Here is a 144,179-nt window from a genome sequence, read left to right on the forward strand (position 1 = left end):
CCATGGCCTCCACTAACAGATAAATACACCTAATTGCCTAACCCCCAAAAAGAGCCCCAAAGAAAAGGAAAAGAGAAATTTCTTTATGAAAGAAATCTGATATTAAATTTCGATTAAATACTTTAAAAAAAATAGAAACAAATGAGTGACACAAGCGATAATGCCCGTGAGATAAATCTGCGGTTGCTGCTGGCAAGTCCCCATGTCCCACTTGGGAAAATCTGAAACATCCTTCTCACCACTCAGAGTCATCCTCAGCCCACACCACCCCTCCCCCTGTTAAATGCAGGAGCACAGCCAGGGCCTGGCCTTTGCTCTCTCTGTGTCATCACGGTGAGAAAGGATGGAAGGGAGCAGAGCACAGCCATTCAAGGAAGGCCACAGCAATTAACATCAAAATGGTGAAGGATTCAAACCCCAATAGGCCTTGAGGCTCAGGATGAAGAGATTTAACTTCTAGCAGAACTTGAGCATCGTTATACACCCACTGTAATAGTAACATGGTGAATAACACACCCCCAGGCACCATGGCAGTCCCAAGGCTAGCCACAAAAGGTCAAAGGGTGGGAAATGGCCAACTCCCTGGGAATTCCAACCCCTTGCCGTTAGGCAGGTCCTTCTACTTATTAGCATAGGAAACCACCAAGCACATGAAAACCAGCAACACAGCGCCACCTCGCGGGCACCCCTCTCTCTCCCTCTTCGGAGAAGGCCCACACTCTGTCTGTGGAGTGTGTACCTACTTTTTTTTTTAGTTAGCATTAAAGATTTTTATTTCAAAATACAGACGTTTTCTAAGCATTACAGCCAACAGATTACACTTAAAATTCAGCAATGCTTTGTTTACACTTTAGCCCTAGTTCAAACAGATTTCATGCTCAAAAAAAAAAAAAAAGAAAGAAAGAGAGAAAGAAGAAATTGAAAAAAATAAAAAACCCTGCCATATTTGAAAGAATTAAGTTAAACTATGGTCAAATTTCACACAAAATAGAGAAAATGCTCAGAAAGGGTTTTATATCTGGAACCATCCCTTGAAAACTTCTTCACATTCTTTTTTTTTTTACATTTTTTATTGATTTATAGTCATTTCACAATGTTGTGTCAAATTCCATTATTCAGCACAATTTTTCAGTCATACATGCACATATTAACACTCATTGTCACACTGTTTTCTTTGTTAGTTACCATAACACTTTGTGTAAATTTCCCTGTGCTGTACAGTATAATCTTGTTTATCTATTCTACAATTTTGATATCCCAGTACCTACTTTTAATCTGAGCATCAAACCCCAAAACCTCGTGGTGTTTGTCTTGCCTTTCAATGTATCTATCTGAATAAATCTACCTTTACTCAGCAGTGGCTTGCTTTTGAATTCTTTCCTGCATGAAACCAAGGACCCACATCTGGCGGAGCACATTCCAGGGGCTCTACCAAAGCCTGGGGCAGAGCCCTTCTCATGCTCCATGTTTTTTTTTGTATCAACAGGACTGGATTTTGAAGGGAGATCTGAGGCCCGAGCTAAGGGACAGAAGCAGCCACCAGGGCTCGAATTGGCGGGCAGCCCCTCCCCCAGCAGGGGCCTGGGGTCTGCTCAGTTCTCTGTGGTTCTCTGTTGTGCTGACACCCCAGCCACAGAGCGTTCTCCCTAGGCCTATCCCCACAAATCCCTTCTCTCTGAAATACAAGCACATCATGTCACAGTCCTCTTGTTCAACCAGGAAATGTTCAGCCCACATTTTTCTTCCCCAGTAAAAACCTAACTGTCCTCCCTCTGATCCCACCACTTCTTTCTTTGTGACAACTCTGCACTCCCCACACACCATCCTGAACGCAGGTGCCTTGCTGGCTGGGACCGAGATGTTTCAGTCTCACACAGCCTGCGTCCTTTCACTTTACCCTTGCTACCTTAAAAAAGTCTTTCCTGAGTCTCCCACCCATCTGATTCTGAACTTCACAAAGTGCTGAGGTTACAGTCACTATGTGCATACATCCCTGGTTTTGGCTAGGTTTCCTTCGCAAGATCTTCATTAAGGAGCTGCTTCAAGACGTTTAAAGAGGCTAGTCTTACATCTGAGCAGATGAGCCTGCATAAAATTTAAATGGCTTTGAATAGACTGTTAACCAGGGACAGAGAGGTCGCAGGTCCTAGTCAACAGTGTCATGAGGCAAAATGTTCTTCAAAGGCTCAGAGTGGCTTCTGAACACGGAGTCGGCAGGGAGGAGGTGACAGGCAGTGAGTGGGGTGAGTGACACAGGGTACGCTCCCCCAGCTGGGGAAGAATTGGGTTTTTTTCTATTTTTCCAAAAAATTTCTTACTATCTTTTTCTCCTATTGTCACATACCATTTCCTATGAATTAAGAAAATCAATGTCAGTCATTTGGGCCACTTGGGAGAACTACACTATGCCATTCACAGGGCTGGGACATGACAGCCACACCAGTCTAAGTTTAAAGACAAGCGGGGTTATTTCCATGGTGATCACGGGCATGCAGCAAACTTCCCAGCTTCAATTACCTCATCTCAAAGGTGGGGCCAATAAAACTACCTAGCAAAATGCATGATGATTATGGCCAACATCTGTTTACTAGGTAAGTGACCATGACAGCTGCCACTTAATGGGGAATGAGAATGATCAACGAGGCCCAGTCTACCTGGTCACACGCGCCCTGCCTTCCTGCCTTGGTGCAGCAGCAGAGCTTGTTTAGCTTCCCAGAGCAGCCCCGATGGGAAAGATCCCAGCGCTGCACGGCGAGGCGTGTTCCTTTCCTTCTCAGAGCTGATCACAGTTTGCAGTCATCTGTTTTTATGTTTATCCCTTTTGTAACTGCCTCCCCTCCGGAGTTTTGCTCAAGCAGCACAGGGCCTGGTGTGTCTTGCTGCCTGCTGGATATTCTGTGCTGGGTGACAGTCGACCCCACGTCTGGCTCTGGTGCTTAACGAAGAGGGTAGAAGGTCCAGGGGCCCATGCCAAAACGAGGCCCCTGCACCCAAAATTATGGTCTGACTTTGGGTAAATTACACAGTCTTCTTTACCCTGAGATTCCTCATCTGTCCATGAAAATAACTGCCCATGGCACACAGAGTTACAAGGATTAATAGAAATCACCAAATTCACAACGTATTCAAGGGGCCACCAGTGTACCCTCAACAGACACATGCTGCCTTTACGGCTCTGACACACACGAAGCGGGGCGGCCGCACACAGTGAACACTGCTAAGTGCCAGTGTGTTAAGTGCTTCATGTGTTCTCTAATACTCTTTACAACTTACAAGAATCCCAGGAACAAACAAATATTATCATGCGCATTTCACAGAATCACCAACAGGTTAAGAGAGGTTACATTCTATTCTAAGGCCCTATGGTGAGGAAATGGCGATTTAAACCTGAATCTGGGCCCAGACTTGGGCTCCATTTCTTTCCCATCCACCTGACCACTTGCCTATGAAATCCACCTGTCCAATACACAATTTCCAGCTGGCCAGCTCTTAAATGCATTGTGTTCCAACTTTTGTCAATGTTGGTTAATTACCATAAATTGTTCTCAGAAACCACTACAGAAAAGGTGGAATCACTTCCCTGCCCACAAAGGAGAGGAATTCTGCCTTTCCTTCTCCTGTAATGCGCAGAAAGCCTTCCCTACACCACCAAATCCTTTTGTATCCTTCCTCCATGTTTATGTTTGCACACGGCTTATTAAAGTAGAAGGCAGCTGCAGTAATTCCATCTCGGTTGCTTTCCAAGGTTGCAGATTATCCATAGTCAGTCTGTGAAAGAAATTATTACAATGTGAATGAAAATACTGCAACCATGTCAGTAAACAAGAATGCTGAAACCAAGTCATCAGCTGCTGCTAACACACCCCAGCGAGGACAGGCCTGCAGCCCAGCCTCTGCAGCCACTCACAACGGTGCCCTCTGAGCAGACTCAGAATAAGAAAGGACAGGATACTGGTCCTAGATAGCTAGGTGGTTGTCTAAAGAATGTATTCAGTGAGTCCAAATGTTTGCTTCCTCCCATACATAGAAAAGCACTAAATTCTTGAACTTGACATACCTGGCTTTCTTTAGATAACAAGCAATCTTTTATTGTTCCAACTTCCCGGTCTTTGTTGTAAAGCTCCTATATATCCTAGTTCCTCCCGAACCTCTTCTGAGCAGTCCCTCAGAGCGATCTGAGAGGCTGTTATCCCAGCTCAAGTCCTCCTGCCAAATAAATCATAACTCTTAACTTTTGGGCTGCACATGTATTTCAGTCAACAGTTTTGGAAACCATGAAGGGACCCAGAGCAGACTTCTCTCCAGCTGAACTCTCCGAGGAACCGGAGCCTTGGTACCAGCAGTGGCCCTTTGTGCCCGTCTGCCTCCTCGGGGACTCCAGATGAATTTGGGCGAGTCTCTCCTGGTTCTCGGATCTCCCATATTGGTTGATGATCCTGAGTTTTATTTGGCGGTGTATCCAGGTACCTGGCCCTCCAGTTGAAAGATACTGGGGGAGAATTACCCACCCAGTGGAGACATGCTGGGTGGGGCCTGGTTGAAAGATAACAGGAAACACCCACCTTGAGAAGACGTCCAAAGTGGGGCTGGTGGAAACTTACCAGGAAAACACTCACCCAGTGGAGACTTCCCGAGTTGGTCCAAGTTGAAAGACACTGGGTTCAGGACTGAGTGGTTAGGTAAGAGGCTGGTCTAATGTTTTCCTCAATTTGGTTACCTCTACTGAATTTTTCAGGATAAAAGTAAAACTCTTATGAGGAACCTTTCAACTCCAAAAATGGGACCCTCCTCCTGGCTGGTAACAGCTTTCTCCAGTGACAGAGAAACTTACAGGATTGGTAGAGGCAAATACTTCATGCCATATAGTTGTCGCTGCGGGAAAACTTACTAGCAATTTTATTTTGAGAACCCGACTTTAGAATGGGGAATAGAACTTTCAAAAAAAGAAAAAAAAAAAAAAACAGAAAAGAAAAAGAAATGACAGACTGCCAGCGTCCAACTAATACCACAGCCAGGTTTACATATGTACAAAACTTACAACATTAATTGCAAAAAAACAAATAAACAAACAAAAAAATAAAACAAAACCTCACTCTGAAAGTAACTAACCAGGACTGTTAAAAACATTTTTGGGAATTCTGAAATTATAAAACAAAATCCCCTTTAGGGGGAACTTGGATTTTTTTTCCTATGTCCTTGAAATGAAAACGTTTTATCTTTCTCTGGGTATTTTATTTTTGTGTACGTATATATATATGTGTGTTTCCTTTTTTTTTAAAGGAAACCTTGGACTCTGCCATACAAAAGGTAGAAATATTGTGTACATATGGTGGCCACGCAAATAAATTGGGATTCTCATCAATCCTTTGATTGTACCAATTTTCAGATATTTTGCCATCTTAACCTTTGTTTCATCAGCATGTACCACAAAGGCCTTTAGCTTTTGGAGAGTAAACTTTTGAATTTTATTTAGGCAACACACCCACTCTCATGTGGAAAAGCCTCTTCATCTTATTGGTGTAAAATCTAAATATATATATATATTTATGGCCATATGTTGGATCCTTTAATTTGGAAAAACTTTTAAATTGGTGAAAGTTGAAAGAGCTCTCATTATAAACATCTGTTTTATTGGTACCTATTAAAATCAAGTTTAAAGGTCGAAAAATATATCTAATGTTTAACCTAAGAACTTAGTTAAAAAAAAAAAACTGGTTTCAAAAGCTACATTTGTGTTTTTCCTTTCCAATCAATGGTTTTAGACATGCTAATAAAAACTTAGAATACTTAATGTTAATTAGGTTGAATAAGTGGAAAAAGGATTGTAAAGATGTAGGAAAAAAAAAAGATAAGGGGCTTATCCCAAATGGATAAATATTTTTATATGGTTATTTTGAATGAGATAAATAAAATGGACATTTTTGCATTTACATACATGTTTTTGATACTACACTACGTAAAGTTAAAAAAAAAAAGAGCCAAAGATATCACCTACTACCCCCAACATTAAAGTTCAAACAAGTCCGTTTTATTTACCACAGTTTAAAATATATTTATTTATAGGGCTAAAAAAAATATATATATATATATATAAATATATATAGACTGAAATACTTGATCAATGATTGGGACAACAGACCTATTAATCAAATTGAAAATCGAGAAGGGCCTAAGCTCTTTGGCTCAAACTTTGGGATCCCAGAGACATTTCTATAAAATAAGATACAATGCACGGAAAAAAAAAAGGCTTTTGACACTCCTTCTAGAAATAAGAATTATTGATTAAACATAATAAATATAAAATTAAAGGTATAAGATTTAATAAAATTTAGATAAAAGTTTGTAAAATTGGTATATTAAATGGGCTTTGTATAAACATCTTGCTTAATTATGTTTTGGGATAGATAAGTTTCAACGGAAAAACGCTTCCTCTTCTTGGTATTACAAGGCTGGGCACGTATCTGTCCCTCAGAAAATATTAATTGAACACAGTAAAGGAAACCAATAGAGTTACATGAGCCGTCCAATAAAACGTAAAACTAAAAACTAATATTCAGTAGCTAATAAAAAATATAATAAGAGGTTTACCCTGGGTTTAACTTATAACTCAAGGAAAAGAGACCTTACTAAATGCCTTATGCAAGCTTTCAAAGGCAAGATAAAGTAAACCTTAAAGTTTTAAACATGGAATTCTTTGTTTACAGCTCTTCTCACTGATACAAAGAAGCAAATTAAGGAGATACAATTGGACCTGCGTGACAGAGAAATTCTCTGGGGAACTGGAAGCGTGTGTCTTTGTCTTGCAGATCAGAAATGTAAATACAGAAACAGTGACCTAGGACTGAGCCTAATTAGCTCAACGAGATAAAACTCAGGGCCAAAGAAATTTGTGGCATTTTACAACTCAGAACCCTGATGGGTCCTTAAGACTTTGTCAAGAAATCTTAAATGTCTGTTTCATAAATAGTAAGCCTTAGTGATTTGAGCAAGCAAATTCAGTTTACTCCAACTATTATTATACTTATCTCAAAAGTAAGTTTTAAAGTGAAGCTATGAAATCTGTAGCTTTTGTCTGTTTATAAGCCTGCATACCCATTGTAGATGTGAAATAATTCTACAGCTGAAAAAATAAAAATCAAAGTCAAAGAGCTCTGCTTAATTGGCGTAAAAAATAAGAGCTTACAAATTAAGTAGTTTTAAAATAAAAACTGACCAAATTGACCTTCAGCTTCACGTGAACTGGAAAATATTCAATATTAAGATAATATTTGATATTGTTTAGTTTAAGTATGTTCTAATTAATATAGACATCTTCAAAGTCAACAATATTAAGTATAGTACTTTTACTGAACCTAGGTTTAATGAAAGTCAAATAAGATCCTGTTATATCTGGTGCAGATTTGTTAAAAAAAATAATAGTAATGTGGTGTGGTAAAATTTAAATAAATTAAATGCAAATGAGATGAGAGCTTTGGGTAAATTTTTAAAATATATTTTTAAAATGTATGGTTAAGATAATCTCTAAATGTTTGATATCTTTAAATTCTAGAGTTGTGCTACATTAAGTTAAATGATAGGATTTTATTAAATAGCTATGCCATTTTCAGATAAAATAAGATTGTAATATGAATTACTTAACATTTAATTCCTCTTACAGAGAAAATAAAGGTGTTTAGAAATATTAATAAATGGTTGGTGCCACCCTGAAATGGTCTCTATTATTAAGGGAATGATCTCAGTATCCTAGGAAAGTAAGATAAATGTGTAAAGGAAGATATAAGAATGGAATTATATTTTGTTAATGAAAAATAGTGATTTTCTCCTGAAGCTGGTTACTTCTGAATGGAAAAGAAAATAAGGAACAAACTAATATAAGTATAGAAAGCTGTGGAAGGCTTGTGGAAGAGGAACCCTGAAGAAAGGGATTTGTACGTGGTCGGAATTGGCTAAGTTTAGAATCAACTTGGGCAAATTAAATGAAACTTGTACAAGAGTAGATATGGTCTACTCTCTGTTAAGAGGACAAAATTGTCTTGAAATGTTAATCCACCTTCAGTAACAAATTGTAAAGCTTCTTATACCACTTACCTGATCTGTTCTGCCTTTACCTTTGACGTATTTTCTTAATGAATAAGTACTACTTTACAGTGATCTATATGTTTACGTGACCAAGTGTTTTGAAATCTTTTAACAAGCTCCCCAAATATCAATTTCTAATTAAAGTTCTTTTAATCTCCAGTTAAGTTTGGGAAGCTACAGAGGGCCCTGAAACATCCCAAAGAGAGATTTTAAACTAGTAAATTTATTTGGCATGTTAAATACATGGTATTGTCAAATGAATAATAAATCTTCAAAGGTTATATTGTATGAGAAAACATTATTAATATAGATACTCTAGAAATTATATGGACTCCCTAAAATTCTGGCATATCTAAAATGTTACCAGTCATATTTCTGGTTATAGTGACCAGGTTTTTTTTATCGATTATAGTGTAACGGTGTTTAACCATGCTTTTAAATTTTTGTCATTTATAGACAATTAATTGTTTTCTTCTGATGATTTTGCAAAATGCTTTCTCTTCAAGGAGATTTACTGGTTTCTAATAAATTTCAAACTATAGCACTGAACTAAACTCAGTACGAAATTTTAAATGTCTAATGAAAAGTGATTAAAAAATTAGTAACATGGGACTGAGTAAACTGGTGAATATGGTTATACTTTTTGATTTTGTCTGAAATACTACTGGCTTTTAACCTGTTTCCCTGACATAAAGAAACTCTTCTCCTTAACTAGTTATGATTCACAGAAATTTGATAAACTATACTTATGTAAGCAGACTTGGAACAGTTATCTTTTCTCTCTATCTGATCCCTCAAGAGACTAAAATCTCTTAGGTCCCCAGTGGCTCTATCAGACAAATGAGGAAGATCACCTCCTAACAGATATAGGAATCTCAAGGTGTTTTAAGGATTTTAAAGAGAATTTACCTAAATGTGTAAGGCAGAAAACCATGACAACACCTTGATGTGGCTTTCCTGGCCTTAGAAAACCTTATTAACATTCTACCCTGAGAGTCTTTATTAAAAGTTCCAACACAGCCAATTTAAAAAAGCCTATATGATCAAATAATCAGACTTAGCTTGTAAACAAATTAATCTTGATTTTACTATATTTGAGAAAAATGAGGGTAACTTTAGAGAGAAAAAAAATTATATTTTAGTGGACATTAATTTCTAATTTTGTTGATTGAGGTCTATATTTACTAAGACATTTCCCAGATCATTCCTTGCTGTTATGTCACATTGCTGTAAAGGTTAATTGAATTATGAAAAGAATACTCTAGGTTTGTTTCTGAAGCTCAGTCATCTAACCTTGGGTAAAGTTCCAATGCCCCATGACCTGCAGCCAGGGGATTGTACATACTGGAACAGGCATGACTTAAAGAACTGTCTCCAACCTGAATGTAAGGATCCTTTATCAGGTACTCTTAACTAGACCGTACATACCAAAGCTGAAGGAAATGGACTTTTGGATTCATTTCCTATCAGAAACATCCCCTGCAGTGCACTGGCCTATAGAGCACTGCTCACCTTAAAACAATGCCCAAATGAAGAAAAATCTACCCAGGCCAGGATGAGAAGACGACGACATCTGAGGTAAGACAGCTGACCCAAGACACCGAACCAGGCCTGTATGCCAATTACTTTGATAATTTCTCCTACCTTTGATTATGAACTACTCCAACTGTTAAGTTCATGGTAAATTACCTATGTCTAGTACTTCTGTGTTACCTTGGTGGGTTTCCCTACTCCAAGGCTCTAACTAGATAGCCCTCAGAAACATTACTCTAAAAAGGAAATTATAGTTCTGTTTAGGCCACTGTTGATCTTACAAGGTGGGAGACCTCACCTGGCTAATTAATACCTGCTCTGACCCTGACCATAAATATGAAATTTCTCATAAGATCACTCAAACTCAATCGGAAACACAAGCAAAATTTTAACCCAAAAATATAACTTCTTGACTATTAAATTCTTATTCGTGACTTTATTAACTTTACTAGCTTTATTACTTATATCCTGTCTATATAATAAAATTGTTGTCTGTTACATTTCCCAATGTGTAACTAGGCCTACAAGATTGATGATGGCTAAACATCTTGAAGAAATAGAGAAAATTTATAACCTTGTATAAAATAATTGTAATAGAGTGATTCTAGGTATGGGAATGAGCAACAAAGGGCAAACATTTCCTGGATCATAATAGACTAGTAAGACAGGCGATCCAGAGAAATTTTAGTATCAACAGGTCCTGATAAAAAACCTAACACCTTGAATGGCAGCTCAGAATATTCTTCAACTTAACTAGGAATGAGCCATCCTAGCAGCGTGGGACAAAATTGGTCATGAAATGTCTCTCAAAATATTGGTCGAATTTAGGACAAAGGGGGAGCACTGTGAATGAAAATACTACAATGTGAATGAAAATACTGCATCCATGTCAGTAAACAAAGAATGCTGAAACCAAGTCATCAGCAGCTGCTGCCACCCCCCAGAGAATACAAGCCTGCAGCCTAGCCTCTCAGCCACTCACAGTGGTGCCCTCTGAGCGGACTCACACTAAGAAACAACAGGATACTGGCCCTAGATAGCCAGGGGCTTGTCAAAGAATTGAATTTAATGACCAAAACGTTTGCATCCTCCCATACATAGAAAAGCACTAAATTCTTAACTTGAGATACCTGGCTTTCTTTAGATAACAAACAATCTTTTATAGTTCCAACTACCTGGTCTTTGTTGTAAAGCTCCTATATATCCCAGCTCCTTCCCTACCTCTTGGGAGCAGTCCCTCAGAGTGATCTGAGAGGCTGTCCTCCCGGCTCGAGTCCTCCCGCCAAATAATACATAACTCTTAACTTTAAGGCTGAATGTTTATTTCAATCAAGTCCCAGAATAGACACAACTCATCAATTCTGTAATGGAACACACTGGATCAGGAACCAAAAGCGTGTTCTAGTCCCGAAAACCACGGGCTCCTCTTTCTTCCTGTCATTATACAATCCCACCAGAACTCATTACTTTGCTGTCTGCTCAGACCAAACTTAGAGAAGAGTCAACTCAACAGAGTGCCTTGCTATGGAGAACTCCCTGCAGAAGCAAGGCGGTCTGCCTGCCCTCCCGCATGCTCCGCTGACCCCTACTGTCATCCGTGAAGACCAGGCCAACTTAGCTGTTCCCGAGACCTGCAAAGTCCCACACATTAAATAAAAGCATTTTATTTTATACCATATGTTACGTATAAACCCATCTCTGAAAACAGCTTTGCCAGAAGCCCAAATCTTCAACATTAATCTGCAAAGGTAAATCCGGTCCCCAAGGGAAAACAAGTTTTATGACGATACTAAGGCCTCCAAAGTTCTCTCCACTAACTTCAACCAAACTGCCTGAAGGTCTGCAAATGCAGGCGGCTACATGTCTGCTTTTAAAGCAACCTCTTCCTACCCTCAGGTGCTACAATGTCCCTCTACGCCCTCCCATCTCAGGGTAAGAGCAGCCGCTGCAGAACCTTGCAGGGCAGCACTGACAGGACTGGACAAGGAGGATCAGAGCTAAACTAAGCCTTCTGATGACACGAGCCTGTCACTCTGTCACTTTACAGATCAAGATATATGTAGAGAGAGGTGGAGTGATACTGCTCAAAGTCACAAAGCTAATAAGTGGCAAAGTCTATAACTCTGCTCCTCCCTCCGGCGTGATGCCCCAGCTGGGACGCCCACAGGGTTCTCTAGTGCCTGCCTGACCAGTCCTTTCTTGTCACTCATAACCCACCACAGGGTCGGACCCTTGCCTGCCTTTTCAGCATCTTTTCCCTCCAGTCTCTCAGGAACAAGGCTGCTCAGGCCACTGTATGACTTCCGGGTTCCCAAACCCTCCTTGCTCAGGCTGGTCTTGCCTGTATTTCCGGCCCCCTGCTCAGAGGCACTTCCTCCCCTGCAGGAGGATGTTTCCACTCTCCACAGGCACACCCCTTCAGAGGAGCCCTCTTCTCGCCCTCAGAATGGCAGGTGTCCAGGCCACATCCCGAGCTGCCCCATTAGGACTGCGGGTGCCCAGGGACTAATCAGACTAGCAGCCTCAGAGCCAGGGATTATGCCCGGGTCACCCTGCAAAACTACTGCCCGCCTCACAGCCCCCAGCCAGCAGGTCACCTGGAAGTCACAGCAAGTGCCCCACCCAATCCTGAAGTCTCTTCATTTGCCAGCACCGCTGATGACTGGTCTCCAACCTTTGGTCAGTTTCGCACAAAACAGCAGCTTCCACTGTGAAGAGGGGGTTTTCGCTCCTCTGCCCCATCCTTACTGGAAATGTCAAGGGAAAGCAAAAGGCCTCTTCTCAACACTTTTCTGATGACATCCTCCCACCCAGAATACTCACATGCTCAAGAGAATTGGGTCCACTTCATTTTGTTTCCCTTACGCTAAGTGGCTCAAAACACTGCGGGATTCTTTCACTTTTGAGGGTATTTGTACTAAGTTTATAGGCTTTAATCTGTTTTTTGTCTCTCTTCAGTATCTCTAGCAGTTGCCATTTCTTAATCCCTTCAGCAGCCTCCCTCCCAAAATCTAGTCTAGGAATCAGCTGTGATGAGGGGCCCGGGGGCAGTCACAGAAGATGCAACTAAGGCACAGAGAGGCTACAAAATTTGCCCAAGGTGATCAGCCTCAACCCACAACATTGTGTGCCCCGTCCCTCTTTTTAACTCTTATGCTAAACAAGCTTTTGTAGATTATGCTTATAAAGAGATGAGGTATCAAAATATATACAAGGACACACATCAACTCTAAGATGTTGATTAACTCCACTATTTTGTTTCTATTTGTTTTATTTCTATTAAAAAAATTAAGAACCTCTGCACTCAATATAACAAAATGTTACTGGGTTTTAAATCCAGAATTTAGAGGTTTTGTGTGTCATTACTCATGCTTATTTGTATGTTCACAAGACAAAATGATTTGAAAGTCTCTCTCCCCTCCCTCTACTCACTACTGACTCTCACCTGAGTTCCCAGACCACACATCGAGCAGCCTTTCATTTTACCCACAACTGAACTCATCAGTTTTCCCCCCCCCGAACTCCCTCTGCAAGTTTCCCTCATAAAAGCACAGCAGGACCATCATTTACCTGATTAATCCACCCAGAAAACTGGGCCTTACTCCATCCTACCTTCACAGACAGCATTCATCCTTTCCTTTTTACCATCTAAACTTGTCTTCAATCTGTTCTCTTTTACCCACTAACTGTCTCACCGCTCAAGTGGAAGCCACCAACACTGCCCAACTGGACCCACGAGTCTCCCAAGTGGGCCCACAACCGCTCTCCCCTACTTGAGTCAAATGGGATTCTGTCAGTCCCGCGCTTATAGGACTCTTTTCAATCCCACAGTTCTTAGAAGAAACTCCCAGTTCTTCACCTGATGAAGGTCTTTGCCATCAAACTGTCAGCTCAGGGAGGGCAGGACACTCCCTCTCTCCTCGGCCCCGCCCTCTGGCAGAGCATCAGCATGGGAGGACCTGCTGAGCTACACCAGCCTGTATTCTAAACCTGGTCTTGATTTCTTAGCAAACTGCTTCACTTATCCATATAAATCCAAGGTAGATTAGAAAGATTTTAGATGTTGAACTAGACTTTTGATTTGGGGATTTTGCACTAGCAACCTGCAAGTACATGTTCTAATGATTCTGTCTTCTAAAAACCACACCCAGATTTAAGTAGTACTTGTGGAATGTCTTCGGAGTAAAAGGGACTGTACTTTAACAGAATTTATGTTTTATAACTTGAACAACCCAGACAGGGTCACAAATGGAACTGCCTCACAAGTGACAGAAGACAGGTGAGAGGCATATAGCAACAGGTCACATAGATGGTAAGAGCAAAGTTAGTTCTCCAACCCCCCCCAAATTTCCTCAAAGAACAGAAAACTCTGAATTTTGAAAGTAAAATATTATAATATAAAGAAATAAGATAAATAGTCCTCTTCATCAGGGTTTCAAGATCTGACTCCAGAATTTTTAGCAGGCTATACTGAATCCTAGCACAGAAAAATCAGATGGAATAGTGGTAAGTAAGTTTCAGAAAAACTGCAGTAATTCCTCCACTTGTAAGTGGACATACACTCACCTATCGAAGGTGAATGTAAACCGCATTCTGGAGAAATTTGGAAGCTCCCAGGCTCTGCTTCTGGATGGCAAAGACACGGACAGCTTTGAAGCATGCTTCTAACTGAGTCACCGGCATTCTTACACTGCAGGGGGAAACGGAGGCTCTCAGTTATGAGCAGAGATGTTCCTGTCGTGTCTCACAGCCCGTGCCTCTGGGACTCAGTGCCCTGCAGCAGCCCGGCCCCAGGCGAGGACACGCAGCATGGCCCACCCAAGCAGGAGGTGCACTGTGCTTGAGAAAGCCCATCCCCGATGGGGGCAAGAGGTGCTGGTGGGTTTATGTGAACCTATAAATGCTCACAGAAATACCCCTGCCTACATTCAAGTGATAAAATTAAGAGTAGCAGGCTATTTAACAAAATTTCAACTGTCAGTGGAAATTTTACCATTCCTTTCCGCTTGTCCCCTGCACTCTGAAACAGGCTTAGGCTCTCTCACACCTGCAGCTCTGATGCAATAGTTGTAAAGTCATTCTTTGCTGCAAGCGTCCTCGCTCCCCGTTTCGCTGTGAATGTCCTCCCTAACACACTCAGATGTCTTCCTGGATCTCTCCCTGAGTTCCTTGCTCCTGCTTCTCAGATCCTAAGATAAAGGACAAGTGAAGACACATGACCAGAAAAGGCACTGTGGACTTGAACAAAGTCCTCTGTGACCCCCTAGGTGAGTACTGCCCACCCCTTAATTTTGATTCTCAAGGTTCTGCCTAGGGTGACGCCCAGACAGCAGAGAGTCCTAGGTCATTAAAGGCTGTGTGTCTTGGGCGCGGGGACAGGTGCAGGAGCTGGTTCTGGAACCGGGCCCCTCCCCACCCCTGCTTCTCTCTCTCCGGAGGCCCCACTGCCAAGCCCCCAGGCTCCCTGATCTTCTGTCCTACTCTTCTACTTTACTCCAAGCCCCTTTCCTCTTCCTTTAGTCCCTAATTTTCCCCAGCTGGAGTGATTTTTCAATCACAGAATCTGAAAAAATTTCCTGCACCTGAAAAAGAGGTCTCCAGAGGTCAATGCCCATATGTTGGTTCCTGAAGAGAGCCCCTGGTTAGGGGGACTCTCACCAAGGGTCACGGGGCATTAGGCATGTTGCAGGGTCGACCACCCAGAACAAGAATTTGCTGTGACCCCAGGGCACGCACAGCATCCCTGATCACAAAAATGTATTTGGACCACTTATCCGTTATTAAGAAGCAAAAATAAAAAAATGTTGCCCATGTTTCTTAATAAAATTATTTATGAGGTGGAAAAAGGAATTGTAATAGAAAAGAACAAATTTGACTCCATATTAGATGTGTTCCTTTGGCTTTAAACCTCTGCCCTGTTTTCTAGGTTCAGACTTGCTAGCTCTGGAGCTTTTGTAAAAGAAAGTTGCCTTTAGCCTGAAATATCCAGGAGAGACTATTCTGCGGGCTCTGATCTTTAAGGATGTTAGCTCTTCTGCACTTACATATAGATGGCAAGTAGTAAAACAGAATAAACTTTGTTTATTTTTGGAGGTTTTACAGGGGCAGCATGATTTGACCCACATGGACAGTTGCAAGAACAAAGGACTCCAAGGAAAAACAATTCGTACAGCAAGAAGTTTGCAACAACCAACCACACCCTTGCCCCTTTTTAGTAAAAAAGGAGACTGAATTCTGACTTGGGGAAGAGGGTTCTCCAGGATATCAGTATGCCATCTTCTGAGTCTGCCAGCTTTTCAAATAAAGTCACTATTCTTTGCTCCAACACCTCATCTCCTGATTTATTGGCCTGTCATGCAGCAAGCAGAATGAGTTTGGACTTGGTAACAAAATGACTGCATTGGTGGTAGTATGTCTCCACTGTTTCCTTATTTCCAATATGTCACAACCTATCAATTTTATATGCTGTTTAACAACACAACCAAAAAACCTATGTTAGGGAATTGATTCTACGAAAAGAAAGTTATTTCTACTCCTTCAAACCTTTTTTCTTTTCTATTTTATTTTGTTTTGCTTATTGAAAAGAAAATAAAAGTGAAATCATTTTATTTCATGTATTTTTGTTACAACTACATATTTTAACTTCTACAGAAAGATTTAAATTGCATTATAAAATTGTTCATATATTAATATAAAGATATATACACAATCAATGCGGATTAGGAAAGGAATGGATATTTACTAAAAATCCACTGCACATCCAATCTTTTACAAGCATATCCTGGAATATAATAAGCTCTAGAATCCAGGGGTCCCCCACCCCCTTTCTCCCTGCCGAGTGCCTTAGTAATCAACAACCAAGGCACCATCATAGAGCCACGCGATCTGTATTTTAGGTATAAATGAGGAAATTAGCTCATTCAATTCTAAAACAAAAACCTTAAAATAAATAGTGAACTTATTTACAAACAAAGAAATTTGAACACAAATAAGTACAGTTTCTTCCCCAAGGTCACTAAGCTAATAACTGGTAAAGGCAGGATTTGAGCTCATCTGCCTGATTCTAAACACTAAGGTGGAAAACACATTTGATTGTGGAGGGTCCAGCAGCAAAGCCTATCACCCTATCTTTATTCAGATCTAGCCTTAGACAGCCTGAGACAGCACCCCATTCCTATGGAACTCGAGGGCTAATGATAACACAAAGGATTTTATATCCAGTAGTTTCTTATGTCTCATTTATATAAAGTGTCAGCAGGTCAGCAGAAAAAACTCTGGGAAATATGAGTGGGTACAGAGCTTTTTGCTGATTAGTAACTTTATTTATCAGAACAGAGTGACCTTCCCATGAGAGGCCACATGGACCTTAACTAAAGGCAGGTGAGCAATGAAAACTACAAGACCCTGGAACTCAAGCAAGAAGGATCACTGCCATCCCCCACCAAGTTGCCTCTTCACCCGCGTGGGCACAATGGCAGAAGATCCAGGTTCTTGTCCAAGTTACACTATCATGGATTCTCACCCATAAACAGTTATGACTCTATGCTGTCTTAAGTCCTTCCCAACTCAAATATGATGACACCAATATCTGAGCAGAATATCTATGTCTCCACTTCCTCTCTTCTGTTAGGAGAATAATTCTATGGCCACAAAGCAGAAATCCAACTAAAAACACCATGCATGAAGCCAGGTGAAAGTCTGCGTAAGACACTTTGCTCTCACGGTCAGTGAATGAAAACTCAGAATAAGTGGTTCTTCTTCCTCAGTAAGTGGGAGGTAGCCTGATTTTGTGTGTGCGTGTGTGCGCGCGTGTGTGTGTAAATCAAATACAATGAATTCTGGGATGTGTACAGATTTTTTTATGTTACTGTCATTTCAAGAGGATGAGACCACCTTTAAAGAAATTTGAATCTAGTGTTCTGAGATATTCTCAGGCTCTTTTGGTGGAGGAGGGGAAAGGGGAAATGAAAGGAGGAAAGAAGTAAATGAAGCAAAGGAGTAAGAATACTGCTAGTGAAAGGCAAGACATTAATTTTGTTCCTACTTGCATCACACACAAATTAGGGACTGGCTTTCCCCTGATGTCTTATCGAGCACTGAGTTGCAGAAGAAGAGGCAATAGCCCATTTCTCACTGAACTTGTGACAGTACGTGGCATCTTATAGACACAAATCGTTTACCCTGATCAAACACTCTAGCAGCAGACCGTAATTCTCCTATTTTGAGACACAAGAAAACAGGAGTTCAAAGCGGGTATATAACTTGACAAAAGTCAGAGGACCAGTAAACAAGAGAGGATGAATTCAAACTCAGATCTGAATGCAGAGTCTGCTCTTCCCACTCCCAGGGCTGGAAAATCCTTAAAACACAGGCTCCCCAGCTCCGCTGCAGTGCTCCTGGTACCAAGGATGTCCCATGGCGATGGTCTCCAGTTCTCACAGTCACAGCGCTCTGTGCAGCCAATGGCCTCCATCGGACCTTGATCATCTACCTGTCACGCCCAACAGGCTTCTCGATAAAGGCAGGAAAGCTGGCTTTCAAGTGCATAAAAAGCCATCCCTGGTCTTACCTGGGCTCTTCAGAGGCCTCTCCAGCCTAAAGGCAGCCATGAAAATGCTCACAGTTTGTACATGAGCCACACTACCTCTCTCCATCAGTGTCCCCAAATATACTACTTAGCTATGACCATTTTGATAATCTTCTAAACAAATTTTTAAAAACAGAAAAGAAAGGATTCTGGAACAAGTATTTAATACTTACAATTTTAAATGACAAGTTACAAAGTGAGTATTGACAAACCGATTCTGCCTTCCTAGGTGTCAGTTTAAAGAGTTAAAAAATATAATAACAAAAAATTCTTACTTACAAAATTAACTAAAACATAAACAATATTCTGGGCTAAACTCAAAAATAATGCCCATGTTCTACATGGAGAAAACTACAGGACTGTACTGAGGGGTAAAGTAAGAGATGTGAATGTAGAGACATCAACATATTGCATGGAGGAAAGCAGTTTTGTAAAGATGAATGTTCTGTTAAAGATAATTCAAAACTTACTAAAAAATCCTATGAAAACCCTTATCTGTTTTTTTTTTTAACTTGAACAAAGTATTTTAGAATTCTTCAGGAATAATAAAGTCATAATACTAGCCAACAAAAATTGGGATGGAAGAAAAGAATCAAAACAAATCACAGTGTCAGATATTAAATAAATTTTTACAATATGTAAGTTATGGTGCTGGAGTAATAAAGTAAGATTGACAGAAATAAATCATGAGCTCAAAAAGAGACTTTAGTGTACATAAGTATTTTGTACATGTGGGATTTCAAATCAAAGAACAAAGTATGAATTCAATAATTGTCCTGGGATAATCAGAGAATCACCTGGAAAGAACAAATTATATTCCTGTCATAAAGACCACAAGAAAAATTACAGATAGTGATGCAAATATTAAAAAGTACTAATAACAGCAAATACAACTCTTTGCTCATATTAATTCAACTTCCTCTCACTATAACAAGTACTATTATCATCTCCATCTTAGAGATTAAAAAACCTACAGAAGAGATTTGTACCATTATAAGAAAGTATTTCTAAAACAATACCAAAAATAAAACCCAAAAAGAAGACATTTACTATCTTAAGTATACTTTGAGCCACAACAAAAGTAAACCTACTGAACAAAATGAAAGGCAAGAAATGACAAGAAAAAGCCGTGTGTTACATATTGATGAAGTCAAGGGGTTAATGTTCATAACATACAAAGTGCTGTCACAAAGCAACAAGAAGCTCCCTCACTTAACTGTGTGCGAAGGACAAAAGGGATCATTCACTTTTTAAAAGTCAGATGGCTAATAAGTGAAAAATGCTGAATACCTCACTGGTCATCAAATGCAAACTAAAACAATGAAAAAGCACTTTTGCTCATCATATTGGCAAATATTTTTAAAAGTTGTTCTAGCTAGTGTCCATTTGTGAGAGAACAAACTGTGAGCAACGTGTTTGGAGGACGATATGTCAATGGATATGTAAACTCTGAAAAAAGTGTGTACACACAGACTCAACTCCCCTTCTAGGAATCGTTTCAATTAGAAAAAATCAATTCAAAAAGATGTACTCATCAGGATATTTTCACAGCACTGTTTACAATGATGGGAAGAAAAGCTGAAGTGAAATCAAATCCAGCGATAGAGAAATGGTTACATAAGTAATTCTACATCTTTTCATTCCCCACTGGAGAAGGAATTTCTAGAGTCACTTGAAAAGAGCCTGTGATGAATGTAATTGTCACATCCAGGGACTAAATTTCCAGAAGCCTTAACTAAAGGAATACTCATACGAGATCACAGGAATATTTACAGAAGAAGGATGCCAGTCAAAATCTTTTCTGACAGTGGAAAATGGAGAAAACTTAAGTGTCCAACATCAAGACAACGAAGCGGTAAATTACGGTGAGCTGTGGGCTCTGATGGGGCCAGCGTTTCAGCATGGTTTAGGGCCTTGTCCACAGCACTCTCCCACCAAAGGTGTCCTTGCACAAGAGAACACACCTGCACATCAGGGGACCCTCCACTCTATCTGAAAGGACCGAGTGAGTATGGAGTGGCAGGACGTCTATGATATACCCCTGAGTGAATAAAACAAGCTGCATAAAACATATATTATGGCCTTATTTTTCAATAAAGCATATATACACACACATATACATAGATTTCTCAGATTCGTGTATGTATCTATGTATGTATGTGTATATACATAGGCATAAATGTCATGAAATATATACACCACATTGTCAACAGTTTTGCCCTCAGGAAAAAAGGGGAAGGGATGTAGGGGCCTTTCAGTACCACCACAGTTCTCTTTCAGTATTTCAGTTAAATATACTTGGAATTTAAAAGTTTATTTAAGTCCGAAGTAAAATGGACGATGCCTCGACAAGACAGAATGCTATACTGGTCATTAAAAATCATGCCAGGGGAATTAGGATATTGTAGAAAAACATATAAAAAGCTGAATGGAAAATGGAGGTCTCCACACAGTAAACAGGCACAGAGTGCTCACTGGTTTTTATGAGAGAGTTGATACACACTGATGAAAAGAACAGAAAATAGATGTTAAAGTGTTAATTATTATCTCTGAGTAGTGGGATCAGAATAGCCTCTTTTGCCCCTTTTTTCAGACTTATTATATTAAATACACATTATTTTTCATCTGAAAAAAGCATTTTAAGATGTGTAGTACAACACACTGGAGAAAATACACGAGTACATACAGAAACAAGTAACTAGGAGACACCGCAGCAGCATCATTTAATGTAGAATGGGCGATCCTGATTAACACTGCACAGTTACATAAGGACACACTAAGTGAGAGCACCTGCTGTAACAGGGCGTGGCCCCCTTCTATTTGTCAGTTGTGTCTTCAGGGCTGAGGCAGTTCTGAGCACGGCCAGTGTCAGTGCGGGTGTCTGAATGGATGTCACTGGAGGTGAGGGCACCTGCAAGCCGAGAGGAAGAACAGAAATCATCCTCTGCTTTTTCTGTCTTGTTTCTTTGTTACTTTAAAAGAGAGGCACAAATAAGGTAAACTGTGAATCTTCCCTACTGAAATTTCAGTAATGAAACCGTTTTTAAAGTCTTCACAGCTTATATTCTGCTTATAACTGTCTTTTCAAAAAAGTATCATATTTATTAAATGTTAATTAACTCAATTAACTCCCTGTTGAAACCTTCTATTAAAGAACATGAAATGCCGTATGTAAAAGCACCACGCCTGCAGTGACTACCTTAGATGTCTTGACCGCAGTGCAGTCAGCCCGCACCATCCAGTGGCCCTGAGCTCCTGATGCTTCTAAGAGAGCACACTGCCGCCTCAGATGGAGAGAAACTGTGAAAACATTCTCTGAAATCTACAGCACTGACAAAACATAACTGACAAATCCCAGGTTCCTTTGAGGCGGTCATTTTCTGTTTCTGTCCAAACACCATCAATGAGCAGGACCACCCCATTCCTGAGCCATGGGACTCATGTGGGAAGGAGTTTTGGAGAAATTTCCATGTATAGAATGTAACCAACAATATGTAGAACTCTGACAAAATAAAAGATGAAATACTCTGATTTTGGAAGACACTCAAAATATTCTCCTAAGCCTTAGTAGCTGGAAAGGCTGGGCTTCTCCTCAGCCACTTATTTAGTTCACAGCCAGTGAGCATCTCCCACAAACCCTGTTTCCCTGTGTCTGCTGGGAGCCTCAGGCACACTCTTGTTGTCGATCTTATAAGTCACAGGGCAGAGGCGTGTGTCTCACGCCTGCAACCCTCACACAAGCTCGCCAACTAGACACAATGTCTGTACTTGGCCCCATTTTCTCACCTGTTTATTTGGTATCTGTTCTTCTGTAAGCTGCCTGAAGTGCTTGTTGGAACATGTCAGAAGAATGAGTGGGTAGATTAATGGACACATGGACAGGTGAGAGATGGGCAGACAGACAGAGAGACTGCAAGAAAAGGGGAACAAAGAAAATTTCCTATGCAAAACCCTCTTCTAGTCAGGGAAGAAAACCACCACAGAGAAGTGTGAAGAGGCAGGTAGCTTAGGGCTGTTTCCTGGATTCCATGAAAAGCCACACCAAGAGATGAGAGGGTAGAACTATAAATAATAAAAGAAAAAAAGCACGCATGCTTGAAAAAATATATCTACAATATGTACTTTCCAAAGAATAGATTCAAATTAGAAGAGCCCAATAACACAATCATTGGGTATTTACAGAAGTGAGAATCCCATCTCCAAACCACAAGTCTTCCCTTTGGAGCACTGAGAGTCTACACGGTGGGGCCATAAAGCCGTCTCCGCAAATCCATTCTATCCTGCACTTACGAGGAACGACCAGCTGTGCTCGGGCTGCCCACGTGCGCCATTTAAACACCACAGCACCTCTATGGGGGAGGGACGCCTAGCGAGCCCGTCTTTGCAGGACAGGAAACAAGTCCAGGAGAGGCTAAGCTGACCTAACATTTCTCCATCTCACAGGACTGGTCACTCCAGAGCAGGACTCGAACTCGGACCCACGTTTGTAACCACGGTACTAACGTGCTCTGTGTGCTTTTTGTGTGTATAATACATTTTTTTCTGAAATGAAAGGATATTTAATAAGTGTTCGGTTGTCTTGTCTATCTCATTAGCTCACAATCAATCTTTATACTGTTGAATTGTACTCTTTTCCCCTGGAGAAAGGAACGGAAAGAGCAGGGGTCAGAATGAGGTGGGGCTCCATTCTTTATCTGTTACCTCATCTCATCCAAGTCCCCAACGAGGGAGAAGGAGCAAATGTTGTCTTCAACTTTTAAAGAGAGTGCTCCACTGATGGTGACTTAACTCCAAAACCAAGGCTGGGGGCAGGGACATGCAGCAACCAGAGCAGTATCACCTGTAGGAAGGTGGAAAAAGCTCATGGGAGGGCTCAGGGGATCAGCCTGATTTAATTTCAATCGATAAAAGAATAACACACTCTAAAAATACTAGCATGCAATGGATTTCCTTTCTTATCATTTAGCAAGTTTCCACAGTGCACATGTAAGATTATCGTGAACCAGTGAAAAGAAGAGTCTACAGACAGGGAAAATCAATGCCACAGGCAGGCTGAAACCCAGGCTGGAGGAAAGGAAGGGAAAGGGCATCATTATGAATAGGGGAAAGGCTGGGAAAAATACATCATTACAAGGACTCTCAAGCATCATTCAACAATCATATTATCATTCATTCAAGAGAGAGTTACTGAGGTCCTATTTTGTGCAAGATTTTACACAGGGCAAAGCAAGAGTGCAGCATCCATGGTGGCAGCAAGTGGTGGGGCTCAAATACACTTCTGATCCCGGTACCTGGCACACTTGTCCTCAGTATAAAGGCAAAGAAAAAAAAGTAAAGTAATGCTCTGTAAACTCAAAGCATTGTTGAAAAAAATTAAAGAAGACCTAAATACCTGGACAGACACACCACGCACATTCCTGGTTCAGAAGACAGAGCTCTTGGAATGGCAGTGCTCCCCAGAGCAATCCATACATACAACGTGGTTTCAATCACAATCCCAGCGGGTTCCACTGCAGAAACTTACTACCTGCTGCTACAATTCACATGGGAATTCAAGGGTCTCAGTAATCAAAATGTGTTTGAAAAAGAACAACGTGAGAGGACTTGTAATTCTCAATTTCAAACCTTACAACTGTATCTCTAGGTGAGGTTAGAGGCCATTTTTAAGTTATTATTGTGTTTATCCTTATTTTCTAAATTCTCTACAATGAAAATAACTGTTACAATAAGAAAAATAAAAAGTAAGGTATCTTTTAAAACATGCACACCGATTCATTCATTGGGAAAATAATATTTTAACTATAAAGAGGTAAACAAATATCTAGTGAAAAAGGACTACTTAAAACAAGAGTGCATTTATATTTTTCATAAATTGAAAACTGAAAAGTACAAACACATCAAGTTTCTAGGGAGACCGGTGCAACATATTAATAGTTATTTTCAAAAATTCTAATTGAACAATGAAAACTCAATAAAGGGAAAATCGTGATTGACAGCCAACTGCAAACACATGGAGAGCAAAGGCCTAGAAATCACAGTTCCTTTAACTCTGCTACTAACTCAATAGGAGAGGAAATTCCTAATTGAGGGAAGAGTGGAATCCCATGCATAAGACAGGATACACAGTACAAACTGCACTAGAATCGGGGGTGATTTTCTTAGAAGTATTCTAAGGCTACAACATTGCTGAAAAATTATAAAAACACTGACAGACAGATTAAAACACACAGTCATATATATTATATAGAAACATATGAAGTCTGCTCCCATGTTGCATAGAAATACAAACAGATTTGTTCATTTATGGGCACTGATTACTTTATCCCAGGTAGAATATTTCAACTAAAACAAATAATCAATAATACACTCCTCTTGTCAAATCTAGTTGATAAGTTACTCTGCTATGTAAACATAATGTGTCTAAGATAGATCTAAAATTACTGAAAAAGATCTTTTTATGCTTTCTTAAACTTTTCTCAAAATTGCAAGCTTAATTTTAAAGTAGATCTGAGTAGTATTTCTATATGATCTTTTCCCTCGTGAAATGAACAACAGAGTCTGTTGTCAAAATTATGTCCTTACAATGATTCACGAGCACCGTATCCTAAGAAAACTGCTGGACAGCAAGGCACTATCCAGACACTGTGACAAAACAAAATGAAACACAAGGATGACAGTGACCCTATTCTGGAGGGCTTATAATCTATTCCAACACCGGGGTTTTTATTTGATTGGTTTGATTTGTTAGAAAAATAAAATCACTCAAGTACTTTCTTCTTTGAGCATTCTGTAAGTAATGACTCTGTTTTTAGTGTCATGAGCAGGAAAGAGTTAAGCATGACTTGATTAGTTCAACTAGCAACAATCATCACTGGAAATTGAGTAATAAAGAAGTAAACTGATAGCAATGCTTCTGCCTACATGAGACCTAAAATAAACCTACACTGATCTCTGCAAGGAAAATGAGGAGTTGAGTTCCCCAATGAGAAAACAAACTAACAAGAAATCAAAAAAGGAAAGACTTTTTCCATAACGATTCCAGGAAGGAGTGGAGCATGGTGGTGAAGAGCACAGATGCTGGGGACAATCATGAGGGTCTGAACTCCCACAGCACTGGGTAGCTGTGACACTGATATGTCAGTGAAATTTTCTGCATCTCAGTCTCCTATCCATAGACTGGGGACAACAACAGCACCCGTCTCCTAGAATGGTCCTAAGAATTAAGTTATTTTATATATAAAGGTTTAAATAAAATACCTCAGATTATAAATATTACCCCAAAACACAAGGAACAAAGAAAACAGTGATAAAGTGGAATTCATCAAAATGTAAAACTTTTCTTCAAAGGACACCATCCAGAAAGTGAAAAAGCAACAGGAGAAAATTTTTTCAAATCATTTATCTGATTAGGAATTTTTATCTTCAAATTAAAAAAAAAAAATTCCTATACTCAACAATAAAAAGGGAACTCAATTAAAAAGTGAATAAAGCATTTGAAAATGTATTTTTCAAAGAAAATATACAAATGGCCAATAAGCACAATCAAACGATGTTCAATATCATTAGCTGTAATGGAAATCAAGTCAAAACCACTAGGAGAAACGGCTTCACACTCACTACAATAGGTTATAATTAAAAAAAAAAAGAGTAACAAGCTCTAATGAGGACACAGAGGAAGCGGAGCTCGCAGCCTTTGCTGGTGAGGATGTAATGCTGTGTGGCCACTTTGGAAAACAGCCTGGCAGGTCCTCAGAGATTTGAACATTTGGTTTATGAATGACCCAGCCTTTCTGCTCTCTGGGCACACACGTAAGAGAACTGAAAACAAATGTCCACATAAAAACTCCTACAGGAATATTCACGGCACCATTACCCATCACAGCCAAAAAGCAGAAACAACACAAATGACTATCACCTAATGAATGGGTAAAGAGTGGGGCCCAGCCATGCAGTGGAATATTATTCAGCAATAGCAAAGCATAGACTACTGACCCAGGCAACAATGTGGACAAACATTTAAAACGTTACTCAGTGTGAAAGAAGTCAGTCACAAGAGACGGTTCCATTTACATGAAATGACTCATTTTACATGAAATGTCCAACACAGGCAAATCCACAGAGAGAGAACAGTGGCTGCCTGGGGCTGGGGGAGGATGGGGAAGATGGGAATGACTGCTTGTGCATACGGGGCTTCCTGTTGTGGGATGAAAATGTTCTAAGATTGACTGGAATGCACAATTCTGGGCATAGAGTAAAAACCACTGTACATTTTAATGGGTGAAATTGTATTAAAACTGTTAAGGACAAAAGCACCTAGGGCCAGTACTTTCAAATAGTAGATGCAAATTGCTTTTATTACAGGAAGAAGAAACTGTCCTCAGCATGAAAGCAGGAGATCTTCAAATGTGGGTAAACTGAAATTGGACAAGAGCATTTCACTTGAAACACTTGCTGAATGTACACGAAATATTCAGAAATAGGAAAATCAGTTTGACATCATGAAGAAGCATTCTGCTTCAAATGAAGATCAAGGATTCGTCAAGCCCAGCTGCTAAAAATGACCAGAGAAGAAACCTGGTTCTTAAAACAAGCACCAGAGCCAACAAGGAAATGGTGGTGAGGAAAGCAGGCGGCCGAAAATCTGGAACAGTTAGCTACAAATAATTTCTCCACTGAAAATTCAAGAATAAAATGAAAGTGATGCAATGCTGTGCTGGCCTCACGTGAATGGGCTTCCTCCGGTGCTCGACAGTTCTGTAACCCAGAATGAGAGACTCAGGAGAATCAGCATGGTTCCTGGCAGTTCCCAAGTGACTGCCCACCAGCACACTGACCACCATCACATCTGCCAGGGTTGTACTGCAGAGAAGAGACCAACTTCTAAAAGGCACAGGAAATGTTGACCAGGGAAGAAAAGGCTGCAGTCAGTCCTGGGACAGAGGCCCTGTGAGCAGAGGCCAGAAAGCTGCAGGTGAACTGCAGTTGCCCTGGGGCAGGAAGGGACCACAAGGAAGCAGATCTCAATTCTCTACTCTCTCTCCCTCGGGTAGGAGAGATAAACCTGCATCTTTCTCACCTGGAACTGTGGGTTTTGGCTTGCAGAAGTCTTACCTACAGTAAATGATTACTCAAGACTCTGTGGAAAAAGCCCAGAAATCGATAGGGAGTAGGGAGCCAACTCCACGAGCTTATCAAATGCTCCCATATTTATTGTGTATAATCAAAGGAAAAAGTCATTAACAGTTGTGTGATAGTAAGCAGGAACTTGGGGAAAGAAGGGATGAGAAAGAGATTGTAGAATCCACCATGTGTACAAAGTCTTAGTGTATCTTTAGGGAAGTCATGGGGTGAGGGGAACAAGATACATTCTTTAGATATGTGAATTACAAAGCAGACCACCAGACCAGCTAAGTCCTTGTTTTGGGGATAATAGACTATCTAACTGCACACAAGCCCAGCGTTTATAGCTGAGGGCCTGGGTCATTGCTTTACAATGAGCAGAGTGGTATCTAAAACCTCAACTATGCAACCAAAGCATTGTCTCTGCTTTTTAAGGCAAGAAGACAGGAGTGAGGATGCACAGGCGCTTGCTTGCAAAGCAGATACTAAGCTTTTTTTTTTTCTCCTTAAAGTTGACAGGCGGCTGGGGTCTGTTTAAATTTGTTAACCCAATCATGGGCTCCCACATGGAACCATTATGGAGGACACCATTGGGTGACAAATCCTGGCTCTGGGCCTTTTCCTGCCAGCTTCAGCCACTCTAGCAGGGTCTAGGCAGATCCCTGAATAACGATCCTACAGAACCACCCACACTCTTAACTCCTGGTGCTTGAAACTTAATTTTAGCTCTACACAACTTAATGTAGAAAATTTTCAGAAATAAAAGATATTATATTCATTTTATATCTCATCATAGGACTGATTTTTCTGATTGCTCTAAGCTGCTTCTTCTTGGTAAAGCAACTAATTCTGCAGGTGAATTCAGTACTTTCTTTGGGCATAACTAGCCAGTTTGGTCTCGCTGAATTCTATTGGTCAAATACCGATAACACTTAATTGATTTCATTGTTCATCAGTTTCAGCTGGGAATAGAGGGAGTGTCACTTTGTTCCTCAGCCCACCCTCAACCCTTTATCATCAGCAACTCAGGCCTCCAGAAACCAAAAAAAAAGCATTTGTTTCCCTTCTATACTTTCAACAAACCCAACAGGATACATCAGCCTGGAGAAAGAATTCAACACAAATGTTTAAACAAAAATCTATAACCCTGAAGCAACTCCATCTCCGAATCATGATACACAATGACATGAGATTAAAGCATGGGTGAGCCTGACCACCTGATTTCTATTCTTCAAAGGAAGGAAGGTTTTCCTTTATTTTATTATCTGTCATTGTTTCTGATTAAGCCAAAAACTAGTGTATGAAATATTTAAGCAGTGCAATAACAGATTTTTGTTGTATCAATTACAGAAGGCATTCAGAGGGGTTAGGAAAACTCACCTCTGTAAAAAATTCAAAATTTCTTCCCCTGTTAAGAACACATATACAACATGCAACAGAGAATTCAAACTCTTGTGGAGAGGAGCAAAAGCCACAGAAACAAAGCAAAGTCATTATTATGAGTCAATTCAAAATTTACTGGACAATCATGTTCAATGCATTCAAGAAAATTTAAAGGCACACTGCAAACCATTCATTTAATGATCTGCAGGCTAGACGAAGAATTTCTCTCTTTAATAGACAACAGTAATCAATAGGGTTCCCCACCAAACTAGGACCAAAGAACAATCAAGTTTTTAACAGTTCTGATAAATCAACATGTTCTAAATATCAAAATCCAGAAATTTTAAACATTCATTCATACCACAATGAAACACGCACTTAAAAAAAACAAAAAACCCAAAGAAACTAAGCACATAGATCATGTACCTGGATCAATGAGAACTTCATGTACCGCTGGAAGAAAGAACAAGCTATAGCCTTTTCCTTGAAAAATAAAACTACTTCTAAAGATAACTGCTAAAACACATTTCATCATTCATGTTGCCTTGAAAAATCTGAGGCACTTGTATCTGATTAGAAAAGCAATTCTGAGTAATACTATGTTACGATTCAGTGCCAGGTTGCTTTAGAATAAAAGAGAAAAGAAAAGCTACTGTTTCTCACATCCTGCACAGAGTGTGAAGGGCCTCCCTGCCGCTTTCTCCTCCCGTTTTCTAAGCTCATGCTCCCCAACCCTTCTGAAACAAGTATGAGAACGACTTATTCCCACCAATATGCCAAATGACAAAAGAATATCAATTTATTTGTGTAAATATATGCCTACAGCTTAAACTAGAGGAGAAATATATCAGAAGTCTATAAGGAACTTCTTTCTACATTCCTGAGATCACACACACAATCGTTCACAGAGACACAGACATATTCCCCCTGGATTACTGGGCACTTCACAAGCTTAGGACTTCCAACTTCTAGAAGATAACTTTGTAGTTAGTTTAAAATACAAAACTGTCAGTTTTGAAAGCCTTGATCATCTGCTAAACCATCCAATGTTCAAAGAGACCCAATTAGCCTTCTCTGTAGAATGTAATTTCTCATGATGGCAAAACAGACCCTAAGAAGTACTGGATCCAAGTCTTGTGTTTATCACTAGCTATGATCGTTTTTAAGCACATTAACAGATTCAGAAAGGCTTGTCCCAACAACATTTATTCTTATTGATATAGTATACGTGTTCAAATGCCTATACAGAGACTAGGTCCCATGATGGTGTTTAAGAGCTCTTTTGTGTATTGCAATATTTATTTTTAAGTGCAGACAAGGAGGGTGGGTATTACTCAGTTGTACAGCACCTGCTTAGCATGCAAAATATCCTGGCTTCAGTCCCCAGTACCTCCAAAAAAATAAATAAAAATAAGTGCATATTTAAAAATGAGTAAAGTTATAAAAAAAATGCAGACTAAAAACCACTGCAATCTAGGAGCCACAATTGGAATAAAAAAAACAAGTGTTTCTATCAAATATTGACTATATGCCAATCACAGAGACAACCACAAATCACACCTGATAAGCATCACGTGTGATTCTCAGCAACCCTACTAAGTAGACACGGATGAGAAACCCAGCACTGCAGATGAGGAGACGAAGCTTGGAGGAGCCGGGGACGCTGACCGTCCTGCTCCCCGTGACACCATGTCAGCCCAGAGCAAGAGCTGACAGAGCTGCACTGAGGGGACACCCAGCTTCATGGAACCTTGGGGAACTAGGGAGTCCCAGAAAACACTAAAAATTTTTCAGTGGAAAACCAGCTCAAATATATTACACTGTGCCACATTCTTTAAAAAGGGAACGTGACTGAGAAGTTTTTGATGCCTCCATGTCCTTTCTGCCATCATCAGTTACTTGCTCTCTCAGCACGACCAGTGATGATCTGGACCCCTTATGAAGTGCACTCAGATGGCAGAGCTTTTAATGCTGTTTTATTAAGTTTGTAAGACTCTGTCTATGCCTCACACAGGCGGTCATCCATCACTTCTCCCCGGTGTGGATGTACCACCTGAAATCATTCCTTTCTGCTTTTTAAAATCCCTTCATCTAATCCAGACTTTTCAACAGCAAAGAAGCAGCTCAACCACAGACAGTGGACAGCTTTTCACTAAATTACTAGAACAGCCCATCGGACTACCTGAAAGCCCTCTACTTCTATTAAACCCACTTCCAGGTACTTCATCATTTTCTGATTGGTGGACTTGGCCTCTGACTGGCCTACTCAGAGAGCTCCCAGCGTCACATCCGGGGATGGGAGAGGACCCTGCAGTTGGGAGAAATCAGTGAGGAAGGCGAACATCCTCCAGTCAGGTCTGCATGGCTAGAAGTGCGACAACGTGCTAAGAAATTATACCGTCATTATCCCTGGGCTCCCATGGACTGGTTTCAAATTAACCAAACTCATGAGACACTGATGCAAGAAAACCAGAAACTTAACTTATTAATGTAACAGAAGACGTGAAACTATGAACCAGACTGCAATATCAGAGTTCAACCATGAGTACATGTTCTCCTCCATGGCCCAATCAAGGGCAGCCAGTCACATGGCAAGTGTGGACAGAAGCAGTAAGGATTTCTAGATTAATTCAATGGACTGAATTTCTGTTATACAAACAGATCTACTGCCTGGAAAACAATTAACGCTAATCACGGTGCACTCTTTGTGGACAGTGGCCGAGACACGACTGTGAGCACCTGTGTGACTCTCCTTTCTCTGTCCTTTCTGGGCTAACTGATGCACAGATGTACAGAAATCCAGGGATGCAGATACATCTAAACACCCAAAGCCCATTTTCGGAGCCTCAAAGCCAGACAGCCAGGGTTTAAATACCAGATCTGCCACTTACTATTTCTGTGACCTTGGCCAACTTACCCTCTGTGTGCCTCAATTTCCACACTGTAAAGCTGGGATAAAAATCAAACTTTTCTTACTCGCTTGTTGAGAAGATTGAAGGATACATTTCTGTAAAACGCTCAGAAAAGAATGTAGCACATTTTTGGTGCTCAACAAATGTCAACTTAATATTACAGTGGTTTACAAGTCTCCTTTCTAATCATCTCCTGTGTTTCCTGGCTAGACTATGTCCCAAAGGAAATCCTTATTTCTCCTTTTATAAACTCTTGGGGTGCACCCTTCTGTTCCATCCCACCACCTGTTTAAACTGAGGGAGGGGATGCCTCCTCCCAACTCCTCTGGGCCATGGAGAGTGCTTCTCCCTTCACACCCCTGACCCCTGGCCAGCGGCTATCCCTCCTCACACTAACAGAGTGAGGTGTGATTCCAGGGAGACAAGCAGGGCATGTGAAACCCTTCCTTTCCCTGCAGTGTTGCCTACCCTTGGGAAGCACCTGGGATGCTCAGCTCCATGGCAGGACAGCCCTTTGCATTATGGGGCAGATCCATTCAAGGGAAGGCTCGCTGTGGCACAGAGATACCTGGGACAGGGTAAGTCTCTACTTCTGGTACACAGTATCACATCACTCATTTACCCACAGCCCTGAAGTTCATGGAGAACGTGGCTTCATCAGTAACAAAGAAGACATTTATCTCCTGCCTAGTCTTTTGTGTCATCTCTCAGTTGGCTGCTGGAGACATGTGTATAAGCATTGGATCCCCTTAGGCCCCGACATATATGAAGTAACAAAAAATTCTGTGGCTTAACATAGGTTCAGGGCGACTGTGTAACAGTTCTGACTCTGCTGATGCTAAATTATGGGTATAGGAACTATGGAACCTCCTCAAATATCTTTCATCATAAAACCAGCTTTTCTTATTTTCCTGTTCTTAGTAATTGCCAAAGACCATCAAATGAAGGCTTCACACAAAACAGCAGCTAAATTTTATGAGCCCTCTTGACATACCCACTGTGGTAAACACTTCACATAACTTCTAATTCTCACAATTCTACAAAGCAGATATGAGTGTCCCCATCTCACAGACGAGGGAAAAACTCAGAATGAACTGACTCAGGCTCACGTGGTTCAGTGGCAGCAAGTACACACAAACCCAAGTCAAAAAACTACACCCCTTTGTATATGTACCAAATCATCTCCCACCAATTAACACACATTGGCAGGGTCAATTCTCAGTGAACTCAACACACTTTTTAGCTTTAAGTTGCTCCAGAGGCCACTTCTTGCTCTTTTATAAAATCCCGGCCCACTGATTTCTAACACTGGAAGAAAAGTCCGATTTTGCCATTGTTTGCACAGCAAGTCTGAAATGTTCACAGCGAGATGACAGAATAAAACTAAGATATAAGCAGAATAATTTTTCCAGGTAGACAGACACAATGGACATTGTGCTATTCTGAAGCATTAAGCAAAGAAATCAAAATAAAATCATGTTTTTTAAGCCTTCTTTTATAAACAGGAATATTAAGACTCTAAGAAGGTGCAACAGCGCCACCTACGGCTAAAAATACCTTCCAGGTTCCCGGGAAACATGCAACACAAAAATTGCCTGTAGGATCAGAAAGGAGAATCAGGTAACTAAAAGCTTGTGTACCACATACTGCACTTTGCTTTGAGGGAAGGGAGGGGTATTCAGTATTTAATCTGATATTGCTAATACTCCTGAATATAAACAAAAGACACAGGCTCATGGAAACTCATCTTAGAAGAGGAAAGAATGCAGTCCAGCCACTTCATTTTACAGGAGGGGAGACTGAGACCTTGGATATGTCCTCCTGGCAATCCACAGCAAAGCTCTCCGAGGCCTCATGTCTTGCTCTGTAGCAAAAACCAACAGATCTGTACTAGGCCTATATTCATAAAAGTCACGTCTGTATTTTTCCAACAGCAGGTAATCAAAGTATCTTGCAAAATACTTCTCAAACAGCCAGGAAATCATACAAGTTTGTTGAAATACAAAAGCATTTATTTACATATTAAAACAGCCTGAGATTTATTCTCTCTATTAAAAATGTGACATGTCAAATCAAAATGTTGATATTTTAAAACCTGTTAAGAGTGCAGAAAAAATATCAAAAGTTTCTTTAATCACAAATGAGAGAAGCTTATTCCCTGAAAATGATCAATGCGGATTTTTCTAAACTTAATGGTTCTGGTCAGAATCCCACGAATTTAAAAGTCTGAGTGGATGTTTACACGACAACATGAATTCTGAGATTTAACACTACACATTCTGTGTAAATAATCTTCAAGGTCGTCTGCTTAAGGCAATTTAAGTATTCCCTGTCTCACAAGAATGATACAGATTTCATTAAAACTTCATACTGCACTAAGGAAAAAAAAACTGAATCCTTGTTATTTTAAGCCATATTCATATATATCATATATATACATACTGAATATGCATCAGAAATAAGCTACACTTTTTAGTATTCAGAGTTGATACTTCTAAAGTATCAGTCATTGTGACAGCACATTTTTATTAAGCACCTCTACGGTGCTTTGTATACAAGGCGTCTAACTCTCACAGTCAGACAAGGTAAACAATATTACTCAAATTTCACAAATAATGAAATGTACTTAAGCCATGAAAACAACTAACATATTCATCATCAGGAAAGAAAAGAGTAAGGATTTTACTTACAATACTCACTGACAATCTTTTCTTCCATACTAAGACTACATAAAACCAATTCAGTCTTTGTAAATTTTTCAGTCAATAAGCGCCCCTAGAGAAAAACAATAACATCGTTAGCACCGGTTGGATTTTCAAAGCCCACTTCTCTTTTGCACAATAATTATTTTAAATGTTTTGTTTTTAGTGCTTACAAAGCACTAAAATAAAAAAAAGATACCTTTTTAAGTCATTACCTGAGAATAAACATTTCTGAAAATGTACAATTTTAATTTATGCCAATCTGTCTCACATTCTCACTGGTGTCTCTCCTTTCAAGGCCTCATCAGGCTGAGATCACTAAAATCGGCCATTTATGGACTCAGAGGAGTTCGGGAAACCACTCAATGGGAGGCTGATTAGAGGAGCAATTCAGATTGCATCCTGTGCAGCCTGGATTCCAGCACCGAGCTACACACCACCAGCTGTGTGTGATTTGGGACAAGTTGGCCCATCTCTCAATCACTCAGCTGCAAAAAAGGAGACACTGATACCTACCCTCAAACACCTGCTATGAAGTAAAATATGAGGAAAGCACTTTAGCCTTAGGTAAGTGTCCACTCACAGCGAGTTTGGTCTTTATGATGATGAGGATGGCTGTTAATAAATTAAGCTAGACCAAAAAGTAGAAATCACCATAAAGGAGAAACATTTTAAGTCAATGAGCATTTCCTTTTGGATGGATTGCAGAATATTCTATTGATTTTTTTAATAAACCAAGTTTTGTCCAGTAATTATAGATTTACAGGTTCATGGACAAGTCTCCAGAAAAAGAATTAGAGGTCTCTCACCTCTGAATATTAAGAAAGTAAAGTTTAAAAAAAAACAGGGGGGAGATTACACTTCATTAGGGAAAGTATGTGCTTAGCATGCATGATGCCCTCAGTTCAGTCCCCAGTAACTTCATTTAAAAAAATTTTTTTTTAAGAAATGGAGAATTAAAGCAAAATGATGGCGGAATACAGAATTTTTTTAGAGACTCAACTCAGATTTAAGATGGGGAAAAAAAATCCATTTCTCAGAGGAATTCTTGAGAACTATGTAAACTGGGTCTGAGATGTCTAGTCTTTTAATATTATTCAAGAATTCATATTACCAAGTCTTAAAACTACCTGATAACCCACAGTGGTGATAGTGATCGTAACAGCTGCCAACACGGATCGAGTTCCGGCTAGGACTGCTCTGTTCTGACATCTCTGTCCCTGAGGCCTCACCAGGCTGAGAGCACTAAATTCGGTCATTCATGAGCATCACGTGTAAGTCCTACATTTGGGCTTCTCACTCCCCCCTCCCCAGCCCCTCTGAGGGAAGCATTGTTATCATGTTCTCCACCCGCAGATAAGGCCACTGAGGCACTGAGACTAAACCCGTTCCAGGTCACATCGGCATTAAAGGACGTCTGTATTTCTGCTGTTTTGCTTTTGACAAAGGAATCTGAGATATCAATTCAAGAGAGACAGTTAAATAATCAAGTCTGTCTGGTCTTCGCCTCAAAGAGCAGATACTATAAATTCCTGATGTAGGATGAGGCTGCCGCCACAAACTGACTCAGCTTGAAATTAATATCCAACATGAAGCAGCGGATATACGTAAATATTCACGAGTGTCAACTCCACTCACGGGTCTGGGCCCTTCACTGCCTGAACGGGGGTGAAATCCCCACCCGTGTCTGGGAGGGAAGCGCGGCTCTTCCCAGTCTCACCCAGGCTTCACGGGCTATTTCCACCCCCAGACTGTCCTCAACGATTAAAAAGCTCTCAAGATTTTTACACCATGCAAAACTAAAAGACATTTCTGCAGATGGAGCACTTTCTCAGGCTTAAACCTTTTTTGCCTACACTTAGCAAGGGGGAAAAAAGAAAAATGACTCTGCAAAGTCTCTGAGCCTCACCACTCACAGGAGTAGAAAGGCCACAGCAGAAGATGACTCTTCACATTGCAGGGTGAGGCCAAAATAAAGTGGCCCCAACAGGCACTCCCAGAGACAGCGCTCAGCAGTCTTCTGCACACTCACGGCTGTGCATCCCTCACCACCATCTATTTCCAGAACACTTCTTCACCCCAGAAGAGCACCCCTGTCACTAGCAGTCACTCCCTAACCCCCCTCCACCCAGCCCTTTGCAACCATCACCTGCTCTCTGCCTCTGCATGTGCCTATTCTGGGCATTTCAGATCACTGAAATCAAAATGTGGCCGTTTGTGTCTGGTTCCTTTCACTTAACATGCTGTTATCAAGGCTCGTAGATGTTGAAGTGGTATCAGCATCTCCCTCTTTTTTTTTTTTTTTTTTTTGAAAACGTTAAAGTTTATTAGAAGGTGGTAAGTACTGTCAAAAAGTGTATATTGGAATATAAGGGATTGGGTTTCAATGGTAAAAGGTCGGGTTGAGCAGACAGGGTGGACTTCCCAGAGCAGGAGGCCTTTTTCATCTTCCCTTTTATTTTTATTTTTTCTTTTTTTTCACTCTTACATCTGAATAATGTTGCATTATATGGAGATACTACATTCTGTTCATCCATTCAGCAGCTATGTATGGACGAGGTCCAGAAGAATGAGTGAAAATGGTGACTAACAGGGTTGGCATTTAAACAAAGGGCAAGATGTGCATTAAAAAAAAGCCAACCAATGGAGGCACAAGGAAATTCACTGCGTTTCTGAGCAAAGTGCATGCTTGCTTCAGCAGGATTACCGTGCAGGGCTGGGGCGGATATTGGCAGGAATCACGGTGAGGGAGTCACCTGAGAAGACTCTCCACTGCAAGCAGCTCAGACAATTCTCATCCCTCATCCTGTATTTTTAGAGCCATGTTTCTTGGTTTCTCTTATTTCAAGTAATAGCACTTTAACTATACATCTGATCATCTGCATCAGACCACCTTACATCCAAGCCACAGAAAATCATTCACTGACCGGAGCAGCTCCAGGACATAACGGTGATGGATCAGGGAGTACTTCAGCATCCCAGCCTGCAGGTATAAACCCCACATGTGCCCTGTTGATGTCAAGAAATTAAAATGCATGGAAATATCTCACTGGTGGTGCATGAGATCTGCCCCCAAATTGCCCCAAAATCATGATGGCAAAGAACTACTCAACCCGCTCACTACAAAAAAAAAAAAAAAAAAAAGCTAAGAAGGCAAATTTGGGCTCTTCCATTGAAAACCAGCAACCATCACTGCCAGTATCTGATGTGGAATGCTCCTGACTTCAAAAACCACTGTGCAGTTACTTTTCAAACGTGAAAGGAATATATGTATTCCACGTAGATGATATTACAGTAGGATTTTTCTTTTCAAAATTTCCAGTTGCAACATTAGAACAAGAGAGTTTTTGTTTCAGCTTTAAAAAAAAATCAATTATCTTCCACTATCTTAATGTTGATCCTATTTTTATTTTATAAAGGGAGCTATGCTGCATATTATAAACCAACTGTTTGGCTTCTGCAAACAAGAACTGTATGACTTCACTATTTCAGAGCAAACTTTAACGATGCTTTGAGAGGTGGGGCCTGTGGCGCTCACTAACTGCTCTTTAAATACTAACAAGGATTTGCTATTAAGTAATGCAAAGGCTATAAGTCCACATTAACTCAGAAACGAAAGAAACTACACCAAAACCTTACTTTATCATTTTTAAATATTCCGATTCTTTTGAATATTAAATTTCTTAAAAGATATGATTTCTTTTTGAGAAAAACAACAGCTGTATTAAATTTCCTCTCACCAAGAAAGCAACCTTTATCAAGAATAAAAACCCCTATGGAAATCCAAAAGACGGGACGTTTCTAGCTAAGTGAACATGCAGATCTGAACACAATCTTATGTCCTATCAGATCTCACTCGAACGAGCGCAACAAAGTACTGGGCTACCCTAGAACTTACATCTTCTGTTCCAAATGTTGGCTGAGCTAAGATCATCACACAAGGCAGGGAAGGAGAGAAGAGGAAAATCCACCTGGCTACCTCCATCTGTTTTCTTCCAGCCACAAGGTGCCGCTAGGGCGGCCCAGCTAACAAGCCCTCCCCAAAAGGAAATCCGGCATCCACACTGCCCCTGCCGTCCCCAAGCATCCCCGACGTCCCTCTCCCACTGGTCGCCTCCCAGCCTGTGAATGGTCTTCTAATGCCCCCCCAGTTGGTGGCACCCTCCCCCTCTTCCCCGCTACACACACACACACACACACACACACACACACACACATAGCCAGGGCAGCCTTCCCAAAGCACAAATTTGATTACATCAACCCCACTTCAAACGCTTCAGAGGCTCCCTGGTAGAGTTCTAGCCCCACCCCTGACCCTGACCCTGCTCACCAAGCCTCACCTCAGTACCGTGGTCCCCAGTGACCTCAGGGGACCCCTGTTTTGCTCCTACTTCCCACTTGCCTCCAGGCTCATATCGACTGTTTCTCAAGGAAGCCTTCCCTCCCTCCAACCTCCGCACTTTGTTCCTCTTTTCCTAGAACATTCTAGGCTAAGTCAACTTCTGACACTGCTAAGCTCCCAAGAAGCTAATAAATTTTGCTTATTAATGTGGGTCCACTCTCCCCTAAACACTCAGAAGTGCGCATGTTATGAATAAATGAACGACGGGGTGGGTCTCAAAGGGAGAGACTTACCTGCTCTCGCCCATCCCTGCCCTTCTTTCTGTAGAATATCAGAAGCAAAACCAGAAGTACCTTTCCTGAGAGTCACTTCCTGCTGACACCCTTCACTGCCTCCTGGGTCAGTTTTAGTAAAACCCAAGCTCCTCCAAAGCCCTCCTCCCAGGTCCTCTCCAGTGTCCTCCCCAGTAGGGGCACCATTCACCCTGGACCACAGAGGGCACTTTCCCCGGGTCCCCACCCCACAAGCCTCCATGTCTCTGCCCGGGCTTCACCTGCCACCTGAGCCACCTTCTTGACTCCTTCTCCTTGCTGACTCTTACTCTGTCCTCAGAACTGAATGTAGAGCCTATTTCTTCCAGGAGGTCCTCTCTGATAATGTCCTTTAGTTCTTGTCTGGGCTTCCTCTAGAGCAGCACTGCATGGCGACCAAATGGTGTTTGTCCACCCACTCCTTTGAGACCATGACATCTTGGAGGCCACGTGGGAAATAGGAGTGAGATGACAAGAGGGTAGGGAAGAGCTAAAAGCAAAATCAGAGCCCAAGTTCCAAATTTAAGGATCCTTTCTCAGAAAAAAAGAATAAAATGTTTCATACGTGTGTCATTTGGCTACGATTTTTGTGGCTCATGGAAAACAAGAGCTTGGTGTTCTAGTCCAAAAACCAAGTTACATGCAAAGAAATGTATATATTCATATATAAAGCAAGCCAGAACTGCTCAACAACAGTTTGCAGTTTAATTCCAAAGGAACTTTGATAAAGGCAATCTCTCTTTCTCCTTTTTTTTTTTTTTTTTTTCCTTGGAATCATATAGTTTCAGAAGTATTTGTATAACTAACTGATTGCTACAGCCCATGATTCTGCACTGGAGTGTTTGGGGTTGAGGAAGCCCAGATTACATGCACTGTGTAAATGCAATCACACCAACACACTGACAGGCGCCCTAGTGGCTGAGCTGAATTTTCAAAGCAGACAACCTTACAATGGAACACAGTTCTAAGTAGAAAGTAAGAAATGCAATGTTCTGTACTCAATTTCATACGTTATATGGGCCATTAACTGATAGTGCATCTTGTCTAATGAAACCCAAAAATAAATTGCCAACGTCGATTTTCTCCATCTGATCATTTTATGTTAACATTGGTTATCAAACCCTCAATCCATATGGAAAACTCAGGCTTACGCTGCAGCAGAGTTACATCCCGCAGAAGACAGCGGATCAAGGAAGAACTGGAGAGTTTCCCTTCAGAAGCTGCTAAGTCTGGTTTTGCCCCTGTATGTCATTTGCAACCACGTCATCGTCAAAGGAGTAAGGCCTTACATCTGTGGGGCGTAAAGCACTGCATTGCTTCCGAACAATCAAAGAACACTGAGCTTTGTGAAACAGTCCTGAGGCACTTAAATCGCACTTTTTCTGAAAGGCTCCAAAACTGACTCACTTCATCATTCCAGGTACAACAGGGAGGTACCGGAATTAGTAGATAAAACATGCACTTTAAGTCTGACAAGGCCCAGCTTGAATCCTGCTACAGCATTTACTAGCCGCTAAATGTACCAATACCTTAACCCCTCTGAGAAGTCTTGCCAATCCGCAAAAGGGGGCTGCCACCGCCCACATGGAAGGGATGGATGTGAATGGAACACGCAATTAGGGCAGCTGACTGGTACCTGACACGAGGCCTGGCTAGTTTCCCTCCGCTGCCCTTCTCCCCCTTTAAACTTGCACTGTTGCCTCTGGTAAGGATCAAGACCCCGCAAGAGACTGCCCGATTCTTTTGTGTATCCCCGTATACATGACTTACCCTTAGGAGGCCAGAAAAACTGCCTCCTCCTCAGTTACTGTCAATATTCTTTAGAGTTTCTTTTTAACTCTACTCAAGGTTCTTCCATGGTCTGAGCTTTGAAGGACCCGAGGTCTGGGGGAGCTCCTAATTAGAAGACACACCTGCCAGTGAGCAGAAGAGAATGGAGGAACCCAGGCAAGGCTGTTCTCACTCCGACCCCTGGGCTCTCCGGAGCCATGGGAAAGGCCTGTGTCCAGGGCACAGCCCAGCCATCACAGATCCCAGCCTGCATTTGCCAACCCGGACAGCCTAGACTCCTTCTATTTGCGACACTTACTTCTGTTCTGTTCCCCACCCAGAATGTGGTGGACTCTTTCATAAATTCTGGCCTGTCTCAAGCGAGACCAAGTCAGTGAAAAACGCAGTGTCGACATTTGGACCAGAGCATGAAAGGAGAAACAAAGCCTCATGGTCAGCATGATGGTGGTGGCCAAACACTTCCCCCGGTTGAGATGAACCATGGTAGGGGTGAGAATGCAAGGTTTGGTCGGCCAAAGCATCTTCCTTCACGGCTGACTAGGGTATTGGGATCTCACTACCGAAAAGTAACGACACGGCCGTCAGTGGTGGAAGTCAGCTGCAACAGACACGGAGTCAGCCATTTACTGCCAACGTGGGTTAAAAGTAAAGGCCAGTGCAGGGAGGCCTGCACGGCTGTTGAGGCAAACCACAGACCCGACTCTGAATGCCCACTGGATGAAGCAGAGTGGAACATACGGACCCCTTTAGCAGTCCCTGTGTCCAACAGATCCAGGTGAGCCAGCCTCCTTGGAGAAGGCTATGTTGTCCTGATACTCAGAAAAACCAGCCTCGTACAGGGAACAAAAGAGTGGCATGGATTTTGGACCCGATACTGCCCCTTTATGAATGCAAAGTAAAGTAAATGGCATAGGGGAATTTGAATGCAAAAAAAAAAAGTGACTGTTTCCTCCAACAGCGTACCCTGCAGCTGCTCAACCCTGAGCCTGCCACTTCCTCACCAGTGACTGCCGGGCAGGAAGGGCTATCACGCACGTCACACAGTGACAGCCAGGAACCGCGTGCTAAGTACTTTTTTGTAAAAGCAGATATCGAGCAAGGTGCTGCAGACTTTGACTTTACAAGTTTAAATACTCCATGAAAAGAATCCTTCAGCAGCCGCCTAAATCAATTCCCATCTCACTTCTTCAAAACAAACAAATTTAATAAGGGCGCATTTGTCACCAAATATGAGGAGGACCAAACAGGTTCCTCAAAGCAAGGATTTTAACAGGTATCAAACACCAGTGGGTGATGTGCTAACAAAGCAAATATTCCAAAAAACTAGAAAAGTAAAATGTCTAGGATAATACATGGATCAAGGCAGCTGTTAAGTTTTTGCTTTTTAAAGCGATGGAGACAGCACGGAGGGCGATCCAGCTATTTCCAATGCAGGGTGTGCACAGCCCACGTTTTCAGACGCAACAACATACTCAAAGGGCAATACAAGAGAAAAAGGAAAAAAGAAAAAGGAAAAGAGGAACAAGCGAAAATTAGAAACACACAAGAACAAAAATGAATTTGACAGCCTGTACAAGAATTTACATGAGTGTGTGAGGCCAGGGACGCAGGGACAGTGAGACCCATAATCACCTCCTGCTCCAGGGAAGGCAGGGGCCTGTGTGGAGCAGTGCTGCCGGGGGACACCAACGTGGTCAGAGCCCCAAACCAAAACTCCACCTACATGCGTCTAGACAGCTTTTGAGCTACAAATTGTGGTCACATTTCAGGCTGGACAGTTTTACTCACTCCCACCAAGAGTAGCAGGAGAGGATTAGGCTCTGCTCCTGCACCAAAGCATTGTTTTATAAATTAATGACTGTATAATAGTAAAAGGAACAATGGAGTAAAAGTGACTGGAGAAGAACGTGCTTGACCCGAGCTCACTGGCCGCGTTATCTCACTGACGTTCAGATGCTGGCTGGGTGCTTTTTGTACCAAAACAGACAGACCCACCAGGAGGGAGGTTTAATGCGCTGCTGTATTTTGATGCCGAGAACCATGCCTGGTACACGATTTTCTGGGTAAACAATGGTGACAGTTTCAACTGCTATGGGCTAAGCACACATCCAACTACTCTGCCAAATCCCAAGGACAGACTTGAAAAGGCAAAAACAAGCTGGCATTCTCTGGTGTGTCTACAGACTCAGAGCCAAGCAGTTGCTGAGCAAAAATGTCACCAGTTCCTCCTATGACAAAAGAGGAAGCACTGGCCACGGGGCTGGGGCATGGCTCCAGGCTTCCACTGCTCATGCAGCAGTCTGTCCAGGGGGAGAAGTTTGTCCCTGCTTACGTTGCACCGATGCACCTACCCGGACTAACGCCTGGGGGCTCAGCAGGGGGTGACAGGTGAGGTGAAAGGAGCCAGTCTGGGAGAAGCCCGGTGCTGGCAGCTGTGCCTTCAGCAGTGCCCAGGCTCCTAAACCTGCCACCTCATCTCCAAGGAGCAGAAGGGGAGTGCGGACATGTAGATCGCAGGGCCCTGTGAGGACAAGTACAGATCATTGCCATGACATGCCTTGCCCCTTCCTTAAGCCATAGAGGCATGCCCGGGGAGGAATTGAAAATTCATGCAGAGTTCGCCAGGCACCACACGCAGGTGGGACTCGGGTCCCCTGTGCCTCTCACTCACAGGGCTGGTCTGGACATTCTTTTTTTCAATTCTCTGGCACCTTCTTCTCCAACTGACCAACAACGAGAAATTAGGATCTGATCTTGGGTAAGTTCAAGAATCACAGAGCACCGCCTCCACAGTGGACCCGGCTGCACGTGCTAGGTTCTCCGACCGTCACCTATGAGACCGCCATGAGCGCTCTCCAGACTGAATGCCCGAGGCCGTTGGCCGGGGGTACACAACTTCCCTCACTCTCCCCAGCAAAGGGGGACCACCTCTTGGCAAAGGCATCTCAACCTCTTCTGCCCGAGGGACGGCACAATGGACACACGGGGAAACAGAGCAGAAAGTGGGGGGGGTAGGCAGCCCAGAAGAGCTCGTCTGCAATTTCGAGGCAAAGTGAGGCCTTTGACCTAATCACAGGGACAAAGTGAGGATGAACCTTTCCCTGCTCTGTCCCATACTCCGTAACACGCCTTTTCCTGCTTAAGGAGTTCATTCGGAAATCCCTGGCGGTGTTTCTGATGACCTAACCTGGCATGGTGGCTGTTGGGCATGAAGAGAGGGCCTGAGCCGTGCAGGTGCTGGGCCTAGGAGTCAGGAGACACCGGCTCCACCCCCAGCTCAACCAGAGTCTCGTTCTGCATCGGATTCAGCATCTCTTATCTAAGCAAAGGGATGAGACTGTCCAAGGACAGGCTGCCCAACAGAAATGAAATGAGATCCATGTAAAGAAAGTTTCCCAGTTGCCACATTTAAAAAGTAAACAAAGAAACAAACAAAAAACAAATACTAGAAAGTGATTTTAAGAACAGATCTTACTTATTCTACTGTACGTAAAATACTATCAATTTGACATGTATTCAATATAGAAAGTAACAAGGTAGATTACATTCCTTTTATTAGATGTCTCAGCATCTGATGTACATTTGACCTACAGCACATGTCAGCTCAGACCAGCCTCCTCCCCAGAGCTCCTAGCATCAGAGGCTGTGGCTACTCTATTGGACAGCAACTCCAGGGGTCCCACCAGGGTTCCTGGCTGAAAAGCTGGAGTAAGTGTCCACAATGTCCCTAAAAGGATCTCTCTGAAACAAAGGCGGATTCACTTTTAAATGTCTGTAAACCAGCGGGCTGCACCTCCATCCACTCTTGGCTACAAAACAGCCCTCTTCCTTGATGATCCCTTCCTGGATATAGGGAAGCAATCTGGCACACAGCGAGGGCGGCCGGGCCTACAGGTAGACTTACCTGCTGTCTGTGTCCAATCCCATGAAGTCCTCCTTCTCAAACAAGGTGCAGAGGAGGGGGATCTTATCCCCAGACTTGTTGGGGGCCCTATCCAGCCACTTGGACTTGAGCATGATGAAGAGTGACACAGTGAAGTCCTCGATACTCTTCTCCACCAGCCTGTAGTCCTCGTAGATTGAAGGCAACGTCGGTGCGCTTCTGCTTGGGTACCTCCCCATGCAGCACAAAGACAAAGAGCTGAGAGTCATTAAGCGTGGTGCCATACAGCTCCTCTGCACGTGGAGCTTCTCGAAGGCCTTGGCCGAGAGGCAATCAGCAATGGTGACAATGCCCACTACCTTGCTGTGGGTCTGGAAGATTCCCCACCCATTCTCGGGTGCATAGTGGTGCCTGTAGTGGATACAGAGTGCCCAATGGGAGCCGCAGGGACTGATCTGGCTCACCAAGGAGATTCGCTTATAGATGCAAAAGAAATTCTCCTCTGAGATGATCCCAATGGCTTGGACCACCACGGGGAGAATCTGATCGTTCTCAGCGCACTGCACGTAGTCAGGGATGCTCATGTTGCAGCCCCTGCCAAGAGGGGAGAGGAGATCGATATACTTACTCTGCTGTGGGCTGTGGGCCCCTCTGAGTTGCCATGACCTGGTGTGTACCAGCCAGAAGGCAAGGGAAGCCCAAGCAAAGACGGGGGTACAGTTTGTCCTCAGTGTCTGCACATGGCTACTGTAGGTCGGATCACATTACCCAGCTTTTGGTCTAGGTTTCCTGCCCCTGCAGAGCAGGGTCATTTCTTGTTTTCTGTTCCAAGCACCTAGCCAAACCCTGATGCAAAGACAGTGCTCAAAGCTGCTGAATAAAGAAATGAACAAAGGAACTGCTTTCCACACCCCTTTAAGCAGAATATAAAGAAAAGAACCACAGTGGGATCAAAACACCTGGATTTCAACTCCAATTTATTTGAACTCCTAAGCTGCAGAATAATGGATAAGAAAACTTGCCTTGGGGAGGAGGGTACAGTTCAGTGGTAGAGCACATGCTTATCAAGTATGAGGTCCTGTGTTTAATCCCTAGTACCTCATTTTAAAAAATGAAACAAATAAAAAAACCTAATTACCCTCCTCAAAAAATATTTTTAATTCAAAATTCAAAAAACAGCTTGCAATTGACACAACATTGTAAACTTGACTATACTTCAATTAAAAAAAGAAATCCTTGCCTTACAAGAAATTATCTGGATTACAGAAGTTTGCAAATGTTAAATGCCTAGGTTACAACCTGCATAAAAAGGGGGGACTGTACAAATTTACTACCCCTCCTTTATCAGCTATATTACCTTTCGGGGGGTTATAACCTCTCAGAGCTAATTTTCTCAGATTAAAAAACAGAAAACATTACCTGATTTTCAGTACTGCTGAAGAATCTGATAACCCTATTAAAGCATCTGACACACAGAGGTTATTCAATAAATGTTTGTTGAATGAATGAATAAACAAGCAAAGTGAATGCTGCTCCCTGCCACAGACCATCATAATGGTACTGCCTGGAAATCCCAAGCCCACGTTCACCCGACTCTACAATAACCATGTGGGTGACCTGGGCAGGCCTGTGTGATTCTCTAATCCCCAGTTTAATCATGAATAGAAATGAGGGCAATAACACAAACCTCAAAGGGTTAGTGAGTCAGTAATGAATTGTACCCGAATTTTGCAAGATTGAACCGTTAAGGAAAATTGGGCAAATTGTCCATAGGCCCTCTCCATATTATCTCTTACAACTACATGGGAATCTAAGTTACATCACAAAATTAAAAGTCTAATTTTTAAAGAGGCTATTGAGGTTAAATGAGCTCACACTCTCAAATAAGGAACACACAGCACAAACAGGACAATCCCTAGACCATGAGATACACTCAGTTAAATTTCCCACTGAACCCACTGGTCCCTCCAACTTCAGAGCATGAGGATGGGTCCTCGTGGCCAGAGGCCACTGCACCTGAAGCTAACAAAGCTAATGGCCCCCACTTCCAAGAGCCCCTGTCACCACCCTAGGTCTAAGTTTGTATTTGTAATTTTTTTCCTTTTATTAAATAGAAACCCCCAAATGCATAGCCTTCAGGTCAGCAAAACCTGACCACAGAGATCATGATGGCAGCCCTTCTTGGTGAAACAATAAAATGAAAAGCCATTTCCACAAGAACTCTGTATAAATCTACTAGGGAACTTCATCCTGGACTGAGAGGAAGAGGACTGGGGAGGAGGGGGCAATCTGGGGCACAGAGGACCATGGGCCACTTGTCCCATGATGGACTTTAGTTTCAACACTCACCCTCCAGGAACTTCAAAATACACACAGAGTGCTATGGACAAGATTTTTTTTTTTTTTAAAGAAATCACTGACTCCCTAGCAGCTCTTGTTTCTACCGAGACACAATGGATTATGTGTATAATGTTTCTCAAAAAACCATAAAATACTATCACCCCTACTTCATACATGAAGAAACTGAGGGAGAGAGGTTTATCACATTGTGCAAGATTAGAGAGAGGCCACATCAGACACCGTATTTAAACCCAAACCCCTGCTCCATTGCTCACACTAGAAAGTGTGACATACTGCCCCTCTCCTGCCATCTCCCTGCAATAAATCTCTGAAGAGTCTTTTCTGTGCCACCTGGAATCACAATCACATCAGTTTTCCACAAAGAGCTATGTCACTCCTTAGAGGACATATCAAAATCTAAAGGGTTGGAATGGGAGGAGAGATTTGCATTTTCTGCTTCTCAAAGGAAGCATGGCTTTAAAAGAAACTGAAAAGGACTTATCTAGTCTACGGTCTCATCGTGCAGAGAAGGAAACGGAGGCTCAGAAGAGATGAGGAAAGGGCCTTATTAACAAATATTGCCTGAGTGCAGCACCAAGCCAGCCCTGGGCACTGCTGTGGGAGGATCTGGGAGGCCCAGGAGAATGAGTGTTAGAAAAAGGAAAGAGAAGAAGCATACAAAGCCCTGTCTCTACATCACCATACCATGGAGTTCCACCAAATTACCCAGTATGGGTGCAGCCAACATTAAGGTTGGCTAGAGAGGTTATAGAAACCTGGAAGTCTCAACCATAGTGGAAATACCAACATTTACTATGCTTTTTTCCCAGTTCAAGCATCAGCTCAGTGGGTGCTCTCTACCAGGGACTACACAAGGCCTGGAGTTCTCCGAAATACAGATCTCTATTACCACGTGTGCAAACCACATACAGGTCCACCAGAAGAAAAACGCCCACAGATAAGATGGAATTGCTGAAACTGAAAGCAGCCAAGCAGCATATATTAACTAGGAAAAATGGTGCTGCTAGAAATGGACTCATGGGCATAGAAACAAACTGTGGTTAGCAGGCAGGAAAAGGGGGATTAACAGATACACATTAATAAATATAAAATCAATGACAAGGATCTGCTATATAGCACAGGGAACTATATTCAAGTTCTTGTAATGAGTTGTACTAAAAACAATCTAAAACGTATGTATATACATATGCATATGTTTATAACTGAATCTCTGCTGTACACCTGAAACTAACATTGTAAGTTAACTACACTTCAATAAAAAATAATTAGAAAAATAAAAGCAAGTCTTTAAAAAAATAAAAGAACACTGTAATTCCCGTAGCTGTAGGTGGTGGAGAATTGTGGCTGCAAGCAGCAAGTCCACTGTATCACTCCAGCACTGACTGTCACCCTTTCTGACCATCAGAGAGTCACTTGGCTTCACTGAGGTTACTTTTCTCTTATGTGAAAGTCTACATTTGCAACTAACAATGTATAGAATCTCATCATTCACAAGCCCAAAAATTAGTGAGGACTTCCCATGGGCCAGGCTCTGGACAGATGAAAAAATAGGGTCTCAGATATATTCATGGTTAGAAGAAGTTTATGCCATAAATACATTAATTCTTCCTGTTTTGATAGACAGACTCAATGCAATTCTGATTAGAATTCCTACCAGTTATTTCATGGAATGTAGCAAGTTAATTTATGGTCAGGAACAGCCAAGAAACTTCTTTAGAACCACCACTGGGTAAGGGTGAATAGGTCATTGATTTCCACTGTTCTTTCTGAAGTGACCAAAACGTTCTGGAATAATAATGGTTGCAGCACTGTGAATATGCTAAAAGCTGCTGAATTGTACCATTTAAATGGATGGACTTCACAGTGTGTGAACAATATCACAATAAAGCTGTTATATGAAAAATAATTTCTTGACAATTATTTTCCCCTCTATACAACTAGTCTGCCGCACAATTTAAGAAAAAGAAAAAACCAAAACAAACCAAACTGTGCCAGGAGCTCTTTAGGACTGCAATGTCCCTAGGTCTCCAACGCCTCTGGTGGTGCTGTCCCTTTTAACACACACAAGCTGGGCTGGGCTAGTTAGGGACTGTAACTATCTTTCTAAAATCGATGGTCACACGTTTCACCCTGGGAGAGGGAAGCCTGGAGGATGTCACATACTCATGCCTTCAGCTCATTTTTAACTGAACCAAGTCCTGCTTTCAACACTGTAATCCCTCTCACTATAAAAACACGTGACATCATCAAGCACCGCCATCATGACACCTGAAAGTGTTCAAGGAACTTACCTAGGCAGAAACACTGAGGGAGGTGACGGAAGCTCCCTCAGCACTGACGCTCCCTTTTGCAGACTTCACCAGGACAAGCTGGGCTTTACGGCCAGAGGCTCTCAGCCCGGGGATCAGCGCCCACGTCACTGAGCTGGTCCTGAGGGAGCGGGAAAGGGAGAGGAGGGCAGCCCAGGGGTGACGGGGCAGGGAAAGCGGGGGATTGGGGACGCGGGCTGCAGCCCCGCTCGGAGGCCAGCCCCAGCCCCAGCTGCCCCGTCCGGGTCCGCAGACCCCGCCGTCCCGGGACACAGCCCGCCCAGGGACGGGGACGGGCAGGCGGCTGAGGAGAGGAAGCCCGGGAGGAGAGGACTCGCGGGCGGGAGAGGGGAAGGGGACGCCAGCCGCAGACTGAGGGGAGACCGGCTGGGTCGAGAGGCGGCAGGTGCACACCTGGCCCTGGACAGGTGTGGCAGGGGCTCCGGGCAGGTGTCGCGGGGCAGAGCGGCCTGGCCCGAGCAATATAGCTGAACACACGCTGACTCGTACCCTCGCGGGCTGTGACACGTGGACCGCCCTCCCGCAGCCGCCTGAACCTTTCCCGTGAGCCCCCCACCTTGCACTTCCACAGCCGGAGGCCCCGGCCCTGGGGCAGGAGCTGAAGGCTTACCGGGCGACAGAGCTGAGAAGACTTTGGGGCCGATCCCCGGCTCGAAGCTGGAGCTTCCAACCCGCGGTCCACCTGGCACTGACTGTGCATGCGCAGGAGGGCCAGCGAGCCTCTGGTTTCTGTGAGAGAAGCTGCGGAAGTGAGGGAGGGAGAAGATGGGAGGAGGAGAGGAGGAGGGGGAAAGTGGAGGGAGACAGATGGACAGGAAGTGCAGAGAGAAGGGAGGGATCTGGAGAGGGGAGGGGAGTAGCAGAGATGGAGAGAAAAAGGTTTACCTCTGGGGGCATCCTGAAACAGAAGTCAGTCCTACCTCTGTACCCTTCTTTAACACTTCAAGGCCCGCAGCTCAAATTTTCCCTCCCTGGTCCAGCCCTCCAGCTGAGGCCTCTGCAGAACCCCTACGGGATCACACCCGTTGCCCCCACGCGGAGCTGTGTTTCCTGTTGCTCTGGGAACCAAGCACCCGCGGGTGTTGCCGCTCAGAACTACCTTGGGAAGAGTACATATTCCCCTTTTACACGCTGGGAAACAGGCAGGCACGATCTCTGTCTTAGCTCCACTGTCCCAGGTGTTGGGCTGGTGGGGAGCGGGAGGTACAAAATCAGAGCCCCAGACAGAGCAGACTGCCTGAGTGTTAGTGCATAGTCCCCATCCCTCCTGAGTAAACCACACCCCACCCTAGTGGAACCATCAAGGGCTCACAGTAGGTACCTGGGTGTGGGAGAGCTGTCCTCAGATCCAGTGCCCAGCTTGCTAGGTAGATAAGAGTGTTACCGAGTCCAAATTCATTCTCCTCAGTGCAGGACAGGCCAATAATTTCAGAGACCAGGTGTTGGGGCATGGAATAGCAAGTTTCTGTAGACCTTGATGGCAAACAAATGTCCTGGAAAACCATCTCCCCAAGTCAGAATTCAGGCTCCTTTCCTACGTGCTTGGTTGTAGCAAACTTCTTGGTGTAGGAATTCTTTTTTGTTAGAATCCTTTGTTCTTGCAGCTATCTGCCTGAGTCAAATCTCTGTAAACCTCCAGCAAAACAAACGTTATTTTCTTTTCTGCAACTTATTATCTTTATATGAATGGAAAAGTGTTAAATATCCTTAAAGGTCAGAGCCTTCAGAATAGGCTCTCCTGTACATTTCAGGCTCTAGGCAACACTGTTTCACAAGCAAGATGAAGCCTAGGAGACAGAGCACAGGGTTAAATTCAAAGGAAAAGATCTAGTATGGAGTCAGATTTCTTCTTTTCTATTACCCAGGCAGAAGGCACTTGAGGATTTAAACCCCTTTAAGTTAAAAATAAGTAAAAGTTTAAAGGAATTTACATACATAGGTGGGAATGTGCATAGCCTATCTGGAAAAGCACCCAAAGGATAATAAACAGTGACATCTCCAGGGAGGGCTGAAAGAACAGAGGGTGAGGGAAAACTTCTTTCACTTGTGTATTTTTGTGCTCTGATTGAATTTTTTTAACCATATGCATGTATTTCTTTTTCAGTTAAAAAAATTGTAATGGAGCAAAGGAGTAACAAGCTCAGCAAATAGAGCAGCCATAGAATCACTGAGCCATCACTTTTAATTTAAGCCAGGAAATATTTATTGACTCTCTTCTATGTGCCCAGTGCTGTTTTAATACTTCTTTTATTATTTTTATTATTATTTTAATTTTAATTTTAATTTTTATTTTATAAAATAATTACATGCTATCCCTCACCCCTGCCCAACGCTGGTGGAAAACCAACTGAGTTGGTTTTTCTTGAGTTGTTTTCCAAGGAGTAGAGATGAGTTATAAACAGAACGCATCTTACGGGCAAAACAGTCGGAGTGGTTTTCCAGCAGGCCAGACAGCTATGAAGGGTTTGCAATAGAGGCGCCCAGAGGCTGAGAGAGAAAGCCTCCAGGACCCTACAAAAAGCTGCCCAAACTGCCTTCTCCATGGCACTACTGAAATAGGAAAGAACAAATCTGACTCCATGTTAGATCTGTTCTTTTGAGTTTAACCCTGTGCCCTGTTTCCTAGGTTTAGTCTTGTTGGTTCTGCACCTTTTGTAAAACAATGTTGCCTAGAGCCTGAAATATACAGGAGACCCTATTCTCAAGGCTCTGACTTTAAAGGATATTAACACTTTTCCATTCATATAAAGATAACATGTTACAGAATAGAAAATAACATTTGTTTTTTGGAGGTTTACACGGATCTGACCCAGACGAAGAGCTGCAAGAACAAAAGACTCTAACAACAAAGAATTCATAAACCAAGTTTGCAACAACCAAGCATTCCTGCTTCCCCTTTTTAATATAAAAAGAGCCTGAATTCGGACTTTGGGGAATGGTTTTCCAGGACATTAGACTTCCATCTTCTCAGCTGGGTTTCCAAATTAAAGTCGCTATTTCTTGCCCCAAAACCTGGTCTCCCGATTTATTGGCCTGTAATGCACGAGCAGAACAAGTCTGGACTTGGAAACACAAACATACATTGAAAGTACCCATTTGGTATATTAAATGACCTGCTTCCACTCGTCTTCCTGACGTTTTCTTCTCTTGACAACTCCTGCTATGTTTATGAAAACCCTGTTATGTGGACACATCTGCATCTCTAGCCACTACCCTTCCAGGTAAGAACTGATGCCAAGAAGTCAATGGAAGTTGCTAGAATGTATTACCTGGCCAGAAAAGAGCAGATGTTGTTACTGGCTTATGTTCAGGAGCAGGCTGGGACACCTGACAAGATGTCATAAGTACGGATAGACAGCTGGGCACCAAAGGAGAAGCTTCTAAGCCTCCATGAGGGACTTGTTGGATAGGAAGGAAAAGTCCCAACCTATAGCTCTGATCCCACCACTAGCTTCCTGGGCGAGGCTGGACAAGTCACTTAAATTGTCTAGGCCCGTGCTGTCCACCATGGGAGCCACCAGCCACATTCAGGATTATGAAGTTATTCTGTAGGCAGACAGAATTATAAATACACATTTTATTGCAAAGGTACAGCAAGTATAATATTTAAAAACATTATTGGTTATCTTGCCCTAACGAGTTATTTTTGTATGTGTAGCTTTCTGTGGTTTGCAATGCCTGTGACTAATGTTTCCCTTACAGTGAGTTATTTTGAAATTATAAGTTACTGGACACAGTACCCTCATATCACACTTGAAAAAAATTGATCCACATAAGCAAGGTGATCTGATTTACTAGTTATGAGCAGGAGCTCTGGGGCCAGCCTGCCTGAGTATAAATTCTCACTCTGCCTCCAGGGGGTTCTGTGTGAATCTTGGAAAAATTATTGTTATTGTTGTTGTTGTTGTTTTTGTTGTTGTTATTTGTGCCTCTTTTTCCTTCCCTTTTAAATAGCGAGGAATATGTAGACTCTATCTCGTACCGTGTTGCCAGGATTAAATGAGTAATCGTCTGTGCTGCCTACTTCCCTGGGTTTCAGCATTCTCCAGGCAATCAGTGTCAAACTCAGAGGCATTCTCCACTGTCTTCGTCAGTCTGGGACGCTGTAACAAATTACCATGGGCCGGGTGGCTTAAACAACCAGCATGTTCCTTAAGTTTTGGAGGCTGAGGTCAATGCATCTGGGAGATGATAGCCTTCATGTCTCGAAGATGGCTGTCTTCCCACTATCTTCATGGGCCAGAGAGAAGCAAGCAATCTGGGGCCCTTTATAAGGGCACTAATCCCATTCATGAGGGCTCTACTCTCATGATCTCATTTTATCCTACTAATCACTTCCCAAAGGCCCCGCCTCCCAATACCATCACCCTGGGAGATGGGGTTTTGACATATGGATTTTGAGGGGATGCAAACATTCAGTCCACACATCGGCTAACTCTCCCCAACATGCAATCATCAAACCTGTAGCTAATTTCAAAGTAATGTTTATATCTCTCTGCCCATTTCCATTCCTGCATCCACTAACACTGAAGCCCTGTTATATTTTACTCCTTATTTTTCTGGTAGAGATTTAATTGATTCCTCTACTCCAATGATCTCCTCACACCAAACAGTCCTATTAACAGCCCTGCCAGGTAGGTCTTCCTTAAAACACCTTCCCACTGCACCTGGTTGTTTTTTAGGTGTAAATGTCAGAATCCTCTCCACACCCCAGCCTAGAACTTTAATCCCTTACACTACCGCTCACTATGTTATTTTTCTATTACCACTGTAACAAACTTCCATAAGCTTAACAGCTTAAACCAGCACAGATTTATCACCTATGGCTGTGGAGGTCAGAGATCCAACACAGTTCTCATTGAGCTAAATTCAAGTTGCCAGCAGGGTTCCTTCCTTCTAGAGGATCTAGAAGAGAATGTTTCCTCATTTTTGTTTTTCTTTTTTTCCAGTTTCCAGAGGTCACCCACCTTCCTTAGCTTGTGTCCCACGACTTCCTCCATTTTCATGGCCAGCAGCCTTTCTGAACACTGCTCCAAGGCTACACCTCCCTCTGATTTTAAACTCAACTGGGCTATGTCCTCCATTTTAAAGACCCCTGTGATTACATTGGGCCCACCTGGACAATCCAGGCTACTCACCCTATTGTCTCATCTCAGGATCCCCTTCTCCCCTCCAATTCAGGCATTATGTATGTGGCTGTGACACTGACCTTGTGTGACATTTCCTCCCATGAGCAATTTAAGGTTCAAGGCACTTATGAATGATTTTTTGTTTTTCTTCCTTAGTCTTTCTACCTTCAGTATGTGTGGTGAGATTATATGAATCCTTTTTATTTGTGGCCCTCCACTAAACTTTAATAATGTATCATGGGTTTAAAAGGCTAATAGAGAACTTAGAATACAGAAATCCTCTAAGATATTTCTCCTAATATATCTGTCATCCCTTTTGCCATGTACAGAAACATGTCACTGTTGGCTAACCTGTGGCAGGGGAGGAACATGATTCTGCAACCACACTCCCCTCATTCACACCAATTTGATGATCGGCTATCCAAGGATCTATGCTCCCTGCTTCACTCACTTCCTCCTCCTTTCCACTGACTATCCTGTTCCCACTGCTTCCTTCATTCACCACATCAGGATTTCATGACCACATTCTTCTCTAAATAAAATGGATATCTTGCATCTAATGTCTGATAACTGTTCTTATTGTATATGCACACATTGACCTACACATAACCCCACCCATCTGTTTATTTTCCTAGAATCTTCCAGAGGAATCAGTTCCATGATGATGATGATGATGATACTGACAATGATGACAGGGGCTTCTCAAGGATTCTGACAAAGAAGGAATCAACAAAGGGAGGGAATCATTGCAAAATTGCCCCAGAAACAGGATTAAAAGTAAATAACTGCTAAAGTGTTTAATGGAATTGGCTAATATTTAACTATTTTTAAAACTTTGTAACACTGAATTTAAAATTTTAATGGGAATTTTCATTCACCCCTAACCAAGATTCAACTCTAGGACCAAAATCTAAGGATTTCTATCTTCTAACAAATTGTCCACTAGCCTTTTAAACATGTGATCCTTTAAAAAGAGTAAGTGCTGGGCTGAAAATAAGCAGGATTCATATAATCTCACCAGACACAGTGAATGTGGAAAGACCAAGGAAGAAAAACAAAAAGCCATTCATAATGTCTTGAAACTTACATTGCACACAGGAGAAAATGTTAGCCACGGTGGGTGTCACACCAACATGACGCCTGAGTGGGATGGGGAAGCTGATCTTCCTCATCAGACATTTATGCTGATTTGTTATATGCCAACAGAGTTTCCTCATTGGATTTGCTTCTAATAAGTATGGAAGAGTTTAGGCTCTACCAAGAGCAGACTAAACATTTTCCCCTGCTGTCAGGTCACTGGACTGAATGTCCCCACAAGAAGGATATGATTATGTTTCATAAGGAAGTCTTCCTGAGAAGTAATAGGCTTTTTGAGGGCAGAACTGCAGGTTTGGGCATGGAGGGCTGGAGGAGGGCTAGAGGGGACACTGGAAAAACTGCAGGAGTGAGTTCAGATACTGCTGCTCAGGTTGCCAAAGTCAGCAGTGCTATCTCTAAGGATATGTCATTCTCCCAAAAGTTCCATGAGTGAAGGAGCCTGTGAACACTAAGCAGGTTTTTAAGACATAGCAGCACATAATTTGCATCACAACTCAATTACAGTATGTTTTCATATTTGGAAAATAATTAGCCCATTGTTCTTTGAAACTGCAGCAGTAGTAATAGAAATAAAAAAGACTGAGCCGTCTTGGAGACAACAATCAATAAACAATTCTAAATCTGCAGGATTCCTTGACAATATGAAAGCAATGAGATAGATGTGTGCTGCAGATACCTCTTACTGCAGGGCTCACTCCTGCAAAGCATAGAACTAGTTTTCTCAACAGACAGAGAGAACCAAGTCAAGATTCCTAATCTTGAAAGGTTTACTATATGGCAGGAAAGATCAGACAAGTGCATAAAGCCAAATATGAATAAATATAATCAAATATTATGAAATGTGAATGGAGCACAGATGAAAGAGAAATTACTTTCACCTGGGATCTAGAGAGACCTCTTCAGAAAATGTGGCTTTGGAGATGGCCAAAGACATGGGTGGAATTTTGGCAGAAGAGGATGTAAGGAATTTAAAAACTGATTCTAAAATTCATATAAAAATGCAAAGGATCCCAAATATCCAAAACAACTTTGAACAAGAAAAACAAATTTGGAAGACTTACACTATCTGATTTTCAGGCTTTTTTTATAAAGCTACAGTAATCAGAAAGTATGGTGTTGGTGTAAAACAGGGAAATAGAATAATGGAACAGAATAGAAAGTTCAGAACTAAACGAACACTTATATAGAGAATTGATTCTCAAAAGGATGCAGTGGAGAAAAGGATCTTTTGTACAAGTAGTGCTGGAATTGTTAGATAGTGATAAGCAAAAAAAAAAAATGAACTTTGATCCACACCTCACAAAATATACAAAAATTAACTCTAAGTGGATCATAGATCTTAATAGGAAATCTAAAACTATAAAACAGCTAGGAGAAAAAGCATAGGCTTAAGCTTTATGATCTTGGGTTTGGCAAATATTTCTTTGCTATGACACCAAAAGTATAATCTATTTTTAAAAAAGTAACTGATAGAGTGAACTTTACAAAAATGAAGACTCTTCAAAGCTCTTCTAAACACTACAAAGCAAATGAAAAGACAAGCCATAGACAGAAGCTATTTGCAAATCATATATCTGGTAAAGGTCTTTCTTTGTGTCTGATCCAGAATAAAAAGGTTTCAAAACTCAATAATAATGCAAACATCTGAATGAATGAATGAGGCCAGAAAACACACTACAGTAAAGATATCCAGATGGATAATAAGCATATGAAAAGATGCTGATTAAAGATGCCATTAGTCATTAGAGAAATGCTTTTAAAAACCACAGTGAGATAGTAGTACACATACATACTAGAATGTATACCATTAGAAAGACCGACCTTACAAAGTGCTGGCAAGGAAATAGAGCAACCAGAACTGATACACACCACGAGGAACTTACAATAGCACAACCATTTTGGAAAACTGTTTAACAGTTTCTTTTAAAATGGTAAACACCAATCTGCCATATAAGCCAGACATTCCTCATCTGATGCTTTAGAAAATAAAAGCATATGTCCATACAAAGACTTGTAACCAAATATTCACTGCAATATTATTTATAATAGCTCAAGTTGTAAACAACCCATGCATCCATCAAGAAGTAAATGAAGAAACAAAGGATGGTCTATCCAAACACTGCTCACAATAAACTATTCAGGAAAAACTCAGCACTAAGCAATACTCTGCTATAAGGAAAATAAGCTATTAATACAGGAACACAGATGACTCTGAAAATAATTACACTGAATGAAAGAAGTCAGACAACATAGAGTAGATACTGCATGAATCCATTCATAAAACGATCTTGAAAATGCAAACCAGTAAGTTGTGATAGAAAGCAGATCAATGGTTTCCAGAGGAATAGGTGGGGAGGGAGGGAGGGACAACAAAATGCAGGAGAAGAGTTTTGTGGGTGATGGGTATGTTCACTGTCTTGAATGTGGTCATGGTTTCTTGGGGATACACTTATGTCAAAATGTATTAAGTTGTACACTTTAAATGTGTGAAAATTATTTTGCCAAGTATATCTCAAAGCTGTCTTAAGAAAAAAGGCACTTCTGTCCTGACACAACTCAGGGCCTGATTGGAGTGAGATGATCAGTCCCTCACCCTGTCTGCCTAATGGGAAGGTAGAAAACCTCTTGCGGAAGATAAGATATGGATTTTTCATTTGCAATGTCTGCCATGTAATAAAGAATTTCTAGACATGCAACATGTCAAGACTATATGATGGATAAAATGAGAATAAGTAATAGTAGACAAAGGATGCAAACCCCAGGTGATGTAGGCATCAGAGTTACCAATAAAGGCTATAAAATACTTTTAATACATTCAAGAAAATAAAGAAATAATGGGAGAATATATAACAGGGTCAAGACTTTCACCAGAGAAATATACTGGAATGTATTTTTAAGAAAAATCAAACAGATACTCTAGAACTGAAGTTTTCAGCTCTGGAAACAGGTAAACAGAGCTAATTAGGATCCCTTTTAAGTAAAACTTTCAGTAATGCCGGATAAAATACAACAAAAGTAACACAGAGCTAACTATGGAGAGAGAAGTTCCCAGGTGACAATACAAAGAGGACACTTAACGCCAAAATGGTAATCTTGTGAGCTGATGCCACCGCACCCTGGAGGGAAGGGGTGTTCATCTGCACATAAATAGGGATACAATGTCCATTTAGGAAACAGTGTCCATACCAGATGTAGAAGTGTCTTCCTTTATAGAAACCTCTGCATAAGACTTATTGGAAGACTTGCCTCTTCACTGAAAGGGAGACTCAAAGTTCTCCACATGTGCACACAGGAAAGGGGTGAAACAACCGGTTCTCTAGGGAAAAACAAATTCTCCCTTAAAAAAATCTAATCTCCACGCCCCTGCTTTATATGTATGTGGAATCCAAATTGATACTCCACTGAAGATTCCAGAATTCCCAAACCAAAAAATATAATAATTCAAGGTTGATCATATCACCTGGAGCCTTAGGATAAGCAACACAAAATTGTTCTCTAGGGAAACTTTAAAAACCAAGATGTAAGGGACAATCATAGGAAAAGAATGTACTCACTATAGAGAAGCTCCCACAACTCTACACACACACAGACACACAACTAAAAACAGAAGGAAATCAGTGCCACTGGGAAGAAAGATCTAACCGTAAAACACAAGATGATTAATATTCCAGAGCCTAAAATTATGAAACAATCTAAGAGAGAGCATAAAAGATGTTTGACTGAATCATTAGAAGATAAAATGAATCTTATATAACATAATGAACAATCAGGATATCATGAAAAAGAAAACAGATCAATTTTTTAAAGAACCAAACATAACTTATGGAAACAAAATACAGATATCATTTGGTATATAAAATTCAATGAATGGGTTAAGTAACATTTTAATCTTCAATATCTAGGGTGTTCATTAAAATTCAACAGTAATCTCTAAAGTAATTGTTTAAAAAGAGAATAAAAATAAAGAAGTTAAAATGAAGAACGCAAAATAGGCCGGTCACTATTCTAAGTTCTTCATCTATTTTATCACTTAATGCTCACAGTCTTTGAGGCGGATAGTATCACTTTTTGTACATGAAGAATGTGAGTCTCAAAGGGATTACATATACTGGTTACATGGTTAGCAAGGGAGGGAACCAAGCCCGGATAGGCTGTCTCTAGACGCCATGCTCTTAACCATGACTGCAAGGTATATAACAGGCAGGAGAAAAGCAGAGCAAAGCAAATAGAATTCACAAAACAAGATGCCAGAAATAAAACATCATCACTAATCACAATGTATTTAGATGAAATAAATAATGAGTTAAAAGATTTACAGATTTCATTTGTTTACCTGAGACAAAGCAGAATTAAAACTTAAAACTGGTTGAAAGCTTAGAAGAATAACAGAAAGAAGTCAAAAGTTAGAGCCAGAAAAAGAGACACCTGAGAAATACTAATCAATGGAAAGGGAATCACTCAAGCCTCCCTCAGGTTCATAGGTACCTGAAACCCACCATGGCCTGACACTTACCAGCTCTGTGCCTGAGCGAAACTCTCAGTCCCCCGGAATCTTTGTTCACTCACCTGTGAATGTAAGGAACGATCCCTCCTTCCATCCGGCCAATTTGTATTGACTGCTGTGCCACAGGTACAGGTCAAGCCACCTGAGGTCCGTCAGTGAACAAATAAGGATCCTTGTCCCTGTAGGACTGAGGAGGAGCAGAACATAAACTACAGTCATGACAGTCATGTGAAATATATGGTATTCTAGAAGGTGATAGAAATAATATGATCAGGGAGAGGGGGTTTCTGGGGCAGAGACAAGGGGAAGGCAGTTTCCAGGTTAAAATGAGATGGCCAGAGCTGGGCTCACTGAGGACCTTGAGAACGGGGTGCTAGTTGCTGAGCTCCCTCTAACACAGCACCGCACACTGGGTGACGTGAACCACAGAGGCTCACTGTCTCACAGCCCTGGGGGCGGGGAGTCTTCAGGCAGGGTGTCAGCAGGGCAGGCTCCTACTGAGGGCTAGGAGGGAGAGGCTGGTCCAGGCCTCTCTCCTTGGCTTGGAGACGACCGTCTTCTTTCCACATCTCATCACGTCATCTCCAATGTACACGTGTCTCTGTATCCACATTGCCCCTATTTATCCGGACACAAGTCATACTGGATTAGGGCCCACCCTAATGACCTCTTCTTAACCAATGACATCTGCAACAACCCTATTTCCAAATGGGGTCATGTTCTGTAGTCCTGGCGTTTAGGACTTCAGCATATGAGTTGGACAGAGACCGGCCAGGGCAACAGGCCTGTGGGTGCATGTCTGATGTCCCCAAGGGACAGCAGGGAGGCCAGTGTGGCTGGAGCGGAGTGAGCCAGGGAGAAAACCGGAGATAAGCTCAGCTTGGGGAGGGGGAGGAAAGCTGTAAGGTCACCATAAGGACTCTCAGTTCTTCACTGAGTGAAATGAGAAGCGATTGCAGGATTTTGAGCAGAGAAGATCACACCCAGGGTCTCAATCATGCCTGACTTAGGTGATGAGGATGAAAATATTTAGGCTTTTGAGCTGATAATAGTTAGACTACATGTTGGACTTTGAGTTGATGGTGTAGTAAATGAGACTCTGGAGGGTGTTGGGATAAGGTGGATGCATTTTGCATGTGGGATGGACAAGAACCAGTGGGGCCAAAGGGAAGTAATCGGTAGAATAATGGCCCCCAATATGTCCACGGTCTGATCCCTAGAACCTAGGAATGTCACTGTGCATGGCAAAAGGGACTCTGCAGGTGTGACTGTCAAGGACCTTGGGATGGCAGATCACTGTGGGAAAGCAAATGTCATCACGGAGGTCCTTAGAGGAGAGAGGCAGATTGGTCAGAGACAGAGGTGCGATGTGGCAGAAGTCACAGTGACACAGGGCCCTGGGCCAAGGAATGTGAGCACCTCAGCAAGCTGGGAAAGGTAGTAAGATGAATCCCTCCCAAGAGCCTCAGTGTGGAACTTAGCCTTGGCCACACGTTGGTTTTAGCCCACTGACATTGACTTTGCATTTCTGCACCCTAGAACAGTGAGACAATGGATGTGTGTTACTTCAAGCCACTGAGTCTGTGGTCCTTTGTTACAACAGCAATAGGAAAAGAGCTCAGGAACCAACATGAACATGAACCTCAGGCTGCCTGCTGTGCCGGCAGGAAGTCCTTTGTCTCTGATCCTGGGGGAGTGTCCTGTCTTCTGGCAGCATCCACAGACTACCTCATGCTAACCTGGCAGCTTGCAGGGGGTCAAATCTTAACCCTGCACAGTTCTTGATATTTAGTTAATAAAAAAGATGGTGTCATCATGGGTATTTTTCCATCTTTTAAATACACTTCAGTCTTCTAATTAGACTGTGTAAATAGTTTTCAATCTTAATAATAAATAACTGTGGTTGTATTTGGTTACTTAAATTATGAATAATAATATTCACATTAGTAAAAGTTATTAAAATCAACATTTTTCAATGAAAATATCAAATTTCTTTTTGCATGAACATGTATTAACTACAAGAAATGTTCCATGCTTTATTCTACGATTTAGTGTTAGAGTCTTAAAGAATAATATTTTCCTCAAAAGATATTATGGCGAGGGGATTTCTTTTGGTGGTACAGTTCCTACATAAAATCTGGTGCATGGCTCAGGCCACTGGGAAACTAGAGATGATAGAAATAAGGAGGCATTATAAACACAGAACAATTTTTAAAGGAATTAAAAAACTGGATGTGTGAAAACAAAGAATCAGAGAATATTCTGGTGAAATAAAAGTATTTTTCAGCTTAAGCAAGACACTGGGTGAATAAATCTAAAATGAAAAAACCACCCAGAGATCAGCAGCGAGTCATGCATGCAGTGTGACTGATCAAAACCAAGTTGTATCCAAACCAGTGTGCAGGCTTGATGCCTTCATGAATCAAGTCTGCGTGGCACCAGGTCACCTCGAATAAATGTTGATGAGGTATTTATAAGCTCTTCAACATCCCAGCTCAAAGCCCACACACAAGCTACACGACCATCGCCTACACATGTGCAAAACACCCATCATGGTGAATAGCACTTTTCTTGCTCAGTAGCTGGTGGCAGGGCACTGTGAACAGACAGAGATACAGGGACATAGGGACACAGAGGCACCTCCCCATACTCAGCTGATAACCTTCCGTGCATTCCTGGGGACAGGATTGTCATAAAATGCACCATGGATTGATCCTCCTCCTAGGAAAGGAACGGTAGGGCTGTCCTCAGGTTTGAGCAAGGGTGGCCGGGGGATCTCAGAAGAGCTGTTTCAGCACAACCAATAGAAATGATGACCACCGTGACCACGAGAGACGTCCCCTGCCATCTCGGTAGGCACTTGGGCTCCTGACAAAAGCTGGGCTCAGTAAAGGGTTGAGTAGAAGGCACAGGCCTGAGGGATGCCCCAGCAAGAGACAGGAGGTAGGGCCTGGTTTATACTGCTCTGGGTGTATCCCAGCCTCATCCGAATACGAAATCAGAAATTTGCAAAACAGCAGAGCTGGGATGGATCACCTACTCCAGACTCCTCTCCTTACAGTTAAAAGGGTGGCAGCCCTGAGAGGCAAAGCAACGTGCTAAAGGCAGAGCGTGGATGTGGCAGCGCCAGATGAAATGCACCGTGCCAATCCCCATTCAAGGCCACTAACACTGAGAATGGGGCCAAGGTTTCCAACTAGGAGAATGAGACAGTGTAAATACTTTGTTCCCCCCAAAACCCCAAATGTTTTTTAAAGGCACAAAACTCACCTTAACTAGCTCTCTTCTGAGGGGGCTCTCTTCTGTCTCCGTCTTTCTGTCTGTCTCCATTTCTCTCTCTCAGACAAAAACACATACAATTTTGTGAAAGGGGAATTCCTGCCATACAAAGACAAACTTCACATCTTCAGAAAGACACTTGACAAAGCACGTTTCTCAATTCAAGTCTTTGTGTGAGGTCTGAGCAACTGGCTTATCTTCTAGAACAATTGGTGGTTCCAAAATCAGGAGATCATCTTCCCCAAAGGAAGAGTTATGGTCCGTGTTGATGAAGTTGGGGATGTCACATTTCATGAGCCCATTCGGCTCCTCCTCTGGCCACCTGCTGCATCTGATGGCTTCCTGGAGCTGAACATCCCTGTCAAGGGCTATGGTTGGGATAGCAGATTTGGCCTTGTCCAAGTGGCCCATTTTATTGACGTAGCAGTGAAAGAGGGACCTAGATTCGTCGTTGCCCTGTCAGAGAACACCTTGGGCACCAGTGGTCTTCCAAAGTCTGACACAAAGCTGTTCAGTCCGAATCTCTTCTCGGGAGACTCTGCATTGCTATAAAGAAAACCAAAATAAAAGATCGCTCACACTCTAGCTCGGTGACCTGAAGAATCATAGTTTTTGCCATCTACTGAGTGCAAGTCCCTGCACAGAGCATGCTGACAAGCACTGGAAGTGAGAGACATCACTTCTGAACACATACAATTAAACCCAAGGCAAAAGTCTCAAGTGAGGGACCTTGGACCATCCTGAAAAGACATCGTTCCCTGAGAATCCTCAGTATTGCTGAATCGCACACCAGTGTTTCTCATTGGGACACTCAGATCATCTTCATCAGAATTAGTTAAAGTGCTTCTTAAAATGCAGAATTCTGGGGTGCAGACCCTCAGCGTCTCCAGAGGTAGGGACCTGTAGTCTGTATTTTTAGAGCAGCCAAGATCACTGAACACACTCAGGTTTAGCACTGCGGTCTACGTCGGGTCACCTGAGCATCGACAATGCTGTCTCACATGGTGGGCGGGTTGCCATGTGTGTCAGGGTGCTGTCCTACCCACGAGACTCCCCTGATTCTCAGAACTGACAGTGCTGCCCCACTGGGCAAAAAATACCACCATTTCACAATGCATACGCAGGGCGCCTGACTGACAGATACAATCAGTGATGGGAGAGGGGACAAAACTCATGTTCCTGATCCCTTGTTTCACTTACTATGGGACAAATGATCAATTCAAGGGTAATAAATCAGTGTATGAGTGAATAACATGACTCTCGTTAGTCCCACGAGTGCCTGGAAGAGCGAGCCTGGGCACACTGAGAACCATAACAGCTCATCAACTTAATTTCCATCCTTCCCAGATTTGTGTTAAGGTTACTTCCACCCAGGCAGTGACCCCTGAAGGGCAAGAATCATGTCTGAACACACTCTCAAATCCAGAACAGAACCTGACAACAATTAGGCTCTGGAGTCTGTGTTTAGCGTGTGTGGAATCTCAGTGATGCCAGCTCTTACACCTTGCCTTCCCATCCCACGCCTCACGATATGGCCCTTATGGCCAGTTCTCCCGGGGCTGGGGCCACGGAACTCATTTACAGGACTGGAAGAATCTGATCATGTAAACCACCCCCCAGAATATCATCAAGAGTCACCTGCATTTCAGGGATCAGTAATCCCAGAAGCTTTGTAGTTCAGGCAGCTGAGGGGTTTTTATATCAGCTCTGTCTTCTACTGTGACTGACTGGGTGACATCAGACAAGGAATTCTCAAAAGCCTGAGCTTTTCCTTTCAGGAATAATCTACTTAACAAATCTCATTGACCATTTAACAAATGTGATGTGAAGATCAATGATTTACACAGGAGTACAACATTCATTAGGACGTGGATTTTGAATCCGAGAAAAATCATTTGAGAAAGATTAACAGAATGTAGCTTTAATGCAAATTTAAGTATTCTTACCTTTCAGCAAATCATCTTCTTCCCCTACTTATCACTTCACCCAAGTTTAAAAGATGTTTGAGAACAGAGATGATTGTGCCAGGAATCTGTGACCCAATAACCTAAAATGTCACCTAGGAAAAAAAGGGGAGTAACACATTTTTAAAAAGTATGGTGAGGACAGCAGGGCCACCCCCCAACTCCACACTAAGGAGCTCTGAGTAATAGCTTTCCTGCCTGCCTTGGGCATCAGCTGATGTGAAAACCCACCTAGAAACCACACTGTCCAGCAGCTCTTCCGTAACACAGGCTACACTTTCTCAGAATTAAGAATTGGGTCCAGTAACCCCTTCGCTGAAGAATAAAGGCAAAGGAGAACAAGAGAGTTCTTCCCCTCCCCAGGGGAGAGCCCAGAACTTGGGATGCATGCACTGCGCCCACCTCCCAGGAGAAGGAAAAACTGGAGAAGGACGTCCTGCGAAACTAGGGCAACAAAGGTAGAGATGGGAACAAATAGACCAGCTGGCCTGGGACAGCCCCCTCCGTCGCTGCCTTGGCAGCTGCCTCTACCCCCTCAGCACATCCTGCCCACCTCAGGTGGCTAAGCTGTCAGGGAAACTGTGCTTTGTGACCTGGGGCAACAGAGGCTGCCCCCAGGCCAAGCTGCTGGGGAGATGGGAGCTAAACCACCAGCTCCCAAGCGGCAGGCTCCATACCTTTGATATCACCCCGCCACCCCCGCACATTAACGCACCCCCAGGGCAATATGACCCTGAGAAGTGTGACCTGGGAACGAGGGGCGGCAGAGGCCGCCCCCATGTCAGGCTTCCAGAGAGATGAGAGGTTATCCTCCAGCTCACAATAGGCAGCACCCCTCTCCTCCCCACCCCCTGATCTCACCGCGCCCAACTCCCAGGAGCAACCTGACCTGGTGTGGTGTGTCAGACGAATCTTGGGCGGGAGAGGCCGTCCCCAGGCCAGGTCAGGGGAAAGGAGAAGTGGCCCCATTAGGCAGCTGCGACGGCCGGCTGCCCCTGCCCCTCGACCTCATCGCGTCCGCCTCCCAGGAGCAAGCTGACCTGGAGACGGGCATCCGGCTTCTTGGACAGCAGAGGACACCCCCAGGATTGGCTTCAGGGAAGAGGGGAGCAAATTGACAAGCTCCGCGCTGCAGGTCCTCTACCCCCGCCGTCGCCACCCTCGCACCTTAAAGGCACCGCCCAGGGCGACCCTTCCCAGCAGGCTGAATGGGACAGGTGTGTCTGGTGATCTGGGGCAGGAGAGACGACTCCCACACCAGGCCATCGGGGAGACGGGAGCCAATCCACCAACTCCCCAAGGCATCCCCATCCCCGCGCATCAGCCACCGTTCCTGCCCCCTGACCTCACGGTGGCCGCCTCTAGGGAGCAGGCTGACCTGGAGATGGACGTCCGGCGAACTTGGGGCAACAGTGACTGCCCCCAGAGCAAACCATGAGGGGAAATGGGAGCAAATGGACCAGCTTCATGGGAAAACCCGCCGCTGCTGCCACCACCCCCAACGTACCACGCCCGCCTCCCGGGGTCAGGCCGACTAGGATACACGTGTCCCGTAACCCAGGGCAACAGAGACCGCCCCCAGGACAAGCTGCGGGGAAGATGGGAGCAAATGGTCCCGCTTCCCCGCTGCAGGACCCCGACCCCCGCCACCCCTGCACCTTGACTACCCTGCCTCCTGCCCCCAGTTAGCTAAGTGGGACAGGGGTGTCCCGGGACCTGGGGCAGCAGAGGCCGTCTGCAGGCCATGCGGTGCAGACATGGAGCTAATACACAAGCTACCCCGGGGCAGCCTCCCTATCCCCGCAGCCACCACCTTACCAGCTCCCTGACCTCACCGCACCCATCACCCAGGAGCAAGCTCACCTGGAGTCGGACCTCAGGCAAATCTCCGGCGGCAGAGGTCGCCCCCAGGCCAGGCCGCGGGGGAGAGAAGAAATGGAGCAGCTCCCTGGAACGGACCCCCTTCCCCTGGCGCCGCTGCCCCCGCCTCCCAGGAGCAAGCTCACCTGGAGACCGGCGTCCCGCCTCTAGGGCAGCGGAGGCCGCCCCCATGCTCCGCCGCGGGGGAGAGCGGAGCGATTTGACCGGCTCCCCGGCGGCAGCCCCCCTACCCCTGTGGTCCCCGCACCTTAACGGCACCGCCTCCACTCCCCACTCAGCAAGCTGAGTGGGACAGGTGTGTCCGGCGACCTGGGGCAGCAGAAGCTGCTCCCAGGCCCGGCAGCCGGAAGAAGGCAGCTATTCCACCAGTTCGCCAGGGGCAGCCCCGCTCCGTCCCCCTGCCACTGCCGCCGCCTGCTGACCTAACCGCCCCACCTCCCAGGAGCAAGCTTACTTGGAGTCCAACATCTGGCGAATCTCCGGCGGCCAAGGCCCCCCCAGGCCAGGCTGCAGGGAAGAGAAGAAATCGAACGGCTTGCCTGGGCAGCCTCCCACCCGCCGCCGCCGCCGCCTCCGCCGCCCCAAACCATTGAACTGGCCTCCCGTGGTCAGGCTGACTGCGAGGATGTGCACTTGCCTGAGCACCTCCCTGCACCCCTACACTCCCTGTACCTCTGCACCCCTGCCACTCTCTGCACTTCTGCACTGCCTGCACCCCCGCATCCCCTGAACTGCCTTCACCCTCCACAGCCCCTGCACCCCTGCCACCACTTACACCTTTGCACTGCATACAGTCCTGCACCCCTGTATGTCCCACACACCACCTCTTGGGCCTGTGGCAGAGTCTCTGCTGTTAGACCAATGCACAGGAACTCACATCTTTGCCAGTATATGATGCATCAGTGGACGTCTGGGGTTGGCTGCAGGAAGGTACATGTTCCCGGTCACTAGCCTAGGCTACTAGGGTGATCTCTGTGAGGTCACCCAGGACGGGCTCAGAGATGCTGTTCTCTAGGAAGAGAGGAGTAGAAACCGGTCTTGAGGGCAGAGCTGTGCTCACCAGGTCATCCACGCTTCATGTTTTACACAGGGCTTCGGAGAAGTGAAATGGATCTGGCTAAGTAAGACCTGCCTGCTGTGCGCCCACCTCAGTCTTGGGCTCTGAGGCAGACCGACTGGCTCCCACCGTCAAGACACCTGAATGGGCACCTGAATGGTCCCTTTGAGGCATCCCATCAGTTCTCAGGAAGAAGTCTGGCTGCTTCCACCCCATGGCCCTCCCTCCCACTGTGCTGGCCTCAGGAAGGTTCCTTATTTGGGGAAGAAGGCAGCCCACCCCCTACCCCACCCCTCACCTTTCTCTAACCCAGGCTGGTGCTTTCTCTGCCTTTCAGAGTCTGGAAAGCCATTCCTCTTCAGTTATGTCCCTTCTGAAATGGACTTGCTTCCACTCAATTCTACGTGAGGATGCACCATGGAATTCACTGGGTAAGAGAACCAAAATAAATAGTTTTTTTCTGTGAGGTTTTCTGTTTATCTACTGGGATGGGCTGTGTGTAGTTTGCTACAGCCATTGGTGTGAGAGGCTAAAGCTGCCTGTTTGTCCTTGTTTTCATCTCCCCGCTGTCTTTGGGTTTTCCCTAGACACTCCTGAGACATTTACTTCTTTTAGTTTTATTCCTGTTATTACACAGGGGCCCTACTGTCATGGAGGTAAGGTGTTGGGGGAGCGGGACAGAGCAGGGCATCTGTAGTCCTGTGATTAGTTCTCATTGAGCCTGTGCCCTGAGCTGTGACCTCCACAAGTGTGTCTCTTTCCCCCTACCCCAATTTGGGTGAGACAGAAGGGATTTCCCTTCCCCCAGGTTGGTTAGGCTCTGGTAAAATAATTTCTCATTAAAAAAAAAAAAAAAAAAACAACTTCCCCCAATGAAACAGAATGTTCTGGGTGTATTTCAATAGAGTTATTTTCTCCTTTCCAGGCAGGAAGCATGAGGAGTTAACTTCTGACCTTCATTCTGAGAACAGGACACGGTCCTGGAGGTAAAATGCATGAAAAAGAGCAGGGGGCCCCTCTGACTGGCCCCCTGGAGTTGTCACACTCGGACTTCCCCACGCTAAGCCTCCCACTGGCCTCAGGGACCTCTTAAATCAGCCTGCCCCCTGGGGTTCTTACAAAAGAGGTTTCTGCCCTGGGAGCTGTGACTCTCCAAGCCTGCCCGGCTGCCTCTCTGGGTTGGGAGCAGCTTTTCCCTTCATATTTCTGGGATCTAAGAAGCGCAGTGGGATTGCAGCTCCCTCAGCTCTGGTGTTGTTTTCAGGACAGAAGGAGCAGTTTCTGAGCTCCATACGAGCTGGACCAGAGGCTGGAATCCTCCCCTCCTCTGCCTCCGTGCAATCAGTGGCTGTGGTTCTAGCCGACTTTCTGAAGATGTGGATATAAACACACACATCCTAGCCCCTACAGGAGCACACAGTCTCATAAATCCCCCCAGTTTCCACTGGTAACTACGGAGCCAATGGGGACACGGGTTTTGGGACCACGGAGGCCTGACTGCATGACTTGCTCCGTGGCCTATTAACGTGGGTGCTCTGGGCCTTGTCTGAAGTGGCTTGCTTACTGCACCTGTTATGTGGGAAACACAAAATAAGTACTAGAACCCTCACTTTTTCTCCCTCCAGGGCCTTCAAACATAGAAAGTAATAAGTGAACTCAGACGGCCTAGTCGCCACAATGAGGTCAGTCCAGCATGGCTCTCCTGAGTGATGGGCACTGACTTGCACCTTAACTCAGAACAGTAGGGGAACCGCCTTCCTCTAACTGGGCATCTCCCCACACCAGGCACGCCCTCAGCTGAGACAGGGCCAACTCCCCCATTGAGGTGTGTGCTGGTGGCTTGAGTGTGACCTGGCCCTGCCGGGATGTGAACCTGCAGTGAGTGAGGTGGAGGGTCAGGTGGAGGGGGGGTCCCTTCTGGGGTGGCAGGGGGCCCAGTAGCACCCCACCCGGCCTGGTGTCTGGGGCTCCCTAACACCTCCTACAGCTCCTGGGTTGGCTCTGGTCCTGGCCACTCCACACACCCTACCAGTATCTTTTCATAATGTCCCTTTTTTGCTTTTATCAGCGAGAAGTGGCTTCTGTTGCTTGTTCAGTGAAACAGTACATTGGGAAACCAGACTATTTCTAACATCAGTAAAATACCAACCTCAGTCAGCTCACCGGGCAGACTGCGCAGCACAAAGGCCTGCACAGGGCTGTGCGAAAGGCTTACGTGAAGGGTACTCATCATCTGTCTTCAGAGATACAGAAGCTGGTGGTTCAGGTAAAACCTCAGGGAGGGATTGAGGAATCCAAAGCTGGTTGGTTTCAAAGGCTAACTGGTCAGACCAGACCCCCGAGCTGTGGTCAGAAGCCTAGCTCAACATCACGCAGACTCAGTGCCCTAAGTGCCGGGTGGGGCCGGTGGTGTTCCCTTTGCAGGCTCTCGTTGGGGATTCACTGTAGCCCCTTAAATGCAGCAGAGATTCCAGCCCCCTTAGCCCCCACCCTGAGTGTTCCATGACACAAATTCCGGGAGTGTTTAATTTTCATCTTTGTTTAGGAGGATGAAGGAGGGGCAAGAGGAGACATAAATTCATACTGACTGACACAAGGTCACAGCCAGTACCTCCTCCTCGGAGAGCTATGTGCTCCCACAGTGGTGGCTGGGGGGCTGGGCAGAGACACTCCACTGGTCCCAGAGGGACTCGCTCCTCTGGCCACAACTGATGGGTTGGACAACAGATCCAGAGGGAGACAGAGCATCTTTCCTGGTAATTTGGAACTGACACACAGAAATCAAGTTCACTCATCTGGAGATTGGCGAGGGGGAGGGGCGGTGGTTGGAAATCAAATGAAACCAGAGCTTGAGAGAAAGTTAGAAGTGAAAGAGAGAGAGACAGAGAGACTGAGCTTGTGAGAGCAAATAGTCAGAAAGAAGGAAAACAATCAGGGGACAGAGGAATTCCAGCTCCTGACTGTCTAGTCTGTCCCAGCCCATCAACCACCCCGCGGGATGGTTAATATCATTCCAGTTTTGCAGATTAGGAAACAGGCTGAAAGAGGTGGGGGCTGGGTTTGGGTGCACAGTTAATTCAAGTGCCTTGGGCCCCTCATTTCCCATTGCCTGAAGGCACTGTAATCCTCACTGGGACCCCTGCGGTCCGCTGACAGCCCAGCATCCTGATCAAAGGGCCCCTGCGGGAGTGGGAACCCCTGTGAGTGTGGAGAGTTCCCTGCACCGAGATGCCATGCATCAGCACGCTCCCGCACACCCCATGTTAACATCTCCCTAGCTGTGCAGTCTCCCGACCCACTTCCCTCCCTGCCAGGCACCCCTTCGTTACCACCGAGTGTACTGCAGGAATTCAGGCACAGGGATGCCCAAAGAAACACGAGTCCACCGGCTATACAAACAGCAGACTCCCAGCCCCACCTGGGTTCCGAGGGGACAGTAGGCGTCCTCACCTTTCATGTGTCTAAGACAATCTTCTTCTTCAGCTGGAGGTTATAGAGAAAAATAAAATGTCCAAAACATAGTTCGGTGAGGAATTCCTCCAAGGACCTGACTCCAGAGACTACAAACAGGGATACCTACCCCCCGGATTTGGGGTGAAGGTGGATTATTGATCAGCACAACCCCTGGTGGCCCAGCTCCTCGGCTTGGCTGCCCAGAGTGGGCTGGGGGAATGGGTAAGGCCAGGGCACTCAAGAAGAGCACAGAGGACCTGATATCCCTTCTCCACACTTGTAAACCCTTCCCCAAATCTCAAGGCATCAGACAGAGAGCAGCCACCACAATAAGGAGATGCTCCCATCTCTTCACTCACTCTTCACGTGCTGAGCATCCACTGGGTCCCAGGACATGACACATAGGATGGCCGATGGGACAGGCTTGGTCCTTCCCCCTGGACCCTGTTCAATCTGATGGAAGAATGATCACTCATAAAGAGCTTCTCAAAATTATACTGACACCAAAGACAAACTGCAGAGTGATCCAAATTTAAAAATATATAAAATATATAAAAATACTTAAAAATATATATGAAGATTCCCCAGTCTCCCCGCCTAAGGTTAACAGCATAAAGCAAAAAGATCTTGCCTTTGATCACCAAGAAATTTGTAACCCCCTCTCAGGTGGAAAGGACAGATATTCTTTGAGCAGGACACAGAATTGCTCCATCGGATTGGACCAGGGCATCTACATTCATTCAGCAAATGTGTATAAGCTCCTACTGCGTACGGGAATCTCCTAACTTGACCCGTTCCCAAGGCTCTCGGGGTTTATCAGTCAACAAAATAGACATGACTCCCCAGTCACTGGGGGCTCAGAGTTTTAGCAGAGGAAACAGGCAGCATGTTGGGGGTAGCAAGAGCTTGGAAAAATTAAAAAAAAAAAAGAGTGATATGAGTAAACTCGGGTGATGGCGGTGGGGTGGGAGGCAGGCAGGAGGGAATAAGGCAATCCTGGCAGATCTCACGGAGTAATGAACTTGAAGCAGAATAGATCCGGTGAAAGAAGGAAGAGCCGGAGCCAGAGGCCCCCAGAGTGAGGGGGAGAGTGTGGGAGGAGAGGCAGAGCACACCGGGCCCTGAGGCCTTTGTGAAGACTTTGGCTCCTAATGAAATGATGACCCGTTTAGTGAGTTTTGAGGGGATGGGTGATGTAGTCCAGCTTAAGCTTTTGTGTTTGTTTTTTGTGGGAGGTAATTTATTTATTTTAATGAAGGTCCTGGGGATTGAACCCAGGATCTCTTGCATGCTAAGCATGCGCCCTACCACTGAACTACACCCACACCCTCAATGTATGCTTTTACAGGCTCCCTCTGACTCTGTGTGGATGAGAGATTGTAGGAAAGCAAAGATGGAAACAGGAGGCTATTGGTGTCCAGGAAGGGCTGAAGGTGGCTCTTAGGAGGGCGGGGAGCAGGGAGCAGGTGGTTAATGAAGACAGAGTATCCAGAATTTTCTAACAAGCTGGATTTCCTGTCTGTGTGTGTAAGAGAAAGAGAGAGAAAGAACATTGTTCCAACATCTGGACCTGGACAATGGGAGGGATGTCCTCTCCAACCACAGGGGATGGGACAAGGCGGGGCTGAGCAGGTGGAAAGGGCTGGTATCAGCTCAGTTCTTCAATGTCATGGTTAAGGGGTGTATTATATATTGCCACAGAAATGCCTAATAGGTAGAGGAGTCTGTTTTCTTTTTCTTTTTAACATTTAAAAAATATAATTTAAATGTATTAATTGTATTATGTGAATGATTTGGGAATTTTAATTCATGCCAAGGTATATGTTATATATAGCCAAATGGAAAATAAATCAGAAAAGGGGAGAAATGAGGGCTTTCACATAAAGTGACTGTCCATAACGTAGGTAAAATTTCAATAAAACCAGTCTTCAATGCAAAAGCCTCATCTTGGTGTTACATAAAAATAAATGAAAAAGGACTATGTTGATGTATCATTATTTCATGTTACATAATAGCCCCAAACAAACACACTGTTTAACTATGAGGCTTGAAGAAATACTATTCGCTTTTTTCACATAAATACAGAAATGCAGAAATGTTCTAAGGTAGAATAAGCATCTTAGTGGAAATAATACAGATTTGAGCATTTTATATGATATATATATTTACTGATAAAAAATTTGGAAAAGTAATTACATAGTAGAACATATGTATGAATGTGAAAGCAAGATGAATGAAAGAAAATGAATGTGAGTCTCAGGGATCAATGTCCAGATGGAAAGGGCAAATCAGGGAGTTTTGGAGAAATCGAGAAATTGATGACATGCCTATTTTCAAGGCTGGGTTGCTTCCACCAAAGAAATAGCAGAGAGAGAGATGAGAGGCCCAGGAGGCAACCCTGGGGCACACCCACAGTATATGTTTGGGAAAAAGAGGAGACATTGGCAAAGGACCAGCCAGCAGACCAAAAGCAGAAAGCAGACAGAGCAATGAGCTGGAGTTTGAGTGAAGCAGGAACACGGGGGAGGAGGGATGGAAGAGCTGGGTCAAATGCTGCCAAGGGGCTACGCATGATGAGGACTGAAAATTGACCGCTATATTTAGCAACGTGTGGTCACTGATGGCCTTTACAGGGCAGTTTCCCTAGAGCAAAGGATCAGGGGAAGAGCCAGAGTGGGTGTAAAATGGGATGGCTCAAGAGAAGATGCAGACACTGAGTTTAAACAACTCCTTAAAGATTTGCTGCAAAGACACAAGGTGGCAATTGGTGGGGGTGAATTAGGGTCAAGGAGTGCTGTTTGTTTCTTTTAAGAAGATGGACGTTTATATACTGATGGGAGCCAACTAGCAGGAGAACAAAATAGATGAGGTAGTGAAAGAGAGGATGGTTTTGGGAGTGACAACCCAGAGAAGATGGGAGGGATGAGGCCCCGGGGACTTTTCGAGGAATTGGCTTTCAATGTCACCTGTAATAAGAGGTGGGGCACTGAGAGTGAGGTCACAGACAACAGTAGGTGAGCGGATGTGCTGGGAGTTGCTTGTGAAATTTCTCTTCTGTTGGCTTGTTTGCTTGTTCAAAGTAGAAAAGTAACCTTACCAGCTGAGGGACGAGGAGGAAGAAAGAGTTACTGGAGCCATGAGCAGAAGATAAGAAAGAGCCTTCCAGGGAGAATGGGACAGTGAAAAGAGCAGGGGGAGATGGGGGAGTGTGCTCCCAGAAAGTTACATTTTCTCTTTGACGTCCCCAAATGTGTGATGTGTGATTACCCTTCCTGCTGTCTACGAAATAAAAATTAAGTTTGGTTCAGAGGAAATGTTATTTCATTCTAAGAGGCTGTCTGTCTCTCAGGAATGGTCATCTTAAACTGCAAATATTACAAAAAAAGTTGAAAAGATGAACCTGTGTACCTAAAATCCGCTATTTTCTATTAATCTGGTTACTATTTAGTTCCCCTATCAATAACTCATAACCAATACTGCCATGATGGAGGTACATCGATGCTTAAAAGGAAATGAGATCTGTATCATTTTCCTAAATTCCATGGCTTCCTTAATATGCAGTTCCCCTTGGAATTTAGGAATGTCTGGTATAACAAGTGAGAAACAGTTTGAGAAAATCCCGGCTCAGAATTACACAGCACAACAGCATCTCAGAAGTATATACAGCCATAAAGAATTTTAGAAGCAAAACTCCGTAACTACTCTTAAAGACTTTTGCAAACCTGGGCCTGCCCAGATGTTTCCAAACTGGAAAGGAACTCCAATCACTTGCCTGGTACCGGACCAGAGGCTGGCCAGCCTTTTCTGTAAAAGCGAGAGAGTAAATATTTGCAGTTTTGCAGATCATTTTGTTGTAACCATGCAGGTCTGCAATAAGAAAGCTAAGAGCACTGGGAGACAGGAAACAAATGAGCATGCCCACACCCTCCCTTCCACTCAGGGCAGCTTCTCTGTGGTGGGGAGCTTTGCCACAATCACTTGCTTCTTTGTTTCCATTGGTTTCTTTGTTTCCACCTTACTGCTCAAGCTCAGAACTTCAGGTGGGCCTGGTCCTTCTGCATCCATGCAGAGAGAAGGCTGAGCGGGGGTGGGAACCCCACCTGATGGAGAAGAGAGATTGCTGGGAGGGATACTAGGGTGGCCACCATGACACGAGACAATCACACCTTCTGGGGTGAAAGGGAATGAAGACAAGGGAGGGACAGAGCATTGGGACTCCTAGGTCGCCTGCCAGGCTTGCTCTACCTCCACGGCCTGGGGGGTGTTGGGCTTCAGCTACAGTGATTAGGATGAAGGGACTCAATATAAAGGACCCTCCACCTCCTCACTAGGTTCCAAAGGCAGCCCCTCTAAGTCCACCCTCTGAGTTTCTGGAACTCAGCTGGAAGAATACAAGAGCAGGCCAGACCCAGAGCCCAAGCCAAACATGACAGAGGTCACGTGGGGTTGTAACCCCGTGCTCAGTGGTCGGGGTCTCCTTGCAAATCTGCAGAAATCCCTGTTCTGCCTCATTCCTGGGAGAAACCCCATATCTCCTCCTGCTCTGTCTGTTCTTCTCTTGAGACTATTGTCCTGGAGGGATGCAAAGTCCTTGAACCTGGCCCTCCAAACGTACATAAGCAGCCTGTTCAATAAAACAAATTATGCACTTTTTCATATTTGCCAGTTTTTTGATTCCAGAAAGGCTGCGGGACTCTTTCTCACTGTCTCCTGTGCCCCCACCACTTGGTGGCCCTCTGCTCATGGAAACACGATTTCCCACAACTGCACCCTGCCTCCCAGCTTGTCAGAGGGGAGTGACCCACAAAGACACACGTGTTTGTGAGGATCCTGTTGCCCAGCAGAAAGCCTACTCCTGGAGCCACGGACAGGGATCTGGCCTGCTGAGCCGCTCAGCTCTAGTTGAAAGCCTAAACTGGGGACCCCGAACATTGCTGAATGACTTTCTGAGTCACCTGGACTGGAGGGGCCTGATTTTTCTTTCCAGGAATGGATGTAGCGCAGCCTCCATTTTCAGGGCTGACATTCATGATGGATCTAGTTCCCCCAACTGCACCCCAGGAAGAAGAGGCCCTTCCATCCCACTGGTTAGAAACCCAGCCTAGGGGAGTTCCGAAGCACCGCATCGCTGTCAGGTCCAGCATCCCTGCAGAGTGGTCCCTGCCCCTGAATGAGCCCCTTCCCTGGGCCTTCCCTGCCCCGACATGACCACACCCCAGGTGGTGCTGGGGAAGGCAGGGAGTGCAGTGAGGGGTGGGGGGAGCAGAGCCCCTTGCTCTGGAGTGAGGGTTCTTGGGGAGACCACAGAGCAAGGCACACACCACCCCCACCCTATACCCCAAACTCTTAGCCCCGCCAACACAGGGACCGCTCTGCGCCCTCTCACCGTGGCTCTCCTGTGAGACTGCACCGAACCTGGCATCTGGCACCCCAGCCCTACCTCCCCTCTTATGGCAGATCCCGTCTTCTTGGAAACTGCCTAGCAGCGCGTATTCAAGGCCGGCAGCGGGCCAGGCGGATCTGCACTTCAGGTGCCCTACCTGGCCAGCCGTGCTTGCCTGGGCTCAGTCCTCTATCTTGCCCACCGGTAGACTGGGTCCACGTCCGGTGCAAGCGGAGACCACGGAGCCCAGGCTGATCCCCACACAGGGACAGGTGAGGGTGCCCCCGGCCCGCTGCCCCGCTGCCCCGCTGCCCCGCCCACTGGTGGCAGCACCGCCCCAGCCTCCGGCAGGCGCCACCTGCAGGTCAGGACTTCCGCGCGGCCCCGCCCGCCCCGGCCCCGCCCAGCTGCCCCATAAGCCTCCCCCCACCCCCTTCCTGGCCGCGCCCTGGCTCCCATTGGCTCCGCAATTTCTGCCCTCGCATGTCTAGCCTCGGGAGGACGCAGATGCAAGCGCTAGGGGAGGGCCCCGCGGCGTTGCCATGGCTACAGGCGCCGCGCTCCGCGCGGGCCGGCCTGCGCTTCTGGGGCGGGCAGCGGGCTCCGGAAGTGTGCAGCTGCCCGGGACCATGGCGGTGCTTGCTGCTGGGGATGGCGGCTTGCTCGGCCTGGTGACTAGTTCTGGCCTGGTCAGTCGGCGGCCGACATCCTGTCTGGGGCGGCGTCTCACAGATGGTAAACGTACGTCAGCGCCGTCGGCCGGGCCGGTGGACTTGAACCGGGGTGGGATCGGGGTTGGGGTGGTGGCCGGGGAGGGCTGTGGTGCCGGGGAGCGTGTTGGGGCGGGGCGGGGCGGGGCGGGGCAGGGCTTGGGCACAGCCTGAAGCTTTCCTCCCCCTCAGGCCTTGGGGCTGGGGCCGCGAGTCTGGGTCGCCCTTGGTGGCCGGGGCCTCCCAGAACCCACCGGGACGGGCAGGCGGAGGACCCCTCTTAGATGAAGCGGGTCCTTACCCGGGTTTTGAAGATCCCCAGAGTCAGATGTTGGAATGAGGTGGTTTATCAGCCTTGTTTATCTGCAGGGAAATTTCAGTTCCATCCAGATGTTGGTTCCTTCAGTCAACCTCAGGAATAAGACACAAGGGTCAGTGCCGATAAGTAGTTATCTAGGGCTTGACTCAAAATAAACTATGCGGGGTGTAGGGATGGTAGATGGGACCCTCTCTCTTGAAGTTAGCAGTCTTCTGGGATTAGAGGCCCCAGCTGAGGATTACATCCTCATCTGCAGTAATGGAGGTTGTGAGAAACACACAGAGAAGGGAGGGGTGTGGTGGCGGTAACTCATTACAGAATCCAGGACCCTTGCCTGGCTCTTGTGTAGAAGAGTCTCGCCTTGGATAGGGCAGCAGTTATCAAAGTGTATCCAAGGCACCTGAGGTGCAAGACCATTTTCATAGAAACCCTGGGATGTCACCTGCCTTTTGCACACTCTTGCTCCCCCGAGTTCCTGTGGGGTTTTCCAGGGAAAACCTGGCCTGTGATATCACAAAACAGGGAACGCAGAGGCAGATAGGAGAATTCAGCTCTCACCAGTCCAAAAGAGATTTGCAGAAATTAAAATCACTGCTATTCTTCTCACTAATGATTTTTCTTTTGAAAAATAGAATTATATTTTGTTTAAGAGTATTAATGGTAACATACAGTAGATTGTTAATATTTTTAAGTGAATTCATACACTTTTTCTAACTTCTTATTTAACTTCTAACACAGGAAATATTGATAGATTTAACTCACATAAATAGCAGCCTTTTGGAGTTCTCAGTAATTGTTAAGAGTGTATAGCGTTCTGTAGAACAAGAAGTTTGAGAGCCCCTGGAGAACGGGTGCTCAGGTGCTAGTCATGTGCTTGGTGTTAGACGGATGCCAAGATGTCTTCCGCAACTGCTCCCGGACTTGAAGTAATTGGCCACATGGAGATGGGTGAGCAGTGCCTCCACTTTACAAACCAGAAGCTGCTGAATGTGTCTGGATTGTAGGCCATGGGCTGTGCAGGGATTCCCGTTGTATCTGTTCTATCAAAGCCGGGATTCCTGTGCAGAGGCCTGGCCCTGAAGACCCGCTCTCCTTTGCTCCCTGCCAGGTACCTTCTGTGTGACTTCAACCCTCCAGAGGGCTTCAGCCTCCGTAGGAACGTCTGCATCCACATTGCCTTCCTCCTGAAGACCCTGCTGAAGATGGAGGAGCCGGTACTGGTGCTATCCCCTTGGGGCCACCTCTACAACTGGCAGAGCCCCGACATCAACCAGGTCTGGATTCCCTGGTCCGACTCCTTTGACCTCCCAAGTCTCAACAGAAACATCCCTGATATTGAGTACGAGCAGTTCATTGCAGGTGAGGTGATCCTTTAACTGGGGCCAGGTGGTCGTTGTTCTGGTTCCGATCTGAACAACGGGCCATCTTACTTTGGGTTTGTCGGCCTGCTTAGGGGCCCTGCTCATGTTTCCCACACTGCAGGTGAATTTGGTTTTTCCATAGTTTTTTCGGGAAATCAATTTGAAGTGTATGAGCTCTATGTCCGCTCACCACTGAAAACCCTGGCCTCCTGGTGAGATGGAGCGGTGACAAGGAGGCCACTGCCACAGAGGCCTTGTCCCAGAAGGACTCACTCCCTGTGCTGTTTTGTTAGTTTCAGGTATACAGCATAGTGATTCAGTTGTAAATATACATAGTCTATTCTTTTTCAGGTTCTTTTCCATTATAGGTTGCAAGATACTGAATACTGTTCCCTGTGTTCTACAGTGAATCCTTGTCGTTTGTCTGTTTTACATATAGTAATTCGTATCTGTTAATCCCAAACTCCTAAGTTTGTTTTATAAGTCTGTGAGTCTGTTTTTGTTTTATAAATAAGTTCATTTGTATAATTTTTTTTAAATTCCACATATAAATGATATCATATGATACTTGTCTTTGTCTGACTTATTTCACTTAGTGAGATAATCTCCAGTTCCATCCAAGTTGCTGTAAATGGCTTTATTTCCTTCTTTGTTATGACTGAGTAATATTCTGTTATATCTAAATACCACATCTTTATCCAGTCATCTGTCAGTGGACGTTTAGTTTGCTTCTATGTCTTGGCCATTGTAAAGAGTGCTCCTGTGAACATTGGGGTGAACGTATCTTTTGGAATGAAGGTTCCCTCTGGATATATGCCCAGGAGCAGGATTGCTGGACTAGGTGATAAGTCTTTTTTTTTTTTTTTGTCTTTTGAGGAAACTCCATACTGTTTTCCACAGTGGCTGCACCAAACTACATTCCCACCAACAATGTAGGAGGGTTTCCTTTTCTCCACAGCCTCTCCGGCACTTATGGTTTGTGGACTTTTGAATGATGGACATTCTGACTGGTGTGAGATGATAACATTGTAGTTTTGAGCTGCATTTCTCTGATAATTGAGCGATATTGAGCATTTTTTTATATGCCTATTGGCCATTTGTGTGTCTTCATTGGAGAATTGCTTATTTAGTTGTTCTGCCCATTTTTGGATTTGGTTGTTTATTTTTTTCTTATTAAGTTGTATGAACGATTTATATAGTCTAGAAATTAAGCCATGGTCAGTCTCATTTTTGCAAATATTTTCTCCAATTCCATAGGTTGTCTTTTTGTTTTACTTATGGTTTCTATTGCTGTGCAAAAGTTTATAAGTTTAATTAGGTCTCATTTATTTATTTTGGCTTTTATTTCTGTTGCTTGGGTTGCTTAGATTGCCCTAGGAAACCATTGCTGAGATGTATGTCAAATAATGTTTTGCCTATGTTTTCTTGTGAGACGTTTATAGTGTCTTGTCTAATATTTAAGTCTTTAAGCCATTTTGAGTTTGTTTCTTTTTGTTTTGTTTTTGTTTTTTTTTTGCGACTGTATTGTATGCTTTTGATTTGTGGTTACCTTATTCTTCAAATATATCAACCCATTACTATATCTATTTTCTTTAGACTGATAATCACGTAGGCTCCAACACATCCTAAGAATAATGAAGAAAAAAAAGAAAGAAAAAATCTATATTTTCTTGCTCCCCTCTCCCATTCCCACCTTTTTTTATTTTGATGTCCTTTTTCATTTTTACATCTTTATGTTTATTCTCTTGTAACTCGTTATTGCATTTCCAACTATGGTTTTCCTGTTTCTATAGCACCCTGCTTCCTTTCTGTTTAGAATAGAACATTGTAATGTCTCTGTTAGGTTCAATATTGCTGAGTTATCTCCCCTCCCCCCTCCTCCTTCCCACCCCAGGCCTCTGAATACTCAGTCCAGGAAAGCTAAGTCTATTCTAGCCTTCATCGGTTCTGGGAAAGCAATCTTCAGAGTGGGAAAAAACATTGAAAAATAATATTCTGTGAGTTGCTTTCTACCCTAGTCCAGAGATGAGAAACATCTGAAGGTGGAGGAAAAAAGTTGGAGGTGGGGAACACAAAGTCTTTTCTCCTTTTGCTACTGAAGAAATGATTGCTTTTGTAATTAGTGATGGTGCCGTTTAAATTGGTGAGATCGAGATTACACAGCTTCAGCGCCTGTGAATAACCAGGCGGGAGAAAGCTCTCTAGGGCCCCTGCAGTGGGAAAGGCAGCCCCTCTGAGCACCTGTTGTTCTGTATTCTTCCTGCCTCCACACGGGTTCACTAGGCACTGTGCAGGACAATGCAGTTACCCAAGGTGGAGGACAGGGTGACCCCTGCTGTGTGGCGAGTCACAGGAGCCCACACTTGAAGGACAAAATGTAGAGTAGTGTGGCGGTCATATGAACAGAGGATAGTTGAGACCCAGGATAGTGTCCTGGAGTCCAGCAGGCGAGGCTGGCGGGGCAGATGGGGCCCTGGGGCATGGGCAGTCCTTGAGGGATCTGAAGCAAAGATAGGAACCAAGAGACTGGATTCGTGTGGGGGTACAGCGCCCCCTGGAGGCTGTGGGGCAGCTCAGCGAGCCCAGGGGGAGCAGGCACTTCCCCAAAGCTGGGTTGACAGGTCACAACCAACTCACTGGGGACCGAGAGGCACTGAGACATTTTTAACCTTTTGTCCCTCTTCCTGGAAAAGAAACTGCTGCCTGTTAAATAGCCTGTGTCATTAGTGAGAATTAAAGACATGAAGCAAGAGTGCCTCAAAAGTCATCCATTGTGTAGTTGTTAATAAGTGTCAAATGCAAACTTGAATAGATGAAATGAAGCATTCATCAGAGGATTTTAAAATCCTTTAAAATAAAAATTCTTGCTGACTTTATTCTTCATTTCAGGGTTCACTTGGTGATAATAATAGTAACCAAGGCAATAGCAAACCCTTACAGAACTCTGTCCTGCTGTTCCATGAACGCTGTGTTCATGACAACCCAAAGAGTTCACACCATTATGAGTTCCACTTTAAAGGTAAGGACATTCATTAATCACACGGCTAATAAATGGCAGAGCTGGGACTTGAACCCAAGATATCTGGCCCCAGAGCCCCCTCTCAGTCCCTTCACTGCAGCTCATCACTTGGCATGCCTGACACAGGCCAGCATTTAAGAGCAGCGTGACCTTGGCCAAGGCTGCTTCACTGCTTGGTCTCTGATTCCTCATCTGTAGAATGGGGGTGTGGGCAGTGAACTCTGTGAGCTCAGTGATCACTTCCTCTGGCTCTGCTATTCTACTGCTTTGAGTTAGTTTGGAAAGTATCCGAGCCCCTACATGGCCCACACATGGGCTGGCGCTTTGCTAGGCTCTGGGTTATGGAGAAAAGTAAGATCAGCCTGCTTCTCCGAGGAGCCTGTGTCCCTCCACGGGAAGCAGCTGCGAGGCCCAGGCTCCCTCACTGGCAGTCGGGGGCTGGGCAGGAAAGTCTGATAAGAGAAGATGGAGGCAGAACTCCTCCGGGAACAATGGTGGCCACACAGCCCTCATAAGCGGGAGCATCTGTCCAGGCTGCTGAGAGGGGAGTCCTCATGAGGCCAGTAGCCCCCCCAACCTAAGCCCTCAGGACAAAGATCCAGCCATCCTATCAGTGTCACCATAGAGCCAGTCCATCCTCATCACTGTGCCCCTGTGCTCCTTTATCCTGGGGCCTCTCTTCCCCCTACACCCAGAAGACTCTTCTCCCTCTCTTCTCTGAGTGTCCCCTCACTTCACAGGTGGTCCCTGCTTCCTGGGTAACCATCTCTGGAGTTGACACTTTGCCCCTTCACAACCCAAGTTTGACCAGGAGCCTGGGTTGGCCTCCTTGTGCTCACTTTCCACCTTCAGATTATTGCTCCTCCCCTCGTGGGAGCACCTGGAAAGCCCAGATCCTTTCCTATCAGTGCCTGCCACCCTGGTCTCCCTGCTCATCTGCCTCAGTCAGGAGCACCTGGACCACCAGCTCTGTATTGCCTCACCTCCTACCATCAAGACGTCAAAGTTCATTCTCCCTCCACCACCAAGTGTGGTCATTTTAGGGTCTTCTCCGTCAGCCTGGGCCTGCCACCCCCCATTCACCCTAACCCCGGGCTCATACCCAGGCGTGTCTCCACCCAAGTTCCATGCTCTCTCCTTTAAGTGCCCACCTCTAGCCGTCCAGCTGCTTCTCCAACAGCCTCCCTGGCCCTCCACCCTCAATGGGGCATCATGCACTGACTCTGCTTTCCTTCCTGTCCACGTTCCTCTTACTTCCACTTCCCCACCTTCCAGCTCTGCATCCACAGTCAGCACTCTCTTTGTGACAGACAAAACCCCCTTGAGCCTTGACCTTTTCAGTTCCTCACCAGGCCGACTTCCATCTCGGTTCACCCAGCTCTACTTTTTCTGAGCCTGCAGGCAGCAGGCTCTCCCAGCACAGGTTTCTAAGACTACAAATCAATGCCCACCATGTTGCCGCTGCCAGGCAATCCTCCAGGACTTCTCTAGTGAGCACATTTCCCCACTTATCGCTCAGTGGTGTTAACATTCTCTGCTCTCTGCACACCTCGAAGCTTCCCTCTGTCTCTTCCCTGACTCCCAGCAGATGGCCTTGCCTCCTGCTTCAGAGAGAATGACATGTTACTGGAAAGGAACTCGCTCACTTGCAGCAAATCTGCTCACCTCACCTTTTATCTGTCTCTCTCCAACCTGGACTCTAGCTGTAGTTGTTCTTAATTTAGTGAGTTTAGTTGACATATATATACACAGTTAAAAGCATAGCACACTATAGGCCACCTTCTAGGGCTTACTTTTTCAATTTAACATAGAGTGTATGATTCATCCATTTCGTTGCATGTACCTGCAGTTCATTTGTTTTAACTGATCTTAAATATTGTGTGTGTGAAAATAACACAAGAGAAGGGTAAGCCAGGATTCAGGATGATGGTTATTTCCTATGAGAAGAGACCAAGAGCAGGATAGGGAAAGAGGACACAGTATGTCACTGTCAATATTCCTGTTATGATGCTGGGTGATATGTTCATAACTGTGTCTTATAATATTAATTTTAATACATAAATACCTCTGACAGGCACCTAAGATGAGAATGTGTCATGAACCAAGACATACAATGGGTAATATTACATCATTATTGTTATGTAATCTTGTTATATATTAATTATAATCGTACATTATTTGTTACGGGTTATATATTACATAGATGCATGAATTATATATTATGTATATAAACACCTACATATATATTATATAGTATCTGCTAATAAATAAACAGAACATAATATGCTAGTATATCTTCTATTATGTATTATTTAATAAATAATAACATACTATATCTTGTTATATGACATGGCACATAATCTTTAATAAAATAAGAAATCTGTCAATATATATTGGTAATTAATAAAATTTTTTTAAAAAGCCCGCAGCTTTTATCACCGACACCACTCCAGCTGTCACTGTGATTTCTCTTCCCTTTCATGGTCGAGGTACTCACGGTGCTATCCATTCCCCCTTTCATCTCCTTATCCTGAACCTTCATCCTCCTCCCATCCCATGCTGGCTTCTGCCCCGTGGTCCCTCTAGTCACCAGCGGCCTCTGGGGCACTGATTTGCAGGCACTGTCTCAGGCCCCTGCTCACCTGCCTGTCCACCACCTCTGCCACTGCTGGTGGGGGTGGAGTGGGGTCAGAGTGCACCCCTTGTCCTGGAAGAGAACACAGCACAGACTGTGACCAGCAGCAGGTGTGGCCGGGACCTGCAGGACTAGGGGGAGAGCCAGGCTGTCTGCATCCAGACCGGGGGCACTTGGAGTGTGAATAAGCCCCGTCCTCACTGCCCCTGAAGTGAGGAAAACACCCTCAGGTGGGTTAAAGTGCTTATGACCTAGGTCTGTTGGCTGGAAAGGACAAACGGGCCCCTAAGGGGAGGGTAGTTGATGTTCCAGTCCCCACCAAGACCCTAAGGGCTGGGGGGAACCAGGTTGGACGCTCCACTGGACCCAGTGCCCCATCTGGGGTGGGGCCTTCGGGAACAAGCAGAAAGCCCTTGGTCTCTGGGGGGAATGGGGCAGTTTGGGAGCATCCCTGCAGCGAGTCAAGTGAAGACAGGGCCTGTGGGATCCGTTTGTATGGCCACATCAAGCCTCAGTAGAAACCACAGCAGGAGTGGATTCCTGTCTCTCCAGCTGTCATCCTCGTGTCTGAGTGACAGGCTTCAGACCCGATCCCCTGGGGCGCTAGGACAGTTACAGACAGAGGCGGTTCGGGGAGGCCTCAAGAGGGCGGTACTGGCCTTCCTGCCGACACGATTACATGAAGATCAAACAATCCATCGATGGGAAGAAAAGAAGAACCATGGTCACATCTGGATGCCAAGCTTAGACGTGGTGCATGGGTGACATTTATCGACAATCCAGCGAGGTTCTGGCCAGAGTTAGAGGCCAGGGCAGCAAGCCGGGAGTGACACTGAGGAGCATCATTGTGCAGAGGCTGGACTGGTGGTCTGCAGGCTCCTCCCAGGAGAAGCCTCAGTGTTTGGGAGGTGGCTAACATGTCTCCTTCGTGTCACCAGCAAGTGATGCCACCTGCAGAAAATCAGCTGTGATCGTGAGATGGATCAGCCCTGGGTGATGTGATAAAGGCTCCTACAAGAGGGGGCACCAGATGGACAGTGAACCAACCAACAGGCTGATGAGATTCCCACCTGTGTTTATCATGCTTTCATAGCCAAGAATGAGGAGAGAGTTGCATGGCTCACCATGAATATTTTAACAACTTGAGAGGGTTCCATGTCTCACTCCATTTAAGTGTCACCTGGAGAAATTCAGGCAGTGTTTAGACCCAGTGGACAGTAACGGCCTCTCGGTTCCTCGTCAACCTGGCAAGCCCACCAGCCCTCTATGGCCAGACCTTGGCAAGTGCATTCCCTTGTTAGAACAAAACCCTTCCCATGCACGCCTGTGGTAAGCTTTTGTTTTTTTTAATTAATGGGAATGATGATACATTACAGCCTCCTCAGAACTTTCCTTAGGGCTTCTCGCCTTAGACCCCGGCAAGGGGACATGCTGTCCTCGGTCCTGCACTGCAGACTGTCCCCCTGGCCCTGACACTTCCTCTGGCCACGCCCTCCATTGGGTGGCATCAGCAGGGCCAAGGGGACATGGTCATTGACTCCACCCCGTGCTCTAGAAACCCAGGACCATGAATGCCCTGCCTCAGCAGCCCCTGACCCATTTCTAGTGCCTGCACCGTCTCTCCCCGGAGTTCAGATTCCCAGGACTCACAGAGAGACCAAAGGGCAGCTGTTTGCATGGAGGTCATAGGCAGAGCCCGGACGTGAAATCTGAGTGTCCCCCTCTGCACATCAAGGCCCCTTATGGCAAGGGATGGACCCAGCATTGGGAAGAAAAGGGTCAGGCTAGTGATCAGAGTCTGGGAATCAGCTCTCCCCACACGCTCACTTTCTTTGCAGGACTCCCCTGAGTCTGGGAATTCTAATTTTGAACCTGGCCTTCCCGCTTATAATAAATATATATTTGTAAAGGCAGGACTTTAGAACCTACTACACTTAAAATGTTTAGATATATAGGATGTGAGCTCCCAGGTATGCTCTGGAACTGCATTTCCAAAGGTCCAGAGCATTTATGTTGGCTCTACTGAGACTGTTAAGTGGCAAAGACCATCTCCAGCGATGAAGGGCTCCTGCTTCATGCTCCGAAGTCAGGATCTTCTGAGCGGATAAAACAATGGACACTGAGACCCTCAATTGTAAATTGATTTAGAATAATGCCAAAGGTGTGTATGACGTGTGTGTGCGCACAAACGCACTTGGGGAATTGTGTGGTACATGACTGTGAGTGTGTGTGTGGCTGTGCGCACGAGCCCCTGGGGATGTATGTGGTTGTGTGCATGCTATGTGTGTGTGTAGTACATGAGTCCATTTACGTGTGTGTGTAGGGATGTATGTGGATCAGAGTCAGTGTGTCTGCACGTGTGTTTTTGTGTACGTTCATGTATTAGTTTTAACAGTAGAAGCTGTCCTTTAGAATTCTGAAGTAATAAAATTTGTGTGATGTCTTTTGCTGTATAATTCAAAATTTAAAAAATCTTCAGTCATCAGAAATTTATTCCCCCCCGATTCTGATTTTTTTTTTACCATATTGATATGTCTTCATTTTACTGATGAGGAAACTTAGCTTAGAGATGTTAACTGACTCAACCAAGGGCATGGAACTCGCGCGCCCAGGGCCAGGACGCAGTCCAAGCCACACTGCTCCAGAGGCCTGGAGCACTGCTCACGATCACGCCTGGCCTCATGGCGGGGGAACAGATTTTGATGGGCTGCGGCCAGCGTGCAGGCTGCCCAATCCGGGGACTTGGGAAGCCTGGCAGAGAGTACCAGACAGCAGACAAGAGTGAAGCCCTGCTCAGAAATCAGATAGGTTCCTAGGTCTTGGATGAGTAAGGAGGCTTACTGCTCATCCTTGATCCCTTTGCTGGTGGCCAAAAGGGACCAAGGCCCACGAGAGCACTTCTGGGAGCTGCCTGCCAAAACCTGGAAAAGGACTACTCAGGACTGGCTCTGCAGTAGGAGCAGAGGAAGGAAATGTCACCTCTTGGTGGACATTATTGGTGATGGCAGTAGGAGGCCTAGCAGCCTTGGTATGGGGGTGGCAGGACAGGGTCCTAGTGGATGATCGTTTTCACCTCTCTTAAAAATCATTGCTTCATATATTGTATCCATTTTGTGGTTTATTTTAGGATGGTAAATATGGTCTCTGTTACTCCATATTAGCTGGATTGATTAATTTTTTTATTGTTAATTTTCTCTTCAATGATTTGGAAGCTATATTGCCTTTTAATGAAAATTCTCTCTAAATTTTTATAAATCATCTCTAAGTTCATAACTTTCTATGTAATTGGACCAGTATTCCTATAACACTATCAAAAATGAAATAATCTATTAGATCCTGTTCCACAATAATGATAAATTTAGCATATTTTACCTCTCTGCTGTTCCAGATTGTGTGTGTGTGAGTTTGTGTGTGTGTGAGTTTGTGTGTGTGTGTGTGTGTGTGTGTGTGTGTGTCCTCCAGTTACTACTTTTTGACAGTTGCTTTCAGTTTGTTATATTAACAATGAAAATATAGGTATAAACTTCTTGGATTTCATTGTTCACTATCACTATTTAATACCATGTCTTTCCCACTTTTGAGTTATTTACTTATCGGGATTTTCAAATCAACTGGACACATGATTGGCTAAGTTTTTCCGAGCGGTGGACTTGGAACACTTTCATGTCTATATGCAGCTTTATGTTCTCCTCCTCAACAACTCTCAGCGTGTTGTTGATGGCCCAAGCCTTGTTTTAAAATATGGCATTGTTTTTCATCACCAAAAAACAAAAACAGTTTTCTTAATTTAAAGTGCTGTCTTTTTATGACTGGCTAGTCTTGTCTGCTGGATAGAGATTTCCTTAACCTTCCTCCTTCTTTTCGCCATAACTCGGATTCATTGAGATGCATGTTTTTACCATTTCTCAGATGGCCTTCCACTTTGACTTCCGCTTTAAACCATCACCCCACTCTTTTTCTCCATGCTTATTCCTGAAAAAGTGAGCTTTCTATTTGATTAAAGATGGTTCCCATCCGAGATGTGTGGCTCCCTGTCCAAAGGTCCAAATGAAGAGAAAAGGAAAGATTCCTGTTTCCAGTGGTTACATTTTGTCAGCTTAGAGATCTAGTTATCCGTGTGGCTGCAGTGGAATCTGCAATATCTTGGCTCAGAGTTTCCTTTTTCTGGCTTACTAGGGGAGCCGCATTAGCTGGGGTCACGGCGCTGTGGCCGTTGTCAGGATCCCGGGGCTGAGGCAGCCCCTCTCCCCCCTTGTTATTTTAACCTTGCAAACTGGGTCCCAGCTATGCGAACCCTGCACATGGTGGCCAGGATCGCCCCGCACGTGATGTGCCTCCAGTTCCTCGGAGTCCCTCACTGCTAGCAGCTAACTCCAGTAAGGGTACGAGCCGGCTTCCAATGCAGTCCTTCCTCCTTCCTCTCCAGGCAGGCCCTCCTTTCCCACTAGTTGTCCCTATACCTTCTCTCCTGCGCTGCTACATAAGCTGAAGGAATTCCTCAGCGTTTCCAGCAGGTAGATGGTGCTCTTCTATGTTTGGACCCCTTCAGTGCTTGCAGTGGAAATTTAGGAGGTGGAAAGGAAGAGATTGGGGGTTCTCCATATCTAGGGGCTCCCTATCCAGCAGATTCAACTAACAGTGGTTTGAAAATATTCGTGAAAAAACAGAAAGTTTCAAAAAGCAACACTTGAATTTGCCATACACTGACAACTACTTACATAGCTTTCATGTTGTATTAGATACCATGAGTAATCTAGAGATGATTTAAAGTGCACAGGAGGACACAGCAAAAGAGAATGTGACAACGAATGTACGTGTATATTCATGTATAACTGAAAAATTGTGCTCTAAGCTGGAATTTGATGCAACATTGTTAAATGACTATAACTCAATAAAAAATGTTTGTGTGTATATATATATATATATATATATATATATTATATATATATATATATAAAGTACATGGGAGGGTGCACATAAGTTCCATGCAAGTCCTATGCCATTTTATACAAGAGGCGTCAGCATCCATGGATGTTGACATCAGGGGGGAGTCCTGGAACCAGTGCCCCATGGTTACCAAGGGATGACTGGAAGTCCAGGCTCCTTATCCCAGCCTGTCAGGTCCCCACGTGGTCTGAATCCTACCTGTACCACACTTCCCTTGTCACTATCCTCCAGCCCTGGCAGACTGCCCTCTTATTCTTGAACAGGCCATACTCACTGCGCTTCATGTCTGGCCCCTAGAAATACCCGTTACTTTCTGAGCATGGCTCTGCTTTCACAAAATGGGCTGCATTTTCACTAGAGAAGACAGTGTGGAATTTCCTTTAAAAGCTGAAAATAGACTTAACTCATGATCCAGCCTTCCCACTCCCAGGCATATGTCAGAAGAAAACTCTAATTCAAAAAGTCACATGAACCTCAATGCTTACAGCAGCATTATTTATAATAGCCAGGACATGGTAACAACCCAAGTGTCCATCGACAGCTGACTGGATAAAGATGTAGTAGTATATTTATACAAAGGTATACTACTCAGCCATTAAAAAGAACAAAATAATGCCATTTGCAGCAACATGGATGGACGTAGAGATAGTCATTCTAAGTGAAGTAAGCCAGAAAAAGAGAAAAATGCCATATGATATCACTTATATGTGGAATCAAAAAAGACACAAATGAACTTAATTATAAAAGAGAAACAGACCCACAGACATAGAGAAACAAACTTACGGTTACCAGGGATAGAAGGGGATGGGAAGGGATAAATATGGGAATTGGAAAAGTGTCCCTCTTGGGGAGTTATGGAAATGTTAGCTATCTTGATTGTGGTGATGGTTTTCTAGGTGTAGACATCTATCAAATTCATCGAATAGTACATGTGAAATATGTGTAATTTACTATACAGGAATCATACCACAATAAATGTGCCTGTAAAAAAAAAAAAAAAAAAAAGAAAAGATTGGCGACATTGTGTCCTACGTTTTTATGTGTCTTTAGTGAGTGGGTCTTCAAGTTTCCGGTATGCCATATTTTCTGAACCAGAAGTGCCCTCCTTCCCTTTTCTTTGATAAAATGTCAGTGGGTGGCATTTATTCCCATGGCTTCAACTTCTCTCTGTCCACTGATTAACTGTCAAATCTTTTCCAGCAAGGACATCTCAGTTCAGTCCCAGAAATATACTTATAATTGACAAGTAGACATTCCAACTTGATTAGCCCATAAAAATCTCAAGCTCTGTGTGTTTGAATTTACACTCGCTCAGAAGTAGGTTTACTTCTTCAAACAATGGCATCACTATCCCATCTGTTTTCCGTGCCATACATCTGGGAGTTTTCCTTTACTTTTCCACTCCCTCACCCCCGTCAGTACTACAATTCTATTCCTTAATATCCCCCAACTAAGTCCCCGCCCCTCACTCCCCACTGCATTAATTCCCACCCCTTGCTAGTCTCCCCAGTGCTGTTCTTTAGAGTGAACAATCCACTTTGCTCACTTTTAATGGCTAATCTGTGTCACTCTCCTCCTTAAAACCCCAAAGAATTCCCCGCTGCGTATGTGAGGAAGTCCACGCTCCCTGATTTAACGTCAAACCTTCTCATCACCTAGTTGCTGCTTTTTTTCAGCCTCAGCTTCCGTTAGTTCCCCACAGCCTCTAGCCTCACTGACTTTCCTTCCCTAACTGCAAAGTGCTCTTAGACACGACCAGACCTCTGCACGAGACACGCAAGCTGCCGAGAATCCAGTGCCCAGCATGCACTCTCCTGGCCTAGAGATTTGCTGGAATCCTTCAGATGTCAGTGCAGAAAGCATTTCCTCTCTGACACCTTCCCTACCTTCTAGAACCCTGCCCCAGGCAGTGCAAGAGCCCCTCTGAACATACAGTATACATGATGCCAAGTGACTCTTACCACATTGTTTTGAAAACCTATTTAAATTTGTCTCTTCCACGACACACTGTGATCTCCTTGAGGGATGGGGGGCTGTGTGGTATTTGTCTAGACAGCTAATGTCTGGCACAGACCCCGGGCCATCGGAAACAGTCTGCTGACTCATCAAGAAGAATTGTTGTCTTTGCGACGTAAGAAAGTCTACATGATCTCTGATCTTACAGCATCCTGCAAGGGTCAAAATAATTTCACATAGAGCTACACAGGAAAAATATGTGTATTCTTTTTCTCTTTGTGAGCCCAAGATCATAGGCATCCTGGAACGTAGGTGTCACTCTAAGCTGTCTGTCCCCTAGGCTGTCACGTCCAACTTCAACATATTTTTTAGAAGTTGTAGGGATACGTGTACATCACCCCGTCTTAGAGTAAACGGCGCTTCATCCTGACCCAGTTTAATGTCCATATGAAAATCAGAAATCTTCCAAACTGAAGCCTGAGGAAATATTTCCCTTCTCTCCTTCCAGTCTGTCTGTCATCTTCATCCCACATCCCCACTGCTCACCTGCGTCAGACCACCTTCCATCTATAAACATTTTCGGTTGGACACTTGGATGAGAAGTAATTACAGCAGTAATGAAAATGGTCCCATGAACGTAGGCTCTGCACAACAAGGATGCTTTGACCGGAGGCCTCAGCTGTGGCCTGCAGGGTCTGTTCACGTTTTCTGCCTGGCTTTCCTGCAGACGTTGTGCAGAAAATCAAGCCTGCAGTCAAAGTCATAGAAGGCCCAAGAAATCCAGAAAAATAGAGTGAGAGTCATCTCCTTGGGAATATTTTTTGAAAACAATCCACTAATAGGAAGAAGAGGTTTAAGAGGTTCATTTCAGAGCAGATGATCTCCAACTGCAGGTGGGTCAGTTTTGTCATTGTTGCTCGCTAGTTGGCTTTCTGCTGCTTCTAACACGTCTCTGTTTAGAGAAGTGGCCTGAGTCTACCCTCAGAGCAGAAAGGTGAGCTGGGCCTGGCGACAGCCTAGCTCCTGTGCTGTGTAGTACCCCGCTGAGAATGAAGGGATGGCCCAGGGCTTCCTCTGACTCTCTCCCTCAGTTATAAACTCTCTGAAGGGAAAATGGAGTAAAAAATTCTTAATTCAGTATGGTATTGTCAAAGTATAAAAATAATTGTATTTGGAGGGGAAGGTATAGTTCAAGGGGTAGAGTACGTGCTGGGTTCAATTCCCAGTACCTCAATGTAAAAAAATAAGGAAAATTCTGTTTTAACAAAAGAAAAAGAACAAGGAAGAAAAGAGATCTCAAGCAATCCAACTTTAAAAGAAAAAAAAAACATTTTTTACATAGTAATCAGCTCAGTCTTTTGCTAGATTAGGAGTTTGGGATTAACAGATACACACTACAATGAATAAAATAAATAACCAACTCCCAGGTCCTTAATAACCTAGTTCCACCTGAATCCGTTCTCTTTTTTCCCCTAAGCAACCCATGGAAAACTCTGAAATTCTCACCTTATACAAGAATTCATTTAAAGGTGGTATGAAAGTTACTGGTTAAAACAGTTATTTGTGGTTCCATGAATATAAGTCTAGTAAGAAAGATAGACAATAAGCCAGTAAGCAAATAAATATATTATGTACTGCCAGGTGCTAATAATTGCCACAAAGAAACATAAAACTTATTAGGAGAGAAAATGATTGAATAAGAAATATGTGTGTGCTATTTTAAATAATGTGGTCAGATAAGTCCTCTCTGAGGGTAAAATAATTTGAACAAAGTCCTGAATGAAGCAAAAGAATAAGCCACGTAGGTAACAGACAAGAAAAGCCTCCCAGGCCAGGAGAAGTGTAAGTAGAAGACTTGGAGTTACAAACACAGTTGTCCCAGTGGGGACCATCTGGGCGGTGAAGATGGGCTGAAGCAGAACAGTGAGACCTGAGGCTGCAGAGACGGGTGAGGGACCGGATCACACAGGGCCTTGTTAGGGACTCCGGATATCCTTCTGAATACAACGGAAAATCACAAGAGTATTTTGCAAAGCAGAACAACTTGATCTGATTCATACTTTAATAAGACCGCTGTGGGTAACATATGGGGAATAAGCAATGGAAGCAGGGCAAGGTAAGCTGATGGGAAGGCACTGGGGAGAGTGCTGCTGACCTGGAGAGAGACACCAAGGTTGGGCTGAGATGATGGCGGGAGACGGGCTGAAATGGGGACACGATTTGACAGTAACGGTCACAGGCCTTAATGCTCGAGTTGGACACAGACACAGAGTGGTTCAGGGTGATGGGTATGTGATATTTGGGACTGAGCCACAGTTTTTGTGCAGGGCCCTGACAGGAGAAGAATGTGGGGACGTTGATGTCGGTAAGAAGGGTGGGTGGGCGTTGAATTCCCCCTAGAGCCGCGTCTCTGTTTCTCTGTAGATGAAGTCAGCAGAGCAGGGATGGGTGTTCCTACTTCTGCAGAGAATTGCGTGTCTTCCTCATTGACAAATTCGAGAGGCCGACCTTCCCATCCAATTGCAACATCTTGAATCTGCTTCTTTCTATCCAGGAGGAGATTTCCAACTAAGATGCCTATCAAAAATTCCCGTGTCCACAGTTAGAGCTGTGTGCCTTTGGAATGATCTCAGAGATGCCTCCACAGAGGCTCGGTGTGCTCTTTCTCCCTCAGAGCACACAGTTCCCTTCAGTCCACTGGGTCTCAGCAGAGAAGATTTCACAAGTAGCCCCTCTCAGGCCCTGGGGACCAACCCCCCACTTGGCCGAGCTCTGAAAATGAGCACGAGTTCCAGGCAAAGGGCCTTCTCCAGGGCGCCATCTGGCAGATTACATGAGGACAGTATACAAAAGAGTGGGAGGGTTGATGGTATAAATGGATTTTAATTTTTGCTCTGAATCTGATTCTGTCCTTCCGTTTTATTAAGGAAGTGTTCTTAGGCAAGACATGATTCTCCTTTTTTCTTTCTATTTGATCATCCAAGAGGTTTAGATAGGGTATTTGTTTTAGGGTAAGAATCTTTAAAAAAAAAAAAAATACCTTGCAAATAGCGTCTTGTTCGGCATTTGGACAAGACAACCAGTAAATTCTCCCAGCAGTATTGAACCCCCTTGTTCCTCCAGGGGGTCTCCAAAGGTATACATGTTCCAAATCTGGCCCAAAACCAATGAGATTTCTTTTTTTAATCACTTCACCATGGGCAAAAGATATCACTAAAGAAGGTGAGAAAAGAGCAGGTCCCCAACATCCAGAGTCCCTCCCAAAGAGCCCACAGAAGTAAAGAGGAGATGAACGAGAGAAACGGTTTATTTATACACACGTAGGAGCCAAACAGAAAAGTAACTACCATGTTAAATGGTGGAAGTTGAAGGCTTTTTTATCAATCTAACTTAATAGGGCAAAGGGAGAGGAGAAAATTGGTTTCCATGACAGGTTTTCTTCTACATCTATTGAATCTCAGGTATCTTCAGTTAAAGTGCTTTTGTATTAACCGTGGGTTGCATCTGACTTTCCATTCCTCGAACTTTGTTCTTCTTTTTCAAGATTCACTCATGTATTCTGAGCCCCTGGATTTTCCACGTGAATTTTATATTGATTGTCAATTCCTTCAAAACACCACCTGGGATTTGGGTAGGCATACTTTGAATCCTTAGATCTATTCATGGACTACTGTCATCTTAGTAGAATGAAGCCTTCTGCTCCATGAATATGGGATTATTCTCTGTGAATCTAGGTCTTAATTTCTCTTGACAGAATCTCTAATCTATTGTAGTCTTCAGTGTCCAACTCTGGTACTTCTTCCTCACCTCTATTGGATGCTGATTCAGAAGAGACACGACCTCCTGGAGAACCTCTACTGCCACGGAGCTGACATGGAACTGAGTCCTGAGAAGGCTTTAAGTTCTTTTAAAAATAGGATTAATGTACTTTAATTACTCCATAGATGAGCAATGAATGGGTCACATTAACATAGGATTTTAATCCTTTTAGAATTAGTAGAGTAATACAGACACATTACAAAAAATTGAAATATTGCCTAAAAGAGAAGAGATTTGTAATTCCCACCCACAGAGGTGACTGTCATGAATGATTTGGTGCTTATGTCTCAGTCTCTGTGTCTCTCAGTATGTCTTTCTCCATCTCTGTCTCTCACACACTCACAATCAGATCAGTTTACATCTATACTGATTTCACACATATGTGGTCGTGCAGATGGGACCCTGGATGCAGACAGTGGGTCTGCATACTTCCACCCTGAGGCCTCCCTTGACACTGGGTTGAGACCAGACACTCAGTTTTCCAACTGCACAGCATTCATTCATCCACATGAACCAGAACAAGTGGACCACATCCCCTCTCCATCAACATTAGTGTTGCTTTAATTCCGACTGTTGCAACCAGTGCTGTGATGAACACCCTTGAAAAGGCATCTCTGAATAGGTGTGTAAGGATTTTAGTGGGATGAACTGTAAGGATCAGAACTTCTGGGGAAGAGCTGCATCTGTGGCCCTTTGATATGTCCTGCACCCTGTTCTCCTGAAGAAGAGCGTCCCTTCACTCTTCCCTCCAGGGGATCTGCTGGAGCCTCTACCTGCTTACATTGTCACCAGGGCTGGTTGTCACCTGACTAAAGACCCGCCAGTGTTATGGTGACCGGTGTTGTCTCTGCAGTGTTTCCGTCTGCCTGTGTTCTCACATGAGAGGTCAAGCATCTCTAACACACACTGGCCACCTGCATTGCCTCTCATTGGAACTGACCATGTCTGTTCTGTTTCTGCTTAGAACACTGCGTTTCAAAAGATTTTTGGACTACAATGATGGGAAAACTTTCTCCAAACTTGAGTTATGAGCAATGCTTTTTCCAGGTTGTGGTTTATCTTTCAAGCAGTTTTTCTGGGCTTTTTCTAATTTTTTTGATTTGTTTCATTTTGTTTTTGCCACAGGAAGAGCTAAGCATCTCCCTTCTGTATTCTGGTTGTGGTGTCACAGGGGGAACAGCATTGTCTACCCTGAGATTATGCACAGAGTTACTAAAAGGGCTTCATTTTGTACATCACATCTTTAATCCCCCTGTATATCCCCTTAAAATAATAAAAATGCTGTTTCAAGTGAAAACAGAAAAACCAGCAGCCCCAGCTGAAAACATGTGGGAAGGCACAAAAAGCCAACTATCATAAAGTTTCATTGAAAGGGAACACCCAGCAGAGGTAAAGACACGCAGAGAGAAAGAGGACTTGGGGTTGTCAGGGGCTGGGAGAGGAGGGAGGGGAGTGCGCTCTCTGGATCCATGGTTTCACTTTGAGGATAGAAATAGTGTGAAACCAGATGTTAGTGATGGTCGCACAACATTGTGAATGCCCATAATGCTCATGAATTGCACAATTTAAAAGGGGAAAAGTCTATATTTTATTACATGAAACTCTAAAAAGAAAAATAAAGGATGCCATAAATGATGTGAAACAAACAAAGGAAACTAAAGAAAACCAAACAAAAACATCTCCAGCGGAAGGGACGGCAAGTTTGGGGGGGGGGGGACTGACGGTGGGACTTTGGAGAACATTTTGGAGAAGAAGGTGTGGGTGTGTGCAGAGGGGGCTCTGCCCCAGGGGGTGGTGATGCCTGAACTGGTTCTCCGTTGCCCAGCAGTCCAGGTGCAGATGCAGGTTCAGGAGGAGCTGCAGGAGCGGCAGGAGGGAGCTCGGGGTCTCCTGCTGGATCCAGATCGTCCTTTTTTTGGTCTCTGACATCTTCCCCTGCCCCTGCCTCCTCTGTAACTATTGGATGTGGAGAGAGTTTTAAGTCTTGTGGAAGAGCTTATGCTGTGAGAGGAAAAATTTATCCACCTGCCTCCTTTTCCATATGCCTCTTGAAAGACAGAAACCTTCCCAGACCTTTCCAGACAGCTCCCAACCAGAAAGTGCCCACAAGATGTGTTCTGTGACTGAATTTTTCCAGACAGGTGTTCTGAGGCCATTCTTTGCTCTGGTCCCAACAGTAGCTTTTGGGGACACCTCCCTGTGCGGCCCAGCACTCACCCCTCCCTCACCTACACACAGGCACCAGCCCTGCCTTTCTGACCCTCGGTCTCTGCTTCGGGGGCTCCTGGTCCTCCACCTGACTTGCAGCCAGGTGGGCACAGTGCTCCAGGTCAAAGCCGGGTGTGCTGAGCTGCCCGTCAGCCCCGAGCAGGTCCCTGGGGAGAGCCTTGGGTGTTGTCTGGGTCGGAGGCCTGCCCCACTGATTACTGGGCCATGGTGGTGGGGACCCCTCATTATCCAGACCCACCTGGAGCCTGCGCTGGCCCTCAGAAGAGTAGCACACCACCCTTCACTTACGGAGGTAGCATTGGTGTTCTTATTCATCAGCTTCTGTTCAGCATGTGGTATCTGGCTCTGCAATGACAGTGACCAGCAGCTGACTCGGCCTGGAAGTCTCAGAGCCCTGCCCAGCCAGGAACACTCCTGATTCTGTCCACTCGACCCTCTGCTGCCAGATCAGACCATGACCTTGTTCAGCTCAGACACCCGGGAGGGAAAAGACATACCCAGAGAGCATGGGCTCCACCTCAGGCAGCAGGACACATCCCCGGCTCTCCACATCCCAGCCAGCCAGTTTTGACCTGTGCTGTGGATTTGACCGGGCCTCCAGGCCTCTGACCTGCTCTTGCTTGAGGCAGAAACCCATCCCCAACATGACTGCTCCACCTCCACCAGCCAGGAAAGGGCCGTGGTTCTACCTGGGTGGGATCTGAGTGGTGGCCCAGCCTGGGCGGGCCTGCCCTAGGCCTCCCTGTGTTACCATTGGGTCTCTCTGGCCAAAAGGCCAGAGGCGCCTTTAGTGAGACCTGACACAGCGCCGGTAGCGTTGGTACAGCCCTTCGCTGCGGGCTGCACCCTCGGGATAATGGGATGCAGCAGAACATGCCTGTCTCCAACCAGGTGAGCTGAGTAGGGACTTCTCTACAGAGTGGGTGCCTGGTGACTTCGGTTCCAAGTTCTGTTGGGCTCTATTGCCAGGGAAGTGAGGTCACTTCCTGGGGTCCACTTACCCAAGCTTCCTCCTGACACAAAGCTCCCCAAGGGCCTTTCTGGGCTGCCAATCTCTCATTTCTCACTTCTTGCAATGTTCACACACAGTGACACCAACTCAGCCCCCCCCATAGCCCTGGGGAGGCCTGGATGCATCCAGTGCTGCAGCTCTGAGGACACAGCTGGGTTCAGACCTGGCTCTCCCCACTCAGCAGTGCTGTCACCCTGGACAAGCCACGTGCCTCTCAGGGTCTCCCCAAACCCCCATCGGCACAGTGGGGATCATTCTGGCCCCTGCTTCCTAGAGAAGCCATCCTGTGTCTAGACCTAGAAACACCTACTGCATCTGTCACCCCCACTGGTTGGCATCACAGGGAGCTCCTGCACAAACTCAGCAAAGGAAGGACCCCACAGAGGGCTGGGGGGAGCGCAGAGAACATGCCACACCAGCCGGGGCCTGCCCTGGGGTCTGGAGAAAGTCACTTTCCTTGCTACTTGCTTCCAAGTTCCCAGTCATGAGACAAATTAAATACAACTCTGACATCGTCCACTCTGGCATGCAACCTCCTAGGTCATTCTGTCATGTTGACATACAGGTCCAGTGTCTCATCTCGGCCTCTGTGGTGGGCTGCGCCACAGTGTCTTCCTATTTTTTGCCTTCTGTTCCCACTCCATTGTGTGTTCCCCACACCCTCCCCTGGAGGGTGGATGGACTTTGGGACCAGGTTCTGACATATAGACTGACTTGTGAAAATGTGCATGAGTTCCACTCATTACCAGCTCCAGTGTTCCTCCTCTCTGTCTCTGTCTCTCAGTGCCTCTCTCTCTGTCTTGTCTCTCTCTCTGTTTCTCTGTCTCCCCTTGCTTTTCTGTGTTTCAGTCTGTCTGTCTCTTTTCCTGTATGTATGTGTATATATATGTGCATATGTGTTTATTTATGTGTGTGTATTTTTCAGGCCCATGGCAGGTCACTTCTGAAAATCCCTTGATGACATATTGATTATTTTGAATTCATGTTACTGAAGAAAAATTATCTTTGAAAATTGTGCAAGAACGTTGGTGGGATCTGTTCTAAGGATCAGCACTGCTAGGGAAGGGATGCATCTGTGGCACTTTGATGTATCCTGCACCTTGTTCTGCCAGAGAGGAGCGTCCATTTGCTCTTCCCTCCAGGGGACCTCCTGGGGTCTCTGCTCACGTTTTAACCAGGGCTGGTTGTCACTGGGCTAAAGACCTGCCAGTGTGATGGTGGTCAATGCTGTCTCTGCAGTCTGTCCTTCTGCCTGTGTCCTCACCTGAGAGGTCGAACATCTCTAGCAGACACTGGCCACCTGAACTGCCTCTCGTTCGAACTGCCTGTGTTTTTTGTTTCTTTTCAGAACACTGGGCTTCAAGAGGTTTTTGGACCACAGGGATGTGAAGCTTTTCTCCGACCTTTGGTCATGAGGAAAGGTTTTTCCAGGCAGTGGTTTGTCTTTCCATCCGTCTTTCTTGGCCTTTGTTTTCTGTTTTTGTTTGGTTTCATTTTGTCACAAGAAGAGCTAAGCATCTCCCTTCTGGCTATGGTTTCACACTTAGAACAGCAGTGTCTACCCCGAGATTATGCCAGAGTTACTAAAAGGGCTTCATTTGGTACGTCTCATCTTTAATCCAGCTGGTTTTCCTTTCAAAATACAAAAATGCTAATTAACGTGAAAACAAACAAAAATTCACCCGTCCCTACTTGATATGTGGGCAGACAAAAAAAAAAAAAAAGCCACCTTTTATATGATTTCATTGATAGGGAACCTCCAGGATAGGTAAAGACATAGAGAGAGAAAGGGTATTAGGGCTTGTCATGGGCTGGGGGAGGTAGAATGTGGGGTTCGCTTTGTATACAAGCTTTTACTTTGAGGAAGGAAATAGTCTGAAACCAGTGGTGTTGGTCTCACAGCATTGTGAATGCACTTAATACTCCTGAAAACTGCACAATTAAAAATGGGAAAAGGCTAAACTTTATTCTTATAAACTTAAAACAAAAATAGAATATACTATAATAGAAAGGAAAAATATCTGACTCCATAGAAGATCTGTTCTTTTGGCTTTAACCCTGTGCCTTCTTTTCTAGGCTTAATCTTACTAGCTCAGCACATTTTGTAAAACAATGTTGCCTTTAGCCTGAAATATATAGGAGAGCCTATTTTCAAGGCTCTGATCTTGAAGGATATTAACATTTTTGCACTTATATAAAGACAACAAGTTGCAGATTAGAAAATAACTTGTTTTGTTAGAGGTTTTACAGAGGCACTATGACCTGGTCTACATAGACGGCTGCAGACCAAGATAATGGCAGACTAATATCTTGGAGTACCATCTTCCCCAAGTCAGACTTCAGGCTCCTTTTCTACCAAAAAGGGGAGGGGCTGTGTTTGGTTGTTGCAAACTTGTTGGTGTAGGATTTCTTTGTTCTTGGAAACCTTTGCAGCTGTCCAAGTGGGTCAGATCATGGTGCTCCTGTAAAACCTGCAACAAAACAAACTTTTTCTATTCTGCAACTTGTTACCTTTATAGGAGTGCAAAAGTGTTAATATCCTTAAAGGTCAGAGTTTTGAGAATAGGCTCTCCTGCTTATTTCAGGCTAAAGGCAACATTGTTTTACAAAAGGAGCAGAGCTAGCTGGACTAAGCCTAGAAAACACAGCAGAGGGTTAAAGGAAAATGAACAGATCCAATATGGAGTCAGATTTTTTCTTCTCTTTTACAATGACTTTTGGTGAGAGCTAAGATGATGATTCCTCAGTGGGTCCTCCACTGTCCCAGGCTGGAGTTCAGGCAGGATCACTGCCAGATTCCCCATGACTTTGAACATGATCTCCAGCAGAGAAAGTGACAATTATTGGATTAAAATTACCTGTCAAAATCCCTTCAATTGCCTGTAAACTATACCACAGCAGGGGATGTCTCATTCACCAGTCAACTGCCAGTCTCCCCTGATGCAAGGGACTAGCGTCGCCGTGGGATCCATGGTGGCCTGGACAGTGCACCTTCCTACTTTGCTCTCCAGCCTTGGCTTCCTAAATTTGATGCTTTGAAAGCTCTCGTCCCTCTTCCCTCTGGCCTGGTGTGAATGAACAAGATACCTGCACCCACCTGGGCTGAGCCCAGGCCACGCACACAGCCCCATGCACACAGCCCACCCTCTGCTGTCTACCCCTGGGCTCAAGTGCACCCTCTGAACTCCCCCACCCCAAAGGTCCACGTGCCCAGTGCCTCCGCCCTAGGGGTCCAGATCACCATCAGGACCATCAACCACCCAAGGCCCACAGGCCAGTGGCTGGCAGCCTGGGATCACCCTGACCCATCAGGTCAGATGAGACACAGGGTGCGGGGATCAGGGTGCCAGGGCGGGAATTGGAACCGCTTTCAGCCCAGCCTGCCTCGCCCTGTAGCCTCAGACATTAACTATGAAGGTGCACACTAGGCTGGATCCCCCGCTGGTGGCAGTAGTCATCATTACTGGAGCCCAGGTTTCCCCACCCCAACCACAGGGTGAGGGGTGAGGGAGTGAGCTCAGAGTAGGGGTGCACTCAGAGTGAAGGGGATCCCATGGTGAGGGGGTATAGGTTGAGGAGTGTGGGGCCGCTCAGATTGGAACTGACCTGGCTGAGAGGTGAGGGGGATAGTTTCAGGATGTTGGGGGTCCTGTGGTGATGCATGAGGGTGTAGGGGCCATAGGTTAGGACCTAGCAGGATGGAGTGTCAGGGCACAGACCTCGGTGTGAGGAGAAGTAGCCCTGTCTTTAAGGTCTGGTGGGAGACTTGGCCTGGCCAGGAGTGGGAGGGTAGTAACAGGGAGGGAAAGTTGAGCAGGGGAAGTGGGGCTGGCGGGGTGTGGCCTGGCCCAGGGCAGTCGTGGTTCTAGTTCAGTGCCAAGACCCAGTCGGTGGCGGAATAAAGGCTCTGGGGATGGAGACCCGGAGGGAAGAGCAGGAGGGGCCCCACCTGGCTCCTCCCGGCCCCAGTGGCCAGGTCCGGTAAAGCAGTAGCCCCACCCAAGCAGTTTGCGCTGCAGGCGGGAGGAGGAGGGGCGCGCACGCGCAGACAGACAGATGCGCGGACGCAGGAACCCGCCCAGAACGCGTGGAAGCTGGCGGCCGCCGGTTGCTCCTGGACCAGCTCCTGGAAGAGGAACACGGCCTGGGGTCTGGGCCGCCGCTTGCCCTCGGTTCGGCTGCCGCTGCCGGGCAGTTAAGGGGGTGCTGGTGGGGGCGAGCTGCTCGAAGCCGGCGGGTGATGCCTGGGCTGTGCGGCTGAGGAGGCGCACAGGGAGGGGTGCTGAGGTGAGGTCCCGGCCGCGCGTCCCGTTAGGACCCTGAGGCGGGTCCCAGCAGCCGCTGTGGTTAGTGGTAACCCCGCTATTAGTAGTTCCTGAACCCCGCGTTTTTGCCGCTGCTTATACCTGGGTTTAGGAAAGCAGGTACAGCCCCGGGAGGTGGGAGGCACCGGACGGCTCCGGAGCATCTCTGACTGGCCCTCAGACCATGGCCTGCTCCCGGGAGGCGGTTGTGGTGCGGTCGCGGGGCCTCGGATGGAATGGGGGCTGCCCCATCAGAGCCCCTGGATTTGCTCCCATCTTCCCCGCGGCCTGACCTTGGGGGCGGCCTCTAAATCCCCAGGTTCTTGTGACTCAGGTTACAGGTCAGGCTGCCCCTGGGAGGTGGGCGCAGTGCGATCAGTGTGCTGGGATGGCTGCAGCAACAGCGGGAAATGGTCGCAAACCCCGCGCTTTCACAGGGCAGCCCCAGTCCCGCCATTGCAGCCACCGTCATTCCCTGATAGCACAGCACCCGCCTTCCAGGAGCAGGCTGACCTGTAACCTGAGTTCCACGAACCTGGGGCAACAGAGGCCAAGCTCAGGCCATGCGCTGGGGAGTTTGAAGCAAAGCCACGGGCTCCCATGGGCAGACCCCATAACCCACCACTGCCTTCGACCACACCTCGCCCTCCTTCCAGAAGCAGGCTGACCTGCGGACCATGCCTGGAGCAGCAGAAGCTGAGCCCTGGACAGGCTGTGGGGGAGATGGGAGCAAGTCGACCAGCTTGCCAGGTCGCTGCCCATCTCCCTGACACTGCCCCAGGTTCGTGGATCCAGCAATTCTGTTTCTGGCTGCTTTCATTTAGAATGACGATCTCTAGCTCCATCCATGTTGCTGCTAATGGTTTTATTTTGTCCTTTTCATGGTAGAGTAGTATTCCAGTATATAAATATATCACAACTTCTTTATCCAGTCATCTGTTGCTACACTTAGCTTGCCTCCATGTCTCGGCTATTGTATACAGTGATGCTATGAATACTGGGGTGCAGGTATCTTTTCACGTTGGAGTTCCTTCCAGTTATATACCCAGAAGTGGGATTGCTGGGTCATATGTTAAGTATACTTTTAGTTTTTTGAGGGATTTCCATGCTTTCCATAATGACTACACCAAACTGGATTCCCACCAGCAGTGTAAGAGGGTACCCTTCCCTTTACAGCCTCTCTAGCATTTATCATTCATGAACTTCTGAGCGATGGCCATTCTGACTGGTGTGAGCTGATACCTCATTGTAGTTTTGATTTGAATCTCTCTGTTTGTTAGTGATATCGAGAATTTTTTCATGTGCCTATTGGCCATTTGTGTCTTCATTGGAGAAATGCTTGTTTAGGTCTTCTGCCTATTTTTGGATTGAGTTGTTTGTTTTTTTGTTTTTAAGTTGCATGAGCTGTTTATATATTCTGAAAATTAAGGCTTTTTGTTAGTCGTATCATTTGTAAATATTTTCTCCCATTCGTTAGTTGTTGTTTCCTTTTGTTTTACTTATGGTTGCCTATGCTGTGAAGAAATTTATGAGTTTAATTACGTCCCTTTTGTTTTTTTCTCTTATTTCCATTGCCTGGGTAGATAGCCCTAGGAGAACGTAGCTAAGATTTATGTCAGATAATGTTTTGCGTATGTTTTCTTTTAGGAGATTTATCATGTCTTGTCCATCTGCATCTTAAGCCTGTACTCTAGATCTGTCCTTCAGTTTTGAATTTTGAGCTTCTTAGAGAACACCTACTCTTAGCTCATATGTCAGATTCAACATGTCTAAAGATGATTTCATAATCTTTTTTCTTGCAGCGTCTCCACTTATTCAGTGGGATAATCATTCTTCTGGTCTTGAATACCCAAAGGCTTGGAATGGTCTTTGATTTATATTTCTCTCACCACCCCCCGCATATTCTCGGCTTCTGGAACTGTATGTTTTTGGTTTCAAATGTCTATTCTGATTGCTGATACACTGATGAAGAGCTTTCATCCCTGATACATGAATTTTTCCTTCTGCTGAATTCTTGGATATTCTCTCCCCCCCCCCTTTCAGTCAACCTACAGTTTTGACCCTCCAACATCTACAGTCAAGTCAAAGACTTACCACAACCAGATCTCAGCCAGGTAGTCTTGACCCTCCATCACTTTGGCCTCACCTTATGTGTTCCAATCATTATGTGACTTAGCCTCCTAGGGTAACCTGTGCCTTATTAAAAACCAGGAGTCACCAGCTTTTTCCTATCCAGCCCTCAGTTAAAACAGCTTAGAATTGCCCTGAGAACTAGTTGGAGCCCCATCCCCTTCATTGAGTCTTCCCTATTTACTCCAAATACTTCTAGCTCCTCTTTGTATTCCTGCACTGTTCATGATCGGTAGCCTGTAATCTAGGCTTTGAGTACTGACTTGGTACCATTCCCGGGTGGTTTCCAATGTGTCTCCTCACTTAGCTGGTAACTGGAGAAGACTCCCTTGTTCAGCCTCCTTTATACCCTCACCCTGCTTAGCATTGGGCAATAGCAGGCATCCAGGCAGTGCTAACCTACTTTATTTATTTGCAGGGGTGGTGGTGTGGAGTATAGCTAATAGCTATTAATTCAGTGTTGCAATTAAAAACGAAAGCCAAGAAAATCCATAAAACTTTATCTCCATGTTCAGTTTAGCGCTTTACCTCAACAGTTTTCTTAACTCTGTGTTTACATTCACATAGTGTTCAGTTCTTGTACAGTTCCCTGAGGCAAGCAGGTGAGATGTCATTATGTTTGACTTTCACGTTACATTTCATATTGGATATATTTGTGGAATGACAAAACCTTCTTTTATAAGTAAACAGTCAGAAGCCCAGAGAGACTAACAGCCTAACCCAGGGTCACCTGATTAGTGTTTGGCACAGGCCAGGACCGCGGTTCACATCTTCCAGCTGCTCCTCTTCCAGTACCTTTTCATTCCAGTGCTGGGAAATGTAGCCCCATCTGCCAAACTGCCAAGTCACATTGCTGCACCTTTACCTGCCAGTGATGGCAGTGCTACAAAAGTGGCAAAGGAAAGGTCAGAAATAGGAGTGATAAAAGACATGGAAGTGCTGGAAATTGATCCTCAGCCTCTTCCTCCCTATTTGAGCGCCTCACAAGTGTCCCACTCTGACACTGCTGTTCATTGATTATAACACAGTCTTTAAAATCAGACTGATCTTTTGTAGGACGTGCTTTTATCCTGGTCCCTTTCCTGCTAGTAGTCACCGTCATGGGCAGAAAGTGCCTGACTGTGCTCTGTTTGTCACGTAGGTGGGAGGGAAAGTGGGAGAGGGAGCGGGTTGAAGTGAAGCCGAGATTTTTACAGCTCTGTTGTTCTAGGACCAGAGCAGTTCCACTCCTGCTTTCATCACCTCTCCACCTCTGAGTCCTAGCCACCCACTCCTGCCTGCTTCCCCACATGCCACGTCCTGGGGGAGGACAGGGTGGTTGGCAATGCCCCCTCCGCCCTCCGCTCTGTGAGGTTCAGGAGTCTGCTTTAACTTTTGAGCTGTTTTGGTAATTGGGCTTTTCCAGCTTTTCTAGACATCTCCTTTCCAGCTCTGATAAATTGGAGATGTAACTTAACCATACAAGTACTATACTAATGTATTCAGTGGCATTAATGTGATGTTGTCTTTAAGGTGTTCTGTGACTGGATAGGAGGTTTGTAACACAGGATGCTTCACATCCAATTCTAAAGGCCTACAGGATGCAGGTGTAATTCAAGTTCTTACATGGCTGTAAGGCAGACATGGACATTATTTGACAATATGACCATATGTTCATAGATTACGGTTAGTCCGCCGGCTCTTTATCTAATAAAAGTTTAAATTCCAAACGCTTGAAGAAAATTTGCGGACCATGTCTTTTTGCCTGTAACTAGTTGCAAAAACTGAAATCACGACTCTACCACAAGCCACAGTGTTTCCCAGTAGAGAAAGCCCTCTACTTTTACAACCTCTAAGTAATGCGGTGGTTCTTTGGGTGAGATGAGGGATGCCAGATTATTTTGTTGGGAAACTAGAGTGGCATGACAAGTATTCTGGGACTGGTTACAGTTGAATCTCTGCTTCCTATATCCTGGACTGATTACAGAGGCAATGTTAGTGTGGTAACCAGCTTCTGAATGCAAGTGTAGCTAGGAAGACAACAGAGAAAATAGAAGGGATATAAAGTAATGGAGAGACTTCAGAGCAATACAAATGGTGACTTTGACACCACCAGCTGCTGATGTGAACTTGGCAGGAATTTGTGAGAATTGGTGGGTGTCACTGCAAGCAGGAGAGTCCTGCAGCTTTTGGGGTGAACAGGCAAAGGGGAGAGCAGATATGGTGACCACCCGGGGGCTGAGTATTTGTGTCCTGAATGTGAAAATGTCTGGTCTCCTGTTCAATTTTGCAGCCACAACTTCACATGACTCAGGGAATTATTTCCACCAGAAAACCATAAAAACATAAACAACCTCTGTTTCCCAAAGTGTTTGTTCTCGATCTGAGATGATTGTCCTGTGGTGGGAGGTAAGTGGGCGGTGGGTCCTATTACATCACTCCCTTTCACTAAAAGTCTAACTCGCTGCTTTTCACCCTACTGCTAGATGTGCTGCCATTCTGTTACACCTAGACCTATAAGACGGGCTTGCCTGAATCCTCACGTGAAGAGGGATAGTTATGTGCAGTTTTAAATAATTGCTTGGGTCATGTGGTCCTTTGTTCCCTCCATTGGAAATCACTATTCCAGAGCAAATAGTATGAATCTATATAAACTATATTGTTTGTAAGATGTCTTCAGAAGTTTTGCAGTAGGTTTAAATATTTGCTTGGTGATGTCTTGATTGTTTAAAGGAGGCAACCCTCACTAGGGGCTTTGTTGGCTTCCTTAGAGTTCCTTTACTGGCAGTAGAGTGTTCGTAGGCAGAGTTAGAAAGTTTCCTGGGCTGAGAAGCCGAATTTGCCCACAGCTGGGAATTGGCAAAAGAGTCAGTTATGGAAGGAAGGCTTTAGGATTATCTGGTAGCAGAGTTCTGGGATCCAAACCCTGGGAAACCTCAGCTTTTGTAGAGTATGTTCTGTAACAATAGGCTATTGGATAATTTTAACACTTGTTATGGGATGTAGAGTTGGGGAAAGACTTAAAAGTGAAAGAACCTTAAAAAAGAATCTCCAAATATTTTAAAGAAGACAGTACTCAGAATGAGAGCTTTTCTGGAAAAGACTAGTTATTCACTTCACAGGGGAAGCAGGGAGAAGTTGTAACTGCACTTACGGTAACTTAAAAGGTAAACCTTACCCTCCCACTTAGCTGTTTCCTGGTGTACGTTCATATTCCACATCTGTAGTTTTAGACATGATGTGTCATTTTCTGGTACTCCATTCTGCTTCTGAGTGAGAGACTGACGCAAAGTCACATAGCAATTGAAAAATTGCACAAAAGTCTTTATTGTTAAAAATGTAGATATGTGGCAGGGTGCTGCATTTGCAAATGACTTTCAGTACAGAGAACACTTAAAAGAATGCAGTGTTATTTCTTTTTTTATTCCTTTAAGCATTTGAATAGAAGGTTTTCTTTGCAGAGTTTCTGGAGTACATCAGAACAAGCAGGAACTAAAAATAGCTTTAAGAAAGCATCAGTATAGATGTTGCTTATAGTATGGTATCTGTCTTAAAGTTAATTCTTTAAAGCAGGAAGTTGTAACTCTCAATTTCTTAAGCAAATATAAACATTCTTGACTCTTAATGACATTCTTTGTGGGGTGAAGCCGCTTTTGCTTCCATTCTGAGCATTGAAAGGCCTTCTACGATACTTCTACCAGTCCTCAATATTTTATTTTCCCTCTGTTGTGAACTTGTTATTAAACTTGAAGCAGATATAAATATCATTACCTTGCTACATATGTAGATATTCAGTGTTACATAGTCAGAAAGTTTGTGTACATCACACGTATCTACATAATTCCCCACTTTCCAACTGTGTTCCTGATTAAAGGATGGTGGGAAATGGCATTATGGGGATATGTCTTATAGTACACAGTGTTTCCCCTGTTCCCTCTACCAGATCTGGATGTTCTTTCATCTTTCGGCTTCTAGAATTTCTAGCTCTTTTTCTTAAGCCAGGTGTAACTCATCCCCCTGCTCACACACACATGCGTGCGTACACACACACACACACACACACACACACACACACACACATTCTGCCGTAGGGAGTAGCGTGCACCATCCCATTCTCCGACTCCAGCTCTGGACCCACCCACTGGAGGCAGTGTCTTGCACGAATTCATTTGTAAGTTCTTTTTTAAAACTTGAGTGGTCGGGAAATAGGACTGATATCCACATCTAGTAGGCAGGCCCTCAAGGATAACTTCTATGGTTAATGCCAGGTTATCTTAATGTTTGAGTACCTGGGTTTCATGTCTTCCTGTACCACCTGTGTGACCCATGATTCCCACAGTTCTGTCTCCCGTTAGACTTTTCCTCTCCAACTCTGGGCTCTTATAATATTCTGCTGATTTGACATCTTCACTTGGAACTCTGATATCTTAAAACCAACATGTGTAAAAACTGAGCTCTTGGTCCTCCTACCCCCCAAACTGGTTCTTTCTGCAGCCTCCCCCATTCAGTTAGTGGAAACTTAATCCTTCCAGATGCTTGGGTCAAAAATCTTGGAGTTATTCTGACTTTCACTGACATACCACATGAATTCTGTCAATAGATCTGGTTTGACACTGCCTTTAAAACATATCCAGAACCCAGTCACTTCTCACCATGGCTCCTGCCTCCACTGCTGCTTCCCTGCCCTGAGCCACTGTCCTCTCCTCCTGCACAGCCCTTCTCAGTAGCTTCCCACCTTTCATCTCTGACCCGTTTGGACAATTCTCACCCGGCAGTCAAGTGAGCCTTGAAAACCTAAGTTAGATTGTGTCGTCCTTCTGCAGTGCCTCCCTATTTCACTCCAGGTAAAAGCCACAGTCCTTACAATGTCCTCCAAGGCCATACAGGATCTGCACTGACCCTTCTCCGCAGCTCCAGCCGTGCCCCCATTCTGGAACATGCGAGGTCACGCTGGCCTTGGTGATGGTTATTCCGTCCACCTGGGACTTCTCACCTCCTAGTCTTAGTTCTAACCTCAGTTTACAGTGTGCCCTGCTCTGGTATTTAATACAACATCATCCTCATCCTATACCCTCAACTCTCTTTACTTTGCCCTGTTTACTTTTTTCCATGGTTCCTCTTTCCTAACATGCCACCTCCTCTGCTGCTCTGTTGTGTGAATTGTCATCTCCACCCCCCACCCCAGCTAGACTCCAACCAAGCTCCGTGAGGACAGGACTTTTGTTTTGTTTATTGATCTATTCCAAGTGCCTAGAGTAGTCCTGGGTACATAGTAGGCCGTCAAAAATTATTTGCTGAATAAATTAAAAGGCTATTTTAAAAATGAATCAACCTTTCAGGAACAGGTGAGGAAAGGAAGCTGCATGAAGGAAAATGGTGCTGTAAATAATGATATTTGCCTGTTGTACTATGTGTGATATATATATGTGTTTTAGTCTTAATTTGGTATCTCAGTTTCTTAATTTAATAGCTGTATTAAGGTGTAATTTACAGGCCATACAATTCACATATTATAATTGTACAAGTCAGCCATTTTAGCTATTTCTAGAGTTGTGCAACTGTGTCCTCAAAAAGTCCCTTTGTGTCCGTCCATATGCATTTCGCCCTCCCCTCAGTGGCACCCTGATTTTATTTGTTTTTTTTTTTTTCTGGCAATCACATCTCAAAAGAATAATTTACACAGCAGTACTAATATAGCTTTGCACTTTTAGAAATCACACACTTAAATATGAAATCAGCGGTCATTGCTGAATGTAGGCAGCAGTATCAGACATCGGTGAGAAGAATGGACTTCAGTGTCAGACTGGCTGCAGTCTTACCCAGCTCCACCATTTACCAAGTTACCCAAATTATTTTCTGTCTCAAGCTCTATACCTGTTATATGGGGGTAATAATAGCAGTTTACAGAGTTGTTGTGAGGATTAAGCAAACAGGGAAACAAAATTTAGTATAGTGGCCAGCTTATGTTATTACCTAAGAAATAGCCTTGCAGGTAGAGAGCAATATTCAAATCAGTTTCTAAAGTATGTGTAAAATATGATCCAGTTCCTGCCTGGTTTGTAAACACATATGCCTACTGCATAATGTAAAAGCAGGCTAATTTCCAACAGGAAAGATCATTTCTCAGCATTTCTTTCAAAGGTAGTTGCAAAATAATTTTTACTAAATTTTCTGTGCCCATCTCTGACAGAGCTTTGACACCAGGGAGGTAATTATCTACATTTTTGTTAAAATGATGCTGACCATCAGGAAGAGTTCTGAATTATATTTTAGCCTTTATGTTGGGAAATATTGTGAAACTTCTTCTAAATTAATGGGGGGAGGGGCATTCATTGTAGCTCTTGTAGCCTGATAAGGCTTCACTACATTATCTTTTTTTAAATTTTAATTAAAGTAATTAATTAATTTTTTGCAGGGGGGTGGTAATTAGGGTTTTATTTATTTTATTTTTATAAGAAGTTCTGGGGATTGAACCCAGGCCCTTGTGCATGCTAAGAATATGATCTTTCACTTGAGCTATACCCCCCTAAATTATCTTTAATAAGGTCTTTTTCTCTGTTTTGTTATTTTCTTTTATGTACAGATGCACAAAGCAGGGTCATCAGAAGCCTCTCAATTCCAAAGATGATTATAGTGTAAAACATTGCACAGTGACAGTGAATCCTTGGAATATGAAGAAAGATTGTAAAGTCCTGAATGAATTAAGAAGGAATTGTTACATTAACTTACATGTAACCATGGCTCTCTTACCTTTATTTTTCACTTTATAATGAAGATACTTCCCACCCATCAAGGTTGCTTTGTTAGATATAGGGGATATCTAAAGCCTTTTCTGCAAGTTTTTTAAATAATAAGAGCAGGTAATTTATCAGAAGTGTGAATGGTGTAATCTGCTCTGTCTAGTATGGTAGCCACCAGCCACATGTGGCTATAGTGAATTGAGATGTTCTATAAGTGGAAAATACATAATAGATTTTCAAGACTTTGTACAACAAAAATAATGTAAAATATTTATTAATAAGTTTTCAAAGTGTTAATCACTATTTTGAAATGATAGTATATTTGATATTTTGGGATAAATATAATTATTACTGGAATTATTTCACTTGTTCCTTTTTATTTTCTAAATGGGATTACTGGAAAATTGTGACTTGCACTATGTTTCTATTGACAGTACTGGCTTTTAACTTATTGCAAATAATATGAAAAAAACTTTGATTAAATATTTTATAATTGAGTAGTTGATTTCCATCATATTATTTTCAGGTGTACAACACAGAGGCTCAACATCTTTATAGATTATATTCCATTTAATGTCACCATAAAATAATGGCTATATTTCCCTCTGCTGTGTGATACAGCCCTGTAACCTATCCATTTTATACATAGTACTTTTTACCTCTCAATCCCTTACCCCCTTCCTGCCTCCCTCTCCTCCTTCTTCCCATTGGTAACCACCAGTCTGTTCTGTGTACCTGTGAGTCTATTTCTGTTTTATTATAGTAATTAATTTGTTTTATTTTTGAGATATACATATAAGTTAATACATAGAATACTTGTTTTTCTTTCTCTGACTTATTTCACTTAGCATAATACCCTGTAGGTCCATCCATGTTATTGCAAAAGACATTATTTAATTTTTTAATGGCTGAGCAGTATTCCATTGTGTGTGTGTGTTCATGTGTATATATGTGTGTGTATATGTGTGTATCCAGTCATCTGCCAGTGAACATTTGGGTTGTTTCAGTGTGTTGGCTATTGTAAATAGTGCTGCTGTGAACACTGGGGTGCATGTGTCTTTTTGAATTATATTTTTCTCCACACATATACCCATGAATGGGATTGATGGATTACATGGAAGTATATTTTCAGTTTTTTAAGGAAACTCTATACTGTCCTCCATAGTGGCTGCAACATTTACATTCCCACCAACCGAGTAGGAGGGTTCCTTTTTCTCTTAAAAGGTCAAAAATTCTCTGCATTTATATACTTTCCTTACAGTTTAGGACAAAATTTGGCAAAAGCCAGATAGAATTTAATAGGAGTAAATACAGTATTTTTTCAAATGTCCATGTATTATGGATAGATATGATATTGATGAGTTGGTTCCCTATTTTTGTAGATGCAGAAGTTTTTATAGCTTCACAGATATTTCAGTCTTGCAGAAAGAAAAATGTCTTTGCATTTTGCTGAACTTGTCCAGGTGGCTTTATCGAATTTGGTCCAGGCCTGCAGAGGTGAATACACATCCAAACCTGAATCATTTGAATGTCTGCAAGATTTTAAGAGTCTAGAATGTCAGATCTGGACTATAACTCTGGTGAATGACATCAGTGAGTGGACTCAAGAAAACTCCATTTGAGTGCAAAACCTTTCATAAGCCAAAAAAGGCTTTGAAATTGTGGCAAAGCCAGAGACTTTTGTGCACCACATATGGCCACAAGCCCATGGGGACAACCACAGGCCTTCTGGAGTGCCAAGGGAATTCCATATGAGGAGTCCAGCACTCACAGGAATCCAACAAGTCCCTGCCAGCCAGAGCACCTTCATTGCTACTGTGGTGTTTTGAGCAAATGTCTTTTCTTCAGGTTCAAATTGGTTTGTTGTTTTTTTTTTTTTTTTTTATAAAAGAAAATCAAACAACTTCTTGTTCCCTTGGTGAAATTAAAATCCTAACATTTTCTGATTTCTTTTGACAGAGAAAACTTGAGCCTATGAATCTAAACTCATCTGTGATGGTCTGCAGCTGGGAGCAACCAGATCAGTGTCAGTCCCTTTGCAGCCGTTGGCTGGGAGCCTGCATATTCCCTGGAAAGATATTTGAAACATGTCACCCTAGCCGTGCCTTCGCTGTGGACTGGGAGGCGAGTCAGTCAGAATCTGCATTATGGAATGTATGTTTCAGATCCAAAGCTAGGAGATCTTTTTTAATAGCCAGAGAATGTAGTCATAATTATATCTATTAATGTATTTATGCAAGAACAATTTTAAAGTTTTTTATTATAAAAATTTCCCCCCAAAATTGAAAATGAAAGAACATTGGAATTAAAATCCAATGGAATTAAAAACAGTGGAATTAAAAATCATCTGTACCTTAGTTATACATAAAGAATCTTAAAATCCTTCTAAACATTTTTTTTGTTCAAATGTAGATATTTTTTCCCTTCCAAAAATGAAAATTATGATTTCACATTTTTTTCTTTTTCCTTTTATTATATATTCCATATCAATAAATATAATTCTTTTAAATCCCTTTTAATGGCTGTTTAACATTACATTGAACAGATACGTAAATAGTCCTAGGTTTAAGAAATTTAAAAAATTGTCATTACAATGCCCCTGCAAAGAATATTTTCGTGTTTCTATTTTTAGTTACTAATTTGGACTAAAAGTTAACAAGTTTACTTTTCTTCATCTAAAACATTGGTTATTTTATGAATGAATTGTAAGGATTTTAAATAAATTTTCAGTAATTTCAACAAAGAAATTAACTTTAAGGCAAAAATGTATGATGGTTTGCAAATCTATTTTTATTATATCTTCACTTTTACCAGTGTCATATCTGTGTGTGTTTGCACAAGTGCTTTAACTATCAGCAATGTAAGAAAAATCTGTGTACTAAAAATGTGAAAATAGTTTCCTGGTTTGTGTTTTCATTCTCCCAATATAGGTTTTGGATGACAAGCTTGTATTTGCAAAAGTACACACCCTGTGGGAGGTGCTCTGTACATACGCTGAGATACTGTACATAAAATTGCCTCTGAATCCCAATCATCTGAAAACCCTGTCCTCAACCTTTGATAACTTCAGCTGTTTTATGAAAGTCCTCCAAGTGGATGAAAGTATCAACAACCGGAACAAGAGTTTTTCATTGCCCTATTTGAGAAGTGCTGCGTGAACGACTTTTATATTCAGGATAGAGATACATTCATCAATCCAACCACCAGGAGCTGCACTGTAAGTCTAAACCGAGTTTAGCTACTGTCTTGGGTGTGATTTAGAACCTGCTGTTGAATTATAAGTGATTTGGTTTTGTTGGTTTGGTTTGGCTTTTAAAAGCTGCCCATAAAAAGGACAAAAGAGAAAGAAAAGAAATATGCCTACAGATTCCTGTTAGGATAGTAAACAGTGGCTGGTTATTTACCCTGTATAAACCACACGCTCTCTTAGAATCTATTTAGGTTTACTTCATCCTTTCTCAGATCAAGTATCAAGTAAGGGACAGTTTTAAAAAAAATTCAGGATTAACAGGCTTGTGAGCTCCGGGATCTGCAAGGCAGCTTTCCCTTCCCATGGTGTAAGTCAAATGGCAGAAATGAAATAAAGCACTTCATGTATCCTCCGGTGTTAACAGGAAAAGGCGAGTCTTCTTTACCTTGTCTCTTCCTGGGTAAAATGAAGATAATATGTCAGGAGTCGACAAGCCCATTTAGGGCAGGAACCATGTTGTCTTGTTCACTGCTGAATCCCAGGCACCAGGAAGGCTGAGTTTAACAAGTGAGTGAATGAATGAACTGTAGTTCCCCCAGAGTTACCATGTGGGGCAGTGTGGATTAGCAGCTAAGAGCATAGACTCGAGAGGTGAGGGTACAGCTCAAGTGATGGGGCGCATGTTTAGCACGCATAAAGTCCTGGGTTCAGCCCCCAACACCTCCTCTAAAATAGACAAATAACCCTAATTACCTCCCCACCCCCCACCAGAATTACCTTATTATCTCCCTGCCACCAAAAAAAAAAAAAAAAAAGTAGAAGTGGCCAAGAGCGTAGACTCAGGCTGGAACACTTGTGCTGGTTTCTCGCTGTCTACCTTGTAAAAGTCATTTAGCCTCTGTTTTTATCAAGTTCCTCATCAATAAAATGGGGATAATAATAGTACCCACCTCGTAGAGTTGCTATGGGGATTAATGAATCTGTGTGAATTTTAGAACAGCCCTGGCTAATAGTAAGTACTATGCATCTGTCAGCTCTTTCATAATTACTGACAGATGTTATTATCAACCAAAGAAGTATTAGTTCTTTGTAAGGGAAATGCATGTTAGACCATTTCATTTATCATTTTCTGTAATTCAGGCTTTTACCCTCTGAAATACCATTTTCTGTCTGTGCACTAGTAAGTTACAGGGCTTTCCAAATTTCATCTGTCTGAGTTCTTGTCATGATGACAATACTGCAGAGTTTTGACATTTTTTAGGGACTCCATCTGAGATGACAGCAACCCCTCAAATTCAGGAGCACTTCTCTAACTGACAACATCTCGCAAGAAATGAAGTTTGTAAAATGTAAGAGCTTCAGACGCTTAATGATGCCATAAATGCAAGGATGTTATATCTAAGCTCTTTAAATAAATCCTGTCATTGAAATAAAGGAAATACTATATATAGCACTCTATGACTTTGTTATCTTTGCTATCCGTTTATCTGACTCTCTAAGACCAAAGAAAGCAAAGACTGAGATTGATCATTACTACTGTGTGGTACACATATTTGTGGATGAAGACAACACTGAAATGCACTGTCTAAGATATTAAAATGGACACTAAACAGCTGCTTGATGCACATGCATGAACAGAACAGGGAGCTGGGTGCAGGGAGCAGACACTGAGCTTCCTGGATCAGAGACCCAGCATAGCAGTCCAGCCCAGCAGTCCACATGTTTTATATTTATATCCCAGCAAAATTAGCAGTGAGAGTCTGAAATGAACTTTGGGGACACTTGCAAACAGCTGTCATGATTACTAATGTGGGACACCAGGATTCTACAGTGTTTAGTTGGCATCTGCACACAACCATTTCTTTTCCACTAAAGCCTGTTGTAATTGCTGGTTCCACATTCAGGCTGAGGAATCATCTCATGTGGTGTTTGGGGGGGAGGTAAGTGGAGTCAGGACCCATGCTAAGGCTGGGTGGGTAATAATCTGTTTCTAGTACAGGAGAAAGGAAAGTAGGTCAGGTGGGAAGGAGAATGACTGGATTTAAATTTTGTTTCTTGAGTAAGCTAAATATATAACATCATGTCAAGTTTCTTTATTGTTTATATCCCATGTGCTGTCACCGAATAACTACTGAATTGTGGGGACAAAAAAGCCTGGGTTTTAGAATTGACCCTGCCCCTAAACAGCCAGAGTCCAGGTTCCTCTGGGTGTCCAAGGAGGGGGCTGCTGCCTCCACTGCAGCAGTTTGGGCACTTGGGTGGCCTAGTTTTTTTTGCTGTGGAAGACTGGCCCGGTTGTAGGACATTAAGCATCTGCAAGGCCCTCACCAGGTACCCACGGTGGTCCCAGGACTGTAACATCCAAGTGTTCCTTTCCAGCCACATTTGCAAATGACCCTCAAGGGATTAGTATTAATCCTCGGTGAGAATTATGAAAAATTATATGGTACCTCCATCCCTTCTAGCAAAGGAGGGCCCCTTATTTACAAATGACCACAAAGTGTTAGCAGCACATTTTATTAGCAGAACATGTGAACACGTGGTGACAGTGACACTCACCTGTTTGCTTCTGCTTCCCAGTGCAACTTCAGCCTCCATCAGAGGACCTCAGCTGCCCCAGCGAACAGGGCCTTCTGTACAGGGAATGGGCTCCTCCTCGAAGCATAGACAAGAAGCAGCCCTTAGATCTCATCAGGTGAGCTGTTGTGGAGAGCACTCCAGTGGGAAGGGCTCAGGGTTGCCCTCATGGCTTCTGAGTGTGACAGTCCTCCAAGAGTGTTACCAACCAGGAAGCTCACAGGAGCTCTGAGCTTTGTTGCCTCAAGTTTTTACTGGAGGCTTTATTACAAAGACATGATTTATTGGGTCACTACTGACATGGCTACCCCAAACACTAACTGTAAGACAAACCTTTCCTTAGACCTAACATTTGAGCTCCTACCTCTCCTGATGGTCAGTCTCTTGTCACAAAGCTCAAAGCCTCACAACTTTAATCACATGGTTGGTGTCTCTGGCTGGCCAGTCCCCATCCTGAGTCATCTCATGAACACAAGCCATCCGAGGGTCCACCATGAATAGTAAAGACACTCCTATCTTGGGAAATTTCAAGGCTTTAGGGGTTGCCGTCCAGGAACTGGGAACAAAGACCTACCAAATTCTTCATTAAACAGGAGTAAATGTTAGGTTTCACTTAAATTATATAATAAGAGAAGTATTCTCACTGCTTAGCTGTATCTGCTGTTCGACACCGTTTCACTACACCATGTGACTGTAATGTCGCGCTCAGCATGTGTATTCTCAGAGCACCAGCGCCGGCTGCTCCCCGGGAGCTTATGCTGTTTGGGCAAGGCTGCTGGGAAGAGGGAGGCCAAGGACAACTGAGCAAACAAAAATAATCGGGCTAATAAGGAAACAATTTCAGATTGAAATGAAGGAAATAATACAGTATTGAGATGGGAGACTTGGGGGAAAGTGAGTCAAGAAAGCTATCTGAGTAGGTTACATGTGAGCTGAGATGGTGATAAGGAGGCTGGACTTTGAGGATCTGGGATAAGTCACCCCAGGAATAGAGGCAGCTTGTCAATTGGCCCTGAGGCACAAATGTGCTCAGCAGGTTTGAGGAGATACTGGACCCAGCGCTGGTGAGAGTGATGAGACGCGAGGTTTAGAAGGGCATCAGGAGCGCGGAAAGTAGTGTAGACTCTAAGTGCAGTGAGAAGCAGTCATGATAGTTTAAGGACTAAAGTAATTTCCTCTCACATTTTGCAAAGATAATGTGGAGAATGAATTGCAGGGACCCAGGAAGCAGGGAGGCCTGGTCGGAGGCTCTTGGAGTGGCCAGATGAGAGATGGTGGGAGCCAGGGAGGAATGCGCTTGGGGAGTGGAACTGACAGGATGCAGTTATGGGCTGGCTGTGGATGGTGAGGAGAAGAGAAGGGTCAAGGTAGCCTCAGGTTGGCCTGGAGCCAGGTGCCTGTTCTTTCTAATCTCAGTGCCCCATGCAGGTGCCCACCTACTTGGGCAAACCTCTTAACCTTCCAAGTGAGGGTTTTAAAACACCGAAGTCTTTTTGTTTGTTTCACATTTTATGGAAAGATTCAAACACCTACAGAAGTAGAGAGAACAGCACCGCCAGCCTGTCTGTATCAGTCACCCAGCTCCACAATTATCAACTCAGAGTCACTGTTGTTGCATCTTTCATCTCCACCTCCTCCCCTCCCCCACTACGGGATCATTTTGAAGGCAATCCTACATAGCTTAATCTTTCATTAGTGAAATGACAAGGTCTCTTTCAAATACAATTGGAATATTCCTTTTTTTTTCTTAGGGTTACAAAATAATTCCCTGATTGTCACAAAAATACACTTTTAAGCAGTTTTGGGGTTGAAATCAGGATCCAGACTAAGTTCACACATTGCAGCTAGCATATCTCTCAAGTGGGTTCTAATCTATAATTTTCCTGTTTCTCATTTTCCTTGAAATTGCTGAGGGGTTTCTCTATTTCCTGTTTGGTTGATTTCATTCTCCCCTGTGGTTAGACTTATTTCTCCATCCTATGTATTGGCTTTAGCTAAGTGATTTTATCCTCCCCTAAAAGCTTGATCTGATTGAGGTTCAACTTTGTGCAAGAATACTTGTTATGTGAAGTTTTGTACTCCTGTCAAAAGGTACATAATGTCCAGTTGACTCTCTTTTTTATGATGACAGCAGCCAATAATGATTGTCACCCGGGATCATTATTTCATAAGGGATTTTATTTCATGTGGTCATACTCTAATTTCCTCCCTCAATTATCAGCAGGATCACAGTCATAAAGAGGCACTTTCTCATTAACCCGGGTTATCCTGTAGAACACAGTTTTAAAAGAAGAAGTTTATATAATTGTAAATATTTAAAGTTGATACATTTTTCTATTGTTTCTAATTTTTTTTTCTAATGGAGGTACTGAAGACTGAATCTAGGACCTTATGCATGCTGAGCACACACTGCCACTAAGTGTACCCCATCCCCCTTGAGATTCATATTTATATGATATATTCCTTCTGTTATTTTTGTTTTATGTTATACAGAATTTGATGGCAGGGCAATGGGTTTGATGGCTGTTTAATCATTCTTTATGGGCTTTTGGGTTTGGTGTGTGTCTTTGTGTTTGTAAAGAAAACAATTTTCCCACTATTTTAAGTATGTTTTGTAAAGGAAATTATGTTGATCTGTTCCCTGCTCCTGGTCCATTTATTCCCTTGTTGCTTCCCACTAGTGGCCCCTTGAGCTCTGTGACAAGACTAGCATGTCGTTAATCCAGGTTGAAGGAGATCTGAGGAGATTTATTCAAGGAGATGAAATTTGTAGACAATGTATTGGAAAGTATTGAGAAAGTTATTCATTAGGAGAAGGTATGGGGTTGAATTGTTAAGTGCAGAGAAATCTAAGCTATGAACCACCAAGACAATTATTAACTCCAGGAAAAACAAAGTAGGGAAGGAAAAAGTAAGCCTAGCAGACAACTTACTACAGCTGTGAACAATCTGTACAGAGTCCTAATAATGTAAATTAAGGATACTGAGCTGATCAAAATTATAATGTATTTGTATCAAAAGGTTGGAAGAATGAAGGTTTGGGTGTGTAGAGGAGATGTGGTTTGAAAGAGAGCTTAATATTCATTTTCCAAAATAGAAAGTTAAATAGGTGATAAAGCTGAAAAAGTCAGTAGGCTGTGTTACAAGGATATTAGTCAGAAATAGGGAGTAATTATTCCAAGAGTCAGCAGTAGGAGCTGAACATTGTTGCGTCTGGCCAGGAAATGGGGCAGTTGTTGGGAACTGCTCCTTTTTACAATCGGTGTTCGAGAACTGTTTGACTCTTTAATGAATGTATGGTATTAGTTTGATAAAAAGAAATCAAAGCTGAATTTTGAAAAATTGATGTTAAGAATTGGGGTGTTTTTGACAGAGATAACAATCAGACAAAACTACATTTGAAGGGATCCTCATTATTTCTAGCCTTTCAGCAAGGACTAGGGGGCAGACATCTGTTTAAGGTTCAAAAATTGTTTCTGACCTTCTTGCCGACATGTAACCTTTGGAAGTAATGAACTCCCCGTCATTGTAAATATGCAGGCAGAGGCTGCCTGACCAGCTCTCTAACTATAGCAGGATGTGTTTACCATTGGCCAGTTGGAGCAGGCAACTACTAACATTCTTTCAGTTTTGAATGTGGCATTTTCAGGACGGATATTTGATAAGAATGTATTACAAAAAGCTTAACAAGAAAGAGTCCAAGACATCTCAAACCCATTGCCAGGGTTTTCTCTGCCAGACACCATCCTGAGCCTGCCTTCTGTGAGCCAGGCCACAAAGCCCAGTCACATGAGAATGAACCCACTTTGCCCCTCCTATCTGATTTGGCATCGGGCTCAGCCCTTTTCCCCATGGAATGGTCCACGCCCAGGTCTCTGACGATGGAGCTGGTCTCACAGCTGCCCTGTGAGCGCTGGTCCAGCCCAAGGGGGTTCCTGCGTGAAGTTTCCCAGGACTGCAGGGTGTTCTCAGAGCTGAGTCCCCCCTAGGCTTAGCCCACGGAGCTCATCTCAGCTCCAGACTGAGCCGGAATCCTCAGAGAGAACTCAGAGCTGAGGAAATCCACAGGTTTTACCCAGCACTGCCGAGTCAGCAGTGAGCCAGTTGAGGGAAGTATCAGCAACAGCAAGACACACCTGAGCTGCCGCCTCATTGTTCCGCCTCATCCCTAAGCCCTCTGTGTCTGCCTGTCTGTGTCTGTCTCCCTTTCAGGACCAGCCTGGCACCGCTTCGTGCTCTGACTCCTTTCCTCTAATCTTGCCTCCCTGGCCTGTTCCATCTACTCCAGATTAACTGAGTAACATTGAAGGGTTTTTGAAACCTAGGAACAGCCAACGTGCTAGATACAAAGAATACAGGGCAGTTCCGTACTCAGCCACATCCCTCCTGCCCTCTCCCATTCCCACAATGAGTTTTATAAATATTTTGTCAGAGAGACATTGCACTCCCAGTTGTTATCATTATCAGCCATTTCCTTATTATCTGTGGTTTACGATGCATTTGCTCCAGGGAAGTTCCCGAGATAAGGCAGGAGCAGATGACTGAGCCAGTTGTTGAAGTCCACTTGTGTCAAGCCTGTTAAGAATGATCTTTGGCGGGATTTGTTGAATGTGCCAGACTCTCCAGTGAGTGGTGATGATCCCCTGCATCTGCTCCGGAGTCGGCCGCGTCCCCTCCTTTGCTCTGTTCTCATTTATCTCTCTTCAGCAGGTGAACCAGTGATCTGTACTTCTATGATACATAAAATACTTCTTATTTCACGGTAGAATTTGGGGGCTGCTGTGAAAACGCATATGTTTTAAGTGTGAATTGAGTCAGAGGTTTAAACTTAAAGCCCCCTTGATTTAGAATCAGAAATTAGTATGATGGAAGGAGGGTATAGCTCAGTGGTAGAGTGAATGCCTAGCATGCATGAGGTCCTGGGTTCAATCCCCAATGCCTCCAGTTAAAAAACAAATAAATAAACCTAATTATGCCCCACCAAAAAACAAAGAAAAAAGAAATTAACATGAGGATGAAGCTACAGAGTGAATATGTGTGTCTTCTGAAACTACCTTCTGTCTTTCTGCAGGAAATTCTACGGAGAGAAGTTCGGAAACTACTTTGCTTGGCTGGGCTATTACACTCAGATGCTCCTCCTGGCAGCAGTCGTGGGGGTGAGTTGCTTTCTGTATGTATATTTTAATCAAAATAACTGTACTTAGAGGTAACTTCTCTTTATTCCTTGTTACGGTGGTTACTTAACTTAGAATGACATTCTCCAGGAGCATCCACGTTTCTGCAAATGGCCCTATATTGTCAGTTTTTATAGCCGAGTAGTTTTCCATTGTATAAATATACCACTTCTTTAGCCAGTCATCCGTTGATGGACATTTAGGCTATTTCCATGTCTTGGCTATTGTAAATAGTGCTGCTATGTATATTGGGGTGCAGCTGTCATCCTGAAGTAGGGTTCCTTCAGGATATATGCACAGGAGTGGGATTCCTGTGTCATATGGCAATTCTATTACTAGTCTTTTGAGGAAACTCAATACTGTTTCCACAGTGGCTGCACCAAACTGCATTCCCACCAGAAGTGTCGGAGGTTTCCCTTTGTCCACAGCCTCTCTAGCATATGTCATTTGTGGATTTTTGAATGATGGCCATTCTGACTGGTTTGAGGTGATACCTCATTGTAGTTTTGATTTGCATTTCTCTGATAATTAGTAATATTGAGCATTTTTTCATGTGCCCATTGATCATTTGTATATCTTCCTTGGAGAATTGCTTGTTTAGCTCTTCTGCCCATGTTTGGATTGGGTTATTTGGTTGTTTCTTATTAAGTCATATGAGCTGCTTATATATTCTGGAGATCAAGCCTTTGTTAGTTTCATTTGCAAAAATGTTCTCCCATTCTGTAGGTTGTCTTTTTGTTTTACTTAAGGTGTCCTTTGCTGTGCAGAAGCTTCTAAGTTTCATTAGGTCCCATTTGTTTATTCTTGCTTTTATTTCTATTGCTTGGGTAGACTGCCCTAGGGGAACATTTGTGAGATGTATGTCAGATATTTTGCCTGTATTTTCTCCTAGGAGGTTTATTGTATCGTGTCTTATGTTTATCTTGCTGAAGAGACTGTCTTTATTCCATTGTACATTCTTGCCTCCTTTGTTGAATATTAGTTGACCAAAAGTATTTGGGTTCATTTCTGGGCTCTCTATTCTGTTCCATTTGGCTGTATGTCTGTTTTTGTACTAATACCATGCTGTCTTGATGACTGTAACTCTATAGTATTGTCTCAAGTCTGGGAGAGTTATTCTTCCAGCCTCTTTCTTTTTTTCTCCAGTAATTCCCTGGAAATTCTATGTCTTTGATGGTTCCATATAAATTTTATTGTGATTTGTTCTAGTTCTATGGAATATGTCCAGATTAATTTGGTAGGGATTGCATTAAATCTGTAGATTGCCTTGGGCAGTGTGACCATTTTAACAATATTGATTCTTGCAATCCAAGAGCATGGGATACCTTTCCATTTTTTAAAGTCTTCTTTAATTTCCTTCACCAATGGTTTATAGTTTTCTGTGTATAATTCTCTCACGTCTGTGGTTAGATTTATTCCTAGATATTTTATTATTTTGGGTGCAATTTTAAAGGGGATTGTTTCTTTACTTTCTTTTTCTGTTGATTCATCATTTGTGTAAAGAAATGCAACTGATTTTTGAACATTAATCTTGTAACCTGCTACTTTGCTAAATTCTTCAATCAGCTCTAGTAGTTTTTGTGTGGACCTTTTAGGGTTTTCTATATATATTGTCGTGTCATCTGCATATAGTGACACTTTTACCTCCTCTTTTCCAATTTAGACCTCTTTTACTTCTGTTACTTGCCTGATTGCTGTGGCCAGGACTTCCAAGACTATGTTGAATAGGAGTGGTGATAGTGGGCATCCTTGACTTGTCCCAGATTTTAGTGGGAAGCTTTTGAGGTTTTCATCGTTGAGTGCTATGATGGCTGTAGTTTTGTCATATATAGCTTTTATGATGTTGAGATATATTCCCTCAATACCCACTTTGGTGAGAATTTTTATCATAAATGGGTGTTGAATTTTATCAAAAGTTTTCTGCATCTATTGAGATGATCACGTGGTTTTTGTCCTTTCTCTTGTTGATGTGAAGTTTTACATTGATTGATTTTCATATGTTGAACCACCCTTGTGTCCCTGAGATGAACCCCACTTGAGCATGATGTATTATCTTTTTTATATGCTGTTGGATTCTATTTACTAGTATTTTGGTAAGGACTTTTTTCATCTGTGTTCATCAGTGATATTGGTCTGTAATTCTCTTTTTTGGTGGTGTCTTTGCCTGGTTTTGGTATCAGGGTAATGGTGGCTTCATAGAATAAGTTTGGGAATATTCCTTCTTTTCAATCTTCTGGAAGAGTTTGAGAAGGACTGGTATGAGTTCTTCTTTGTATGTGTGGTAGAATTCCCCGGTGAAGCTGTCCAGTCCTGGACTTTTATTTGTAGGGAGGTTTTTATAATGTTAATTCAATTTCATTCCTAGTGATTGATTTGTTCAAGTGGATAGTTTCTTCTTGATTCAGTCTTAGTGGACTGTATGTTTCCAGAAACTTGTCCATCACCTCTAGGTTATCCATTTTTTTTCCATGTAGTTTTTCATGATATTCTCATATGATATTCTGTATTTGTATGTTATTTGTTGTAATTTCTCCATTTTCCTTTCTTATTTTGCAAATTTGTGCCCTCTCTTTTTTCTTCTTTGTGAGTTTGGCCAGAGGTTTGTCGATTTTATTTACTCTTTCAAAAAACTAGCTTTTGGTTTGATTGATTATTTTCTCTATTTTTTTAATCTTTATTTTGTTTATTTCCTCCATGATCTTTATTATTTCCTTCCTTCTGCTGACTTTTGTGTGTTTTTGCTCTTCTGTTTCTAGTTCTTTCAGCTGGTGGGTTAGATTGTTTATTTGGTATTGTTCTTCTTTTTTTGAGGAAGGCCTGCATTACCCTAAACTTTCCTCTTAGCACTGCTTTTGTTGTGTCCCATATGTTTTGTGTGGTTGTGTTTTCATTTTCATTTGTCTCAAGGTATTCTTTAATTTCAACTTTGATTACATCATTGACCCATTGGTTTTCTAATAGCATGTTGTTTAATCTCAGTGCTTTCCTTTTTTTCTCCTTTGTTTCTCTGAAGTTGATTTCTAGTTTCAATGGCATTGTGGTCAGTAAAGATGCTTGAGATAATTTCTATCTTCTTAAAATTGTTGAGGCTTCTTTTGTGACTTAGTACATGATCAATCCTAGAAAATGTTCCACACACATTTGAAAAGAATGTATATTCTATTTTGGGGGATTGTAATGCTCTGAAAATATCCACTAAATCCAATTATTCTCTTGTATCATTTAATTTCTCTGTTGCCTTATTTATTTTCTGTCTGGAAGATCTGTCTAGTGATGTTAATGTGGTGTTAAAATTTCTGAAAATGATTGTATTCCCATCAATTTCCCCCTTTATCTCTGTTAGTAGTTGTTTAATGTACTTAGGTGCTCATGTTGGGTGCATATATATTAATGATTGTAATATCTTCATCTTGTATTGCTCCTTTAATCATTATAAAATGTCTTTATTTATCTTTCTTAATGGCCCTTGTTTTAAAGTCTATTTTGTCTGAAATCAGTACTGCTACACCTGCTTTTTTGGCATTTCCATTTGCATGGAATATCCTTTTCTGTCCATTCACTCTCAATCTATATGTGTCCTTCTCCCTAAAGTGTGTCTCTTGTATGCAGTGTATTGAAGGTTCTTGCTTTATTATCCAGTCTGCTACTCTGTCTTTTGACTGGAGCATTTAGACCATTAACATTTACATTAATTGATAGATGAGAGTTTATTGCTATTTTGAACTTATTTTTGCAGTTGATTTGGTATTTCTTCTTGGTTCCTTTCTTCTTCCTTTTGTGGTATGGTAATTTTCCTTTGTATTGTATTTAGTTTTTGTGACTCACTTGTAAGTTTTTGGCTTGTGATTACACTTTTTTTTAAGTCTGTTAACCAATTACTGTAACTGTGTGTACAAAACAGATATTAATGTAATCTCAAACCCATCCTACTGAGAACAAAAGATTTAAAAAAAAAGAAGAAGAAAGGAAAAATACTCTCACAGTCATGAATTCTCATTTCTGTAGCATCCTGCCTCTTTTCTATTTAGAGTAGACCTTTCAATATTTCTTTTAGCATGGGTTTAGTGTTGCTAAATTCTTTTAGTTTTTGCTTCTCTGTGAAATTCTTTATCTCTCCTTCTATTCTAAAGGATAGCCTTGCTGGAGAAAGTATCCTAAGCTGCATCTTTTTTTTTTTTCATTCAGGACTTTGAATATATCTTGCCACTCCCTTCTGGTCTGTAGTGTTTCTGTAGAGAAATCAGCTGAGAGCCTTCTCTTGTAACTCACTCTTTGTTTTTCTCTTGCTGCCTTTAGGATCATTTCTTTATCCTTCAGTCTGGTCATCTTGATTATGATATATCTTGGCGTGGTTCTCTTTGGGCTCTTCCTGTTTGGGACTCTCTGAGCCTCCTGTGCTTGGGTGTCTGATTCCTTCTTTAGGTTTGGGAAGTTTCCAGTCATGATTTCTTTAATTACCTTTTCCATCCCCTTTGTTCTTTCTTCCCCTTCTGGAACCCCTATTATGCATAGATTGGCATGCTTTATATTATCCCATAGGTTCCTTATATTGTTTTCATTGTTTTATATTTGTTTTTCTCTCAGCTGTTCTGATTGGGTGCTTTCTGTTGTCCTGTCTTCTAGGTCACTTATTTGTTCCGCTGCATTATCTAGCCTGCTTTGTACAGCCTTTAGGTCAGACCTCTTTTCAGCCAATGAATTTACCAATTCTACTTGTCTCTTCTTTATAGCTTCTGTTTTGTTTTTGATATATTTTATGTCTCTAAACACTATCTCTTTTAGTTCCTTCAGTAATTTGATCACTTCTTTTCTGAAATCTTGATCTAGTAGGCCATCAATGTCTATTTTATTGATCGTTCTTTGAGGGGATTTCTCTTGCTCTTTTAATTGGCAGGACTTCCTCTGCTTCTTCATTCTGCTCATATATCTCTGGCACTGTGGCTTAAGGAGTATCAGTTATCTATTGTGGTCCTTAAAGGAGTTTATTTATTTATCTATCTAAAGCCTATATGGGAATAAAACTTAAAAGAGAGAGAGAGAGAATTTTAAAAGAATGGAGGAAAAGAAGGTTTGAAAACAGTGTATAATCAATAATAGAAGAGCAAGTTGAAGCAGAATAGGAATCGAGTTGAGATATCTTTTAAAAATCTTAATAAAAAGAAGAGAAAATTCAAAATACAATATTTGAAACCTGTGAATAATAAATAACAGATCAAAACCAAGAGAATTAAAAATGAATTGAGAATTGTAAACATATAGAACTGTTTAAAAATAAAGATTAAAAATGTAATAGGAAATAAAACAGATATAAAAAGATTTTAAAAACAAAGATGTGTTCTCCTAGAGACTGTGTGCTCTTAATGGTTTTATTGAGAGGCCTTTGTGTCTTCACCCTGTTTCACGAACTCACCTTGCTCTGTTGGCCCCCTTGTCTGTGCTGCTCACAGTGTCTGTCAGCAAGAAGATTGCACCCCTCCAACACTGGGTCAGGTGCTCCTCTCCTTTGTGGTGGGTGGGTGGGTCACTCCCCCTCCAGATGCTGCAGTCAGTGCTGGGCCAGTTGCTCCATATGTGGGCTCAGCTTCAAGAGTAACAGCTTTATGGAGATATAATTCACATACCATAAAATGCAGCCTTTGAAATTGTGCATTAGGGTTTTAAGTACATTTCAGGGTTTTGTAGCCATCACTCCCAAAAGGAACCAGTACTCTTTAGTAAGTCACTCCCTAAACTTCCTTTCCCTTAGACCCCAGCAGCCACCACTCTACTTTCTGTCTGTACAGATTTGCCTGTTCTGGGCATTTCATATACATAGAACCATACAGTATGCTGCCTTTTTTGATTGTCTTTCATTTAGTGTGACGTTGTCAAGGCTCATCAATGGTGTAGCATATATCAGTACCCAAAGTCCTTTTTGTGTTCAAATAATATGCCATTGTTATAAATACACCAATTTGCTTATCCATCCATCAGTTTATGATGAATAATTCTGCTGTAAATGCTCATGGACAAGTTTTTGTGTGAACACATATTTTCAGTTCTCCTCAGGATATATCAAAAAATGGAATTGCTGGGATTTATTCTACTTTTAACATTTTGAGGAATATCTAAAGTAGTTTTTAAAGTGACTGCACCATTTTATATTTCCAGTAGTAATGTATGAGGAGTCCAGTTTCTCCACATCCTCATCAACACTTTTTATTACCGGGTTTATAGATACATATTTATATATCATATATCATACATATTTGTCATCCTTGTTGGTATGAAGTGGCATGTCATTGTGCTTTTGATTTCTGTTTCCCTAATGCCTACTGATGTTGAACATCTTTTCATGTGCTTATTTCCCATTCGTATGTCTTCTTTGGAGAAACATCTATTCAAATTCTTTGCCCATTTTAATTGTATTTGTCTTTGTATTGTCATGTTTTAAGTCTCCTTTGTCTATTCTGGATAAAAAGTCCCTTATCAGGGAAAATATTGGAAATATTTTCACCCATTCTGTGGATTGTCTTCTTACTTTCTTGATGAAGTCCTTTGAAGCACAGAAGTGTTTCATTTTACTGAAGTCCAGTTTACTTGATATTTTTTCTTTTGTTGTTTGTGCTTTTGCTGTCATATCTTAGAAGTATTTGTACTTCAAAATCCTGAAGATTTTCTCATTGTTCATTTTCTAAAAGTTTTATAGTTTCAGGTCTGTGATTTATTTTGAGTTAATTTTCATAAATGGTGTTAAGATAAAAGTTCAGTTTTCTTTCTTTCCAGGTGTATGTTCAGGTGTCCCAGCATCATTTTTGTAAAGATTACTTTTTCCCCATTGGATTGTCATGGAACCTTTATGAAAAATTAACTGGCTATGTGTAAGAGTTTGTTTATGGACTCTCAGTTCTTTTCTCTCAATCTATTTGTCTGTCCTTTATGCAAGTACCACACTGTATGGATTACCATTTTGTTACTGAGTTTTTAATTTGGAAACTTCAAAACTTTGTTCTTTTTCAAGATTGTTTTGACTATTCTGGGTATCTTGCATTTCCATAGTTTTAGGATCAGCTTTCTCATTTCTCCCAAAAAGCCAGAGTTGTATTGAATCTATAGGTCATTTTGAGGACAATTGCCATCCTAACAATAATAAGGCTTCTGATCCATGAACACAGAAGGGCTTTCCATTTATTTTAGGTCATTTTTAACTTCTATCAGTAGTAATTTAGTTTTCAATATACAAGTTTCAGACATTTTTCTCAGTATTCCACATATTTTTTCTTAATATTCCTAAGTATTTTATTCTTTTTGATGCTATTGTAAATGAAAATGTTTCCTTCATTTTATTTTTAGATTATTCACTGCTGTTGTATAGAAATACAATTACTTTTTTATATATTGATTTGTGTCTTACAATTTTGGTCAAACTATGTTGTTAATTCTAATAGTTTTTTTTTCTCTCTCTCTTTTTTTTCTTTGTGGATTCCTTGTGATTTCAATGTATAATATCATGTCATCTGGAACTGAAATAGTTTTATTTCTTTCTTTCTAATCTAGAGGTTTTATTTTCTTTGTCTGTTTGCTTTGACTACAACCTCTTGTACAATGTTGATTTTGGGAAAAAATAATTCAGTCTTTCACCATTATGTATGATCTTTGCTTCAGGTTTTTCATAGATGTTCGCTGTCAAGTTGAGGAAGTTCTCTTCTATTCCTAGTTTTTATCCATTATTCTATTAATATGGCATATTACATGAATTGGCTTTTGTATGTTGAAGTGCCTTTGCATACCTGGATACATCCCACTTAATTGTGGTCTATTTTATATGTTACTGGATTGGATTTGCTTGTATTCTGTTGAGGACTTTTGCATTTATATCCATAAGAGATAGTCTTTAGTTTTCTTGTGATGTCTTTGTCTGGTTTTGCTATCAGTGTGATACTCGTGTCATTGAATGAATTGGGAAGTGTGCCCACCTCTTTATTTTTAGACGAGTTTGTGAAGCATTTGTTTGTTTGTTTTTGTTTTTGTTTTTTCTTTAAGTAGTTGATGGAATTCACCAGCAAAGCCATACGGGCCTAGCATTTCCTTGTGGGAATGTTTTGAATTACTATTTCACTCACTAATTATTGTAGGATTATTTGAGTTTTCTATCTCTCCTTGAATTAGATTTAGTCACTTATATCCTTCTAGGAATTTATCCATTTCATCTAGATTATCTCATTTATTGGCTATACAAGTATTCATGGTATTCCCTTATATTCCTTGTTATTTTTGTAAGGGCAATAGTGACAACCTTCCTTTCATTTCTCATTTTAGTAATTTGAATCTTCTCTCTTTTTTTCTTCAGTACTAGCTAAAAATTTGTCAATTTTCTTGATCTTTTCAAAGAACCAACTTTTCATTTTGTTGATTATTCCCTGTTCTTCATCTATTCTCTATTCCATTTATTTCTGCCTTTACTATTTTGATTAGAATATTTAATTCATTTACATTAATGTAATTTCTTACCAGGTTGAAGTTACATCTGCTATCTGCTTTTTATATGTCTTTTTATTTCCCCAATGCTCTATTACTACACTTTTTTGTACAAAGTAGGCATTTTCAAGTGTGACATTTTAATTTGTTGTTTTTTATCTTTTTCTTCTCCTCCTCCTCCTCTCTTCCTCCTCCTCCTTCTCCTCCATTGCCCTGGAGATTATTATTAACATCTTGTTTTAAAGCAATCTAGTTCACATGAATGCCAACTTAATTTCAATAGTACACAAAAACTTTGCTTTGATATCAATCTTTTCCCTCCCCCTCCTCATGCTGTCACTGTCATACAAGTTACACCTTTATGCATTTATAAGTGCATCTACACTGTTTCATAAGTATTGTTTTATGTAGTTGTCTTTTACATCAAATAGAAGAAAACACGTACATGTAATACTCTATTTATACTGTTTTATTTTCTTACTCATGTAGTAGTGCTTTTTATTTTTCAGGTGAGTGTCCTTTCATTTACACCTGCTGGACTATCCTTAGTATTTCTTGTAGGGCAGGCCTGCTAGCAATGGATCCTTTCAGATTTTGTAGGAGTGTGTTAATTTCTCCTTTTTTTTTTTGAAGAATCATTTTGCTGGCTATAAAATACTTGGTGACAGTCTTTTCCTTTTATCACTTTGACGATACCATCCCACTGCCTTCTGGTCTCCATGGTTTTTGATGAGAAATCAACTGTCTTACTGAGGAGCCTTTGAATATGTTGAGCCTCTTTTCTCTTTCTGCTGTCAAGATTCTTTGTTCTTCTCTTTTGACACACTGAGTCTGATGTGCCTATTTTCGATGTCTCTACGTTTATACCACGTGGAGTTTGTTGAGCTGCTGGGATATACAAATTAATGTTTTCATCAAATTTGGGAAGTTTTCAGCCATTATTTCTTTATATATTTTTCCTACCCCTTTTTTTCTCTCCTTCCTTCTGGCGCTTACATTATATGTGTATTGGTATTGTTGATGGTGTCCCACCTATCTCTGACACAGTGTTCATTTTTTTTCATTCATTTTTCTTTCTGTTCCACAGACTGGATAATCTCAGTAGTTTTAAGTTAACTGACTTTTTCTTCAACAAGTTCATATCTACAGAGAAATCTCTTATTGAATTTTTCATTTTAGTCATTATATTTGTATCTCTAGAATGTCCAGTTGGTTTTTAATGTAAATTTTATCTATTGATATTCTCTGTACAATGAGATGTTCACATACTTAAATTCTTTAGGCATGGTTTCAGTTAGCTCTTTTATCATATGTGTAATTCCTTATTTATGTCTTTGTCTAGTAAGTCCAGTGTCTGGGTTTCCTCAGGGAGTTTCTATTGACTACTTTTTCCCCTGTGTTATGGCCAAACTTTTCTGTTTCTTTGTACATCTTGTAATTTTCTGTTGAAAACTGGACATTTAAAATATTACAATATGGCAGATCTGAAAGCCAGATTTTCCTCATCTCCAGGGTTTATCGTTGCTTCCATTGTCATTGCTGCTGCAGCTATTTATTTAGTTACTTTCCTGAACACAGAGACTCACGGGTGGTTTCCTGAGCAGTCCCTGGGGGATCCCTCTCATCACACACTGCAGAAATGCTGACTGTGTACACAGTCTGTGAGAAGAAGTCTTTAAGACACATGCTGGCCTATGGCCTGTCCACCTCTAACTATAAGAGAGCCCAAAAATGCATGGACTAAAGCTGTGCCTGGCACTATTGTCTGGTAAATGATGACTGCCTAGGAATTCAAACAACCTAATCATTTCCCGTGTCTCCCTTTACATCACTGCCTGATTTCTCTCAGAGAAATTCTCCTGTGCATTAGCTTATTTATTATGCACAAGAACCCTGTGTGACCCAATGGTCATTGTACCGCTTTTGAAATTGAACTCCAGAATGAGATAAACATGTTCACATGTATAAATGAGCTTCTGGACAATCCAAAGGAGCAGCATAGTCCATAACTGGGTGCTTACAGAAGCTATCTCTAGCTTCCAAAAATATTTCTGAGATCCTTACATGAATGGCCCCTCTGGCAAACATGAGTTTTAAATCCATTCACTGTTGGAGCCCCTCAGTTTGCTCCCATTTGGAGGCAGGTTATCATGGAAACAGCTCTCCACACCCATTATCATCTCAAAACTGCTCGGTCCCAATGGGACTCTCCTCAAATATTCTATTTATACTTTCCCTTTGTCCTACTCAACTGTCCTGTCCTCCTTTTACCTGACACACCCCACTCTTTCCAGTATCCCCTTGCTAGCTCTCATTTTTAGAAACATTATTATGACAATTTTTAGTCATTCATAGATGGCAGAGCATCATATAGGCATCTGGATGACAGGGAAACACCATCCTGATTCTATAACTCTGTCTACTAAGGGATAATGTTTTTGAGATTAATATCATACAGCAAAACATTTATAAACAAAATGTGAGACAGTCCAATATAGTATCAACATTCAAACAGTGTTTTATTAATGTATAATATAACAAGTTTTCAACACTAGATCAATAAAATGACAAGTATGCAAAATATGCTATCATCTATGCTTGCTTAGATTCTTTTGTTAAACCTACTAGGAAAGCAAGTATTTCTAAACCCATTTTAATCTCAACCTACCTCTTTGACATCCTCTTCTGATATTTTGTAGTGGACAATATATTTACACACTTTTCTAGGGGCAGGTCCCCATAAGACATTCCTGGTGCTGTGAGACACGTCTTGGAGTTTCAGGTCTCAAGGAGTGGGCAAAGGCACTGGAGATGCATGACAAATTAGGTCCAGATGTGGTTCTCAATGACAAAGCTCTAAAGCATCCACATAAGGTTTCAAGAAGTTGTTTGGAGAAAACACCAAGGTGTGCAGCAAAATTACAAACTGGTTGTGATGATAAAAGTACCATGATTCTACCAGGTACAGTTGGATTCTTCTTAAGAAGGCTTCTTAGAAATAGGATAAATTTAAATTTTTATTACAACTCTAACTTCTCTATGTTAAATTTCTTTTACTGTATTTAAATAAGTTCTTACTTTCTGCTCAGCTCTAATAAAGCATAATTCACTATAAGTGTATAGCCCATGTTTATCAGATAGTTAAAGCAGTTGAGAGAAATCAAAATCAGTGATATGCTCCCTTAAGAATGTGATAGAAAAACAAATGGTCACAAGAGTGAAGAATGAAGATGAGCTGGAATTCAGCACAGATGCCTAAACAGAAGAAAATCCCAATGAAAAATCCACAACTTTATTGTGGTATAATTTCTGTACAGTAAACTACACATATTTTAGGTGCACAATTTGATGAATTTTGACAGGTATGTACACCTATGAAGCCACCACCACAATCAAGATACCTAACATTTCATTGGGAGTTTGAAATTTGAACCTCTTAGAGATTTTCTTTTGCTCTCTGAAACATATCCTACTTTTTCAAGGTGCCTGTTTGACCAATTTCCTTTTTCTCTCTTTTCAGCTCTATATATCTCTCTTCTTGAATCTCTGTCTACACCTTCATGTTCCTGCACCTCCATCCTTTCCATATTTTCATCTATGTGCCCTTCCATCCTCTGCTGTTGCAGTCCAGCCCCGTATCCCAATCTAGAACCACATTCAACTTTAACCCCACCATGACTCTTGGGACTTTTCTCCCAGCACTCCCAGAACATGTCTCCATCCCTGGCTGGCTCCCCACTCTTCCCACCTGCCATCACTCCATTCCCACAAGCCAGCAGCTCCTGACAGGATCCAACATATATAAGATGATATCAGTGAATGTCTCCTGCCCCACCTTGCAGGTGCCTCTTTTCTGCTTCCTCATGCTTCCGTATCACCCCCTATCCTTCTTGAAGTTTCCTTCCAACATCTTAATTTCCTTTGAAATGTAAGGAACATTACATTTAAGCCAAGTCAGCCATCCCAGAGTGCCCACCTCAAGAAGCAAGAAACAAAAATAGGCAAGGCAAGGGTCCTAAATATAATCACTGTCACTTTTCAAGAAAAATAACCTAAATGCTACTGAAACAAACCAGAAACATGAAAAGGGCTGAATAACACACAGACAAGAAGTGCAAATCATGAAGGAGTCTGTGTCTTCTGTATTGTTCTGTATTATTCATACCCAACACCTAAGCACAGGACTGGAGTATCATAGATGATCAATATACTTTGACATTTAATTAATTAATAATTTGCTTAACTGAAACAGACTATCCATATGGGCCATGGAGTTTCTACTTCAAGAAGAAGAACTTGGAACACCTTGATCTTAAACTTAATCTCTTCCACCAAAACTACACTCACCCAACATTCCTGCCTCACCAGTGCTACATACCATCTTTCATGTATCTACAACAAAATTGATTGTAAGATACACCATTCTTTTGTATCTTACTCCCTGATTGACACCTCACTAACAACAATTGTAAGACACTGCTGACTGTAAGATACATCTCAAAATCAGGCGTGTTTAATATGGAAAGATAAATGCAAATCCTAGAACCAATGTAAGATGCTGCCACAAGTCTAGAAAGAGTCTTAATTCTCAAATTTGATTGCAGTAAGTTATAACCCTACAACTTATGCACACATTATCAAATTATTATTAGCATCATTGGGTGAAAGAAAAAGCCTAAAGAACATTATATTCACAGAAATAAGGGAAGAAGGAAAACTAGTGATGTCTTACAGGTCACCTCCATTGTGGTGACAGGTTAACTTGTGAGGTCATACAGGATGGCCTGGAAGATGACCATGTACTCTGTGTTGGGAAAGAGTTCACTCAGCTGCACATCATTCACTGTCAGCCATACATATCTGCAGATGGATATACTGAATGTAAATAACATATTCAGATTAAATGTTTCCACTAACTGGGGACAGCCAGTAACACTGATTTGTAGATTTTTGTTTTCTTTTCCATTATACTTTATCACAAGATATTGAATATACTTCCCTGTGTATACAGTAGGCCTTTGTTGTTTATCTCTTTTATATATAGTAGTGTGTGTCTGCTAATCCCAAATTCATTTATCACTCCCCTCTTTCCCATTTGGTAACCATAAGTTTGTTTTCTGTATCTGTGAGTCTATTTCTGTTCTGTAAATGAGTTCATTTGTATCATTTTTTAGATTCCACATATAAGAGATATCATATATTTATCTTTCTCTGTTGGACATACTTCACTTAGTGGGATAATCTCTAGGTCCATCCATGTGGCTGCAAATGTCATTATTTCATTAGTTTTATGGCTGAGTAATATTCCATTGTGTATATATACCACATCTTCTTTATCTATTTATCTGTCCATAAGCATGTACATAACACAACATTTATTTTTTATCTCTCTGAACTGCCTTTCCTTTTATTGCAGTAATATTTGCTAAGATGTGTCACAGACCATAAATCCAACCTGCTGTTTTTCTATTTTGCATGTAAAGTTATAAGTGAGTTCATAAGTAACTGCCATTTCATGGGGACTCTAAATCAGTGAATTATCAGGAAGACTCAATGATAAAGAAACAAACATCTCCCACCTCTTTGGGTTTGGTCCATTCTGTGGCATTGATGAGTTCATATAACAAGGTGTAGCCCCTCCCACTGGCTGTCACTGGACCTGCCTGGTGGTAGAGCCAATGTCATAAAAGTTGAGGCTGACTACAGGGACTGGCACTGTAGGAATGCAAAAGCAGATATCAGTCCACTTCCTCTTACTCTGCTCATTTTTAAATTGTTTTTTCCCACTTAATTATTGATGTTTGTATGCACTAAATAGAGAAGGGATTACTGTGAGTAATCAGTGGGAGTTAATATAATCCTTTCCTTTCTGCTAACAAAAACCCAAGCTCATTGTTTATCTCCACCTCATACTCAGGGACTGCATGTTATAACTATTTCATAGAGAAAAGAAGTTTAAATTTAAAATGACATTCCAGTGAGTCCATATGGCAGACAAACAGAGACCAACCTCCTGAGATATCAATCCCTTTTTCTGGAAAATCTTTAAGTTGATGATTTTTGTTTTTCAATCATAGGATTTAATACATAAAAAAACCAATACAATATTTCATTTCATCTTTCTTTTTAAAACATTTTAAATGAGAGCACCTTATACTAATATGTGAAACTTAGGGGATGATAGGCTTTTTGAAGATCAGCCCATGAGGCAGAGTAAAATGTTTACAGTCTCCTTTCCACATAACACCCACACATCTTTCTACTTTTTGTCCAATGTTTAAGTTTAAAGTTTTAAGGAATTATCAGATTAATCTTGCCCACTATGAAATATATTATTTCCCACCTCTGATGGTCTAATATGAAAGGAAATAAGAGATAAGGACCTAAGAGACTGGGCAGTGAGTAGAGTCAGTTCTTGCCTTGGAGAGAGTTACACCCACTCCTTCTTCTTACAAGTGGCCTCCCTCTTTCCTGGAGACCAGCCAAGAAGATGGAAGAAGAAAAGGGTATTTTTATATGGCCTCAGAAACCCTACTGGGAAAAGGAGTGAGAAACATCTTGCCCCAAAGCTGTACTCAAAGCCAAAGCCATCAGATCTTCTCTAGCAAAGGCCCAAATCCAAAAAACAGGGGATAAAGGGGGAAATCTCACTGCCAGCCTGAAGATCTAGCCATGTGCAGCACTGAACCTGGTTACTCCTGCACAGCTGCTCTTCCAGACAGTCCTAGACCCACTCCCCACATGGTATCTTCCCTTAAGAAGTGGAGAACTACTTGTAGATAGATCATGGTGAGAGTAAAATTTATATATTTAGATGTCTGATAAAATGAGATTTTGGGTGTTAACAGCTCTGATTTTATTAATAAATTATAAGTAATTCTAAAAATGTTAAGGAAAAAGTGAATAACTGAGAAAGATACTGTTCTCTGTGAGATATCTGTGGCCATGACTACCCATTCCACCAGTGGGGACCCGTGACATCAGGACCAGACAGTAAAAGCAGAAACCATACAGTATTTATTGAGCACAAACATCACACTCAGTAAATGTGCATTGAATGGATATTGAATAAAAGAATGCTCAGAATTCTGACAAAAATTCCACATGGGCTTCATCTTCTTTATGATAAAAAATAAATCAAGGAGAAGATCTTTTTAAAAAATCAGACTAACAGGTTTTTTCTATGCTCTTCAGAGGCTCACTATATTCATTTTCTACCACTGAAGACACACTAACAACATACTCAGTTTTGGGCTTCAGATCTTTTATGACTGTGTTACTTTCCAACTGGTTCTCATAAAACTAGGGGAAAAGTAAAAAAAAATAAAATAAAAACAACTTAGATTATCATCACTTCTCTCTTTTCTACTATAATCACACTGAAGCTGTTAACTCCAATGAGCTTAGAAATTAGATTTTAATGAGGCCCTTGTCTTTTTGGCAACCACCAGATTGCAATGAGATCTTGGACAATTCACACAATTTATTCTCCCAGCTGTTGCTTCTTTATTTGTGAAATGCATGGGTAAAACTAGATCATCTTCAATGTTCCCTTCCTCTTCTATGATTCCTGTATAAACTCATGAATAAATTAAGCATCCTCCAATAAAATTTTAATTAAAAATTGTATTGCTATTCTGCAATTCTTAGAAACCATAAGAATTTAAGCCAAGCTCTTTGCCTCTAATTAAGCCCAAATAGAATTGCCTGCCTAGCAAGAAATGCAAAGCACCCTGGACTCAGTTTGGCCCCCTCTCCATTCCTCTTGCTCCTCATCCAGCACTGTTCTCAGGGTCCTAATGAAGAGGACCTGATCTCTGGATCAGGAAGGAGGGGGCTTTAGGTGGTGTCTACTCACTTCTTGCCATTTCCTTCCAGAAACTGAGTAGGATTCCACTTCATATCTATCCACACTGTCAGAAGTAGGTGTCTAGCTCACTCTTAAACTGTGATGGGTTCACTAAGAAATGATAAGTTAGAAGGTGCTCCCAAGCCACCTACTCATGGAAATAAAGTGCAAACACTTTTTTCATTTTTAAGCAAGTTGTTGACATTTAAATTAGTTTGAAGTAGGGGAGAGGGTATAGTTCAGTGGTAGAGCTCATGCTTAACATGCACAAAGTCTTGGGTTCCAGCCCCAGTACCTCCATTAAAATAAATAAACAAACCTAATTACCTCCCCCACCAAAAAAATCCCAAAATAATAAACAATTTAAAAAAGTCATACTTCAAAAAAAATTAAGTTGAAATATTTTCCTCTCCATATTTCAAGCTTTTACACACATTCTTTCACATGCTAAGTAGTCACAGTAACTCAGTTTAGAGGCCCAATGCCCAAAAGTCCTTTCTGAATGGATGGTCAAAGAGTTCTTCAGCCTCAGAAGACTCAACCTTGAGCTCACTCTCTCTCACTAAAACTTGCTCCCCCTCTTCCGGATGGCACCACAAGTTCACCCCTCACCTAGAGCTCAAAACCTCTGGATCATACTTTAATACTTTCTCCTCTATCTAACCTGGCACATGTATCAGTAAACGACAACTGGGATCCTGACAATTACACTACCTGTATCACTACTGGCATCATCCAAGTTCACTGCCCTCATTATCATTCTGAGGGCATTTTGAATATTATTTACATCCACATCTTATCTCCTTAACTATAACTCATGCTCTATGAGGACAGAACTGGCTTCTTATTCATATCTAGTTCCCTGACAAGATCTAATTCAGTGATAAAAGAAGCTAACCTTTTTTCTCATTCAAGACAGAGGAAGAATAACCACATTTTCTAAAACTTGGGAAGATTCTACTGCCTTTGTTTTCTCTGTGGAAATCATTATAGGTAAAATGACTAATACAGAAAAATATTTGGAATAAATATTAATGAAAAATGGAAATATTCATTTAAATATGACCATTAGAAAGATGTTCCAAATAATAATTATAGAAGAATTAATCCAATGACTCCATAAGCATGGACTTTCATTCTCAAATAAGCCCATTCTATTTTCTTTGTAAGCCAAAACTGGGGAAAAGCATTTCCATTCTTAGTATCCTAACCTTAATTGCACAAAATTATCAAGCAATTTTACTGTCTGGGAAACTAAATGAATGCCACTATTACACAGTAGATAATAAAAAAAAAAAAAGGAAAATAGATAAAAGATGTTTTCATCAACACTCAAAGTTGTCTCTAACTGAATAAAACTACAGTTCCCTTTGCTAATCTAGAGCCAGAAACCTACAGTATCTGGCTTCCTGGCTGTTATGTTTTTCCAGGGAAAATGTCAGTCTGTTGTTCAAAATCCAAAAAGAAAATCTGCAAAATTTTGGAGACAGAATTACAAAAAACATTCAAATTAATGTGTCCTCAGTACCCAAAGCATGTGACCCTTTTCTGCCACTTTGTTAAATGCATTCCAATTTTCCAAAACCAGAATAAATTAGTGAAAGACAGCCTTTACTATAATCTACATATATTTGAAAGAAATTATAATCATATAACATGAGCCATGATTTTTATCATTAATTTTCCAAAAACCTTCAATTTGGTGCTTACCATGTTTTGTCCAATGATTTACACAGAAAATAACCATTTCACACTACCCTTTGTCACTACAAATTCATTTCTATAACTTTATTTCTAAAACTTAATTCCTTATCAATAGCTACCTTTTTTAAAAAGGAATTCTATAAACATCTTTAACAATTTGACCCTGAGTAAGTAATTTAACTTCCCTAAATCTGTTTCTTCACTGATAAAGAGAGATGACATCCTTTATAAAAGTCCAAGCTCTAAAATTATAATTTGTCTTTATATTTAAAGGTTATAAGTGTAAAGTATCAAATGTGGTCATCAGTAGTTGGGGCAAAACAAATCATATGTAAGATCCCTCTTCCATTCCTAATCAGAAACAAAAGGTAGCAAGTTTTAGAAAACAATATCTGTGAAAAACCATTTAATAGTAGCTTAAGAGTTACATAGAGTGAAGATGCTTTACCAGAAAGTAGATATATACCAGCAAAGAAATTACCCTCAAATGAGCTAGAAGTCATTTATAGTTTGATGCCAACAGGAAAAAAAAAAAAAAGGCAAGGACTAAACCAATGATTCTCAACTGGGGGCAGTATTCTCCCCAGAAGACATTGGCAAATTCTGAAGATACTTTTAGTTGTCACTACTCAGGTAATGCTACTGGTATCCAGTGGGCAGACTCCAGGGAAGCTGCTAAACATCTCACAATGCACAAAAGAATCCACTCCCTCCATCCAAAAAAGAATTATCTGGACCAAAACATCAATAGTGCTGAGGATGAGAAACCCTGGGCTAATCTGACCTGGTCCTTTGACACTGTCACACAAGTTGATGATGAGGTCATCCATGATCTTGGAGAGGGACTCAAAATCTGCCACGTTGTATGTGTGGGTATCATCGAGATCTGCTGCAATCATCTTTAACTCAGCTTCATCAGCATTTTTAACACCTTGTAAAAAATAGATGCATACAAATTTAAAAAAAAAAGTCTAAGAAAAAAATCAATAGAATAAAGCCAACATTTCATGGGCTATACCTATATATTTGATGTTAACGAGAATGTTTATATGATTTTCCTCAATAATCAAATGATTACATACCTCTAGCTATAAAATAAAAACAAAAATTAATATTAACCAAAGACAACTTTGTTTAGATTCTCCTAAGTGTTTCCAGCAACAATTACCCACCAAAAAATGTCTCTCCAGTGTTTTTTCTGGAAAGTAAAATAACAGATATCAAAAATAAACATGGTGCTGTGGAAAAATGAACAGAAATTTTCCTGAGTCCTATTAATATTACATTTGTTCTCTTGATCCATTATTGTCTTCCAATAAGCCACAGAGTTTTGGCCCATTGCAAGGGGAAAAGAAGAAAGTGAATTAACTTCCTGGCACAGCATTTTGATAAATTATGTCATAGGGAAAATGCATTTGCTTGTTCGCCCATGCTTCATAAAATATTTTTAACTACACAATGATCCTCAGCACATGTGTAAGCCCTGAGGGCACAGCTAGTCTTTTCAGTGCTTACCAATAGCAAACATCTGCACACATTCATCCTTCAGTTTCCTTGACGATGTCTCAGCATCATCTTGTGATTTTCCATCAGTGATGAGAACACCAGTTTCTCGATCTCGAGCCCTCATGCCAGCTTGGGTCTTGAAGCTCTGTTGGTGAATGAAGTTCAAAATCATACCTCATTGAATTTTAAAAGATAATCCATCACATGGTTATCTAGCCACAAGCTTTGACTGCAAGCAAGAGCTCCAAGTGCACCAGATCAGTTTGACTCACCTGTGAGGGTATTGCCTCCTTTGCAAGGTAAGTTTGCCACAGCTTGCAACAAGCTCTTCTTGTCTCTGTGAGTATTTAACAGCCACTGTGTTCTGAGGCCCCCACTATACTGAGCAAGTGTTAAAGTGACACCATTGGTGTTAGTGTATATCAAAGAGCATAATGGAAATAGCTAAATGTCTTCAATATTGTCAGACCTACCAATCTGCACTATTTTGGGGCCAAACTCAAAGACTTCCACAATGCCAGAAATAAAACTTTTCACAATTCTAAAGTTTGCTCAGCCAAGACTCCATGATCTGTCCACCAGCAACACGATGTCTGCTTCCGCCCTTCAAACACTCCATCCCTGATGTGGTAGTTGTAAGACAGCACAGAGTCAGGAACAGGTCTTTGTAGGGTGACTTCCTAGCCAAACCTCTGCCACCCTCACACACTCGGTGTCAACTGTCTCAGCTGTGTGGCTTAGCTAGGTGATTTGGGTTTAAGACTTCAAAAATATGTCCCTATGACTTATTAACCTCAAATAAGAGTCCCAAGAATCATCAACTCCTGCAATAATTATTTCAATAGAAAAGCTTTCCTTCTTTTTTGACTGTATTTCTCAGCCACAACTGTAGAACATGGAGACTTAAACTGTCATTGTAAATTTGAATGAGCTCACAAGCCAAAAAGCTGATATATGTAAATGGAAAAATAAGCCATCTAACCATAAAGCAATAACAGTTTTAATTAAACTTTTAATAGGACCTAAATATTAGATTTTGCTTATTTCTCAATATTTTTAAAACATACTTCCTTTCCTTTTTATGTTGCTGTTAATGTTTTATATTTATTTTTATTTTGGGGGGAGGTAATTAGATTTATTTATTTATTTTTAATGGAGGTACTGGGGGTTGAAGCAGGACCTTGTGAATGCTATGTCAGTGATCAGCTATACCCCCCCTTGAATTTTTCTCAACATTCAATGGTCATTAGCAGACAAGTATGAGATAAACTGTCAAAATGCAAAGCTGCAAAACATTTGAATGAGCCAAAAATATCCTTTAAATTAATGAAAGTTCCCAGTTAAGTATTACATCATATGAAGGATTAGGCACATATATCTTAAAATTAGACATTTTGAATTCAAAATATATTGTTTAAAAACCTGTTAGCTAGTATATTATTCAGTTATTCATTACTCAAATTAATCATCTGCTGTGTAT

At 42.9% G+C, this 144,179-nt stretch overlaps 2 protein-coding genes and 3 long non-coding RNA genes across 7 annotated transcripts; 2 read left to right on the forward strand and 3 right to left on the reverse strand.

Annotated features, from left to right (window-relative positions):
* Nucleotides 1-414: 414 nt before the first annotated feature.
* Nucleotides 415-60,251, reverse strand: LOC141574106 (trafficking protein particle complex subunit 9-like). 3 transcript variants are annotated; one of them, XR_012500783.1, is made up of 8 exons: nucleotides 60,128-60,251; nucleotides 49,945-50,173; nucleotides 49,296-49,434; nucleotides 44,665-45,237; nucleotides 20,990-21,110; nucleotides 14,179-14,302; nucleotides 4,058-4,206; nucleotides 415-3,768 (listed from the first exon to the last, which is right to left on the reverse strand). XR_012500783.1 is itself a non-coding variant. In XM_074347866.1 (5 exons), exons 4-5 carry the CDS (start codon nucleotides 45,225-45,227, stop codon nucleotides 21,092-21,094), a joined length of 582 nt encoding a protein of 193 aa, XP_074203967.1. In that variant the 5' UTR covers nucleotides 45,228-45,237; nucleotides 49,296-49,434; nucleotides 49,945-50,173; nucleotides 60,128-60,251; the 3' UTR covers nucleotides 16,217-21,091. The 3 variants fall into 3 exon arrangements, 2 of the variants coding, with proteins under 2 accessions (XP_074203967.1, XP_074203968.1); XM_074347866.1 differs by lacking the exons at nucleotides 415-3,768; nucleotides 4,058-4,206; nucleotides 14,179-14,302 and having other exon boundaries at nucleotides 16,217-21,110; XM_074347867.1 differs by lacking the exons at nucleotides 415-3,768; nucleotides 4,058-4,206; nucleotides 14,179-14,302; nucleotides 20,990-21,110 and adding an exon at nucleotides 33,687-34,389.
* Nucleotides 60,252-63,341: 3,090 nt separating this feature from the next.
* Nucleotides 63,342-66,917, reverse strand: LOC123616972 (uncharacterized). Its single transcript, XR_012500504.1, has 3 exons — nucleotides 66,198-66,917; nucleotides 65,291-65,403; nucleotides 63,342-63,890 (listed from the first exon to the last, which is right to left on the reverse strand). It is a non-coding gene; the product is annotated as an uncharacterized LOC123616972 (long non-coding RNA).
* Nucleotides 66,918-67,039: 122 nt separating this feature from the next.
* On the reverse strand, nucleotides 67,040-69,216 carry LOC141574007 (uncharacterized). Its single transcript, XR_012500505.1, has 3 exons — nucleotides 68,545-69,216; nucleotides 68,067-68,200; nucleotides 67,040-67,696 (listed from the first exon to the last, which is right to left on the reverse strand). It is a non-coding gene; the product is annotated as an uncharacterized LOC141574007 (long non-coding RNA).
* Nucleotides 69,217-77,580: 8,364 nt separating this feature from the next.
* Nucleotides 77,581-85,127, forward strand: LOC141574107 (uncharacterized). Its single transcript, XR_012500784.1, has 3 exons — nucleotides 77,581-77,823; nucleotides 79,220-79,470; nucleotides 80,349-85,127. It is a non-coding gene; the product is annotated as an uncharacterized LOC141574107 (long non-coding RNA).
* An 18,057-nt stretch (nucleotides 85,128-103,184) lies between these two features.
* Nucleotides 103,185-118,128, forward strand: LOC141574008 (anoctamin-6-like). The gene is made up of 4 exons (XM_074346913.1): nucleotides 103,185-103,376; nucleotides 114,202-114,396; nucleotides 115,173-115,459; nucleotides 118,013-118,128. Exons 2-3 carry the CDS (start codon nucleotides 114,217-114,219, stop codon nucleotides 115,398-115,400), a joined length of 408 nt encoding a protein of 135 aa, XP_074203014.1. The 5' UTR covers nucleotides 103,185-103,376; nucleotides 114,202-114,216; the 3' UTR covers nucleotides 115,401-115,459; nucleotides 118,013-118,128.
* The last annotated feature ends 26,051 nt before the right edge of the window (nucleotides 118,129-144,179 follow it).

This window comes from Camelus bactrianus, chromosome 19 (genome assembly GCF_048773025.1).
Source record: "Camelus bactrianus isolate YW-2024 breed Bactrian camel chromosome 19, ASM4877302v1, whole genome shotgun sequence".
NCBI classification, from domain to species: Eukaryota; Metazoa; Chordata; class Mammalia; order Artiodactyla; family Camelidae; genus Camelus; species Camelus bactrianus.

Coding starts and splice junctions, on each gene's coding strand:
- LOC141574008 (XM_074346913.1), top strand. CDS start 114,217: ATGAATCTAAACTCATCTGTGATGGTCTGCAGCTGGGAGCAACCAGAT. Junction 114,397..115,172: donor CAGAATCTGCATTATGGAAT/GTATGTTTCAGA, acceptor CTCCCAATATAG/GTTTTGGATGACAAGCTTGT.
- LOC141574106 (XM_074347866.1), bottom strand. CDS start 45,227: ATGAGCATCCCTGACTACGTGCAGTGCGCTGAGAACGATCAGATTCTC.